The following is a 144,179-nucleotide window of genomic DNA, read 5'->3' on the forward strand; positions in this document are numbered from 1 at the left end:
TGAGTGTGCCGACTTTGTCAACTATCTTTTTTGTACATAATTCCTATAATTTGTATGACAAGACTAAAATGCATCGCCGATTTCATTTTGCTAAGCTGTTATCCTCTGTAGATGCAACTTTAGCTCGTAGTAATGCTGCATGTAATACATTAGCTAACATTCTATTGAAAGCTCATGTCCTCAATGTAAGTACAAAGAAAAAGCTTTGGGATGTGTCAGGAGGCATGAAAAGCTCTCCACCTAGTGATAGACATAGACATAGTTGTAATAGACATAGTGTTGTGACATGCATATAATGTTTATGTAATACGATATATGACAATAAATATCAAAGTGTGACAGCTCTACACACTTGCATCTTATTACAATCAGTCATTTCTCACCGTTTATGAGTTAGACACAAAAACGGGCAAAAAAAAACAAAATTCAGTAATTTGACCTTGGTATATGACCTTTTGACCTTGAAAATGACCTCAGGTGGTGTTGAAAATGACACTATTGAACTCGCCGTCCTCAAAAACCCCTATATGGATCCCGAGATCGTGTCTCTAGCCCTTCTAGAAGTCATTTTAGCCCCAGACTCAACTTAATCCTTCAGACTCAAGTTACAAACCCCGAGCATGGGAGGTTCCAGTCCTTCTCTATAGGAGTCTATGGCTTGAACACAGAAATGATAGTTTTCTTGAAGTCTTCTTGCTGTCATTTATGAATCAAAAATGTATGTTTCAGACAAAAGTATATGTGAAATGTTGCTTCTGGGATGCCCATTCAAATGAATGGGAAAATGGGAAAAACTGTCTGACCTCAGTCCCAAAAGCTCAAAATGGGAGACTCACTTCCACCCCACCTATCCCCTTCCCTCCCATACAATCAAATGAAAAATTGAGATTCACTGATTAAAGCACTTTTTTCCCCCAACATAATCACAGTCCTTTCATATTTTCATTATACTCAAAAAGTGAACCAACAAATATTTGTCCATGTTCTACTTTGGGGAATAATTTTATTTTCTTATAACATTCATTTCCATCGAGTGTATTCACAAAGAATAACTTTGAACTTGGTTCATTGTTTAAGTATCTTTGTTGAGCAGAGATGAAATGATAAACTTCTCTTAATGCTCTTGTCTGACCACCTCCTGAGCCACATATCATTTTGTCGATTCCTTATATTTTCCATAGTCTTTCAAATTCAACATTATGATTTTATGAAAGTATGATATTTATTTTATGAAAGTTCTTCTCAAAATCATTTGCAGCAAGCTGTTTTATTTTTGTGTCAAAATAAGTCGGCCTGGAGCCAGCCAAGCTCCCTCACCCGAAGCAAAAATGCAACGAATTGCCTTTGAGAGACCCACCTCAAAAAAAAAACATTGTTTCCTCTTTTTCCATGATGTCATCAACTTGTACTATGTATAACCAAACATAAATTTTGGCTTGTTTCATTCAGAGAATGGAATATTCAGGAGTACTTCGACCTTTGCAGATCAAACTTTTTCACACGAGGAGAGGAGAGGTCCTTACACGGATTTGTTATTTGTTGTTTTATACAGAATTAAATCACTATACGACTAATAATTTTTGTTGTTTTTTTTTTCTGACAGGTTGTCCCCAATAACAACATCGTTGTTAACTGATGTAGAAAATGAAGCCAACGAATATCATGAAGAATGGCAGAATATGAATGAAATCTTTATAGATCTTCAATCATTTTGAAGAGAATTAAATGGCATCATGTCTCGGTGGTTATGAGACATTGGTTATGAGACAACCCCTGACATTGGATAAGTCAAAATAAAGGTGAGAAATGATCCCCCTGTCTCTCTCTGTCTCTGTGTCTATCTCTGTCTGTCTCTGTCTGTTTTGGTGTTAATTTTTGGCTGTTTTTAACCATAGAGTGTTGACTCATTTTCAATTTTTTTTTTTTTTTTTTGCAGTTTAAACGGCTGTCAGGATCAACTTGACACAAAACTCAATCTTCTGGAGGTAAATGTATTTATTATTCTATTAATATCATTATTTAATCATCATTATATACACTAATGATTTTTCTCTCATTGTTTTAAATAGAATATGGTGATCGCGTTTCAAAATCACAAACCGTCAGACTGCTGCTGTGAAAGAGGATTTTGTTCAATATTTTCAGTCTTGTTAATTCTATATGCTTTGCTTACAATTATTTAATTCTTAATTTCAAAAAAAGAATAAAGGGGGTGTAAAGGGGAGGGGGTGGAGGGGTTAGTGGTTGGCATTATCGGGGGTGAGGGTTAGGGTTAGGTTTGGGGGGGTAGGTGCGCTCACCCAATGACCTACCACTCCCTATCATCCCACCCCCCCCTCCCGTGTGTGTGGGGAAGGGTGGGGGTGTGCGATGAGGGGGTGTGATGGGTCAAAGGTGGGGACACACAAGGGGAGGGGTAGGATGAATGTGTGGGGCTTTTGTGGGTGGGGCTGGTGTGGGTGTGGCTTGTGTGGGTGGAAACAAAGAAGGGGTGGAGCAAGTTTTTTAATTAAATAAACATGTAGTGTGTGGGGAACTAATAAACTAATCACTAATCAAATGGATATGATGGATGTGGGTGTGGCTTGCATGGGTGTGGTTTGGGTGGGCAGAGTCAAAAATCTGCAGTCAAAAAGGGGTGGAGTCAATTATTTATTTTTATTATTATTATTATTATTATTATTATTATTATTATTATTATTATCTTTGTCTTTTGTAATTCCTGTGAATGAAATGAACCTAAAATCTCTTCCCCCTCTAAATCACATAACTTGCAAGTCCAAGGAACTGTACCTATTACCTGAACAATTTAAATAAGTTAATTTGTCCATCACTTAGCATAACTTTTTCAAAATGAGATTTCCACCTGTAAATTCTTACTGTATCACCAACTTCGAACTTAGGCTTTATGACATTAATCTGTTTTTTGTATTCTAATTTGGTAAATCTTTCTGATGGCTTGGTCTTTGTTGAGGTATGAATCATGTCATTGTACTTATCTACAATATCCTGAATTAAAGATAACCATTGTTGAGAACTGAGTTGAGTGAACTTTCTAGATAGTCTCTCTTTTAAAGTGCGATTGAAACGCTCAATGACAACTGCTTTTCCTTGAGTAAAGGTGCTGTATAATGTAATACTGTTATTTTTGAGAAAATTCATAAATGTTTTGTTGTAGAACTCTGTACCCTCATCAGTCCACCATTTTTTAGGTTTTTCTCTTGCTTTTATTGAATATCTGTTCAAAGGCATTACCTGTAACATAAGAGCATTACCTGATTTGTTTTTCAAAGGAACAAACCACGCATATCAACTCCTCAAATCAATCACGGTTAAAGTTAACTTGTACCCCTTATCATTATTGAGTTCAATAAAGTCAGCAGACCAGATATAATCAACTTCCTTAGAATAAATCTTCCTTCTATGAAACTTTGTGATTATTGGTTTATGTAATTCATCAGCTTATTGCTTTTCAGTCTTAATGACATCATGAGACCCTATACGTTTTTTGAATTTCCAAACCCAAGTTTCAATTTAGTACTGATGATTTTCTTCATGATGAACCTATCAACATTTTCGTTCAAGGTTGGATTTTGTATCAAACATAAATTATCCGATATTTCTCGATCCACTTCGTGTTTTTCTTCCAATGTCGTGCTATTTCCATAATCAATATCGTGCCTCATGCACACTTCATCAACCCTATTGATAAGTTTGCTCCACGGTTTAGGATTGTCAGCCTCATTTAATCTTTTATTGAAGTTTGTTCCTGGACCACAAAAAGAATATCCTGGGAGAAGTAATTCCCCTGGTATTCCAAATGTTGTAAATTTACTTCCTGATAAAAAATTTTGCATATCTCCCTCTCGTTTGTGTTTGGTGATGAATTTACTCTCTTTCGAGCCACACACCGAATATGTTCCTTTTTGTATAGCTTTTATTTTTACTTTTAACATATGAGATATTTTTACTCTTGGTTTTCTTTTCACATTTTAGACAATAACTCATTTATTTATGAGAAAAATTCCAACAAGTGCGAAAACCTTTTTAGTTTCCAACATGCATATTTGAGTCTTAATTTTAAAAACATAAAGAATCCTTAGAAATGACTTCACTCTCTCCTCCATTTATTTAAGAAAAAAATGCAAAACTTTAAACAAAGTCAATTACACCAACATCATCCATAATATATTCTTTTCTTTATTTTTCTTCTTTCTCTCCACTTTCTCATCAGTATATTATTGCTGAACTTGATGTTAATACTCTTGATGTATATATTTCAAATAGACTAGTCAATTATTTGTTTTCCTCCTGAGTGCGTTGAGATCGATTTATTTTCTGTAATACCTTCGATCTTTTTATCATCTCACTGGTTTCAATATTTTTATATTTATTCATTCTCTCTCTTTCCTCCCTAAGGTGGTTCACAATATAATGATATAAGTAAAAGTTTTCCAAATTTTGTCAGATCGCATTTTGCCTTGTTCCTATTGACATTTTGAACATATGTACCAAACATTGAGCCAATGTACCAAACTCTGTACCAAACTCATGCCAATACATTATGTAGATGAAACAGACAAAGTTGGTAACTTTCCTCACTGATCGCTTTTGCTTCAATGTCAGTTTCGTGTGGGCCTCAAATAAAGTTATTTTGACGCAGTAAATGGCCTTAGCCATCCACCGTGCCTGATGGTAAGCTCCTGGCACTCGAAAATGGAACTCAGTGTCAACTGCAAGGCCTTGTGCATCCTGGTTGCCCTCAGGTTCAGACTTCTCAAATCCCCCCAAGTAGAGCAGACACAAGTTCAACAGCTCAGCGTAGTCCTCCCTTGGATGTTTGGCAGTAATTTCTCTCTTCAAAAAGGGCACAACAATAGCATGCCGACCTTGAAAGTATTTATCCATCGAATCCAAATTCAAGATGGTGTAGTCTGTCTTGTTAATCTGATCCCACTCAGCTTGAAACTTTTTGAAGATGGGTATGTCCGGGCCACTTGATGGACCACAGGCTGCTTCGAAAGATTGCTTGAGCACGAGTTCATAGACGTGATGCCTGCAGGCCAACCATAGGAGATCCTTGCCCAGTTGATTCTGTAGTCGCATGCATGCTCCTGAAAGCATGCCACTGTTTGAGGCAGTAGTGTCAAATGACATTCCAATTATCTTGTCCTCCAAAGCTAGGCGTCGAACTTGTTTCACGACCATGTCAGCCACCTCCTTCCCAGACCCATCAGCTGCCACTGGAACTCCCAAAAGTTCTTCAAAATCCACCCCACTGGCAATGACTGCAATCCTGTCTTCATGGTTATGCTGGCAGGTGGCTTGAGGCAATAGTTTGCCATCCCAATGAAGCACTAGAAGAGGTGGATCACGAAAAGCTTCAGACTCCCACTGAGATGCCACCTTTGCTCTGTTCTTGCTGTGAACTCTATGGACAGTTGCCGAACTTACTGAGTAATTGCTAACATCATGTCCCAAGCTCTTTGCTGTCACTAAGAAGGATGCAGCAGCCTGACGATTTAATAGATCCTCTCTGTCCCATGTTGTTGTCAATGAAGCAACAAGTACTTCAGATGAGCCTCGCTTCTTTAATCCTACATGTGAGATATGGCTGGGCTTGGCAGCCCTTGCCCTGTAAGCGAACTCTTCGTCTGAACCATCTTCAGAGGCTGTTGATGAATCTTGTCCAACTTCTTCCCTCAATCAAGATAGCGTGTGAGTACCTCGGATAGACTTCTGTTTTGCCATTGTTTCTGCACTGTGTTCAGCTCTTGCGTTTATCCCAGCTTCTCTTGCCCTCTTTCTCTTATCCTTCCCTTGCTGAACCTTGTCTACACATCCAAAAGAGCATGACATCCGGTCTTCTCTTTGATGCCTTAGAAATTCTTTGTCTTCTTCAGGGATCTTCAGGTCGAATATGTTTGCTGCAGCAATATCGAAGAGGTCCTGAAGATCCCCAAGCCAAGTTTCACGACGTAAAAGAGCTCCATCCGTCTCTCTGTTTTTCTCTTTTATTAGTTTCTTGTACTCCACATACAGCTTCTTGATCTTTTTTCGAAGATTGGCATGCGTCATTGTCGGTAAACTGGCTCTCTCCCATATCTTCTTTACTTCATCCATTGTTGCTGTTGTGGCCTTTGATAATGCCTTCCCTCTTCAATATGAGAGAAGAGGTGGAGTCGCACTTGCTCCTTTGAGGGAAGGTGAGCTCCTAAAATGGAAGGTGGAGGGGGCTTCTCGAGCAAGTTACATTTCTTTCTTGATGCCATTATTCCTGAAAATAGAAAAAAACGTCAACATTGTGAAAAAGTGTGCCACCCCTAAATGTGCAGCAATTAACTCCATTTTTGGTACAGATGCTTAGAATGCCAATTGGAACAAGACAAAAAGCGATCTGGCAAAATTTTGTGAAAAACCCTATTCCTCCCTCTGTCTTTCCTACTTCTCTCTTTTCTCCCTCTCCTCCTTCTCTTTCTTCTCCCTCTCCTCCTTCTCTCTCTACTCCCTCTCCTCTTCCTCTCTCTTTTCCCTCTCATTCTCTCTTCCCCTATCATTCTCTCTCTCTTCTCTCTCTCTCTCTCTCTCTTCTCCCTCTCCTCATTCTCCCTCTGCTCCTTCTCTATTGTCTCAGTTTATTCAACTCCTTCCTCATCCCTTACTATCTTTGAACAACTTTCACCCCTTAGAATATCATATATATATATATATATATATATATATATATATATATATATATATATATATATATATATATATATATATATATATATATATATATATATATATATTCATCTGGATTTCTTGATATTCCTGCATCCAAAATATATATATTTTTTTACAACAGGAAACCAATAACATTTCTTCTGATTTTCTAAAAGTGCCTTTTGTTTTCTTAACTTTAAAATTATTTCATTGTTTAACATTTTAGTTAAATCCAAAGCTGTTCGTTTATTAACATCAGTATAAAGCCAATCTTTTATTGAAAAATACCCCATCCTTATGTTGAAGAACATATTTATTAAAACACCAAATTACCTCTTCTTGAAGGTATGCTTGGAAACAGAAATGATAATTTTCTTTAAGCCTTCTTGCTGGTCATTTATGTATCAGAAATATATGATAGATTTATATAATGACAAGAAATGCCTCCCCGTCTTCCCATAGTTAAATCAGTTTGTATTCCCTTACTTACTATATATAATCCTGTTCTTTGTGTTTTCATTGTATAAACTGTGGCAAAGCTGTTATTGATTTTCACCTTGTTAAATTCTTTTTTTTATTGTTTGCTAATCGTGCTTCCACAAAAATCATTATTGTCTCCAAGTGGATAATATTCTTCCTTCGGAGACTGATTTAATTGTTTCAGGTCTTCGAAGTTAATTTTAAATTACCAATTATACCCCATATCATTCATATTATATCCCCATTGTTCTATTGACATACAGACTACACGCCCTTCTTTATAAAATTTTATTTTAATTGGAACTGTGAATTCTGTATGTCTCAGATATAAAATCAACACCTCTGTATCTTATGAATACACAGCCGTTTTATTTAAGGATATATATTGTGATAAATCACTTAATCTCACCAAGTCATTCGCTTCAGTCAAACGGAAAATTTATTAAAATATAAGCATTTTTTATAGGAATATTTTCTGCTGTACTATATTTCTGTCATTCAGCCTGTGCCTTTGTTTAATAATTTGATAAATCAATATCCAGTTCTTGGGATACACCAAAGGGAGAATCATCTTTTCCAATGTCATTTATATAAGAATAAAAATAACATCATAAAAAATTTTTTTTGTTGAGTTGAAATAACACGTATAGACATAATTGACCACAACACTTGGAATTTAATTGTTGGACTTGAAATGTTTGATAAACACAATTCTGCAAGAATTGTATGACTTCAACAGGTGGTGGAAGACCATAACTATCAAAACAAGTGTTGCCAGGCACAACAAATCCAGACCATCAACTTGCCAAAGACAGAATTGCTCATGAGCTTGCAGAGATCTTTTTTGAAGTTGTTGTTGGCTTCCTTGTGAAGCTCTGTATTAATTATACTGTCGAGCTCCATCCAGTGGCTCTGGTTGAATCACAGAGCTTGTTGGACCTTCTTAAACCTCATAGCCAGGGAGAGATAGAGCTGAAGGTTGTGGTAGTGCAGCACATACTTGGTCTTTATTATTAGGCACCAGCTTTATTACTTTGACCAACTTCTCCCTAAGTTCTTGCTGGTATTCTGACATCCATTCCTTCTGAAATGTCATGTGCTCTGGCCCTAGTGTATAGGCATTGTGCTTGTCATGCAAGTCCTCAGGATATTTTAGGTCCACTTCTCAGATGTAGCCCATGGGGCTGTCTGGCGGGTGATCTGCAATGCTCCCAGCAAGCTGCCCGCAGTCCTCTACTCACTCAAAGCCGGCTGTTGGCAGTGGCTGGCTCATGACCCAGCTGCAATAGGTTATTGGCATCGAGGTAGACGATATGGCTATTAGGTTTGCTTGAGTGATCCCCATCGACATGCGGGTTGTTTACCTTTGTGTTTCATTTTGAGACCATGGAGATGCCACCGCACAGACACGTCTCTATGAAGAGGTGCTGGTCGTAGTCTATGAGAAGTTTGAGCTCCACTCTGGTTTTCCTGAGGAGCGTGTCCCAGCTCAGGCCAGGACTTGTGCAGTAGTGGGCAGGGTCAAGACCATATTGCCACTGGCAGGTCTTTCTGAATGTCTCAAAGGCATCAGCCAGAAGGAGCATGTCAGTATGGAGGTAGAGGTCATAGTAGTCTCACATGTCTTTACACCCAAAAGTGGTCCAAAACTTTTGAGTGTCGGTATAATCCTCTTTGCTGTAGTTCTTTTCACTGAGATGGCTGTGGAAGGCCTCCTGGGGAGGTAGTGGATCTGTGAATCTCTCCCAGGAGTCTATATGCTCATAGGGCTATAGACCCTTCCGCAGCAGTAGTTTCCGCTTTTGCTTGTCAGGCTCATATGTGGCTGTGATGTGAAACTCCTCAGGTTGGTTGGCTGATGTGAGCTTGTCCAGGGAAGCCAGGAGGAACTGGGCACTCTTAGTTAAATATGTCTGATATTTCTATGAATATGACAGGGCACATATGTCTGATAGTGAAAACAATTAAAACTTGCCGGCCTTCTCGATAAGAGGCAGGTTAATCAGAGGAATGTCATCACCTTGCTTGCTAAGCAAGATGTATATGTCTGCAATTCACGCAGTATTACCACGGCTCCCTCTCTGCAACCCATGCTGAATCCTCCACGGCGACTGTGCATCCCATCTGGGGAGGGGACACTTGTTTTGGATCTTCATGATTTCAGCATCTACCACCTGTAAGGCACGAAGAAGGTTCCTTTTCTTATTCTTGAATTCCCTAATCCCTTGGTTTACTTCATAGACAACCTCTTTATTGAGCCTTTGACACATCGTTGGCTTCGACAAAGTATCTATGTATCACCTCTATAAAAGTTAGGGGATGGGTGTCAGAGCCAGAACACCTTTTGGTACAACAAGTTACATATGGCGCATGTTCAACTGCACCAGATACAACATTTTGCTTTGCTTTTTGCAAAGCTACAAGAGCTGTAAGCTGCATTGCCAGCAATCGACATTTTTTTTGCTGCGTACTTTGTTGATTGATAAAGTTAGTCCCTGGAGCCCTTAGCAGCTCCTCTCGTTGACGTTGAGGCATCCACATTCAGGCATGCTCCCTCTCCTGGTTCTCGAGATCAAGGATAATGCAAGGCCTGATACGGCGATACGTGTCTCAATAGTTTTCATCTCCCTGATCCTGTATACTCCTAGGGGCAGGTCTCGCCACTTGGTTGGCTGTAGCGCTTCGCTGAAGGCACCTCTCTGGCAGTTGAAGTCTTCACTTTTTGGCCATTGAAGGACTTCTCTTGCTGCTGTGCTATGCTCTTCCATTACTGCTGCAATATGCTCTTCCATGGTAGCCATGAAATATGGGTATACTAAAGAGTATGCCAATATCTAAATATAAATTTTGGTGGTTCAAGTCAGACCTCTATGACCTCAAGACACCTATATTCATCTCAAAAGGTATGGGTCTGGGAGCATTCCCAGAGCTCTGGAGCCCTCCGAGCACAAAGTATTCCATGCAGGTTGACTCATATTTCCTACACTACTGTTGTAGTATTGTTGTAGTAAACTCATATTTCCTACACTACTGTTGTTGTATTAAGGAATGTCTTGAGTTATTTTATGCTCCTGGCTCTTCAATAAAAGAAGAGAGCAAAACTAGTTTCTCAACTTATTCATTTAATCAAAAAAATTGATTGGGTAAACATTTTTTTTCAGGAAATATTTTGCGTAAAGCTTTTACTGAATATTTTTCTCTCTCCAAGTTGCCAGAGGCCGATGCTGCTTCAAAAATGGTGACCACATGATTTTTGTTTGAGGTTACATTGTGGGTGGAGTCTGGAAAGCTGTCCAACCAATGCAGCGAAGGCAATCTGTCGGCACAAACGAACTCTAATCGTCCAAATATAGTCCAAAATGGAACTGGCGTTTATACAGTATATACTGTATTAGATGACTTATTGTATATAAGCCCCCCCCCCTCCAAAAATAAAACGATGTTGGGTTTCTCGTAACATGCTGCTGAATGAATGGGGTAGGTAAGTAGGTAGGGAATTCTATTTTCTTTGGCGATTTTTTTTTTAACGTGTTTAAATGGTAGATTCAGTATTTCAGATTCAACATCTTCCCAACCAGTATGTGTATGGTGATAGTTGAAAAGATATAGAATCATGAACTTTAACATGTCCATCGCGAGATACCAAATTTGGGGTAAATCAGGATTGTGTACACAAGTCAGAGGATTAAATGACACAAATTTAGCATCTCTGTAAGGTTTCCTTTAAACAGTGAAGCTGGTGTCAGCAGTAATAAAGACAGCATATTGTTATGACCTGGCCTGGGAGGGGGGATGGGAGGGGGGAACAAAATAACAAAGGCATATTTGCCAAAGATATAAAGAAAATAAATGGGTAAAGGTAAAAGAGGGGAAATAATTCAGGCCCCTTTGAGTTGACAACCCAGATGCTTCACCCCAGCCACATGCCACAAGGATGATGCCTCACCACGACAGTCAGGTCAGGTCAGGTATAGGAGCATGTGCCAGAACAGTACGTCGCTGCATCCACTTTCCGCCGGTACTCCAGGGGCCTCCGTCTGGCCTTCCCCCAGGCAGATGCCAGGCCCATCCCCATCTCCTTGAGATGCCGGTCAACCTGCTGCAACCACGAGGCACGTGGTCGGCCCATCGGCTTCCTCGACTCATGAGACTGCCTCGCTGAGAGAATCTGGTGAGTGAGATCAGCGTCAGGAAAAAGAGCCACATGTCCATACAGCCGCAACTGACGCTCACAGACCATGCAGGTAACAAATCTCATCCGAGTCTCTCTCAGCAACCGCTCCTTGGACACAAAATCTGACCAGCGATAGCCAAGGATTCTCCAAATAGACCTGGTACCAAAGGAATTAATTATCCGTCTCAGATCCTTGGTCAGAGTCCAAGTCTCGCATCCATAGAGCAAGACTGGAAGCACCAAGGACCTGAAGACTCGGACTTTCATCCTCCCGCACAGGTACCGGCTGCGCCACACCCCATGATCCAGTGAATCCATGATTCCCCCAGGCCCGACCCAGACGTCTATTGACCTCTGACTCACAGCCATCAGAGACATGAATATCACTGCCAAGGTAAGTGAATCTCTCCACGACCTCAACATCCTCACCACAAACAGACACAGACAGGACAGCAGCATCGAAGATGTCATTGAAAGCCTGGATCTTAGTTTTGACCCAAGAAACCCGTAATCCCAGGGTTCCGACTCCTCATTCCGCACCTCGAGGGCGCCCAAAAGGATGTTTAAATCTCCGCAAAGATGACTGCATCATCTGCGAAATTAAGGTCTGAGATCTTGACATTCCCAAATGATGCACCGCAGCTTGATCTTTCCGACATCCTCCCTAAAATCCAGTCCATGCAAGTGCTGAAAAGTGTTCGGGCCAGCACACACCCCTGACGAACTCCAGTAACAACTGGAAATAAGTCAGAGATGGTACCACCACACTTCACAGCACTCTCAGTACCAGAGTAGAGTTCAGACATCAGATCGATCAGTTTTGGTGGCACCCCACGAAGACCAAGAATCCTCCAGAGGGCATCCCGGTTCACTGAATCGAACGCTTTACAGAGATCAACATAGGCTGTAAGCAGCCCCTGCTGAAACTCTCATTTCCATTCAGTGACGACCCAAAGACCAAGGATACGGTCAATCGTTGACCTCTTTGGTATAAACCTGACTGCTTTGGATGCTGGTGCTCAAGGAGATGGTGGTGAACCCGATCAAGAATTATCTGTGTGAAGAACATTCCCAGCACTGAGAGCAGCATCACCCCTCGGTAGTTGTTGCAGTCTTGGCGATTACCCTTCCCTTTCCAGAGAGGGACATCAAGGCCCCTCTTCCAGACAGTTGGGATCATTCCTGTGTTCCAGGCAGAGCAAAGAACTGCCTGCAATGGCACGAGTGCAGCATTTCCACCAGCCTTGACAAATTCAGCATGCATGCCACAGATCCCTGGAGCTTTACTCCATGTCAACTGGTTCACCGCAGCCTGTGTTTCCACAAACGAAGATGAACCAAAGTTGATTGGAGGGTCAGCACCAGGGATTGTAACACCCCTGATATCAAACTTGAGAGCTGGTGTTCAGCCTGGTACAACCGCTCAAAGTAACCAGCCCAGAAGGCCTTCACTTCTGACTCCTCTGTCAATAACCTACCACCCTGTCTTCTAACTGCAGTACACCGAGAGAAGGGCTTGGATGAATGCAATGCGCAAATTCCCCTGAAAGCAGGACGAGAATCACTTGACCACAGGTGATGCTCTACCCCCTCACAGATTCCTCGCATATGGGCCTCCTTGTCCACCCTTAGCACATGTACAGTTTTATGCCTCAGCTCCCTGAACAGCTCAGCTCTGCCATTCAGCCTGGCCCTGAGACTCTGGTCAATGGTATTGTGAGGGAAAATTTATATTAATGTATTTTAAATTGTAACAAATGGAGTTTCAGAAATGTAACTTTTATGCTGCAAATTGAATTGGCTGTCATTTCTGGCCAAAAGACTTTTGCCCTAAATGATAAGAAATGTGTTGTTCTGGAGCAGAGTGACCGAGCTGATAAATGAACCTTTGCTTAGAAAATGTACAAAGTGGCTTTTTGTCTATAGGACACATCTACAGTCTGGGTGAATATCCCCCAACCTCTCTCTCATGGAAGTATAAAATGTTTTGAAAGACACATTTTCTGAGTACGAGCACGTGAGGAAGTATAGTTTCTCAGTGGCTCATACTCCTTGGAACTGACCAAGTACCAAGTTAGAATAAAACTCTCTGATGTAATGTAGAAGTGAATTGAATCGGGTTGGTCTAACTGTTAACTAAAATAAGAATAAATGAAATAGAACCAAATAATATTGCAATCAAATGGGGATTCTTAAGTTCATTGTACAAGGGTGAGAAGTGTATGGTGTATAATTAGGAAATAAATTGTTTCACAAGGAAGGACTTGTGTGGACATCAGTTTTATCAGTGTCGATAGGGTTTTTGTAGGGTTTTATAATCAAATCGGACAAACGTTAAACTCTGTCTGAAGTCAAATAGGATTCCACAATCGACCAGTTAGAATCCTTCAGGAGGACAACGATCACAACAAGGTGGGTTTAAAAAATCCACATCAGTTGGCGCCGAGACTCGGATTCGAACCGACGTTGGTGCGGTGCTCGTGACCGGAGGTGCTTAATCTGCCGGAGGCAGTGCCTGGAGGAACGACAAGTGCTTGAGCGAAGGTAAGGGAGAGCGCTCTCAGCAGGTAACGCATTTCGAACAAAGAAAAGTTCATTGTCAGATAATTTTATGGAGAGAAAGAAGAGGATCCGGCGGAGGGAGTCCGTTTTAAAGTAAACGATAAGTACTGTAGTTGTTTTAGAAAAGTGCTGGAGAAGAAGAGGAGTCAGATGACAAGAAGAGGCTCGTTAAGGAGCCAGACGCGTAATTAAATGGGCATGATGAAGCGACATGCCACATGTTTGCATTGATACGGACCGGCTGTGAGAGAGATGGCCGAGGACACGGCTGAGACGCCGAGATAGGGTTAAAATAGATAAATATTATAAGTTACCTGTTTGTAAGAGTTATAATAGTTACTTTTTGTTCATTGAACTCACTGGAAGTTTGTTGGCAGTGAGGTTGTTATATTATATTGTGTGGAGGTTTTACGGATTTGTAAATGCAATGATTTGCACGAAACGTTTTGTGGAGTGCAGGAGATGATTAACCAGCTGGGAGCATGGTTGGTGATTTGCATTGAGATGCGATGTGTTACTGAGAGTAAAAAATGAAACTTGTGCGATTCCAATATTCACTGCAATGAAACGTTTTCTGTTGGGATTTTGACGATATTTTAACTCGTGCTGAGTTGAGCTGTGGGTTTGTTTGAAATGGCATGTTATACATTCTTTGCGTTGCATTTCCACGCGAAGGTCACAAACTACACTGTGTGAGACCCCCTCCACTCGATCTGTGGGGGGTGGCATATCTTTACACTGAGTCTTTGTTCGAGCCTTTGCTTTAGGTGTGAAATTCGATTCATATGCAGATTCAAGAGGATGAGATAGAAATGCGATTGGTATTTGTCACGTGATCACACGCGAGTCTATTAGATGCAATGCTGTCTAGTGTATGTGTTGAAGCCATGACAGAGTAATGCTAAACTGTGGGTTTTGCCTGTCAGAGTTTTTTTTCCTTTTTCTTCCCACTGGATGTGGAGAGAACTTCCTGTTCCTCGTTCCTTGGTGTTTGTGGCGCACCCTCTCGACTGAATCTGTTTAAAGTGAAGTCCATTTAGGGAAAAGTGTTGAAGTTTTATTTTACAACCATAGGGATTTAGAATAAATTGTGAAATAACAATTGTGAATGTGGATATACTGTATGTGATTTAAATGTAGAAACGTGATTTGGAATGATTTTAATGATTTGATGATGTTTAGCACGTGGGGCAATTCACAGATAATAGATGATTCCCTCGGATGGACATTGAAATATTGTTTTATTCGTCTGCGAATGTTGAGGTTACCTGAACCTGTGCTGGGAAGGCAATGGCAAACAACCCAGTGTAACCCTTTGATCGATTCAGTCAAGGTAAATTCATGATTTAATTGGATAGATGCTGAAGATTAAATTTTTCATTTCTGGATTTTAAAAGGAAATATTTTGTTTTGACCAAAAAGTTGTTTAAGAGAGTTTGGATGTTTATTAGTCTGAAGTTTAAGATGCTTTTCCAAGACTGGGATAAAGATTGTAGAGGGTGAAGCTGCATGTGTAGACAGAGTGTTTGAGCTGGAATTTAAACGATATTCGCCTGATAACAGATTTGACAAGTGATTTGACAATTTTTGAACAATTGTTTAAAATGATTTATTTGTTTTGATAAAAGAAAATGGATTCGTAATTGAGAAGGTCGGAGGAAGTGATAGATGGTTTGTGAATGTGAGTTGGAAAAATGGCAGCATGTTTGCTGTTTTGGTGAGAGAGAAGTGGACAAATGGAGAAATGTCAGAGATTTAAAATGTCGATGGAAATAGCAAATGAGATGGATGTTTTGAGTATACGTACAACTGGGATTTCTGTATATTTTAGCATGTTGTTTTGGGAAATAACAAGGAAAGGGATTAAAATATTGATATGACATATAATGCAAGTTAAATGCTTCCATAAGAATCTTTGTTAGTCTTGTAGAACTACATGTGCCCATGACGTTTATTGAGTGGTGTTTAATTGATGCTTTGTTTGTTTCGGAGTGTTGAAAGCAGTCTTTGAAGCAATGTACGATTTCATCTAAATGAAGCTTCCACACAAAGATTGGACGATGGGAGAACCCAGATTTGGGTGATTGAGCATTCAACACATGATTGTCCCTCCCCTTCCTGAGGAGATAAGATGGAGCAATGTGGGAAAAGAAAGAAAAAACCCACTGAGGAGAAGGTTGAGCAAAGTCTTAACGTCGGCGTTGTGTGGTGCCTGCTTGGAGGAATGTTCTCAGCCACACTCTCGATTGCCGCTCTGCAAATACATCATGAACTTGCTGTGGTTACTTCAATGTACGACAGGCCTGGAGTTCCACACTGCTCTCCTTCAACCCAGTGTCTGGCCCAAACTTGTACTTGCCCACATCTACCTTCTCCTCAGCTCAAGGAGTGCTTCGATTGTGTTTCCCGTTGGGTGCCACTCTATCCACACCCTGACCTGTTTATCTTCTGACTTCGGGTAGCATGTTTCCAATGTGTAACACATGCTGATGAACAGGCCATAAATTAAATGGAAACACACTCATTTTCTGACATGAGCACTCACTGCCATTGTTGATTGAACTTGAATAATGGAAATCTTTTTTCTCCTTCAGGAATGGGACATGGTAATCATGTGTAAGAAAAATTATTCAAATTTTCCTTAAAAAAAAAAACGGGGGAGTGTGGGGGAAAAATTTATATTAATGTATTTTAAATTGTAACAAATGGAGTTTCAGAAATGTAACTTTTATGCTGCAAATTGAATTGGCTGTCATTTCTGGCCAAAAGACTTTTGCCCTAAATGATAAGAAATGTGTTGTTCTGGAGCAGAGTGACCGAGCTGATAAATGAACCTTTGCTTAGAAAATGTACAAAGTGGCTTTTTGTCTAAAGGACACGTCTACAGTCTGGGTGAATATCCCCCAACCTCTCTCTCATGGAAGTATAAAATGTTTTGAAAGACACATTTTCTGAGTACGAGCACGTGAGGAAGTATAGTTTCTCAGTGGCTCGTACTCCTTGGAACTGACCAAGTACCAAGTTAGAATAAAACTCTCTGATGTAATGTAGAAGTGAATTGAATCAGGTTGGTCTAACTGTTAACTAAAATAAGAATAAATGAAATAGAACCAAATAATATTACAATCAAATGGGGATTCTTAAGTTAATTGTACAAGGGTGAGAAGTGTATGGTGTATAATTAGGAAATAAATTGTTTCACAAGGAAGGACTTGTGTGGACATCAGTTTTATCAGTGTCGATAGGGTTTTTGTAGGGTTTTATAATCAAATCGGACAAACGTTAAACTCTGTCTGAAGTCAAATAGGATTCCACAATCGACCAGTTAGAATCCTTCAGGAGGACAACGATCACAACACGGTGGGTTTAAAAAATCCACATCAGTAACCAATGTCCCTTGAGAGACAAAATTATTCTTTGCCCTACGGTGAGTTCCAAGACATCCACTGGCAACATCAAGGACGGTAGTCTTGAATGCACTCCACAACTCCAGGACCTCCCAAAGCACCCAGACACCCCAAATGTCCACTCAGCCTGTTCGCAAACTCCTCATCTACCCTCTCATCCTTGAGCTTGCCAACATCCAGCCTCGGCTGGGATGGTACCATTCTCCTGGATTTAAGGTGCAACTTCAGAGTTGCTACAACAAGCCGGTGGTCAGTATTGAGGAACTGGGCACTCCAGTAGACCCTGCAGATCTGGATCATCCTCCAGCGACCATTAACGACGACATGGTCAATCTCCTTTGCCACACTGCCAACGTTGGAACACCAAGTCCAACGATGAACTTGTGTGCGCTGAAACCATGAACCGGCCACCCTAATTCCATGAATTCTTGCAAAATCAAGGAACTTAATGCTATTCTGGTACATAGTTCCTGACCCGTGGGGACCAACACACGTCTCATAACCATCCTATCTGTTCCAGTCGATGCATTGAACTCCCCCAAGACTAGAAGTCCATCTTTTCTGGGGCACTGATCAACCACAGTCTCAAGAGTGGCTTAGAATGCATCCTTCACAATGAGATCACTCGCTTCAGTCTGAGCATAAACAGAGACCAGGGAAATGACACCTAAGGAGTGACGAATCCTTTGTCTCATAATAGGCTCGTTGACTGGTGTTACCTCAATTATCATTGGAGTCAGCTTATTGGACACAGCTACAGCAACTCCTTGGAAATGGTAGCCAGCAGAGCGACCAGTCAAATAGTAGGTGCAACCACCCACCATGATCTCGCCGCAATCCGGTCTCTGAACCTCAGAGAGTGTTGCAATACCGATGTCCAAACTCGAGCTCAGATGATAAGAGAGACAGGTGTTCATCCTCTATTAGGAATAGGACATTCCAGGCACCCACCCAAGACACCGCCTCAGGTTAACCCAAAGTGACCACCGTCTGGTGGACGACACCTCAGCACCACTCCGGCACACTCTCCCGCAATCAGACCCGGGAACATTACCCCGTGGATTCCCTCCTGTCATCAAAAAATGGGGGTCCCGGAGGCTTTACCCCAATCCCCTACATCCTGTGAGCTGCCCTGCAAAGGGAAGCTGCACATGAGGTACTCCCATGGAGTGGGTTTTCAGATGTCTTTGCATTTTTGTGTTTTGCAGAATGAAGGGTTTTACGGTGGCTGGAGGGCAAATCACGCCACCAACCTCCTAATAAGAAGTAACCCAACTGCTGGAGGACGTCTGCAGGCACATTTGGGCACTAGATATGGATGGTGGTTGGCTCACAACGAACTCATCCACCCTTTGACAGGTTTTATTTGTAATCCAGTTGGTTGACTTATCATTCACCCTCCTCACAAAGAAGCTTGGTTGGGGAGATGGTTTCATCACCGGCAACCCGACCATGAAACTCCTTAGTGCAGTTTGCATGGTACCTGCAGCAAGTCACAGAGCTGATCTGACCTGACCTGACCTGAACAACAGTGGGCATTGTTGTTAAGTGGGTGCGCCTATAACATTGATTACCATTCATTTCGACAAAACGCAAATGCCGACATGTTAAGGAGATTTCCAGTTGACAATCCAATGCATCAAACCCGGAAGAAAACTTTGCTTTAAAAACAATGATAGACTCACTATTAGTTGAATGCAAAACAAATTGCAGAGTGTACGGGGAAAGATCCAGTTCCAGCAAAAGTGTACGAATATACCTTATTGGTCTGGCTGAGTTTTTGCACAGATAAAATGTTCCAACTATATTCAAGCATCGAGACGAGCTGTCGGTAGATGATGGATGTTTATTGTGGGGACATAGGATCGTAGTTCCTACGCCGTTACAAACGCGTATAGTCGGTGAACTCAACAAAAGTCACCCTCGAGCATGTTGAATGAAAGCCTTGGCGAAGTCGTTTGTTTGGTGGCTCGCGCTCGATGGGGACATAGAAGAAAGGGTCCTTATTTGCAAGTAATGGGTTGACCACACAGTTGGTCTCAGAAAATGGACCACAATTTATTGTGGATGAATTTGTTACATTTTTGAAATCCAATGGTATTGAACATACCTTATGCCTTCCTTGCTCTCCCTCTTCAAATGTATTGGCCAAAAAGAAGGTACAGACATTCAAGAGAATGTTTTAAAAAATCAGATAATTCATTGGCATTACAACAGAGGGAAGGAAAAGTACGACTGAATTATAGGAACACACCACACACCACACACAACTGGGATAACACCCGCAGAACTATCCTAAAACACACTCCAAAAGCTCGACTTTCGTTCATGAATCCGTTTCCACAACGAAAAGCCGAAAAGAAGCAGATCACTTCAAAATTTCAACATGACGGATTCCACCTGAGCGTTCGTCAATATAACATGTCTCAGCCAGTATGTGTTCGAAATTTACGGGGAGGAAAAGAGAAGTGGATACCTGGGACAATCATATCAATTAAAGGTCCGAATACGTACCTCATCAGGATATCAGAAAATAACCGCCGATACGTACACACAGATCATTTGATCACAGATGACTCGAAAAAGCAAACACCAAAGCCGCTAGAGAGAGATTACTTACCTGAGGTGGAACAAAGACAAGTAAAGACATCCCCTTGATTAGTCTTCCAGTTAGTTTAGAACCTCCAGAGGAGTTTGTAAATCTAATACCAGAACCAGGAGATATTCAAAAAAAATCTGTTGTAAATGAGAAACTAGCAGTTTCACCCTCACCAGAAGGCAGGAAGGAGGTAACCATAGCACCAACACCTGTCAGAAGGTCCAATAGAGTGTCTAAACCTCCATCCAAGTTAGATCTGCAGTTCTTCAACTCGAATTGCACAACAGTGGGTTAGGAAGTTTCTGTGAGTAAGGAAAATGCTGATGGTTTTCGAACATTTTGTGTTTATTCCATTTCCAATGTTAGGAAACATTGCTGAGGTTATCTTCAGTTGATTGCTTGTAAAGGAACAAAGTTACATAATGAAATGTCCCTTTTGTATGCAAATTGTAACAACTGTTGTGAAAACAACAACTGAAGAGATGAATGGATTTGATGTTTTATTCAAGGGTTTACGGTTCATGGTCGAATACAAATGCTCCATCAGAATTGTAATTTTGTATATAGGAGGGAGGATTGCAGTGTTGTTTAGAATGACATCATGACGTGGTGACGAGGCTGTGCATGCGCATAATAAGCAGGTGCTGATATGGCTTCGTTCCACGGTGTCCTTCACTCGGGTCTCCTCCTCTACCGAAATACAGACGTGAAGGCGTTTGTTCAGTATATAACAATCAGCATATATCTATCTATCTATCTCTCTCTCTCTCTCTCTCTCTCTCTCTCTCTCTCTCTCTCTCTCTCTCTCTCTCTCTCTCTCTCTCTCTCTCTCTCTCTCTCTCTCTCTCTCTCTCTCTCTCTCTCTCTCTCTCTCTCTCTCTCTCTCTCTCTCTCTCTCTCTCTCTCTCTCTCTCTCTCTCTCTCTCTCTCTCCCCCTCTCTCTCTTTCTCTCTCTCTCTCTCTCTTTCTCTCTCTTTCTCTCTCTTTCTCTCTCTTTCTCTCTCTTTCTCTCTCTTTCTCTCTCTTTCTCTCTCTTTCTCTCTCTTTCTCTCTCCCATTCTCTCTCATTCTGGATGTGTTCTCAAACTTCACCAACGAACGAATCAGAGCAATTCCTGCAACTCTTTGAAGCCGCACGTTCCATCAGATCGGCTCAGACAATACTCAGGAGGAGCAACCGCTTCAGCTCCCCCTCCCTCTTTACTTCATGATCCACATGAACCTCGAGGCTCTCCTCCACACCTGTCGCTTCAACACAGACGGTGTCTCCAACAGCAGACCTCAGAGGGATCACTCAAATCCCACAAAAGCTCTTACAGGCCAAGTTTTTCGCCACAAGCAGGAACACGCATTTTCGCCACAAGCAGGACTCTCTTCTTCTCCCTCCTCTCTCTCTCTCTCTCTCTCTCTCTCTCTCTCTCTCTCTCTCTCTCTCTCTCTCTCTCTCTCTCTCTCTCTCTCTCTCTCTCTCTCTCTCTCTCTCTCTCTCTCTCTCTCTCTCTCTCCCCTCACTCTTCTCTTTCCTCTCACCTCTCCACTTCCCCCGAGCCCCCCTCCTCCTCTCCTCTCATTCACACCCTCCTCCACTGTATTCTTGTCAACGAAGCAACAGGTGGTATTTGCTGGTATAAAATGAAATGTGTATACTGTTTGTCGGGTATAAACAGGCCCCTCTCCCAGCATAGTACAGCACCGTCTATTAAAGGCACTCACAAAACTGAAGGGGCTGTCACACCTTGACGTTTTAGCCAGCGTATGCCGACGTATGAAAAATTTGGCGAATACGCTGGCACACGTCGAATACATTATGGGTAAGTTTTGTATACATTAAGAGCACGCTGAAGCACGCTGAAGCACGCTGGCATACGTCATAGTACGCCGAGCTCGTCGACAAATTTTAAGTGTGGTCAAAATTTTTCGACGTATGCCACCGTATGACTAACACGTTCCGCATATGCTGGCCATAGGTTGTAGGCACGTTATGCGATCATTGACACACGTCGACACACGTTACTTGTTCATCACTCATAAGTCAAAATACGTTGAGGTAATGTTTAGCGTATCCGAAACTTATTTATAAAGGCCCTGTCACACCTTGTCGTTTTAACCAGCGTATGCCACACCTTGTCGTTTTAACCAGCGTATGCCGACGTATAAAAATTTGGCGAATACGCTGGCACACGTCGAATACGTTATGGGTAAGTTATGTATACGTTAAAAGCATGCTGAAGCACGCTGGCATATGTTGTAGTACACCGAGCTCGTCGACAAATTTTATGCATGCTCAAAATTTTCCGACATGCTCGGCGTATGACTCACATGTTCCGCATGCACTGGCCATAAGTTGTAGGCACGTTATGCGATCGTTGACACACGTCGACACACGTTACATGTAAATTACTCATAAGTCGAAACACGTCGAGGTAATGTTTAGCTTACCCGAAACTTATTTCTAACCTATGAGTAATGTGCTTTGAAGCTATGTGTAACGTATCTCCAACGCATATTGATGTATGTAGACGTATTTGATGTCTTTCGGACGACCACAGAACATACTGAATGTCTTTCTAGCTTAGATCTGCCGTATAATGGCGTATTGGCAGCGTTTAGGGGAATTGGTATATAAAAATGTGCTTCACAGGAGGAACCCATCAGTGTTCCAGACTCCATGGTTTTTTTTTGTTTGTTTGTTTTTTTTCTTCGGCATGACAGTGATGTTGACACTTCGATGTCTAGTGCGGTTATGATTTGAATCGTCGAGTTGCAGCCTTTTAATAGGCTACGCCACCTGATCGTCGGCGATACTCTGCTATGCATAAGTTAGACTGTCATTGGGCATAAGTTGTGAACGCCGACAACATGCTCAGCATTCGTTGGAATAAGTTATCTAGAAGTTATCGAAACGTTCTGTGTACGTTACTAATACGTTATGCATCTGTCCAAGTCGTTAATATACGCCCAAAACTGAAAAATAAACATCGATAGTTCAGCGTACGCCAGCGTTTTAGATCAATTTTGATACGTTGCCATATACTGGCTAAATCGTTAAGGTGTGACAGGGGCTTGAGTTCATGACAAGATGTTGCAATTTTTCTTACGTTGCTCCAAAACTGGCTGAACATAATTTTCAACAAATTTAGTTTTGTATTTTAAAATATTCATCTACACTTCGTTTTCGATTTTAGACCAATGTTCACAACATGCATATTCTTCATCATAACATACCTTTTAGTATTGTTTTTTTGGGGGGACGCCATTTTTCGCCAGACGCAAGTATGTAAAATGCAGACCTCATGGGTCTGACATCTTGCATGTCTTGATCACATCGGCACCTTGAGTTAAAAAAAGGAACAACAAATGTCTGCACGGCAGCCATGACTTCCGTCAAAGTCGGGAATGTCTATCCAGCATCCATTTTCTAACTTTGAACAAGACACCATCGATGTGTCCCAGGTGGGTTTGTGAAATGTTTGTAAAATGTCGATAAAACTTTCTAACCCTTTAACTGAAATAAAGAGCCACTGATTTTCTCTTTTGAGACCACAGCGGTCAACAATGGCACAGAGTAATGCCTTGTACAGCAGACATAAAATGGCTGCCTAGAAGTCAACCCTCGCAAAAAAAAAAAAAAAATTGGGGGTCAGCTGGAATTATTGGGGTATACCCAGGGGGCAAACCCCCCAATTTTTTGCAAAAACAGACACGGTCTGCTATAAAAGTTTGTTGTATATGGTTGGATTCTTTGGACCCCCGGCAAAAACTTCTGGGTAAACAACCTTTCCAACAGGCTACTGTAACTTTGCAATTCAAGATGGCGTCAAAGATGCCGCCATATTTTTAAATCACCATAACGTCGTCAATTGTTATCTATTTTCATGTGTAATACTTCGTTTCTCTGATTTTCTAGGTCAGGGAATCTATTTATGATGGTTTCAGAGTTATATGATGGGTTTTATACCATTTATTACATGTTAATGTATTATTTTAAAACGACCATGACACAGAAAATCAACAATAACAATACACAGTAGTTTACTGTTATTGTAAGAACAATAATGGGACAGAATGGTACTAGTTACAACGAACACAGATTACATGAGAAATGAACTACTGCATGTGCTTCACAGTTTGGAATGCAAGCGAAATAGCTGAGGCACTTTTTCATAAATTTCATGTCAGTGATACACGCCACAATGTTGCATCATATGAACAGGTCAACCACTCAATATAATGCTGCAATACAAGTGTCCATGTGAACAGCTGGTGGTATAGATTTCATTGTCACTGTCTGAGTTGCTGCTGTCACTGCTGTCAAATGCTGCAGTGTATTTCACTCGGCTGCACTTGGTGGCTGATCCCTGGCAACCACATCCAATGTAACAGGCCACGTTCTTCCTGGCACAGGAACAGTTCTTGTTGCAGTCTTTGGTGCAGCCACATGCAATGGCCTTTTGTAATTGTCTGTGGCCAGGCTGGTTGAGTTGACAGGACTGGAACGAGTTTGCCATCCTCCAGAGCCCAACCATAATCCACAAATGGGGGAAGCTGAGACTTGGCAACATGTGCAGTCCTATCTATAATAGTTGCAAGAGCTGCACACTGTAGATGTAGAAGGAAAGTATGTTCTGTTGGTGTGAGTAGTTTCAGCATAGTTGACCTGTTGTTCAGCAATACCAAAGACTTACTGCGTGTCTGGTTGAACACATGGTAGGCCGTGGCTATTGCCAATCATGTGGGTATACCAGCAATATGCTGCAACAGTTGCTGTGATGCGATGAGGGCCTTCTCTATTGTTGGCTGGTTGACCAGTACTCTCCCAGATTCCAGCAGTTTTGTTTGTGTCTCACTGAGCAGCATAGCTGTGAAATTGAAGAGGGAATCAGGAATAAGTCTGGCAGCTGCTGCAATAGAAATCTCTGTTGACTGTTCATTTTGGCATTGTGTTTTGTGTTGCTTGCAATCTGCTCGGAGTATCTTTGCTGCATGCCGAAGTGTACGATGCTTTTCATACTCATGTTGTGCTGCTTCTCGGTGCCTCAGTTTCTCCAGTGCAACATCAAGGGGTAGGGTTGATGTGCAAATGAATCCCGATCCACAGCTTTCATCGAGAATGGAAATTCGCTTGCCATTTTTCTGTTGCAGCTTCAATTTGAGGGTGATAGATCGGTACGAGCCTGCTGTTTTTACTCCTTGCTCTCGTAAAATGGCCCTGTCTTGGTCCCGCAGTGACTTCACCAAATGCCCACACATGTCATGGAAAAGAGGGATCTTTAGCTGTTCTAGGAGTCGCTTGAATGCAACATCATACAGGTTTTGTTTTGTTGATTTCCCAGTGGGGACACGATGTGCTTTGAATGCAGCCATGCATGGCTTGTGGTATGATATATCATTGGCCACCATGTCATGTCCTTTACCTACCAGTCTGAAGAGAATCCCCTCTCTTTTTAGTTGCTTTGCCTTATCTATGATGTTCTGCTGACTGTTTTCTGTAGATACTCTGCATGTTGTCTCTTTGCCACGCATCCACCATTTGTTGCAGATGAGGCATGCATTCTTCGCATCAAATGTTGGTGTATTAGTCCTGGTTAACCTGGAATGCTGGGAAGAGGTGCTGCACCCAGGCTGGTTCAAGTCTTCAGCATCACTTCTTCCTTGGTTCTTCTTTTCAGCAAGTTTGTAATCGTTTGTGTACCAGTTTCTACACTTACTGTGCCATTTCGGTATCTTCTCTGTCAGCCATGTACCAGTAACCGAGTCTCTCAAATGTCTCTTCTTGTCAAGCCTTCATGGCCAAAACTAGTTTGTCTGTTGTTGTGATATTATATAGTCCCTTTGTACCAAGTCCTTGACATATGATGCACTTTCTGTTGTCAATGTCAGTGTCCTGGCGTCTCCTCTTGGGTTCCTTTTTCAGTGACAAGCTTCCCTCCATCACCCGTTTCTCTGCGTGTGTCATCATCATACCGCTCATGCAATCACCTGCAACAAAACCACCACCATGTTATGCATACTAGCAACTAGAGTACATGCAAACTATTGATATGCTACACTTACATGCAAACTTCTGATCTGCGAGACTACATGCACACGACACAATGCCCAAACCACTGCAGATCACACAATTTCGGACATTTCTGCCCACGTGATTTTTATGACTGTGGCTCCAGCGACACTGGTCTTTTTCGAGTACGGTCTGTGCCTTCAGCTATGATTTCAGCGATGAAAGGATGTTGACAATAGAAAGACGGGACACCAGACAATTAAGATGCACGTGCGGTTAAGACGACTACGAATGACTATACGTATCACGATGGAGAGATGATGAGGTTAACAATGACGATTGACGATTTAGGAGAGTGGTACGATTTGGATGACGATAGACGTTAACGAATGAAATGAGCGATTGACGGGGACCATTTACGTGACGATAATAGAAAGTTTGACGTGATGGTTTCAGTAAAAACAGAGGAACAATGACCAGGAATATCAGTAAATAAGAAAACGATCAAATAGCTGGTACATGAATACTTACAACTTCGAGGCTTCGTAACAATTTAGAAACAGATAAGCGGGAATAAATAGACATAAACCATACAACGCGCACCACAGCCCACAGGGCTGTTTCCTTTTGACGTTAATGTGCTCATGCTGAACATGACGTTACTCGAGTTGCTGGACTGTTCGGTGACGTCACTCCTCCTGTGACGTGACCAGCTGCGGTGACGATCTGCAGTAACAAGGAATGCAGATGATCCTCACTGGAAAAAACTGCAAACTAAGTAATTTATTCTTGGACACATAGGATCAACCGACTTGTGGATCATTTATCTTATCAACCAACTTGTGGATCTTATCTGGTTGACAAATTATTCATCTTCAAAAAAGAAAATTTTTGCAATAAATATGAGTTTCAACAGTTTTTTTTCACATTTTATCTCAAAACTGAATACGGCGTAGGATTCCCCATATATGAAAACCTACAAAAGCACATTTCATTCAAGTTTCTACCTTGTTTAGTCAAAAAGATTTGTACATAAATACATTTCAGTCCGTCGGAGGTGGCCATCTTGGATTTCTCAATTTTGAGGCATTATGGGCCATTTTTGAGCTGGGCATACAGCAGATTTGAGTTCGGCACCCTTCAATACCCCTAAAAAGCTTGTGTGCCATAAATTAACACCATTTGCATTCGGGGTTAAGATTTTTTTTAAATTGGCCCCTTCTATAACAATTGACGACGTTATGTTGATTTAAAAATATGGCGGCCATCTTGGACGCCATCTTGAATTGCAGTTGCAGTAGCCTGTTGGATAGGTTGTCCACCCAGAAGTCGTTGCTGGGGGTCAAAGGAATCCAACCATATACAACAACCTTTTATAGCAGACCATGTCTGGTTGACCACTCTTGCCCGCTGGGTAGTCGGTCTGGTTACTGGAAGCTCAACATTTTTTTTTAGGCCTCACTACACACAAAAGTAAGTGATAAATTTATTGATGAATTCCACATGTTTATAATACACCTACAAACAAATGTTTGCAGCTTTGTTGTGATATTAAGGAAGTGAAATTGTAAAAAAGAAATTGAAGACTCAAAATACAGTGAAAAATATAAGATTATTTTTGTCTCCCCTTTTTAAAAATCACAATATAGCACCCAGGTGCAAAAGTACATCCAAGAAATCCATAGAAAATAGCAAGAATAGCAAATATCTCAGTAATAACAGAAAACTTTCCATGTGTGCTGTAATAGGCAGGGACAAAAGCCAAGGAGACCATGAAGAAGAAGAGCATGCTGAATATGATGAACTTAAGTTCTTTGGAATCTGGGGCCTGATTCTTGCCTTTCAGAGCCATTACTAAGCAAGAGATCGCCAGGACACCAAGGTAGCACAAAGCACAGGCAACCCACAATGGCGATGCCCCAGCACACTCTAAAACTATAGTTCCCACATTGTATTCCAGGTTTTTGTGTCTTTGTGGTTTTGCCAACACTGCCCAAGCCACACAAAACACCATCTGTGGTAATGAACAGAGAACCATGAAGGCTTTTTGCTGATAGTGTTGTGCTGCCAAATTCCAAGTCTTCAGCACTGAAATGAAAAAAAGATAAAATGGGCCTTGCTGGTAAAGAAAAAAAAATCCAAAAAGTATTGAAGACAACAAAGAGGAGTTGTGAATAACAAATGTATCTGCTTTAAAAACTGAATAGGTTGTTCCATAGTTACATATCCCACTGATAATCAACCTGGAAAGTGCCAGCGAATTGGAGAATAGCAAATGTAACACAATTATTTAACAAAGCATACAGAGAGTTATCAGGGAACGACATTTTGAAGTTATTTCTGACATATCAGTTATAGATATGTTTGTGCAAGATACCGGGCGTAGTGGCTTGCGCCTGTAATCTGGATACTAGGAGGCTTAGGTTGGAGGATCGCTTGAAGATGGGAGCTCTGCGCTGGGCCGCGCTATGAGAGGGTGTTGGGCAGCCCGGAATCATGGCGAAACCCAATCCTTATCCCTGTGTCGTAAGAGGCGACCAGGGTTGCATCAGGAAGGGCATCCGGCATAAAACCTGTGCCAAATCAGTATGCAGATCATAACGGATGATCCGCTGTGGCGACCCCTAACGGGAGCAGCCAAAAGATGAACAACAACAATAACAACAACAACAACAACAACAACAACAACATATGTTTGTGCAAGAGTAGGTGAGAGACTACTTGGAGACCTTTCCCAATTGTTGAGTATGTTCAGTAATTGTTTTTGCAAAGTAATGTTGAAAATATGAAGAAGCCATATTTAAACCCAAACTCTTGGATATTCTGTAATTAATGCTGTTTAGGTCCAGAGTTTATCAAATTAAATCCAGCACTTCATTGTACCTTTTCTCGACATGTCAACGTGAAATGAAGAGCTTCAAGATAGATATGGACACGTGAACAATGACAGAGGCAGGTTGAAGAGAACACATGGAAAAATGTATTCACCAGTGAACTATATAGCATGTGAATGGGTTTTGAGAGATGGCAAATGGTGTATGGTGTCTTTGCTTGGAGAAAAGCTCAGAAGTGAGTATGGTTGACACCGTGACGTAGAGATGAACATTAGTCTTGAAGAACTGAATGGAAGAACATATAAAAGACAAAAGAGATGGGGAAATGATTCGGGGTCGAGGCTTCAGTACAATTACTCCCAGGTGTTTTGTGCTTATGGACAAGAAGGTTAGAAACGATGGTTGTCAGAAAAACAAGGCAGAACTCAGTGAAGTAACGTTTACAGGAGCCTATATACTTACACTGTCCCAACTTTTTACTGTGCCGACGAATATTTTAAAGATTAATAAGTTAAATACCAAGTACATTTGAAGTTAAAATAACAGAATTTGCAAAATTCACCTAAGCGCTTGTTTATTGTCCAGAATTAAGGAGATATTTCCAGCATATTTGGTGAGACAACAATCAGGATTGAGTCATGAATAATAATCTCTGGTATATGAAAGCATTGTCTGTTGCTATTTTACAGATGATTAGCAAACACCAGCGGCAGGTGAGATCATGACCTCGGAGCTGGGCTGAGGCCCTGGGAGCTTTGTACATACACCGACAATAGATGAGGTCTCTTTTCCAGAGCACACCCCAGGTATACAGCCCCGAGACCTCACAAAATTCCAGTTCAAAGTAGATTTTCATCAGAAATTCAGGTCCGAACCCCACAATCAATGCCTCAGCTGCAGACGCAGCACAAAAAGACACTTCCACTCTGCTAGTGAAGCCAAGCGCCACCCAGCAGCCACTAACACAGCACCCATCAGCATGCAGACGAAATAGGAAGAGCACATAATTTATACATCAGGTCAGCTTTGGGAGCATGCAACAGAGCAGCATATCGCTGCACCCACTTTCATCTGGTACTCCAGGGGCCTCCGTCTGGCCATCCCCCATGCAGAAGCCTGGCCTATCCCCATCGACTTGAGATGCTGATCAACCGGCTGCAACCACAAGGCACGTGGTCGGCCCATGCCCTCCTCCACTCATGAGGCTCCCTCACTGAGAGAATCTGGTGAGCAGGACCAGCGTCAGGAAAACAAGCCACATGTCCATACAGTCTGAGCTGATGCTCAAAGACTATGCAGGTAACAAATCTCATTTGAGTCTCTCTCAGCAACTGCTCCTTGGACTCAAAGTCTGACCAGCGAGAGCCAAGGATTCTCCAGAGACCTGATACCAAAGGAATCAATTTGCCATCTTAGATGCTTGGTCAGAGCCCAAGTCTCACATCTGTAGAGCAATACTGGAAGCACCAAAGACCTGCAGACTCAGAAGTTCATCCTCCCACACAGGTACCGTCAGTGCCACACCCCATGAACCAGTGAATTCATGACTCCCCAGACCAGAACCAGATGTCTATTGACCTCTGGCTCACAGCCAGCAGAGAAATGAATATCACTGGCATGGTAAGTGAATCTCTCCCTGACCTCAACATCCTTGCCACAAACAGGTACCGACATGATAGCAGCATCCAAGATGTCAATGAATGCCTGGATCTTAGATTTGCTCCAGGAAATCCGTAATCCCAGTGGCTCCAACTCCTCATTCAGCAGCTCAAGGCCCCCAAAATGATATCCAGAGTTTCCCCAAAGATGACAGCATCATCTGCGAAATCAAGGTCAGAGATCTTGACTTTCCCAAACGATTCACCACAACTTAATATCTCCGACATCCTCCTAAGAATCCAGTCCATACAAGCGCTGAAAAGTGTGGGGGCCTGTACACACCACTGACGAACTCCAGTAACAAGTGGAAATAAGTCACAGATGGTATCACCACATCTCATAGCACTCTCAGTACCAGAGCATATTTCAGACATCTGATTGATCAATTTTGATGGCACCCCATGAAGACCAAGAATCCTCCACCTACAGTTGTGGGCCGATTGCATCCAGACTTGCTACATAGAATCAGCTTGACCACAATTAGTGTATAGGGGTGTTTTTGTCTTTGCCGGTGGTCTTAGGAGGAAAGGGGGGGGGACACAATTTCTCTTTGTAAATGGGTATCGTGTAGCACTGTCTCCCGGTTGGATTATAAGTCTCTACCATTTACATTACAGTATTCCTGTACCCACGATTTACAGTGCAGTGAGGTGTTTTGAATTCTAAGTGGTAGGTATGTATTTGCTTCATGCATATAACTTCATGGGTTATATATTTTTTTGCAGATACAGAGCTGTCAGTTGCCTATACACCACCCAAATAAAGGTATGTGTCAGAAGAACATGATGCATGCGTGGAACAAGATTGCCCGTCGGGTGTGTACTCTGCTAGTCGGGATCAATTGACCAAATCTGAGATGGATTATGGTAAAGGCAATACAAAAATCAAAGATGAACCATGAATATCTGTTTAATTGATTACAGTAATGCCTTTCATTGTGTTGACCATGAATTGATGCGGATTATGTTGAGATAAATGGGGAGGTCGGAGGACGTGCATGTCCGATGAGAAGCAAGTACACAAAACAAGAAGCTACAGAGAGAATGGTTGGAATTGGAAAAAGTCTTCTCTCCTTACTTCTTACTACTATAAGCAAGGACTTCTTCTTACTACTAGAAGTACTTCTTACTACTTCTCTCCTTACTACTAGAGGCGCTTCTCTCTCCTTACTTCTGGAGAGTGAAGCACCTCTGTCTAACACCTTTTCAATGTTAAGTACATCTATATTGTAAGTACATCACGAGGAAATGTGGAGTCAGGATTGGAGGAAGATATGTCAACAACCTAAGGTATGCTCACGATACTAATCTGTTGGAAGAAAGTAAAGAAGACCACTTTTTTCTTCCTCTCCTCTTTTTATTTCTCTCTCTCTCTCTCTCTCTCTCTCTCTCTCTCTCTCTCTCTCTCTCTCTCTCTCTCTCTCTCTCTCTCTCTCTCTCTCTCTCTCATCCTCTCATTCTCTCTCCCTCTCTCCCTCTCTCCCTCTCTCTCTGGACCATCTGGCAAACCCTTCTCTCTACATTCTTGACAATCTTATTGAGGAAGTTCAGGCATTCAAATTCCTGGGTCTCACCATCAGCCATAATCTTTCTTGAGTTCAAAGTTGGCCTCCAAACCAGTCACCAACAGGGCATCCGGTGTCATATAATGCCCTTCCTTGGCACACCTGAATTATCCAGTACAAGACCTTAATCCATAGCTTGATGGAGTACTGCTCTCCACACTAGGCTGATGCCCCTGATGCACACCTTGCTCAGCTTGACACCATGGAAACAAAGGCCTTCAAGATCACTCTTTCCATGTCCCCCCTCCAGGTTCCTGCAGGTTGCATGCGGTCCAACATCATATCCTTTCTGCTGAAACTCCAAAAATACAAAATCGCTGCTCACAGCTGTTCGTTTTTTCCTCTTTTTTCGCACCTGTGGAACTTACACATTCCCTTAAATCTTGCTCTCTTCAGATCATCCCCCATCCAAAACCATCATCTTTTCTACCCCCTTCAAGCCCCAACTCTAAGCCCACCTACTTCCAAATTTCCTGGTTTAACTCTTGAGAGTTTGCTTGTGTATCCATCTTGTGCACACATTACATCTTCCCCTCCACCTTTTTCCTCCACACTTTCCTTATTTTCCATGTAACTCTATTTTATCCTTCAACACTGCTGTTGGTGTTTCCCTCCTCTTCATACTGTTCCTTGTCTTGTGTTCCATGTTGATCTGTTGACTATCCTCACTCTTCCATGATCCTTGAACTTGTACACAAAGAAAAATGTGACCACGACCAGGTAACCAGAAACAGAATGCCAACCAGGTTAATGGAAAAGGATAGTTACACTGTTTGCTGATGCTTCCTTGATCTACACATCAGGAACATAAAATAAATACATTGAAGTACTCCAATAAGACCTGACAAAGGTGAAGACCTGAGTGGTGAGACAGATGGTTAATGTCATTCAACCCAACCAAACGTGTAGTCATGAATATTTCCAAGATGATCCAACCACCTGGTAGGAATTACACGTTTTGTGACCATCCCCTGCAGGAATTATCCCCATACTACAAACTAAAATTGGGTGCACAAGTTACGAGAGTAAGGTCCAAAGCCAGTAAGGTACCTGGCTTTCTGAAATAAAGCCTTTGGTCTCAAGTACGCTGGCCTTGCATTGGACCCATGCCACAAGAGATAATTAAATTCCTGACACTTGAGGCTATCAAGAGGAAAGCTGATCGATTGTATCCATCCATCCATTGGGACCATACTCTGTCCAGAGTATTGGTGCTGCCAAAGCAGTCTCCTCGGCTATTGGGAACAATTTTGGACAGGTCACCACTCCGATGCAGTCTACTCAAATGACTCAATCAGCCCAGAAAGCTGGTGCTCATTTTGCCAACCTCAGAAAGATGACAGGCAAAGTCAACAACACCTTATATTGATTCAACGGCGAAGCAGAATTTAAATTCGTAATCCTCGGATCCAAAGCCTGCCACCCTAACCATTAAGCCAACACCAGGCATATTGACTGTATGAACGACTCCAAACTGAACAATAGCATTACTGAAATGCTGAAAACCCTAAGTGGGAAATGCTTGAAAGGAATAAGGACTCACTTGCCCATTTCATCACCAAAAGGTCAGTGAACTGGAGTCATAAGATCCACCTATTGCTGCGGAATCTTCATCGGAACACGACGTTGCAACACATGCCACAACCGGGCCTCTGCATCAAAAGGATGTCTGCATTTGGTGTTTCCGATCTGCTGAGACTAGACACCCAAAGAGATCAAAAGGGCTTCTCTATTTGTTGATTCAGGTTTGTTTACAATCAGATTAACTGAAAACACTTTGAGGTTTGACAAATGAAGCTACATGCTTTCTGGTGTATCGTTTTTATCTTCCGAAGAAATAGGCATGGGATCAGTTTAAGGTGACTATGCTGAACGACGCTACATACATTGAGGACGACGTAATGAAAACATGCATTCTGGAATTCATCACTGATTGTGATGATTTATGTGCCGTGGATATCCACTATGACAAAGCATGTTGGGACAAATATGATTCTTGGAGCTACAAAGAAGATGATCCTTCCCGGGACATCTACATCCATAATGTTCGCAGGCAAGAAGTTGATGAAATGCATTTTCATCACATTGAATGCTGCATTTTCAACAATTGTGAACAGCAAACGCTGTCTTGTCTGATTATGATAGAATGATGGCCAATTTCAACTTACAGAAATGTGATCACAGGTCCAAATTCAATAAAGTGCTTAAGAGCCATTTCAAGGATCGTCATGGATTCCACACACATTTCCACCATAATGTGCTTGAGAAAAGTATAGGGGGAACCTACATTGAAGCTGCCATTAACCAGTGGGGCATACCAGATGACCAGCTGTATCTACTTCTCACCAATATATTGTGGGAGACAGCTGCAGATATACTGGTGACTGACTGGCCTCCCCATCCAAACCAGATGAACGAGTTCACTGAAACACCAATGGATCTAACAAAGTTCCTGAAATGGATGACTGACCCAAACAGCAAGATGTTGGAGGAAGCTCTACCAACCCTCAGATCTGCTTGCTGAGTGACCTACTTCTCTCAGACATAAGGAGAAAACAGACACCACTACAGGTACAGCAATATCACCACGAGATATTAAAGTGATTAATGCAATGTTTTGTTTGGAGTTATCACATTGTACCACTACACCCAGTTGTTTCTTCACACACTCAGCTTCAACATTCTTTATTATGGCTTTCTACAACTTTGATATTTGCAAAATCCAACATTTTTCAAGTATATTGATCAGTCGATTTTGTGATTTTGTCTGTCTGTTTGTCTGTTTATCACAAACAGGTCACAATTTTAAACTGATCTTCACGAAACTTCACCACATGGTTGAGTGTCATATACAAGAAGCCTATTGTTTTTGAGGTCAAAAAAGGCCAAAGGTCAACAACTTAGGTGAGATTGTGAAAATCCTCAATTTTCATCCGATTAATCCGATTCATGAGAAATTTGAAGAGCAGTTGCATATTTGCTCATTTATTTCAACCACGAATTATTTTTGAGGTCAAATTTGTTTCATGGATTTTACCAGTACTGTGCTCTGCATGATGTCTTCTTGTTATTTTATTTTCACAAGGTTCTAATAACAGTTACTATAAATGGAATGACAAGATGTAAAGAGAGGATAACACACTGAAGAAACTTGGCATTACAATCTTCTACAAAGATACCCTTGACTTATGTGCTGCATGGACCACACATGAAACTCAAGATGTATGTTATCATTTTCGTGCAAACATTTTCACATTTTCAGTGGGTGAAATTGGTAAAAATCTGAACTACACGATATTCTCCTGGCAGTCATTTTGTGTTTGCTGGCCATTTGAGAATTCAAAAAATGAAGACTGTTTGTATTTCTGAATGTTTTTGGGTGTTGTGTTTAAAGTAAGGCAGATGAATCAAAAACCATTAAAAAACTCGAGATTAGTTATTCAGGCTGACTTTGTTGGTGAAGCTGGTTGAAATCTGAAATAGACAACATACTCATCGTGGCCATTTTTTTCCTGGCCCTTTAAGATGTCAATTCATAAACATTTTAGTTGGTTCTGAATACCGTTGGGAGTTGTAACTATGTCAGATGGATTTAGCATTCTCACAAAAAACCAAGAATAGACATCATGGGCTTGAAACCGATCTAAATCTAAAATCTGAATGTTGTCATGGCGGCCTTTTCGAAAACGCCCTCTATCGGCCATTCCCCATCGTTTCACAAGGTGCTTAGAATTGGTTCACGAGTCAGTAAGTGACCACTATATTCGTTACGGGTGTGTGTGTGTGTCTGTCCGTCTGTCCCGAGCATAGCTCCGTGGGTTTTGATCCGATCTTGATAAAAATTAGGGTGCGAGGTTTGTATCATGATCTAGTTGTGTTTTCCGGAGAATGGGCGTGCTGCGCCCATTATGAGCGGAGCCACGCCAAAAAAGCATGTGTTTTTAGGGGGTAGCCAGTTTCAAGTAACATCTTCTCCGAGGGGGTTTGTCGAATCTGGCAGGGGTTTTTGTATTTGGTTAGCCCAATGGCACCTGCATAGCCCCACGGAGCTCGATTTTTCATTTTCATCCCAATCTCAAGGTGACAAGGTCACGAACTTAGAAAATTTCAAAAAAATCAATAAATTGGGAAACGAGCTTCTAGGGTTTTCAACTGTTTCGAATGAAAGTTGGTATGCAAGTAGTACTCTTCGAGTCCTACAACTTTCATCATTTACGTTTTTCCCGATTCCTGCCAGTTTGCCCGTGGCATCCCCTCGAAGGTCAAAAAATAAAAAAGGTGAAACGTGTATATTGCTCGTGAACCATCGCCATCTCCAGACTTGTCTCCTTTTAGAGATAATATCGCAAGGTACCTAAATCCATCTTCCAACTTACTTCGCTGCAAAATAGTTATGGAGTCCCAGGAAGGTAACCCCACTAAATCAACCGAGGCAAAATGAGATGAGCATGAATATGACCTTTGGGGAGGGAGTAATCTCTCCACATTGGCTTGCCGACAAGTGGAACCAATCCGCTGTGTGTAATTCTCTCAAATTGAGTGCAATTTTGGATAAGCATTGCCTTGGTGCCTTGTACATGTCAGCACTTAAAAATGATTTTTTTAAACAGTATAGTAATTGCTAAAAAAGAAAGACTATTCAATTATATTCCATCAAGTGGCAAATTGTTTTCTACACAATTGCATCATTTTACACAGTTGAAAAAAAAAATGTGTACAAATTGCCAGCGAAACTTTTATGATCAGTTTCAAATGACTTTTGTATAAGTCTGCCTTGCATTCAAACAAGGAAAAGTACCTTGAAAGTGCATGATGATGTTGCATGTCAGAGAGAGCACAGAAATGATGGAAAATGTGATAAAATAAAGTGACAAGGATTCTCTCCATTGGCAAGAGAAGTTTGTCGGTTCACCCACAAACAACACGCTGCTTGCACAACTACCTGCTAATGCAGTGAGCAGCAGGAAATGAGAAACAGAGTTTGTTGTTTTAATCACAATTAAATTGCGGTACTTGACCATCGTGAGCCAAACTACAACCGTCATGGTGAAACCCAGAGCAGCAAAAGCCAGCAGAGTGAGAGCCAAAGGATCAGAGAAAGCCAAATACTCCATTGGCATGGGAAAACAGGTGCTGCGCTGTTTATTGGACCACAGGTCTTCTGGGCAAACCTGGCAATCCTGAGAATCTGAATGCAAATCAATGTCAGGAAAAATGTTGTTGTAAGCAGATTCCTTCTCACTGTGGTCAAATCACAAGGATGAGCTAAGTGTCTAGCGTTTGTAATTATGACCATAATTTAGCCTGTTCCCTGTGCAATGGGAGAGGGGGTTTTGCAATCGGTTCTCTGTCCAGGTCATGATATTTTTACCATTTGAGCTTTTGTCATCAAATTTTCAACAAACCATTGTTATGAGACTATGGAGAATAATAATTCATGATTGTGGCAAAAGGTCAGAGGGTCAAATGGCACATAGAATTGTCAATTTTCATCCAATCGACTTGAAATTTGAACAGGATTTGCAGTCACTGAAGCCTATAGTTTTGCAGTCAAATGGTCAAAGGTCACATAAAATCATCAATTTTCATCCGATTTATTTGAAATTTTAACTGAATTTGCATATTGGGTGACTGAATTGCTTCACCCAACAAGAGCGTACCATTCAAGCTTTTGTCATGAAATTTTCAATAAACATTTATGATGAGAATATGGAGAACAATGATTCATAAAATCACATTTTTGTTTTAGTTGTTTTCGTCAAGTATAGTTCGAGTACAAAGTAAATGTGGATGGGCTTTGCATTTTGGGATGCTTTCTAGCTCACTTTTTTGCTAAGTTCATATCCATACCATACCATGTACTGTATTCCAATAGAATAAAGAATGGAACCATCAAGTTTAGAAAAATAAACAAATGATACTCACACAAAATATAATTTGAGAATTTCCTGTTTGCATGTTGCTTTATTTGTATTTGTGTGCTTGTTTGTTTCACATTCTTGAACTAATGGATGAAATGAGTTGAATGCTGGTAGTTGTACTCCTCACCGTGGGTGTGGAGGGAGCACAGGGAGGTTTTAAGTGATAAAAATTAATATTGGGGGGGGGGTTGTGGTGTTAGGGTGGGGAAGGACCCCAGTTCTCTCGACGTAAATGTGTATCATATAACATCACTCTTTATGTGGTATTACTAGTCATCCCATCCGAATTTCTGGGGGGATTAACCTGTCCATAAAGACAGGTTCTTCCCTCGTTTATAAAGCAACTAGAAAATAATTACAAATCCCATTATTTCTGCAAAGTTTTTGTTTCTTAAAGTTAACTCGTCAGTGAATGCAAATTGTGTGATTACACCAGCATCAACAGATTATAATTCCTTCATGTCAATATGCATATTCAATCAAACAACAAACGCAGCTTAGATAGTCTCTGCAGATAAAAATGGGCAAATAAACACAACAGACAGGGATAGAGGAATACACACAGATAATTATATGGGCTCCTTTCAGTTATGAATTCTCTCACCAAGATTGAGCTGCCTTTCAGTGACATATTATCCATGAGCACTGTGATGCCTGGGGTTATGTAATAAAGGGCGTATGTTCCTGTCCAAGGCATATGGAGCACACACCCACTATGTTTCTTTTAACCATAGCAGGTAGAAACGCTTCACTTGGTCCCTGATTTAACTGAGGTTGGTGCCATGTTATGTCGGACATATAACTGCACCTTTCCTCGGTGGAACTTTGCTCTTACGAAATTCACCCAGCTATTGCCTCAGCTCTTATCCGCACACCAGTTTCCTCCAAACGAAACTACCTCCATGTCTGCTTCTGCAACTAGCTACTGCACGGCCTTTTTATAAACCATCCCACTCATCCCAGAAGAAAATTTCTGGTCACATGAGTGTGGTTCTTCTGTGCTCGATAAACAAAGCCTGACAGACAATTTTGCTACTTTTACGCCACGTTTTAAAGAAATGTCATCAATAAATCTCATCAAGATCAAGAAATCTCACAGAAAGAGTCACACATATTATTATTTTTTTTTGATCACCCCAGCTTGGGTAGGATTGCCTCAAATTGCCTTTAACAAAGCATCCACGAAAAACAAACCACATTACTCACAACAATATTTTGCTTGTGAAGTGAAAATGAAATATCACTCCCAAAAAAATTAATTTTATAACCCTCAAATTAGCAAACAAACCTGTAGTGTTGGAGTAGTGCCCCTCAGTGCAAGGAAAACATTCAAAGCAGCAAAAAGGCTCCCCTTTGAGAGAAACTTTGCGAGATCCCGGCTGGCATGGCTCACTGCACACGGAATGAGGGACCTGGAGAATAGGATACAAGAATGCGATTATTAATTTCCAATTGGTCACTGCCTTCGATGCCAAATATATATATAAGTAGGGTAAGAATACTGATTCTGGCTCACTTTTCCCCATGTAAATGAATGGGGGATTTTCAGCGATTCATATTTTTTTTCCCTAAAAATAAACCCCCTTTTTATCCCAAGGTATATTTATTTGTCTCCCCTTTTAACTTGGAGGTTGAACCTCATTGAATTGAACACCTGGGGGTTGAACAGCTCACTCATTGAACCTATAAAGATTTGATCATTCTCAAATTCCTTCAATAGTTTAATTTTCTTTGCACAATAATCCCCATCTAAAATATTGACAAACAAAACATTTGAATCTTTATATTTTTTAAGATACCCCATTTGTGCCATTACGAAATGATAAACTTCTCTTAATGCTCTCATCTGACCACCTCCTGAGCCACAGGTTATTTTTTGTTAAGCCCCGCCCACTTTTCTTTAAGCCCCGCCCACTTTTGCTAAGCTCCGCCCACTTTTCATAAGGTATTTTTTCTAAGCCACGCCCACTTTTCCTAAGCTCCGCCTACTTTTGCTAAACCCCGCCCACTTTTGCTAAGCTCCGCCCACTTTTCATGAGGTATTTTTTCTAAGCCACGCCCACTTTTCCTAAGCCCCGCCCACTTTTGCTAAGCTCCGCCCACTTTTCATAAGGTATTTTTTCTAAGCCACGCCCACTTTTCCTAAGCTCCGCCTACTTTTGCTAAGCCCCGCCCACTCTTACATCATTTCCAGTTCATCTCTGACTCACAAAGAAATCACTAGAAAATTACAGGATGTTATGGTTTTGAAAAATTTCCCAATGAAGGCTTGCCTAGGCTTGCCCAGGGAATTTCCAAAGGAAACCACACCCAACAGTCTTTCTCTATAAAAGCTTCAAACCCAGGCTCCATTTTAAACATTTGTTTTTGCTGGCAATGGTGTTCTGTGTGCTTGTCTCGAACTGTCTGTCTTCTATGGAACTAAACCTTCAAGTTGATGAACTGGATTCAAACCTCTTATCTATTGAGGTAAGATTTTTTATTTTCCTATTTTCAAACTTTGATTGAAGCATACTCATTTAATAATTAAATAACTTAATTAATACATTATTATTTTCTCTCACAGGAAATTGTGTCTGAAATACGAAATGAAAATACTGCTTTTGCTACAACTTGGGGGAAATTGTTGGCTTGGTTGAAGACCTTGAGTGGGATGACTTTGGTGTTCCTTGGAACTCTCTGTCTTGTATGGAACTAAACCTTCAAGTTGATGAACTGGATTCAAACCTCTTATCTATTGAGGTAAGATTTTTTATTTTCCTATTTTCAAACTTTGATTGAAGCATACTCATTTAATAATTAAATAACTTAATTAATACATTATTATTTTCTCTCACAGGAAATTGTGTCTGAAATACGAAATGAAAATACTGCTTTTGCTACAACTTTGGGCGAAATTGTTGGCTTGGTTGAAGACCTTATGAGCGACCAAGACCCACAGAACGAGTTCGTCCTTGATGACCCAACCAAAGAGTTATACCTTGGAGACCAGCAAAATCCTGAAAAAGAGTTTTACAGCAATAGTACTCATTGTGAGTTATCAAGACAATACCCACTGAACAAGTTATACCTTGATGAGCCAGAATACAAGTTTTACCTTGGAGACTCACAAATTTTGAAAAAATCAAGAAATGAGTTCTGCCTTGATGGTTTAAATAACTACCTTGGAGACTCAGGAAAAGGGTTCTGCCAAGATGGTTCTAAATATGGGGCCTACCTTGGAGACTCACAAATTTTGAAAAAATCAAGAAATGAGTTCTGCCTTGATGGTTTAAATAACTACCTTGGAGACTCAGGAAAAGGGTTCTGCCAAGATGGTTCTAAATATGGGGCCTACCTTGGAGACTCACAAATTTTGAAAAAATCAGTAAATGAGTTCTGCCTTGATGGTTTAAATAACTACCTTGGAGACTCAGGAAAAGGGTTCTGCCAAGATGGTTCTAAATATGGGTCCTACCTTGGAGACTCACAAATTTTGAAAAAATCAGTAAATGAGTTATCCTTAAGAGACTTTGTAAGTTGGTTTTACTTTGAATACTTGAAATGTGGGTTCTGGATTGATAACTCACAATGTGATACATATCTTGGAAACTCAACGGGAATGTGGTTATACCTTGAAGACTTGGAAAGTTGGGTTTATGTTGGACACTTGAAACTTTTTTGGGGGCTTTTATTTATTTATTTATTTATTTATTATTATTATTATTTTATTTATTTATATTTTGGAGACTTTTGGAGTTGCTATCACTCTTTGGGATCTAAACCTATCGATGTAGTTCTTTGTCGGATGGTGCTTGATGGGAGCAAGATCAAGAAAGTTCTGGGAAGAAAGTGCAGGCTTACTCCCCCTTTCTACGTCATCAAACCTGAAAGCCTTAAAAGACAGAATTGGAAGAAGAAAAAAAAAACGTAAAAATATATATATATAGGTGGAAATCTCATTTTGAAAAAGACTGTGTTGGGTGAGGATTGAGTTGGGGTTGAGATTTTGAATGTGAGGGTTGGGGTTGAGATTTTGAATGTGAGGGTTGGGACACACACACACACACACACACACACACACACACACAAACAAAAGTTAAACCTTGACTATTCAGTTGAGGATTCTGTGTTTGGGGTTCACAGATCTAAGAACGTCCCCCTTGACACACATTATATACTGTAATACACCTCGGACTTGTCCCTCTAGTGTCCACAAAGGTGTATTATCTGCTTAGTTTTGTCTTTTGTAATTCCTGTGAATAAAATGAACCTAAAATCTCTTCCCCTTCCAAATCATATATTTTATAAGTCCAAGGAACTGTATCTATTACATCAACAATTTTAAAAAGTTCTTTCGTCCATCGTTCAGTAAAACCCTTTTCAAAATGAGATTTCCACCTATATATTCTTACGATATCACCAACTTTGAACTTAGGTTTTCTGACATTAATCTCTTTTTCATATTTTAATTTTGTAAATGTTTCTGATGGCTTCATATTCGTTGACGTGTGAATCGTGTCATTATACTTATCCACAATATCCTGAATAAAAGATAACCATTGTTGTGAACCGAGTTGTGTGAATTTTTTATATAGTCTCTCTTTTAAGGTACGATTAAAACGTTCAACAACAACTGCCTTCCCTTCATTAAAGGTACTGTATAATGTAATACTGTTATTTTTTAGAAAATTCATAAATGTCTTGTTATAAAACTCTCTACCCTCATCAGTCCACAATTTCTTAGGTTTTCTCTTACTTTTATTAAATATCTGTTGAAAAGCTAACATAAGAGTATTACCTGTTTTGTTTTTTAAAGGGACAACCCACGCATATCTACTCCTCAAATCAATAACGGTTAAAGCATACTTGTACCCCTTATCATTATTGAGTTCAATCAAATCAGCAGACCAGATATAATCAACTTCCTTGGAATAAACTTTCCTTCTCTGAAACTTTGTGAATATTGGTTTATGTAATTAATCAGCTAATTGCTCTTCAGTCTTAATGGCATCATTAGAGCCTATAAGATTTTTGAATTTCCAAGTCCAAGTTTCAATTTAGCACTAATCATCTTCTTCACGATGAACCTATCAACTTTTTCTCTCAAGGTTGGATTTTGTATCAGAGACAAATTATACAACATTTCTCTATCGGCTTCATGCTTTTCTTCCAACGTTGTGGTATTCCCATAATCAATATCGTGTCTCATGCACACTTCATCAACTCTATTGATTGGTTTACTCCAGGATTTAGGATTGTTTGCCTCATCTAATCTTTTATCCAAGTTTGTGCCTGGACCACAGAAAGAATACCCTGGAAGATGTAATTCCCCTGGTATTCCAGTAGTTGTAAATTTACTTCCTGATAAAAACTTTTGTATATCTCCTCCGAGTTTGTGTTTGGAGATAAATTGATTTTTTTTTGAACCACACACCGAACATATACCTTTTTGTATAACCCTGTTATTTTTACTTTTAATATATGAAATATTTTTAGTATTAGTTTTCTTTTTACATTTGAGACAATAACTCATTTATTTATGAGAAAAATTTCTGCAGAGTGCAAAAACCTTTTTAGTTTCCAACATGCACATTTGAATCTTAATTTTTAAAACATAAAGAATCCTTAGAAATGCCTTCACTCTCTCCTCCATTTATTTAAGAAAAAACTTGAATTAAAATGAATAGCTTGACGATGCTAATAGTTTTGTTGAAAGTATTGCAAATAGACTTGTTAATTCTTTGTATTCCTCCTCGGTGGGTTGAGTTATTTTCTGTAATACCTCTATTCGTTTTTGAATCTCACTGGTTTCCATACTATAATATTTATTTATTCTCTCTCTTTCCTCCCTCTCTCTCTTCTCTTTTTCCTCCTTCTCTTTCTTCTCCCTCTCCTCCCTCTCTCTCTTCTCTTTTCCTCCTTCTCTCTCTTCTCTCTTTCCTCCCTCTCTCTATTCTCTCTTTCCTCCTTCTCTCTCTCCTCCTTCTCCTTTTCCTCCTCTTCCCTCTCTTCTTCAACTCCTTCCTCATCCCTTACTATACTTGAATCGTTTACACCCCATAGAATATTATACATATATTCATCAGGATTTCTTGTTATTCCTGTATCCAAAATAATTTTTTTACAACAGGAAACCAATAAAATTTCTTTTGAATTTCTAAAAGAGCCTTACCTTTTCTTAACCTTATAATTTTTTCATTATTTAACATTCTAATTAAATCTAAAGTTGTCGGTTTATCAACATCAGCATAATGCCAATCTTTTATTGAAAATACCTCATTCTTATGTTGTAGAACATATTTATTAAAATACCGAATACCCTTTTCTTGAAGGTATGCTTGGACACAGAAATGATAATTTTCTTGAAGCCTTCTTGCTGTCATTTATGTATTAGAAATATATGTTAGAATAATATTATGGCACGAAACACCTCCCCATCTTCCCATAGTTAAATCATTTTGTATTTCCTTACTTATTATATATAATCCTGTTTTTTCTGTTTTCATGAGATAAACAAGGGCAAAACCATTATTATATTTACCCTTATTAAATTCTTTTATTTGTTGTTTACTAATCGTGGCTCCACAAAACTCATTCTTGATACCAAGTGGATAATATTCTTCCTTACGAGACTGATTTAATTGTTCCAGGTCTTCGAGGTTAATTTTAAATGACCAATTATACCCTAAATCATTCATATCATACCCCCATTGTTCTATTCTCATACAAACGATACGCCCTTCTTTATAAAAATTTATTTTAATTCGAACTGTGAATTCTGTATGACCTGGAGATAATATCAACACTTCTGTATCTTTAGAATACACAGCCGTTTTATTTAAGTATATATATATTGTGATAAATCGCTTAATCTCACCAAGTCATTCGCGTCAGTCGGGCTTGGATAATTTTTTAATTTATAAGCATTTTTCATGTTAATATTTTTGTTTATATTATATTTATGTCGTTCAGCCTGTGCCTTTGTGTAATAATTTGATAAATCAATATCCAGTTCTTGAGATACACCAAAGATAGAACCATCTTTACCAACATAAGTCATTTATATTAGATTAAAAATAATATCATAAATTTTTTTATTTTTGTTGAGTTGAAATAACACATATAGACATAATTGACCACAACACTTGGAATTTAATTCTTGGACTTGAAATGTTTGATAAACACCATTCTGTAAGAATTTTATGACTTCAACAGGTGGTGGAAGACCAAAACTATCAAAATAATATTTGTCTTGACTATTAAAAATACAAACCCAATGAGAACCGTTCCCATCATTATCTTCTAAGTTCATAATAATATTCTTTGTATGTTTCAACACATTTGTTAATTCATCTCTCATACAAATAACCACATTATGAATTTTTAATTTCTTACAATATTTGGCAAGTTGTAAATTTGATGTTGTATTCTTTCCAAATTCTTTCAACCACTCATCAATGCTCATTTATTTATTAGAAAGATATAATCCATTACCTCTTTTCGTTAATTTTACACCTGCTTGTGCTATAGAAGAAAGCATATCTCCAACTAACAATCTCGCTTTATCAGGCAGACCTTCAAGTTTTTCAGCAAAATCTACAATTACACCACTTCCACTAATTTGTTTCTCCAACTCTTTGTTATGTCTTTCCAATTCTTTTTGAGCCTGGAGTTGAGCCTTCCTTTCGTTGGCAGTTTTGACCGCTGTTGAAATACCACCCGTCAATGCTCCAACCGCACTTAAACCAGCAAATAAAGGAATTAGAAATGGGAGAAATCCTCCACTCGTCTCTCTTATTGAATATTTTTTCAACATTGGTTTTGTCATTTTAATTTTAAGTGAGCCAGTGTCATTCAAGATTTTAACCTGTTCTCTTGTGAGCAAAACATCAATTCTTACTGCTCCTTTTCTCTGAATTGTATTAACGTTAATCGTACAAGGCTTTTGATTTTGAACACAAGATGATAGTTTATGAAGATTGATTTGATTAACATATACCCCAGTTGGTACTTTGCCACTCATTTATTTAACAAAAAAATTATGTGAGACTAATCATCACACCATTATCTGTATTAATCTGCAATTCTGTTTCTTCCAAAAGCAAACAATATGTATCAACTTCTTCACTCTCTCCTCTTTCAATGTATAGGGAAGTATCCACTCGATTAGACTTTATAGTTTCTTTTTGAGTGCTCAGGTCAAACGTATAAAATGTATACAAAATTTTAAATGCTGCCATATCCAGAGTAGGTTCTTTAGTTCCATTGCTTTCACGCACCTGTGGGTAAGACTTGTATGCTTCAGCAAAATCATTTTGTTTCCCAATTAATTTCCAATCTATCTCGTGGATAAAATGTTCCATCTAGAGAAACGCGAAGTTGTTTCACCTTAGCATTATCACTCAATGCATTATTCTTATCAGTCGCAGTATCACCATCTGGCTTTTTAAAAATCATCCACAGATATCGTGGCTTTCCTTCCAGAACACCCAAATTCCACGTGTAAGTAGTTTGATTGAGTTTAACGTGTTGACATCTTCTTTTGAGGTATGATACACTGAGTGGTTTTTTGAGTTAAGTCTTCGATTCAACATCTCTTCTGTTTTAAGATTAGGAGTATATTCACTGATATACCAACTCATCTCCTCAATTACAAATTTATTCTGATCACCAAAAGCATTACCAACACCAAAAAGCAATCTATTTTCATTATCATTCCTTTGTAGTTGAAATCTAATTTTAAGACCATACAGAACTTTATCATAATCACAAAATCCAAATATACCTTTAAGAGGAACTGCCACAGTAAAACTATTTTCTGCTTTTGTATCATCATTATACATTCCTTTCCTTTGAATATATCCAGGGTCTGTGTTTGTTCCCGTTGACATATCAGGAATAAAACCTTCGACAGACCCCTTTCCCATTCTATCACTGAATGTATAGAGTGTAAATTTCATCATTTCAGATACAGCAGAGACATAATCAACCGCTTCAACTTCTTGTGTTCCAATATACAATCGCACACTATCAAACATTTTCCAGAAGAAATCATTTACAAGTGTAGCGTTTGTGTTATTCCCAGCCTTAGTGAATTTAAATTTACACAACAAGAAACTTTCGGAGAGATTCAAATAGGTTTGTTGATTATTTATTTCAAAACTTTTTGTACCATTTGTATTCCAGTCTGTTCCAGTTATTGCATTTACCTTGAAGTAATCTTCTTTTTTAGTGGAGTTTGAGATAATAATAGTATCATCCAAATCATAGATACTATCAATTGCTTCCATACTTGTATTTATTTAGAAAAAAAGATGTTAAAACTTTTGAAACCCTGATCCAAGTATTTGAATTATTTTCTGTCGTTCTTGGGGGGACAACTGAGTTTTACCTTTCTTAATTTCTTTTATTGCTTGTAATTTATGAGATTCTTTCTGAGCATCTTTTATACTCTTTACAGCACCTGCTACATTTCCCACAGCAGAAGCAGTTGAACCAATTAGGTCTTTATGTTTAAGAATAGTTGAACCAATACCCATGAGAGTATCAATTATCCCATCTCCTCTAAATTGATGTCCAACACCCCTTTGTCTCTTAGGTTTATAGTATCCTCTACCAAGATACATACCTTCACCCTTGTAGTACGGGGAAAGGAACATCCCATCCCCTGTAATTATTTTATATTTTCCCAACTCGTGCTTCCTCACAATAACCATCGTATTTATTTATTGAAAAACTTCACGTAGGTGAATTCTGATGGATATAACTTCTCCATTAAAAGAGATCACACGATTATCTTGGTCGGTTATCCTAAAATTTACTCTGTGTATGGTTTTTCCTGACACAGGTAGATAAACCAAATTTTTAGGCTCCATATTGAATTTATAACCAATTGGGGTTGAGTATGCGCTGAATGAAAATATTGTATTTGTTTTTAATCCATCATTATAAGCACCATCAATCAAATCACAGTGAATTAACACCGAATTTATTCCTGAGGATATTTGAATGACATTATCACTGCAAAACGTCCCATTAGTTTCAATCTTTTTTGAGGAGAAACCTAATAACTCGCTAAATGAATTATCAATTGTGAAATCAACCTTGTAGTTATTTTTAACTTTAATCGTTGATTTTGAAGTATGTTTTTGAATGTTTATAATAATATTTTTTGGTTCATCACCCTGTTCTTTCATAAGACGAGCAATTTCGGAAGATATTTGAGAAATCTCGTATGCTCCGGGTGAGACTGTTATCGTTTTGTATCCACTTCCCGGATTATAACTAAACTTGTCATTTTTCTCGGTTATATTAAATAAGGTATTATAAGTCTCCATGGACAATAAAGATGCCTCATATTCTTTTGTTGTGTCAAGTTGTAGTGGGTATGGGAATGAAGATGTGTGGTCGCTTGTTGTGAAATTAAAACTCAGGATTGTGCTTCTCATCTTATTTAATATGAGATAAAATGTCTTTATATTGAGATTTATTAATTATTTTCATGTTCATCAACTGGTCTAAAATGGCTGATGCTTCATTAAAACAATTGTTATTTCCAGCCTTCTTACTGCCGAACAACAATAACAGTCTATTAACTAATTGCGATGGGTCATTTGGAAGAAAACTAATACCTGAACCAAGGATACTTAAAGCCTGAATAATGTGTTTCTCCTTCTCATTCTTCCTACTTTTACCAGAAAGAATAACCTTATAATTTAGAGTGTTCAGCAAATCAATATATACTCTATCATCATTATTTTCCATATCCAATGGTTTATCAATATACTTTGATTCATCCCTCACAGTTGAACCTTGCCTTCCATCTTTTGTGAGAAGAAACATTAATCTCGAAGTTAGTTTAACAGGGGGTTGAGCAGAACTTAAGAACCTTAATTCATCATTAAATATCAATACCTTTTCTTGAACAAGATGAAATATTGCTGGTTGTTCTGTTGGAATGAGTCCTGCTTTGGTTTTTGAATCTGCTGAATATTCATTGTTTTGAACAGCATTCACAATATAATCACGGGGTTGATTAATCTCTTCCAGTTGTTGAAATAAACCTTCATCATGTTCTAATTCTCCAATATGCTCTAATTCTTCCTCCGTCATTTGACTGAAATCTTTTAACATTTGAAGCTTTCTAGGAGTATATTCTACTGTGGGAACTGTGGAAACATCTTTCATTTTTTCTTGGGAAGTTTTTAAAAGTGGTTTAAAAAATTTCTCTTGTTTTTTTTCAAATGCTTCTTCGCCCGTTAGTTTCTGTCTGCATTTCTTCTTTATGTCTTCCTGTTGTTTTACAACTTTTGAAACCAACTCTTGATGTTCCTTAAATCTTCTTGCTCTTTCTTTTGTATCCATTTATTTATTGTAAAATATCATTTAATGAATTGTAAAGATCAACAGGGAAATTTTCCTTTTCTTCATCATTCAAGTAGATGTGTTCAAATAAATCCTTTTCTTTAAATATTTCATCAAATTCTTTATTAACATTAATGCGAGTTGTAATTTCTTCTTCACTAATCCTTGCATCTCTGCTTTTCATACGTTTGTGTTGAGTTTCTTCATCAACATCAAAACCGAATGATAAAATCTTCACTCCGCTCAGATATTTAATAATTTGTCTCGTTCCTTCTGGATTAGTTTCTAATATCCCAACACCACCAGATTTTAGTTTCTTTAACTCACTCTTACAATGTGAATATTTTGTTGTACCAAGAGAAACCTCCTCAAATATTTGTCCTTCATTCCTCAATCGCATATGTTCCTCCACTGAAATATAGTGATAATCTTCACCTTTTACTTCTCCAGGTCTTATTGCTCTAGTTGTTGTTGATACAATGCGTATCACGGGGTGTTTTTTAAGTAAATTTACAATATTCTCATTTGTACTACACAAGAACCTTGATTTATGAAAGTTTTTTCCAGAAGCAGATTTACCCACAAGATTTATAATAATAGTTGTCATTTATATATGTAATTGTTTATAAAACAAAAAATATATCCCTTAATATCTCATCTTGTTTCACAACAATATATTTATATTTTTCAGTCGTGTGCTTCATATAATCCTCAAATTTCTTTTTACTACATAATGTAGAACAATTATCTCTCCAAAAATTATTGATATCTATTGAATTTAACTTGAATAAAATAAAAGTATTAGCATTGTTTCTGATGGAACGACGAGGAAGTTGAAAGTACGATTGACTAAGATAAATACAATTACAAGAAGAATGTCTCCCTCTTGTGTAGTAGCTGTCCATTACCGTTTGGTTTCTCTCATTAACACAATCATCAAAGATAACGAGGTTCTTTTTGATTTATCCAAATCTTGGGGAGACGGTATATCATCCGTATTATCACTAAGAATACAAGTTATAAGATTTGATTTCTTTTTACATCTCTGTGTATCACAAAATAGTTGAATTATATCTTCAATGTTATAATCATTTAGGTTTTTTTGACGTTTAAATAATCCTATTATATCTTCTTTTCAAAGACCTACATTAAAACCTTGTGAGAGTAGTTGATACTCTGGTTGAAAACTCGACTTTGTGAAAATTATTAAATTATCATAATCTAAAAAGTTGGGAGTGAGGAGCATTTTTAAAAGTAAGCAGGTTTTTCCACATCCACTTGAACCAACTATGAGACATCTTAATGAATTTGGGAGATTTTTATGGTTGTTAAATTTTATCTTATTTTCCCAAATAGGTAAAAAATCATTCATTTATATATTTGAAAAACAGGTTATTTAATTTATTATTGGCTTTTTTAGAAACTCTATATTTTATCCTAAGTTCAGGTTTAATTTCAAGATAATCCATTATTTTATTTATACAATATCTTGTGTTGATATTTCCCTGAAAATTACATCCATGAATAATATACAACAACAATCCTTTGAACATTTCTCTTATACGTTCAGTTTCTTCCCTTGTAAGGAAAGGTGTGTTATCATCCTCATACTTTACATTCATTTCTCTAATCAATCTTGTAAAGTAATTCATTTTTGGTGTAAATCTAAAAGAATTATTTTCCTTTTTATATTTTTTATTATCATTAATTAGAAGATAATCACAGAATATACATTGTTTATAGGCTTTTGACTCTGTGTTTAATCCCTGTCTTTCACACGCAGGACAATTCTCAAATTTGTCATATGGAGAATCAGGAAAGTCTAGCATATTTATAAAGTAAAACTTTACTTAAACTGAAATTCATCTATACTTTCAGTTGTATATTACCATCGATATCGATATACTTTTTTCATTATCAGATTCAACGACAACATTTTTTATATTAAAGGTAATTTTAAAATTATCGTTAACTACTATTGAACGAAATGTCATTTCACCTGATATATTAACATCCTTTATTTCATCAAGATTTACATCATTAGGGTTGTTGAAAAAAATACAAATTTCTCCTTGCATATTACAGATGGTCTTATCTTTTCTTTCTAAAGCTTCATCCATAAGGTTTTTGTTCTTTGATACTTTTTCTTGTTTCATTGCTTTTTCTAGTTTTGAATATATTACTAGAAGGAGAGGAGAAACTTTTGTTAGAGATACTTTAATTGATGTTCTACCAGGTATACTAAAAGCCCTTCCACTGAAGGAAATTGAAGAACTCATATTATTTACCATAATAGTTTTTATCCAATAGTTGTTATATTTATCTTTGTTCAATTTTACATCCTTGACATATTTCTCAGTATCTTTAACAGATGAAGAGATTGATTGAAACTTGTCTTTTGTGTCTTGAAACATAGTATTTATTAAGTGAAAAAGTTGGAGGATAAAATGTTTTTAAGCACAGATTCACCTATAAATTAAACGAAATTTTCATCAAGAAAATTTTAGTTTAAGCAAAGTTTTATTCTATAAATATGGTGAATACAACGTACTGCGATGTTTGTAATCACGAATATAAACATTATAGAAAACACCTCCGAACCAACAAACACACATTTAATCTATTTCATCAAATATCTCCTCTTGAGTTGGAAAGAAAACATTGTGATATCTGTTCAAAGGATGTTTTGAAGAGTAGTTATAATCAACATCTTCAATCACAAAAACACAAGAAAAATGAGTTTAAAGTAAAGGGAGACTATTATATTAAAAACACTGATGAGGCATTTAAAGGGCATATAAAAATAAGGATTTTTCAATTTGGAGAACCCAGTCCATCATCAATAGCTGAATCAATTGAAATAGTGAAACCCGATGTTGAAAAATTTATTAAAAAGACATTAAAAGAAATAAAAACTTTAAAGTTTTATATGGGAGTGAAAATGAATATGAAAAGACAAGATGAAGAACAAACTCCTTATATGAGAACAGATCTTCATTTTATAACATCATTTCAAGATTTTTTGAATAGTGGGGTTTATGAAGAACTATCAAGACAAGAGGAGGATGTTGATAATACAGTGGTAGGAAGTGGATTCAATATTAAAAAAATCATCTTTTAGATATACACATTCTAAAAATCAAACCCTCTTAAAGCTTCTTCTTATATTGAATTACCAAAAGAAATAAAACTAAAGAAGGCAGTTGTTAATATTAAGAACAATGATAATAAATGTTTTCTCTGGTCTGTTCTTGCTCACTTACATCCACCAAAATGTAATTCAGAAAGAGTAAAACAATATATGAAATATGAGAATACCTTGGACATTAAAGATTTTAAATTCCCAATGCCATTAACAGATATTCCTAAATTTGAGAAAAAGAATAATCTTTCTATTAATGTATATGGATTAACGGATACAAACAAAGTTCAAATATTAAAAATTTCAAACAACTATAAAAATGAAGAAACACACATTGACCTTTTATATTTTAGTGTTGGAAAGAATTCACATTACACATACATCAATAATTTATCAAGATTAATCTCTTCTCAGGTATTCAGAACAGCAAACAAAATATATCCTTGTAAGTGATGTCTTAATTCATTTCATACAAAAGAACGATTAGAACAACATTCAAAATATTGTAGTAATCATAAATCAGCTGTAATTACAATGCCTAAACCTGGTGAAAAGATTTATTTTGAAGATTATAATAAATCTATCATGCACCCATTTGTGATATACGCTGATTTTGAATGTATCCTTAAAAAGATAAATACTGCTTCTCCTAATCCAAAAGAACCATATACAAATAAATATCAAAAACATATTCCTTGTGGTTTCTGTTATTATATCAAATCATCTGTTGGAGAAAAGTATAACAAACTTGAACATTATCGTGGAAAAAATGCTTCACAAGAGTTTGTAAAACGATTAGAAAAGGATTGTATAAGACTCACTAAATTAATGAAAGAAACAAATGAACCGATGAAATTAACCAAAGAAGAAAAATTAGAATTTAGAATGAACAATATCTGTCATATTTGTGAGGGGGAAATTAAGGAGTCTAAAGTTAGAGACCATTGTCATCTTACTGGTAAATATAGAGGTCCCGCTCATTCCTGTTGTAATCTTAATTATAAATTACCTTCTTTTATTCCAGTCTTTCTTCACAACAGCGCCAACTATGATACACATCTATTTATAAATGAACTTTCAAAAACACCAGGGAATATTTCTGCTATAACAAACACAAGTCAAAAGTATATTTCATTTTCAAAAATGATATTCACAAAACCTTTAACTCGTATTAGGTTTTTAGATTCTTACAAGTTTATGGGAACACCACTAGCCTACCTCGCATCAAATCTAAGCTCCACGGACTCTTTTCCAAATCTTAATTCATTCTTTCCAAAAGAGGAAATTCTCACTAAAGAGGAAATTCAGATTAAAGAGAGAATTCAAAGTAAAGAGGAAACTCTAATTAATGAAGAAATTCTAATTATAAAGAAAATTTGAACTAAAGAGGAAATTCAGATTAAAGATGAAATTCTGATTAAAGAAGGAATTCTTACGAGAGAGGAAATTCAAACAAGGAATGAAATTCAAAGTAAAGAGAAAATTCTTACAAGTAAGGGAATTTATCCTTATGATTATATGGATTCATTTATGAGATTTAAAGAAACACAACTTCCTTCAAAAGAAAGTTTCTATAATAACCTTTATGAAGAAGAGATAAGTGATAAGGAATATAAACACGCACAAGAAATATGGAAAATATTTAAGATAAAGAACCTTGGAGAATATCATGATTTATATCTAAAAACAGATGTTTTATTGTTAGCTGATGTGTTTGAGGCTTTTAGAACACTCTGTCATAATAAAAATTGTTATGGATTAGACCCTGCCCACTATTTCACAGCTCCTGGTTTAGCTTGGAGTGCAATGTTGAAAATGACAAAACAAGATATAGATTTAATCAGTGATGTTGATATGCTTTTGATGATTGAGAAGTCCAAGAGAGGTGGAATATCACAAGTATGTTCAAAAAGATATGCGAAAGCAAATAATAAATATCTCCCAAATTATGATAGTGAAAAAGATAGTAATTATTTGATGTATTTTGATGCTAATAATTTGTATGGATGGGCAATGTCTCAATCTCTGCCTTATGGTAAATTAGAGTGGGTGGAAGAAAAGGATTATGAAAAGGCTTTGATGAATATTGTTATTTCTTCTCAAGAGGAATTGAATGACGAAGAAGAAGGTTATTATTTTGAAGTTGATTTGAGGTACCCGAGTGATCTTCATAATAAGCATAAAGATCTTCCTTTTGCATGTGAGAAAGAAACTCCAAAGAAAGAATGGTTAAGTGATTATCATAAAAGTTTTAATATTAAAGGTAAATCAACAGAAAAGTTATTAACAACATTCTATGATAAAGAGGGATATGTTTTGCATCAGAGAAGCTTAAAACAGTTTTTGAGAGAAGGATTGAGAGTAGCTAAAATTCATAGAGTTTTAAAATTTAAACAAAGTCCTTGGGTGAAAAAGTATATTCAATTCAATACAGATATGAGAGCAAATACAAAAGTAAAATTTGAAGGGGACTTTTATAAATTAATGAATAATGCTGTATTTGGAAAGACTATGGAAAATGTTAGAAACAGACAAAACATTAGATTCGCAACATCTTGGAAAGAAGCTTCGAGATTGATAAATAAACCAAGTTTTGAGAGAGAAGAGGTTTTTTCAGAGAACTTTTCTGCAATTCATATGAAAAAGGAAAGTATTGTAATGGATAAACCAATTTATATTGGAACAGCAGTTCTTGATTTATCAAAGATATTGATGTATGATTATTTGTATAATGACTTAAAGAAAGAGTATGGTGAAAATGTTTCATTGTTGTATATGGATACTGATAGTTTTATCCTAGATATAAAAACTGATGATGTTTATGAAGATATGAAGAAAAATATTGGAGTATATGATACAAGTAATTTCAGCAAGAAGAGTGAGTTATTTTCCAAAAAGAATGAAAAGGTTATTGGTAAGTTTAAGGATGAGTTGGGTGGAAAAGTAATGAGTGAGTTTATTGGATTGAGAGCAAAGGCATATGCTTATAAGTATGGTGAACAGATTGATAAGAGGTTAAAGGGAATAAAGAAATATGTAATAAAGAAATCAATAACTTTTAGAAATTATTATAATTGTTGGATGAATAAGAAAGAAGAATATAGGAAAATGAATACAATAAGAAGTTATAAACATAACATATATAGTGAAGAAGTAAATAAAAAGGCATTAGGAGCCTTTGATGATAAGAGATTTATTTTAGATAATGGAATAGATTGTGTTCCATATGGATATTGTATGATAGAGTGTATAAAATAGATTATGTTTTAACGATGGGAAGATGGGTTAGGGTTTTTAAGGGCTACCTGGTTTTTCACAATATATAAATGGTTAAACCAAGTATTAATCAAACTAAAGAGTGGAGAAAATCTCAGTCTTGGTATATAAATGGAAAACATAATGAATGTGAAAAATATCAAATAAGTCTTATTGAAAAAATAACTAAAACAAAGGTAAATAAAACAAATAAGCGAATTAATTTAAAAACTAGTAAGTTAGAGGATGTAAAGAAAAAAATGAATATCCTTGAATGGACTGAAAACTTTGATGGTTATCAATTGAACAATGAAAAAACAATTTACTATAATCTCAAAATGATATGTGGCTCAGGAGGTGGTCAGATGAGAGCATTAAGAGAAGTTTATCATTTCGTAATGGCACAAAAGGGGTATCTTAAAAAATATAAAGATTTAAATGTTTTGTTTGTCAATATTTTAGATGGGGATTATTGTGCAAAGAAAATTAAACTATTGAAGGAATTTGAGAATGAACAAATCTTTATAGGTTCAATGAGTGAGCTGTTCAACCCCCAGGTGTTCAATTCAATGAGGTTCAACCTCCAAGTTAAAAGGGGAGACAAATAAATATACCTTGGGATAAAAAGGGGGTTTATTTTTAGGGAAAAAAATATGAATCGCTGAAAATCCCCCATTCATTTACATGGGGAAAAGTGAGCCAGAATCAGTATTCTTACCCTACATATATATATATATATATATATATATATATATATATATATATATATATATATATATATATATATATATATATATATATATATATATATATATTGCGTACCCTAGGCGCCAACACCAAAAAGCTCCATATATCAAACAGTTTCAAAAGGGCACCTCACCAGCATTGGAGCATTTAATTTGCATCACATGTGGCAATAAATGTGATTTGATAATCCCAGGTGACTGGCTCGATGATATAAGACGCCATTTGCATTTTTGCCACCTCCAGCTTTGACTTTGTATGACAAAGAGTTGTCGCTTTAAATCACGAGTACACCGGCTCACTACAGGAGTAGTAAGGGGATTCATGTACTTAGCCCGTCTCCCACGCAGCAAAAGATGGGGTTTTGCAATCACTTCTGTGTGTGTCTGTCTGTCTGTCTGTCTGTCTGTCTGTCCGGGCCGTAACTTAATTACCATTTGAGCTTTTGTCATTCAAATTTTCAACAAAGCTTTATTATGAGAATATGGAGAAGACAAATTAATAATTTGGTCAAAAGGTGAAAAAGTCAAAGGTCAGGATCACATAAATCGTCACTTTTAATTATTATTGTTATTCTTCCACCCTTTTTACCACCATCACCGAAAGTGAAGGAGGTTATGTTTTCACTCCTTTCTGTCTGTTTGTTTGTCTGCTTGTTTGTGTAAAAGATATCTCAAAAAGTTGTGCATGAATCTGGAAAAATTTTGTGGACAGGTTCAGTGTGTGACAAGCAAGAACTAATTGGATTTTGGTGAAGAACTGACTGGTTTTTGGTGAAGCTCCGGATCCGGATCCGACTACTAGAATTTTTAAAGTAATGCTTCACCATTGAGAGATCAGTCCAAAAACGATAGAGATCACGATATTTTAAAATGTGGTGAACGGATTTGGACGAAATTTGGTGGACACATTGGGTGTGTGAGAAGGAAGAAGTGATTCAGCTTTGGTGAACATCCGGATCTGGATCCGGATCTGATTAGTTTTTCGTGATTCTTCACCGTTAAGAGACAGGGCTAAGAATGATAAATATCACCAAATCTCAAAAACTTGTCGACGGATCTGCATGAAATTTTGTGGATATGTTCGGTGTGCGACAAGGAAGAACTGCTTCGACTTTGGTGAAGACCGGATTCAGATCCGACTACTAGAATTTTAAAAGTCATTCTTCACCATTGAGATAGCTAGTCGGAGGCAGAATACACACATTCCTCTGTAGTCGTAAAAACATTGTAAATCCTTAACTGTCTGCTGACCATCTGGGCCAGCAACAAGAAATCAAATACTTAGTCCATGGGCCAGATGCCAGATTTTGAGGAATTGGTACCACCCAGATGGACAAAGGCTCATAGTGTTTTTTCTGATAGATCTATGTCTGTAGTGATGGATTTAAGGATGATACCCTTTTTATCTGGTAGTTTTTTCATAGTAATCATCCCTTGAACTTGATGATGCATGTTCGGATTCGGAGCCAATAGTTTGGGGTAGGGGAAATTAAAATGATCACTACTCCTGGAAAAATAATTCTATCAGAGCAAGTGACCACTAAAAATGTGTGTCCTGGGATCCTCTGCAGAGTCAAAATAAAGATTTTCCGATGTAGGTCAAATGTAGGTCAGCAGAGGTCAAAAAGTCACCAATTTTGGGGCTTGCCCAAAATCTGGAATACAGTCATAAATGGCCCTACAGAGGGTATGAACAGACCTTAATTGACACTTTTACACGTAGAATTGTTTTACTGGATGTCCTGCTATAATTTTAACCCACCAATGTTCAAGGATATTGCATAATGTCCATCCTGTACAAAACGAAACACGACGTATGTAAAAAAAGTGCTTAAAATGGCTGTTCTAAGGCAAGAAAATGGAAAATGCCCATAGCGTTGCAGCCAATAAACCTAAAGTAGTGAATAACCCCTTAACATATTTGTATCGGAGGACTCTACAAGGCATATCTCGACTTTTGACCTTCAAGGTCAAATTTTCAAGGTCAAAGATCAAATGAGTGCAATATTTTAAAGAGTTTCGTAATGCAAATATCTATCAAGTAGAATCAAGTACAAAATGAAAAACCATGTATGTCACCCTAATATTTCACTTTTAATCATCAAATTAATCGGAAAATGTGAAGAAAATCCAAGAGAAAACCATCAATAATACCTTAACGGTTAACGGGTAAATGTTCAGAATTTAATCAGATATTATATGTAGGTCTATAATGTTTCCAAAAAGAACTTTGTGCCTTGATGTTAGCCTGGTGTCAGAATAAAATTAATGATCCCTGTTTCAAACTACAGCCAATAGGTGGCAGCCATCAAATTACTTTCACTTTCTTCCAAGCTCATTTTCAGAGAAAGCTGATTTGAGTGCAGAAATGTAAACTAATGACACAGGTAAGCTAAAACATGACTCTGGAGGTAATATAGATACTCAATATCATCATAGAATGCATGATTATGCTCTATATGAAGTGTTATGATGCTCTACACCCAGCTCTCCACCACACACACCCTTGTTTCACATTGGAGCCAGTCAGGCAGGGAGCATGCATTATGTTGTGGAGTTGTGGCTCATGATTCAATCCTGGTGGAAATAATGAGTTTCAATATCGTTAGATTGACTTGGAAAATGTCAAGTAATAATGAAGCTTCCATTGATTTAGTTGTGTCTTTTTTTTTTTTTTTTTTTTTTTTTTTTTTTTTTTTGTATACCTTGGTCGAGGCTCGTATGAGAGCTAACACACAACTCACAGCAAGGAGGCATGAGACAAGAGGGGCGGGAGTGGAAGGGACAAAACATTGGGGAACAGACACAGGTGAACTGTGGAAGGGAGAGGGATGGGGATGGGACGGGGAACATGGCGAGGGGAAGATGGACATTAAAGGGACTTTCAGGAAGGAAAGCAGGAGAATTGAAGGAAGTGGGCTTGGGTGGATTATCGGGGTAGAAAAGATCGAGGATTTGGATGGGGGAAGATAAGAGGTGGTGGTGAACAGCTGTTTTGAAAGCCTGAAGGGAAGAATGGGAAAGAATAGAGTGAGGAAGTTTATTCCAAAGGCGGGAAAAAAGAGGAATGAAAGAGTGAAGATGAGCAGTGATTCGTGATTTTGGTAGTTTTACCAGAAGGGGGTTGTTGGCGGACCTTGAGCGCCCTGTGGAAATGTGGTTGGGACAAATCGCAGAGAGAGCAGGGGGGCAAGGCTGGAGAGGAGTCGGTAGAAGACAGAAAGACCACCGACCAACCTGCGGTGATTGAGTGAGAGGCCCAAAGACTCAGCTTCATTGCGGGAGATGCCAATGATCTTAAAAGCCCTGGTTTCGACAGCGTGAAGTCGAGAAAGGTGGGAGGCAGGAGCACCAGCCCAGAGGGGAGAGCAGTACTCCATCAGGCTACGGACAAAAGCTTTGTAAGTGGTCAGGAGCTCAAGAGGGCCGAGGAAGGACTTTGCACGACGGAGGATTCCCAGTCGGCGACTGGCTTTTGAGGCAAGGTTGGAAATGTGACTTTCCCAGGAAAGGTCATGGCAGATAGTGAGACCCAGAAGCTTGAAAGAAAAGACTTCTTCCAGAGGATTGTTGAGAAAGTGGATGGGGGGTTTTGTAAACGGTCCTTTCGAAGAGACATAGTGAGAGTGTGAGATTTGTCTGGATTGAAAGACATGTTCCACGTGTTGGACCAGTTTGTGATTTTATCCAGATCTGCAGTGAGCGAAGAAGCTGCTGCTTGCCGGGCTGAGGGATGACAGATGGTACGGCAGAGGGTTGAGTCATCGGCAAAGAGAAATAGAGGATTTTCCAGAGAGTCCGAGAGATCATTGATGAAAACCAGAAAAAGAACAGGGCCCAGAACGCTACCTTGAGGAACTCCAGCCTGCACAGGAAGAGGGGATGAAAGAACTCCATTTAGGGCCACACGTTGACTGCGACAGGAGAGGAAGTCTGCGAGCCATGAGTGGAGATGGCCTTGAATACCATGGGCAGAGAGTTTGGTGAGTAGGGCAGGGTGCCAGACTGTGTCAAAAGCACGTGATATGTCCAGGGATACGGCTCGGATTTCCTGTCTGGCATTGAGGACCTCCATCCATTGATGGGAGAGCAGTAGCAGCATATCTAGGGTAGAGTGACCTGGTCTGAAACCAAATTGATGATTGGAAATCAAGCCATTGGAGAAGAGGAAGGATTTCATGTCTGAAGCGATGATGGATTCCATAACCTTGCTGATGATTGGATGATCGTCTTTTTCAGGTATGATGGTTGACTAACAATAGCAACAGGAACTGCGACTCCTCCAGTGCCAAAGCGGTTTAAGCCGGCTCCATACGAATGTATGCTGGACTGTCATGAAACTGAAAGTGATCCAAGCGCCAAGCTGATATCTCGTGTTGATTACAACTCATGGGGAACGTTACTCATAGCTGCTGAGATAAGGAAGCAGAGTGGCATCTTGTACTTGATGAAGAATCTAGGTGAGCGGGAGGTGCCAAATGTGTGGTACCATCAAAAGTGCCATTCTCATTTTACGCTGAAAAAGCTGCTTGATAGGATTGTTGCACAAAATGAGTCACAGAAGTCGCAAACTCACCAGCAAAAGGTCAAGAGGTGAATTTTCGAGACTCTATGAACTGAAGTGTATATTTTGTGAAAAGGACCAATTTGTTCAAAATTCGAAGACAAGAACACCTTTGATTCAGTGTCGGGAACTTCGGCCAGACAATACGATCAGGGGTGCAGCGGTATGGAAGATGTATGAGAGAGTTCTTGCACTTGTAAGTCAAGATCTAGTGGCCGCTGAGGGCCACTATCATCGCAAATGTTACAGAAACTACACACGACCAGGACAAGGACAAGTTGATGCCGAGGAAGATCATGACATTGAAGAAATGAACTATGAAGGTGCCGTTGACATTGCAAAACGTGACTTGTTCTCGTTTGTTAGACAAATGTTTACCCAACCTTGTGTGATTCTTATGGTGCAGTTGACATGTAAATCAACTGAAAGTCTAGCGACCCTTGGGTTTACTATTGAGTTGTCAACGAAAAAACATATTTGTCGCATGCCAGAGATGGAGTTTAATGATACATTGCACTTTGTTAATGAAGACAATGGTGCTCTTCTTGTTTTCCCCACCTCGCTTACAGTTGATAGTCTTGTCAAGGATTACCAGGCTGTAAGAAAGGAGCGAGAAATGGTCAAATCATATTCTGATGATAGCCTTGTTCTTCAGGCTGCTCTTGCATTGTGCCAAGCTATCAAATCCCAGGAGATTAGCAAAGCCTGGCCTCCTGATACAAGTATCTCCAGAACTCCAGAGGTATTGGTTCAATTTTACCGTACATTGTTGACCAGTGAAGGGAACTTTTCATCTCCTTCAGAACGGGTGCAAAGATTGACCACCTCATTCAGCCAAGATCTAGTGTATGCAGTCACAAATGGGCTTGAGAAGCCACCAAAGCATGTACTCCTACCATATGCCATCAAATCTTTAACTGGTAATGTTGAGTTGATACACACATTGAATCAATTTGGTCATGGTATATCTTATTCAAAACTTGAAGAAGTTGATACCACCCAATGCATGCAAAAATTCTCCGTGGTTGAAAATGAGGTGTGCATCCCGTTGGATAGCCGTCCTGGAATCTTTACCACATTGGCATGAGACAATATTGACCACTTGGAGGAGATGCTTAGTGGTGGGGGTACATCCCATAGGGTCAATGGCATTGCCATCCAGCAAGTTGGATGGATCCCCTTGATGGCTATGAGCCAGTTGTTCTACCGTTGGTCGCTAAGACAAAGCAGAGGAGTGTCTCTGCCGACACATGCACAGTACCCATCTATAATGCTGGGAAACGCATTGAGCCTCATAAAATAGACACCATTGATCCAGAAACTACAACAGCTTCACACAACTCTCTCTTAAATATTATTGCTTGCTAGTGCAAATGGGAGTGCAAGCCTGGATACTGTGGGTGCATCAATAATGGATTCAAGTGCACCTACATGTGCAAGCTACAAACATGTGGAAACATGCATCAGTGGGAGGAAAATGACACGAACACCATCATGGAATATGATTCTGATACAGATGATGATGAATGACACATTATAGCATTTACAATGGAGAAACTATGGACAGCAGGTGGTGGGGGTGTGGGGGGGCGATGAATGAATGTAAATTGATACAATCGTAACACTAGTAGGTTTCCATGCCATGGTGTACATGAGGCAAGTTTCACGTCCACCCACGCACTAAAATTATGCTTTGTTCGAGAAGACACTAATAAGTACTTTACGTCATGGTTCAGACACTCCCATTTTCAATGGGGGGGGGGTTAAGGTAAATTGATAAATACTAGTATATTCCAATGCCATGGTGTTAAAGATTTCAGGTCCACAAACAAAAATTATGCTTTGTTAATAACCACGAAAAAGTACTTTAAAGGTGTTGAACTGTAGCCAGTATTCCGATTATATTCTGAACATTTATGCCTTAACCATTAAGGCATTATTGATGGTTTTCTCTTGGCTTTTCTAAACATTATCCTATTAACTTGATGATTAAAAGTGAAGTATTAGTGTGACATACATGGTTTTTCACTTTGTACTTGATTCTACTTGATAGATATTTGCATTACGAAACTTTGCAATCATTTGACCTTTGACCTTGAAAATTTGACCTTGAAGGTCAAAATTCGCGATGCACCTTGCAGAGTTCTCTGATACAAATATTTAAGGGGTCATTCACGACTCTAGGTTGATTGGCTGCAACGCTATGGACATTTTCCATTTTTTTTTGCCTTAGAACAGCCATTTTTTAAGCCCTTTTTTACATAAGTTGTCTTTCGTTTAGTACTGGATGGACATTATGCAATATCCTTGAACATTGGTGGGTTAAAATCATAGCAGGACATCTAATAAAACAATTCAAGGTGTAAAAGTGGCAATTAAGTTCTGTTCATACCCTCTGTGAGGCTGTTTATGACTGTATTCCAGATTTTGGGCAAGCCCAAAAATTGGTGACCTTTTCACCTCTGCTGACCTACATTTGACCTACATCGGAAAATATTTATTATCACTCTGTAGAGGATCCCAGGACACACATCTTGATTGGTCACTTGCTCTGATAAGGTGACCTTTCCAGGAGTAGTGATCATTTTAATTTCTCCGACCCCAAACTATTGGCTCCGAATCCGAACATGCATCATCAAGTTCAAGGGATGATCACTATGAAAAAACTGCCACAGAAAAAGGTTATCATCCTTAAATCCATCACTACAGACATAGATCTATTAGCAAAAAACACTATGAGCCTTTGATCATCTGGGTGGTACCAAATTTTGGTCTGGCCCATGGACAAACTCTTCCTTCGGGGAAATAAGCAAGCTTTGATAACAGACCATTTTTCATCCTGTTTTTGTAATTTTGAACCTTACAAAGTTCCATCTGTTGTTTCTCCAAGAGGCCCCTCTTTGTTGACTGAATTTATTTGATGTATCAATCAGGACCTGGAGGGATCATAAATATTTGTATTATGCCATGTATAGTTAAGTTCTTGCCTGAGACACTGCTTCAGGCTAGGCTTCCTCGTCGCATGAATTTGAGTGATATGTACAACTCAATAAACAGCTAAAATTGAACTAAATGTTTTTCTGGCTTGATTTGGCCAAAACTGCCACAACAGAGGGGGTGAATGGTTTTTGTAGGCCACTGTAACTGCTTAATTCGTCAGTGAAGCCCCACTAAATGTTTTCTGGTATTAGGTTGGAGATATTGAGTTTATTTAGGGCTTCTTTTTTTTTTACTTGTGGTGGACTGAATGTGAATATTAATCTGAGACACAATAAGCCTCTTGTCAGTCCAGCTTTTTTTTGTTTAACAGCACATCAAAGGACATTATATTCTGATGTATCCAAATATTAGGGTTCAGGTTTTATCTTCCATAATATCACTAAGAATACAAGTAATCTTTTTTGAGTTTTTTTTTTACATTTTTAGAGAATGATAAAATAGCTGTGTTATATCTTAAATATTCTCGTCATACCATTTGTTTTGAAGTTTAAATAAACTGATAATAGCTTTTCAAACACCCACATTATACCTTGTGAGAGAAGTTTATATTCAGGTTGAAAGTTTGTGAATTTGTCACTTTGTGAAAATTATTTAATTATCATAATCTACAAAGTTAGGAGCAAGGAGCATCTTTAAAATCAAGTAAGTTTCCCTCATCTGCTTGAACCAACTATTAGGCATCAAAGTGAATTTGGTATATTTCTATGGTTGTTAAATTTTTATCATATTTTCTGAGATCCATAAGGAAAACTCGATCATTTATTTATTTTAAAAGAAACAAATAAATCATCCATTTAAAAAAATATATATTCAAAAGCATGATTCCATTTCCTGAGTTCAGTTTTAATTTATAAACAATAAATTATTACCTTGGCCCACCAAAGGTGTATGTAGGTAATGTTTTCAACCTTGTCTGTTTGTTTGTTACTTGCGAAAATCGAAGTAATTTTATGTCATGTGTGCAACAGAGTTTTGAGCATAGATTCATCCAATCAGCCACATGCACAGTCACTGTAATTAATTAGACAATCATTTGGGATTTAACTCCAGGTCATGTTTATACACGAAGAAGAACTGAACACCTTCAGTGAAAAAATATAAATACCTTGCGTTTTTCTTCATTCCACTGGATGGAACTTGTGTTTATGAATAGTTCTTGACCTGGAAGAGCTGTAGAATCAAATGACCCCACAGTTTGAAGATGCATTTTGCCATCATTACCTGTTTTCCAATTCACAAGGTTATAAAATGCAAGTGGATCACCATTCTCATCAAAGTGTAAATTTTGTTTCTCGAATTTTAGGAAAAATGTCACATTACGGATATAGAACAAGATCTGCAATAAAAAGACGAGATATGTAAAGAAAAACGTTTTTGAGGTATTTTAACATTTATCTTGGAACCACATTGACCAGTTTTAAGTTAATTAGATGAAATGGTGGTGATATTGCCTCATTTGGACACTTTGGTTAAAATAACATCTGACCTTGCTCTACCTACACTCTCCTACCTCTACCCCAACCAGGTCACATGCATCACTCAGTAAATCCTCATCTTCTCACCATCCCAAAATAAGGCTACTTTCCCACCTGCATTAATTAGTACCCTGATTCTTCCGATTGTGAATAGTCTCCCTGTATCAGTTGTCTTTTCTTCCTCACTTGTCTTTCAAATGCACTTCGTTTTATTACCCAAAGCACTCACCAATACACAGCTAGACATACTGATTCTTTCCCATTCTGTTCCTTTTTTGTTTTACTCCACCTTTACTGTTGTAAACTGTTTTTTACTGTTGTTCCTCCATGCATCTGTCTACCCCATCCTCTGTTTGTTCACAAACCTGCTCACCTTTGTCCTTTAGCTCCTCTATAAGCCACCCCTCCAGATACTTTCTCAACAATCCTCTTGAAGAAATCCTTTCATTCAAACTTTTGTGCCTCAATATCTGCAATGATCTTTCATGGGAAAGCCAAATCTCCAAGCTGGCCTCCAAAGCCAGTCACCAACTGGGCATCCTCCATCGTGCAAAGTCCTTCCTTGGCAAACCTGAGCTCCTGACCATGTAAAAACTTTCATCCACAACCTGATGGAGTACTGCTCTCCCCTCTGGGCTGGTGCTCTCACCTCTCACCTTTCTCGGCTTCACGCTGTGGAAACCAAGTCAATTATGATTATTGGTATCTCCCACGATGAGGCTGAGAGTTTGGGACTCTAACTCTCTCACTGCAGGCAGGTCGGTGGTGTTTCTGTCTTCTATCATATCCTCTCCAGCGTTGCCCCCCCCACCCCTCCATTCTGTCTGCTATCTGGCCCACCCATATTTCCTAAGGGCGCTCAAGGTCCACTAGCAACCCGTCTTTTGTTAAAACTAACAAAATCAACAAACAAGGCTCACCTTCATTCTTTCATTCCGCTTTTTTCTGTTTTTGGAAGAAACTCCCACACTCGCTTCAATCCCACCCTTCCCTCCAGGTCCTAAAACAGCTGTGCACCTCCATCTCTTATCTTACCCCATCCAAAACCATCACCATTTCCACCCTGTTAATTCACAAAAAACCCACCTACTTCAAAATCCCTGCTTTCCTTCCTGAAAGTCCCTGTGGTGTCCATCTTCTTTACCTCATGTACACTGCCCCCATCCCTCTCCCGAAAATTTCCTGATGTCTCTATTCCCCACTGTTTTGTGCTTTGCTCTCCTGCCCCTCTTGTCTCCGACTCCCCTTGATGTATATTATTTGTTTTAGCTCTGAAACAAGCCTTGACATTGTATTAAACATCAATAAATAAAACACCCAAAAGATTCCAAGGACCCAAAATATCCAGATGATCCAAAAGACCCAGAGGACTCAAAAGACCCAGAGGACCCAAAAGTCACCAAGGACACAAAGGACCCTGAAGACCCAAAAGACCCTGAGGACCCAAAACTAACCACAGACCCAAAAGACCCCAAGGACCTTTCGAAGAAATTTCGAAGTCATCCTGTACATTTGAACATTTATTCAATATACAAACAAATAAATAGAAACACATATATATGCACATCTGGAGGGATCTGAACACAGACTTGCTCCAGATCTCTGAAAAACATGATATAATTAAGTCCTTTATATAGAATCCAGAGACAGTATTTTTTATTACCAAACACTGGTGCCACAGTTTGTCAGGTCTTCACATTCCCCAGGTGGAGCTTATCTTCAGCCTTCGTGCAGCTGCCAGCTTGATTTGGTTGAATAGTTGTAATATATATTTCAAACCCAGATGTGTAGGCACTGAATGATAGAATAACGTCAAACTTCAACCCTTTTGGTCATTTTGATAGATTTCTATAGTATGTGGGTTAAAAGTCAGTCTGTTTATCAAGACTTGGAAATGTACTATATTGAAGCAATTAGAGCTTAGTGAATACATCGAGACATATAATTAGACCCAAATTCCAGTTGTACTGAAATCATATTCCCTGTCCAATTTGTTTGTGCCTTTTATAAAAAACATCCCTCAGAAAGCAAGATAGCTTTGAAATGATAGGCAACTGAATTAAACTTATTTAAAAGGTCGGCCTGCTTATTATACCTTTACTATTCAGGTCAACATCTTTCAATACAAAGGAAAGATATGATTAAGTTAATTATAAATTAAAATGGATATATGTTCAAGGAGAAAGAATCATATCATACTTGAGTGCATTTTCCTTTTCAGATTTAATACATTTATTTCAATATCAAGTTATAATTATCAACATTTTATTATTGTTTTTATCACCTTCAAACCCATAATGCTAATTGCAACGACAGACCCCAAAAAAACTCGAAGGTCCCAAAAGACCCAATATACTTTCCTGGGAAAGCCACATTTCTAACCTGGCCTCCAAAGCCAGTCGATGACTGGGAATCCTCCTTCGTGCAAAGTCCTTCCTTGGCCCACCTGAACTCCTGAACACATACAAAGCTTTCATCCACAGCTTGATGGAGTACTGCTCTCCCCTCTACACTGGTGCTCCTGCCTCCCACCATTCTCGGCTGTATGCTGTGGAAACCAAGGCATTTCGGATCATTTGCATCTCCCGCGATGAGGCTGAGTGTTTGGAACTCTCACTCTCTCACCGCAGACAAGTCGATGGTCTTTCTGTCTTCTCCCATCTCCTCTCGGTCTCACCCCCCCCCCCACCATGCTCTGTCTGTGATTTATCCCCACCATATTTCCACACGGCGCTCAAGGTCCACCAAAATCACTTCTGGTAAAACTACCAAAATCATAAATCACTGCTCACCTTCACTCTTTCATTCTTTTATTTTCCCGCCTTTGGAATAAACTCCCTCACACTGTTCAATCCCATTTTTCCCTTCAGGCCTTCAAAACAGCTGTTTACAACCACCTCTTATCGTCACCACCACTCTTACCACCACCCCCATCCAAATCCTCGATATTTTCGACCCCCGTTAATCCCCCCAAGCCCACCTCCTTCAAATTCCCTGCTTTCCTTCCTGAAAGTCCCTGTAATGTCCATCTTGTATACCCAGTGTTCCCCACCACATCAATTTCCCTTCCACAGATCTCCTCATGTCTCTGTTCCCAACTGTTTTGTCTCATGTCCCCCTCGCTGTGTGTTGTGTGTTCACTCTCATATGAGCCTCGACAAGGTATACAAAAAAATACCCCAAAAACCCAAAAGACACAAAATACCCGAGGATCAATGAGACCCAAAAGATCCTGAGGACCCAAAAGCATCCACAAACCAAAAAGACCTCAAAGACCCAAAATACCCTGAGGACCAGAAAGTATCCAAAGACACTGAGAACCCAAAAGATACAAAATTTCCGAGGACACAAAAGACCCAAAACATCCAGAAGACCACAAAAACCCAAAATACCCTGAAGACCCAAAAGTCCACAAGGACCCAAAATACCTGGAAGACCTAAATCACCAAGAGAACCCAAATGATGAAGAGGACCCAAAAGACTCACATTATCCCAAGAACCCAGTAGACACTTTAAGACTCCACTCCAAATGGATGAGTTGTGTGTGGGCACGTGTGTGGGGCATGTTTTTTGTGGAGTTCTACGAGAGTGTACTGATGTGGAATGTGAAACAACAAAATGATCGTCATGACCTCCTGAGTTGAATCGGCTAATTAACTAAAAAAATCCATTAGAATCCCGATATTTACTATAATTCACCGTCTGTCTATCTGTCTGTTCCCAGATACTGCAAAAATGGCTGAAACCACTTTTTGGGTGTGTAATCCTGGGACCCCTTGGAGTAAAATAGACATAAATATAAGAATATGACCCCCTTGACGGCTCCCGTAGGGAGCGGATGCTTCTAGTGTATTGAATGCACGCCACGTTAAGGCATATAAAACAGCTTAATATATCCTTCTACCACGGCATGGTGTTCTAATTACAACTAAATAACAAAAACAATGATAACATTGTGACAAAGCATATATTAATAAATACTCTTAATAATTTCAACAAGAATAAGAATCGCAGTATTCTTAATATTGTTGTAAATAATAATAATGTACATTTTATCCCCACACTGGCCCCAAACACATCTGCACTAGGTGAAAGGCAAGCGAATACGCAAGCAGTACAGCATGTAGGTATGCAACAAGACTGTGAAGACCAATGAAAGGTTGGTCCATCGGATGAACGTGCCCATGAATTGACACCAAAAGATTAATTGAAACCACTTGATAAAGTATTGGGTCAAAACCACATTATCCCACGTTGTAAATATGAAATCAGACAAAAGATCAATTGGTTATGCTTTGTAACCAGAATGTGACATACCTTGGATAGTAACATCATCAATTTGACACCGAAGTTCGGATGAGAACTACAAAATTAAACATACATCTCCATCTGTTTCGATTGACCACAAATGCTACGTAACGTTCGTCCACGCAATTTGCATTCAGCTGATATTTATGATCTTGAGACTGGGCCAGAAGAAACCTAGTGTTTGTCATGGCCAGCAAGCCTTTGTCGTAGCTGTGCTAATAGATTGGAAAACAAAAAACTTCCAAAAGAATTACGTGCAACATCAAATACTGATACTTTTAAACGGCATCTTTTCATTGCTTACAACTAGTTATTCTCAATATCGCCATTACACATATGCAACTTATCATGTATGTGGAATTTCTGTGCTTTGTAAATAAATTATTTTCTCTTTCTCTTCAGGTACAGTTGTACCCACAACGGTTCCAAACGACGACAAGGACTCTGAAGATGAGGGTGATGTTCTGCACGTGGTTTTCAAGAATGATGACGACTATCACATGGATAGTGATATTGACATAGAAGATTGAGATCTGGTTTGTTTGGATAATTAATTGAACTAGCGATAGCCGTGCACATCCACGGGATAGCAGTACAACATAACTGGTAGCAGACGACAGACCGTACACGGGGAATGACAAAAATATGCATTGTGCAAAATTCAAGTGGTACTATGGAACGCCAAGACTTCCCAAACATTGTCGGCATGTCTGCTAAGTGCTACAGCAATTTCATAGGGATCGTGTGACGGCGAGCCGAGTTTTTAGTGTGCAAGCTTGGTATTATAATAGACATAACAATATACAAAATTATTTTTCTACGTTGAGTTTATTTCGTTAGCTTTTATGTTGGCGGACTTTTGTCATCGGCTTTGCAGTGCATGGCTGTCCTGTTTTGCTGTACACTGGTCAGTCGTATGCAGTCCTGGCTTTGGCAGCACACTTATCTATCCCTGGTTTAGTGAGGGCATTGATCTGTCCTTGGTTTGGCTCACATGTCTGTTCTCAGTTCAGTGGTGTCCCGCAATCTGTCCTCAGTTGAGTAGCGCACTGGTCTATCCTTAAATTAGCAGCATATTTTTCTTTTAGAAAAAGGTGATTTCATATCCGTTAAAATTTTCAAACAACTGAAATATATAATCTTGAAGAACACTCTGACTCTAACTCTCTGCATCTTTTACTTCTGCGGGTATTTAAGTGCCACAAGTGGGATTTCTGACCCCTTCGAGCCTCAGGGGACTTCTAATCTGAAAGTGTGTGATCAGAAAGTTTTTTATGCTGCATCTTTGTTTCATGGCAGTTGATTGGAACTTTTGTGACAAAAAATTTTCCCGGGCACAAATTTCTGATTGAGGTTCTTCTTGAAGCCTTCCTGGGGCCTTCTTATATGCAAATTGCGACTGTTTTCATTTCTTACGCGTATGTTTTGTATTCAGTACCTAATCTAGATGTTACAAAACAATAATCGACCTCAGGCACAAATATTTCCCCAAAAAATGGTTTGAGGGTATTTTTAATGGTCTGCCCCCTCCAAACACCAGAAATATGGAACTCAAGAAATGGATTTTGTTGGATGTCAAGGTTATTTAACACAATTAAGAACATCAAACCTTTCAAGCGCAACTTTATGATTAACCTCTGACCAAAGACACATAAATGTCAGATTACAGAGGGGAAAATGGTATTAAAAAAATGGTTGTTTTAGAAGCAGATGTAGGGATGGGTAGATATCTAACTAGTTCATAAGCAACACATATCAAATATCAAAATTAATTTCTATATACTTATGCTCGATATTCAATTTAAGGAAATAACTACACCATATTAATCATCTTTAACTCACACGGAGTTAATTCCACAATAATATGCTTGTGAAGTAATCTCACCTGCCATCTCCTCATGTTGTGTATATCTGGGCAAGAGCCATTTTCAAAAGGCCCATTTCCCGTAACACAAACAGTGACATCATGCAAAGCTTGAGCAGCTGCATATACAGCGACAAAAGCATTATAGGAAAAACTAAGTTTGACAACATCTGTAAATTCTGTCATGGTGTCTTCCAGTTTTTCTTTTCCCGTACAAGGCTTTGTTTCCTTTCCCTTTTTATCAAATGTACACTTGAAAGTCATTTCCCAAAGTTCAGTGATAAATATGCTTTGTGATTGAGAACTCTCATTGGGCGTATCTATTTTGAGAATGCAATCTCTGTTCAGAGAGTCATTTTTTGAGGACAATGTAATTTCAGATATTTCTTTTCCTTGCTCTTTGTGGATTTTGTTACAGGGTTTCATTTTGTCAATAATTGCAATTTGTTCATTTTTAGCCATTTCCCACTTCTGAAAAACACATTTTTGTACACCACAATTGGTCGATTATTTTGATTCTATATTTTTTTACATATTTTATTTTTAATTGGTTTATTATAAGGGTAATTTTTTTCAGGTTGCAGCGATTTTTATGAATTAATTTCACAGAAATTAAGTAAAGTTAAATACTCACATGATGCTCTTTTAATTCAAAAGATGTGTTTTGATGTCTAATTGCTTTCATCATTTTCTCTTTTTGAGATGTGTCATCCGAAAAACTTGTCTTGGCCTTTGGTCTTCTTTTTATTAAGAACTCATATAGTCCAACTACATTGCCTCTTCTGGGCTCAAAGCCAATTGTGCCTGAAAATAGGCTTTTATAAGGTGTGATTTTGTTTGGTGGAAGTTCAATTATTCCTATCCATGTAATACCACTTACATTGTAATGCAAAAGAGCCTCTGCAATGGGTATAACATCTTTAGAATGCCACATGGCAAACACGACTTTGACTTTTGATCTTGCCAATACGTTTCCTGCAATGCAAATTTCTCATAGTTTCCAAATTGAAAAACTACAAGAAAATACCATCCCAAAGTTTAACATCTGATTAGCACAGTCTTTCGGTTGCATATGTTACATTTCTGTCATATCTATAATGTCTTTTAGATTAGTTTATTATTTCCAGTATCTTTGAAAATGTGTTCATGAAGTGAAGAATCCTATTCAACATATGGTCACATTTTGAAATTTTCTTCATAATCTCACCAAGTGCATGTGGATTTATCAGCTTCCTGAGATGCTTTCCAAAAGTTGTTCACTGTACCAGATCTGTCTTCTCTAATAGTAGCCGATGACTTCCTGTGATTTTAATCTTATTGAAAATCTGTCCAAATATCTTGTTAGTAGGGTGAATATACTGGTTCTGGCTCACTTTTCCCTATGTAAATGAATGGAGGATTTTCAGCAATTCCCTTTTTTTTTTCCTTAAAAATAAACCCCCTTTTTATCCCAAGGTATATTTATTTGTCTCCCCTTTTAACCTAGGGGCTCTCTATTCAAATAACCCATACAACAAGATAAAGATTTGTTAAAGGTGATTCTAAAGAAATATTTCAAACGTCTAAGCCTCGGGACACTCTTTATCAAATAACCGATGCATATTGTTTAGCTCACTCATTGAACCTATAAATATTTGTTCATTCTCAAATTCCTTCAATAGTTTAATTTTCTTTGCACAATAATCCCCATCTAAAATATTGACAAACAAAACATTTGAATCTTTATATTTTTTAAGATACCCCTTTTGTGCTATTCCAAAATGATAAACTTCTCTTAATGATCTCATCTGACCACCTCCTGAGCCACAGGTTATTTTTGTTAAGCCCCGCCCACTTTTCATAAGCCCCGCCCACTCTCAAATGGAATTTTTTAAAGCCCTGCCCACTTTTCTTTAAGCCCCGCCCACTTTTCACGAGTATTCCATAAGCCACGCCCACTTTCCTCTAAGCCCCGCCCACTTTTCTGTGGATTTTTATAAGCCCCGCCCACTTTTCTTTAAGCCCCGCCCACTTTTGCTAAGCCCCGCCCACTTTTCATGATGTTTTTCTAAGCCACGCCCAGTTTTTCTAAGCCCCGCCCACCTACTCTTACATCATTTCCAGTTCATCTCTGACTCACAAAGAAAATTCCAGCATGTTATGGTTTTGAAAAATTGCTCAAAGAATAGAAGGCCTGCGTGAGCTTGCCCAGGGAATTTCCACAGGAAACCACACCCAACAGTCTTTCCCTATAAAAGCCTCATGCCCAGGCTCCATTTTAAACATTTTTTTGCTGGCAATGGTGTGCTGTGTGCTTGCCTGGAACTCTCAGACTTGTATGGAACTAAACCTTCAAGTTGATGAACTGGATTCAAACCTCTTATCTGTTGAGGTAAGATTTTTATTTTCCTATTTTTAGTTCCTTTTAAACATCGACTCATTTAATAATTAAATAACTTAATTAATACATTATTATTTTCTCTCACAGGAAATTGTATCTGAAATACAAAATGAAAATACTGCTTTTGCTACAACTTGGGGGAAAATTGTTGGCTTGGTTGAAGACCTTATGAGCGACCAAGACCTACAGAACGAGCAAGACCTTGAGTGGGATGACTTTGGGGTTCCTTGGAACTCTCTGACTTGTATGGAACTAAACCTTCAAGTTGATGAACTGGATTCAAACCTCTTATCTGTTGAGGTAAGATTTTTATTTTCCTATTTTTAGTTTCTTTTAAACATCGACTCGTTTAATAATTAAATAACTTAATTAATACATTATTATTTTCAATCACAGGAAATTGTATCTGAAATACAAAATGAAAATACTGCTTTTGCTACAACTTTGAGGGAAATTGTTGGCTTGGTTGAAGACCTTATGAGCGACCAAGACCTACAGAACGAGTTCGTCCTTGATGACCCAACCAAAGAGTTATACCTTGTAGACCAGCAAAATCCTGAAAAAGAGTTTTACAGCAATAGTACTCATTGTGAGTTATCAAGACAATACCCACTGAACAAGTTATACCTTGATGAGCCAGAATACAAGTTTTACCTTGGAGACTCACAAATTTTGAAAAAATCAGTAAATGAGTTCTGCCTTGATGGTTTAAATAACTACCTTGGAGACTCAGGAAAAGGGTTCTGCCAAGATGGTTCTAAATATGGGTCCAACCTTGGAGACTCACAAATTTTGAAAAAATCAGTAAATGAGTTCTGCCTTGATGGTTTAAATAACTACCTTGGAGACTCAGGAAAAGGGTTCTGCCAAGATGGTTCTAAATATGGGGACTACCTTGGAGACTCACAAATTTTGAAAAAATCAGGAAATGAGTTATCCTTAAGAGACTTTGTAAGTTGGTTTTACTTTGAATACTTGAAATGTGGGTTCTGGCTTGATAACTCTCAATGTGATAGATATCTTGGAAACTCAACAGGAATGTGGTTATACCTTAGAGACTTGGAAAGTTGGGTTTATTTTGAAGACTTGAAATGCTACCACTCTTTGGGATCTAAACCTATCAAGAAAATTCTTACTCCCCCTTTCTACGTCATCAAACCTGAAAGCCTTAAAAGACAGAATTGGAAGAAGAGAAAAAAACATAAAAAATATACATTGTTCGTTCTGGGAAGAAAGTGCAGGCTAACTCCCCCTTTCTACGTCATCACACCTGAAAGCCTTAAAAGACAGAATTGGAAGAAGAGAAGAAAAAAAAACGTAAAAAAAAAAAATATATATATATATATATATATATATAGATATATATATATATATATATATATATATATATATATATATATATATATATATGGAAATCTCATTTTGAAAAAGACATTGTGTTGGGCGAGGATTGAGTTGGGGTTGAGATTTTGAATGTGAGGGTTGGGGTTGAGATTTTGAATGTGAGGGTTGGGAGACACACACACACACACACACACACACACACACACACACACACACACACACACACACACACACACACACACACACCAACAAACAAAAGTTAAGCCTTGACTATTCAGTTGAGGATTCTGTGTTTGGGGTTCACAGATCTAAGAACGTCCCCCTTGACACACATTATATACTGTAATACACCTCGGACTTGTCCCTCTCGTGTCCACAAAGGTGTATAGTAGGAGGGAGTGAAGGGACAACCCATTGCTAACATGGATATTATCTGCTTAGTTTTGTCTTTTGTAATTCCTGTGAATAAAATGAACCTAAAATTTCTTCCCCTTCCAAATCATATATTTTATAAGTCCAAGGAACCGTATCTATTACATCAACAATTTTAAAAAGTTCTTTCGTCCATCGTTCAGTAAAACCCTTTTCAAAATGAGATTTCCACCTATATATTCTTACGATATCACCAACTTTGAACTTAGGTTTTCTGACATTAATCTCTTTTTCATATTTTAATTTTGTAAATGTTTCTGATGGTTTCATATTTGTTGACGTGTGAATCGTGTCATTATACTTATCCACAATATCCTGAATAAAAGATGACCATTGTTGTGAACCGAGTTGTGTGAATTTTTTATATAGTCTCTCTTTTAAGGTACAATTAAAACGTTCAACAACAACTGCCTTCCCTTCATTAAAGGTACTGTATAATGTAATACTGTTATTTTTTAGAAAATTCAGAAATGTCTTGTTATAAAACTCTCTACCCTCATCAGTCCACAATTTTTTAGGTTTTCTCTTACTTTTATTAAATATCTGTTGAAAAGCTAACATAAGAGTATTACCTGTTTTGTTTTTTAAAGGGACAACCCACGCATATCTACTCCTCAAATCAATAACGGTTAAAGCATACTTGTACCCCTTATCATTATTGAGTTCAATCAAATCAGCAGACCAGATATAATCAACTTCCTTGGAATAAACTTTCCTTCTCTGAAACTTTGTGAATATTGGTTTATGTAATTCATCAGCTAATTGCTCTTCAGTCTTAATGGCATCATTAGAGCCTATAAGTTTTTGAAATTTCCAAGTCCAAGTTTCAATTTAGCACTAATCATCTTCTTCACAATGAACCTATCAACTTTTTCTCTCAAGGTTGGATTTTGTATCAGAGACAAATTATACAACATTTCTCTATCGGCTTCATGCTTTTCTTCCAACGTTGTGGTATTCCCATAATCAATATCGTGTCTCATGCACACTTCATCAACTCTATTGATTGGTTCACTCCAGGATTTAGGATTGTCTGCCTCATCTAATCTTTTATCCAAGTTTGTGCCTGGACCACAGAAAGAATACCCTGGAAGATGTAATTTCCCTGGTATTCCAGTAGTTGTAAATTTACTTCCTGATAAAAACTTTTGCATATCTCCTCCGAGTTTGTGTTTGGAGATAAATTGATTTTTTTTTGAACCACACACCGAACATATACCTTTTTGTATAACCCTGTTATTATTACTTTTAATATATGAAATATTTTTAGTATTAGTTTTCTTTTTACATTTGAGACAATAACTCATTTATTTATGAGAAAAATTCCTGCAGAGTGCAAAAACCTTTTTAGTTTCCAACATGCACATTTGAATCTTAATTTTTAAAACATAAAGAATCCTTAGAAATGCCTTCACTCTCTCCTCAATTTATTTAAGAAAAAAAAAAATGAAAAACTTGAATTAAAATACATATCTTCTCGATGTCAATACTCTTGTCGAAAGTATTGCAAATAGACTTGTCAATTCTTTGTTTTCCTCCTCGGTGGGTTGAGTTATTTTCTGTAATACCACCAATCTTTTTTGAATCTCACTGGTTTCCATATTTTCATATTTATTTAGTCTCGCTCTTTCCTCCCTCTCCTCCCTCTCCTCCCTCTCTCTCTCTTCTCTCTCTTCTCTCTTTCCTCCCTCTCTCTCTCTTCTCCCTTTCCTCCCTCTCTCTCTTCTCCCTCTTCTCCCTTTCCTCCTTTTCCTCCTTCTCTTTCTTCTCCCTCTCCTCCTTCTCCTTTTCCTCCTCTTCTCTCTCTTCTTCAACTCCTTCCTCATCCCTGACTATCCTTGAATCGCTTACACCCCATAGAATATTATACATATATTCATCAGGATTTCTTGTTATTCCTGTATCCAAAATATTTTTTTTTACAACAGGAAACCAATAAAATTTCTTTTGAATTTCTAAAAGAGCCTTACCTTTTCTTAACTTTATAATTTTTTCATTATTTAACATTCTAATTAAATCTAAAGTTGTCGGTTTATCAACATCAGCATAATGCCAATCATTTATTGAAAATACCTCATTCTTATGTTGTAGAACATATTTATTAAAATAGCGAACACCCTTTTCTTGAAGGTATGCTTGGACACAGAAATGATAATTTTCTTGAAGCCTTCTTGCTGTCATTTATGTATTAGAAATATATGTTAGAATAATATTATGGCACGAAACACCTCCCCATCTTCCCATAGTTAAATCATTTTGTATTTCCTTAATTATTATATATAATCCTGTTTTTTCTGTTTTCATGAGATAAACAAGGGCAAAACCATTATTATATTTACTCTTATTAAATTATTTTATTTGGTGTTTACTAATCGTGGACCCATAAAACTCATTCTCGATACCAAGTGGATAATATTCTTCCTTACAAGACTGATTTAATTGTTCCAGGTCTTCGAGGTTAATTTTAAATGACCAATTATACCCTAAATCATTCATATCATACCCCCATTGTTCTATTCTCATACAAATGATATGCCCTTCTTTATAAAAATTTATTTTAATTCGAACTGTGAATTCTGTATGACCTGGAGATAATATCAACACTTCTGTATCTTTGGAATACACAGCCGTTTTATTTAAGGATATATATTGTGATAAATCGCTTAATCTCACCAAGTCATTCGCGTCAGTTGGGCTTGGATAATTTTTTAATTTAAAAGCATTTTTCATGTTAATATTTTTGGTTATATTATATTTATGTCATTCAGCCTGTGCCTTTGTGTAATAATTTGATAAATCAATATCCAGTTCTTGAGATGCACCAAAGACAGAACCATCTTTACCAACATAAGTCATTTATATAAGATTAAAAATAATATCATAAAATTTTTTATTTTTGTTGAGTTGAAATAACACATATAGACATAATTGACCACAACACTTGGAATTTAATTCTTGGACTTGAAATGTTTGATAAACACCATTCTGTAAGAATTTTATGACTTCAACAGGTGGTGGAAGACCAAAACTATCAAAATAATATTTGTCTTGACTATTAAAAATACAAACCCAATGAGAACCGTTCCCATTATTATCTTCTAAGTTCATAATAATATTCTTTGTATGTTTCGGCACATTTGTTAATTCATCTCTCATACAAATAACCACATTATGAATTTTTAATTTCTTACAACATTTGGCAAGTTGTAAATTTGATGTTGTATTCTTTCCAAATTCTTTCAACCACTCATCAATGCTCATTTATTTATTAGAAAGATATAATCCATTACCTCTTTTCGTTAATTTTACACCTGCTTGTGCTATAGAAGAAAGCATATCTCCAACTAACAATCTCGCTTTATCAGGCAGACCTTCAAGTTTTTCAGCAAAATCTACAATTACACCACTTCCACTAATTTGTTTCTCCACCTCTTTGTTATGTCTTTCCAATTCTTTTTGAGCCTGGAGTTGAGCCTTCCTTTTGTTGGCAGTTTTCACCGCTGTTGAAATACCACCAGTCAATGCTCCAACCGCACTTAAACCAGCAAATAAAGGAATTAGAAATGGGAGAAAAAACCTCCACTCGTCTCTCTTCTTGAATATTTTTTCAACATTGGTTTTGTCATTTTAATTTTAAGTGAGCCAGTGTCATTCAAGATTTTAACCTGTTCTCTTGTGAGCAAAACATCAATTCTTACTGCTCCTTTTCTCTGAATTGTATTAACGTTAATCGTACAAGGCTTTTGATTTTGAACACAAGATGATAGTTTATGAAGATTGATTTGATTAACATATACCCCATTTGGTACTTTACCACTCATTTATTTAACAAAAAATTATGTGAGACTAATCATCACACCATTATCTGTATTAATCTGCAATTCTGTTTCTTCCAAAAGCAAACAATATGTATCAACTTCTTCACTCTCTCCTCTTTCAATGTATAGGGAAGTATCCACTCGATTAGACTTTATAGTTTCCTTTTGAGCGCTCAGGTCAAACGCATGGATTGTATACAAACTTTTAAATGCTGTCATATCCAAAATAGGTTCTTTATTTCCATTACTTTCACACACCTTTTGGTAAGACTTGTATGCTTCAGCAAAATCATTTTTTTCCCAATTAATTTCCAATCTATCTCGTGGATAAAATGTTCCATCTAGAGAAACGTGAAGTTGTTTCACCTTAGCATTATCACTCAATGCATTATTCTTATCAGTCGCAGTATCACCATCTGGCTTTTTAAAAATGATCCACAGATATCGTGGCTTTCCTTCCAGAACACGCAAATTCCACGTATAAGTGGTTTGGTTGAGTTTAACGTGTTGACATCTTCTTTGGAGGTATGATACACTGAGTGGTTTCTTTGAGTTAAGTCTTCTATTCAACATCTCTTCTGTTTTAAGATTAGGAGTATATTCACTGATATACCAACTCATTTCCTCAATTACAAATTTATTCTGTTCACCAAAAGCACTACCAACACCAAAAAGCAATCTATTTTCATTATCATTCCTTTGTAGTTGAAATCTAATTTTAAGACCATACAGAACTTTATCATGATCACAAACTCCAAATATACCTTTAAGAGGAACTGCCACAGTAAAACTATTTTCTGCTTTTGTATCATCATTATACATTCCTTTCATTTGAGTATATCCAGGGTCTGTGTTTGTTCCCGTTGACATATCAGGAATAAAACCTTCGACAGACCCCTTTCCCTTTCTATCACTGAATGTATAGAGTGTAAATTTCATCATTTCAGATACAGCAGAGACATAATCAACCGCTTCATCTTCTTGTGTTCCAATATACAAACGCACACTATCAAACATTTTCCAGAAGAAATCATTTACAAGTGTAGCGTTTGTGTTATTCCCAGCTTTAGTGAATTTAAATTTACACAACAAGAAACTTTCGGAGAGATTCAAATAGGTTTGTTGATTATTTATTTCAAAACTTTTTGTACCATTCGTATTCCAGTCTGTTCCAGTTATTGCATTTACCTTGAAGTAATCTTCTTTTTTAGTGGAGTTTGAGATAATAATAATAGTATCATCCAAATCATAGATACTATCAATTGCATTTATTTAGGAAAAAAGATGTTAAAACTTTTGAAACCCTGATCCAAGTATTTGAATTATTTTCTGTCGTTCTTGGGGGGACAACTGAGTTTTGCTTTTCTTAATTTCTTTTATTGCTTGTAATTTATGAGATTCCTTCTGAGCATCTTTTATACTCTTTACAGCACCTGCTACATTTCCAACAGCAGAAGCAGTTGAACCAATTAGATCTTTATGTTTAAGAATAGTTGAACCAATACCCATGAGAGTATCAATTATCCCATCTCCTCTAAATTGATGTCCAACACCCCTTTGTCTCTTAGGTTTATAGGATCCTCCACCAAGATACATACCTTCACCCTTGTAGTATGGAGAAAGGAACATCCCATCCTCTGTAATTATTTTATATTTTCCCTATTCGTGTTTCCTCACAATAACCATCGTATTTATTTATTGGAAAACTTCACGTAGGTGAATTCTGATGGATATAACTTCTCCATTCAAAGAAATCACACGATTATCTTGGTCGGTTATCCTAAAATTTACTCTGTGTATGGTTTTTCCTGACACAGGTAGATAAACCAAATTTTTAGGTTCCATATTGAATTTATAACCAATTGGGGTTGAGTATGCGCTGAATGAAAATATTGTATTTGTTTTTTTTCCATCATTATAAGCACCATCAATCAAATCACAGTGAATTAACACTGAATTTATTCCTGAGGATATTTGAATGACATTATCACTGTAAAACATCCCATTAGCTTCAATCTTTTTTGAGGAGAAACCCAATAACTCTCTAAATGAATTACACTGAACAACAAAATTTTTTTACTGGAGATGTGTAAAGTGATTTAGACTAATTTGGGTACGCTGATTTCAAAAATCATAACCGTTTTGCTGTATCACGTCAGGATTTTCAGTAACAGAAATATTCCCATTGCCTAGAAGTCAGGATTTCAATGAAATTTACAAAAATTCATTTATTCATTTATTTCAACATGAATGCTTCAAAATTATAGAAATTACAGAAAAACTCCACTAGAATGTAATTAAAAATGCTTTAGGCATTTGGCTTTGCGTTTGTGCTGCTCTGTGTCAGTTTCACGATGCAGGAACCAGCAGAAATCACCCATCATGTTCGGGTTGTGCCGCCCTTGGTAACGCGTCTCCATGAGTGAAATATCTTGGTGGAATCGCTCGCCGTGCTCGTCCGAGACTGCTCCCAAGTTGTCAGGGAAGAAGTTCAGGTGCTGGTGTAGGAAATGGATTTTCAGGGACATCCTGGAGCCAAGTTTCCTGAATGACTCCAGCAGCTGCTGCACTATTTCTTCATAGTTGTCCGCGCGCTCGTTCCCCAAGAAGTTGTCCGTCACAGCTTTGAAGCTCCTCCACGCTGACAGCTCTTTGGGGTTTAGAGTTGTTGGAAAAGTTTCGTCCTTCATAATCTGTCGGATTTGCGGTCCAACAAAGACACCAGCTTTGATCTTGGCCTCCGACAAAGGTGTTGCCAAACTTTTCCTTGAGGTATAAAAACCCATGCCCATTCAGATCCATTGCCCGTACAAAACTTTTCATCAAGCCGAGCTTTATGTGGAGTGGTGGAAGGAAAACCTTGGCTGGGTCGACAAGGGCGACATGCTTCACATTGTGTCGACCAGGTACATGCTCCTTTCGCTCTTCCCAATCTTTCTTCGTCCAGTGATTCATGTCGTCTCTGCTATCCCAGAGACAAAGGAAGCACATGTATTTCGTGTAGCCTGACTGCAGCCCTAACAACAGCGCCACCACTTTCAAGTCTCCGCAGATGTGCCAGTTGAAGTCATTGTACTTGATGGAATCAAGCAGCTGCCGCATAGTCTCATAGGTCTCTGTCATGCCGAACGCGTGAGCCAGTGGGACTGATGGTTTCTCGTTGCCATTGTGGAGCAAAACAGCCTTCAAGCTGTTCTTCCCCGAGTCGATGAAGAGGCGCCAGTCTGCAGGATCGTGATCACACCCAAGTTCTTTCAACAGACCGTTGATGTCACTGCAGAATGTCATCGTGTCTTCCATCTCAAAGAACTCAGCCATGTCTCAGTGACGTGCTCTGAACAAGGATATCTTGGTGTTAGGTTCAAGTAGATTCCACTGCTGCAGCCTTGATCCAAGCAGCTCTGCCTTCGCCTTTGACAGCGAGAGATCTCTTACAAGATCATTTAAGTCTCCCTGGTTCAGAAGGTGTGATTCTTGAGTGTCGGGTTCAAAAGGTTCATCATCACCATCCTCTTCACCACTGCTTACAGCTATGTTCTGATCAGCTGGAGGTGTTGGAACGGGGTTCTCGTCATCATGAGGCACAGGTTTACGAGCAGAGACGCAGTCAGTGTACTTGATGTGACCTTTATTCTTCTTGTTGAAGCCGGCGATGCTTGTGCAGCAGAAATAACAATCATCATGATGATTCTGCGGCTCACGCCATATCATGGGCACAGCAAATGGCATGCTCGCGCGCTTGCCCACCAACCACTGAGTCAAGTTTGTGTGCAGCTTGTGCAGCAGATGTGTGGTGCCCAGCTCTGTTCTTGGTCCCCCACCTTACAGCCGAAGTAGTGAAAGTAGGCGGCCTTCATTTTCACTGCTGTAGATATACTTCGCTGTTGATCTTTTTTGGTATACCGACCACAGACATAACAGAAGTTGTCAGGATGATTGGTACAGGAACGCCTACTCATCTTTATCTGAAAGAAAGAAATATAACACAAGTTAACAACAATTGTATGAAATAGACATGTTAAAGACATATGTAAATTTCATTGAAATCCTGACTTCTAGGCAATGGGAATATTTCTGTTCCTGAAAATCCTGACGTGATACAGCAAAACGGTTATGATTTTTGAAATCAGCGTACCCAAATTAGTCTTAATCACTTTACACATCTCCAGTAAAAAATTTTTTTTGAAATTTGTTGTTCAGTGTGATCAATTGTGAAATCAACCTTGTAGTTATTTTTAGCTTTAATCGTTGATTTTGAAGTATGTTTTTGAATGTTTATAACAATATTTTTTGGTTCATCACCCTGTTCTTTCATAAGACGAGCAATTTCGGAAGATATTTGAGAAATCTCATATGCTCCGGGTGAGACTGTTATCGTTTTGTATCCACTTCCCGGATTATAACTAAACTTGTCATTTTTCTCGGTTATATTAAATAAGGTATTATAAGTTTCCATGGACAATAAAGATGCCTCATATTCTTTTGTTGTGTCAAGTTGTAGTGGGTATGGGAATGAAGATTTGTGGTTGCTTGTTGTGAAATTGAAACTAAGGATTGTGCTTCTCATCTTATTTAATATGAGATAAAATGTCTTTATATTGATATTTATTAATTATTTTCATGTTCATCAACTGGTCTGAAATGGCTGATGCTTCATTAAAACAATTGTTATTTCCAGCCTTCTTACTGCCTAACAACAATAACAGTCTATTAACTAATTGCGATGGGTCATTTGGAAGAAAACTAACACCTGAACCAAGGATACTTAAAGCCTGAATAATGTGTTTCTCCTTCTCATTCTTCCTACTTTTACCAGAAAGAATAACCTTATAATTTAGAGTGTTCAGCAGATCAATATATACTCTATCATCATTATTTTCCATATCCAATGGTTTATCAATATACTTTGATTCATCCCTCACAGTTGAACCTTGTCTTCCATCTTTTGTGAGAAGAAACATTAATCTCGGAGTTAGTTTAACAGGGGGTTGAGCAGAACCTAAGAACCTTAATTCATCATTAAATATCAATACCTTTTCTGGAACAAGATGAAATATTGCTGGTTGTTCTGTTGGAATGAGTCCTGCTTTGGTTTTTTAATCCGCTGAATATTCATTGTTTTGAACAGCATTCACAATAAAATCAGGGGGTCGATTCATCTCTTCCAGTTGTTAAAATAATTCTTCATCATGATATTCTAATTCTCCAATATGCTCTAATTCTTCCTCTGTCATTTGACTGAAATCTTTTAACATTTGGAGCTTTCTGGGAGTATATTTTATTGTGGGAACTGTGGAAACATCTTTCATTTTTTCTTGGGAAGTTTTTAAAAGTGGTTTAAAAAATTTCTCTTGTTTTCTTTCAAATGCTTCTTCGCCCGTTAGTTTCTGTCTGCGTTTCTTCTTTATGTCTTCCTGTTGTTTTACAACTTTTGAAACCAACTCTTGATGTTCCTTAAATCTTCTTGCTCTTTCTTTTGCATCCATTTATTTATTGTAAAATATAATTTAATGAATTGTAAAGATCAACAGGGAAATTTTCCTTTTCTTCATCATTCAAGTGGATGTGTTCAAATAAATCCTTTTCTTTAAATATTTCATCAAATTCTTTATTAACATTAATGCGAGTTGTAATTTCTTCTTCACTAATACTTGCATCTCTGCTTTTCATACGTTTGCGTTGAGTTTCTTCATCAATATTAAAACCGAATGATAAAATCTTCACTCCGCTCAGATATTTAATAATTTGTCTCGTTCCTTCTGGATTAGTTTCTAATATCCCAACACCACCAGATTTTAGTTTCCTTAACTCAGTCTTACAATGTGAATATTTTGTTGTACCAAGAGAAACCTCCTCAAATATTTGTCCTTCATTCCTCTATCACATATGTTCCTCCAATGAAATATAGTGATAATCTTCACCTCTTACTTCTCCAGGTCTTATTGCTCTAGTTGTTGTTGATACAATGCGTATCACGGGGTGTTTTTTAAGTAAATTTACAATATTCTCATTTGTACTACACAAGAACCTTGATTTATGAAAGTTTTTTTCCAGAAGCAGATTTACCCACAAGATTTATAATAATAGTTGTCATTTATATATGTGATTGTTTATAAAACAAAAAATATATCCCTTAATATCTCATCTTGTTTCACAACAATATATTTATATTTTTCAGTCGTGTGCTTCATGTAATCCTCAAATTTCTTTTTACAACATAATGTCGAACAATTATCTCTCCAAAAATTATTGATATCTATTGAATTTAACTTGAATAAAATAAAAGTATTAGCATTGTTTCTGATGGAACAACGAGGAAGTTGAAAGTACGATTGACTAAGATAAATACAATTACAAGAAGAATGTCTCCCTCTTGTGTAGTAGCTGTCCATTACCGTTTGGTTTCTCTCATTAACACAATCATCAAGGATAACGAGGTTCTTTTTTGATTTATTCAAATCTTGGGGAGATGGTATATCATCCGTATTATCACTAAGAATAGAAGTTATAGGATTTGATTTCTTTTTACATCTCTGTGTATCACAAAATAGTTGAATTATATCTTCAATGTTATAATCATTTAGGTTTTTTTGACGTTTAAATAAACCGATTATATCTTCTTTTTGAAGACCAGCATTAAAACCTTGTGAGAGTAGTTGATATTCTGGTTGAAAACTCGACTTTGTGAAAATTATTAAATTATTATAATCTAAAAAGTTGGGAGTGAGGAGCATTTTTAAAAGTAAGCAGCTTTTTCCACATCCACTTGAACCAACTATGAGACATCTTAATGAATTTGGAAGATTTTTATGGTTGTTAAATTTTATCTTATTTTCCCAAATAGGTATAAAATCATTCATTTATATATTTGGAAAACAGGTTATTTAATTTATTATTGGCTTTTTTAGAAACTCTATATTTTATCCTAAGTTCAGGTTTAATTTCAAGATAATCCATTATTTTATTTATACAATATCTTGTGTTGATATTTCCCTGAAAATTACATCCATGAATAATATATAACAACAATCCTTTGAACATTTCTCTTATACGTTCAGTTTCTTCCCTTGTAAGGAAAGGTGTGTTACCATGCTCATACTTTACATTCATTTCTCCAATCAATCTTGTAAAGTAATTCATTTTTGGTGTAAATCTAAAAGAATTATTTTCCTTTTTATATTTTTTATTATCATTAATTAGAAGATAATCACAGAATATACATTGTTTATAGGCTTTTGACTCTGTGTTTAATCCCCGTCTTTCACACGCAGGACAATTCTCAAATTTGTCATATGGAGAATGAGGAAAGTCTAGCATATTTATAAAGTAAAACTTTACTTAAACTGAAATTCATCTAAACTTTCAGTTGTACATTGACTCATATTTAATAATATTACCATCGATATCGATATACTTTTTTTCATTATCAGATTCAACGACAACATTTTTTATATTAAAGGTAATTTTAAAATGATCGTTAATTACTATTGAACGAAATGTCATTTCACCTGATATATTAACATCCTTTATTTCATCAGGATTTACATCTTTAGGGTTGTTGAAAAAAATACAAATTTCTCCTTGCATATTACAGATGGTCTTATCTTTTCTTTCTAAAGCTTCATCCATAAGGTTTTTGTTTTTTGATACTTTTTCTTGTTTCATTGCTTTTTCTAGTTTTGAATATATTACTAGAAGGAGAGGAGAAACTTTTGTTAGAGATACTTTAATTGATGTTCTATCAGGTATACTAAAAGCCCTTCCACTGAAGGAAATTGAAGAACTCATATTATTTACCATAATAGTTTTTATCCAATAGTTGTTATATTTATCTTTGTTCAATTTTACATCCTTGACATATTTCTCAGTATCTTTAACAAATGAAGAGATTGATTGAAACTTGTCTTTTGTGTCTTGAAACATTGTATTTATGAAGTGAAAAAGTTGGAGGATAAAATGGTTTTAAGCACAGATTCACCTGTAAAATAAACGAAATTTTCATCAAGAAAATTTTAGTTTAAGCAAAGATTTATTATGTAAATATGTTGAATACAACATACTGCGATGTTTGTAATCACAAATATAAACATTATAGAAAACACCTCCGAACCACCAAACACACATTTAATCTGTTTCATAAAATATCTCCTCTTGAGTTGGAAAGAAAACATTGTGATATCTGCTCAAAGGATGTTTTGAAGAGTAGTTATAATAGACATCTTCAATCACAAAAACACAAGAAAAATGAGTTTAAGTAAAGGGAGACTATTATATTGAAAACACTGATGGGGCATTTAAAGGGCATATAAAAACAAGGATTTTTCAATTTGGAGAACCCGGTCCATCATCAATAGCTGAATCAATTGAAATAGTGAAACCCGATGTTGAAAAATTTATTAAAAAGACATTAAAAGAAGTGAAAACTTTAAAGTTTTATATGGGAGTGAAAATGAATATGAAAAGACAAGATGAAGAACAAACTCCTTATATGAGAACAGATCTTCATTTTATAACATCATTTCAAGAATTTTTGAATAGTGGGGTTTATGAAGAACTATCAAGACAAGAGGAGGATGTTGATAATACAGTGGTAGGAAGTGGATTCAATATTTAAAAAAATCATCTTTTTAGATATACACATTCTAAAATCAAACACTCTTAAAGCTTCTTCTTATATTGAATTACCAAAAGAAATAAAACTAAAGAAGGCAGTTGTTAATATTAAGAACAATGATAATAAATGTTTTCTCTGGTCTGTTCTTGCTCACTTTCATCCACCAAAATGTAATTCAGAAAGAGTAAAACAATATATGAAATATGAGAATACCTTGGACATTAAAGATTTTAAATTCCCAATGCCACTAACAGATATTCCTAAATTTTAGAAAAAGAATAATCTTTCTATTAATGTATATGGATTAATGGATACAAACAAAGTTCAAATATTAAAAATTTCAAACAACTATAAAAATAAAGAAACACACATTGATCTTTTATATTTTAGTGTTGGAAAGAATTCACATTACACATACATCAATAATTTATCAAGATTAATCTCTTCTCAGGTATTCAGAACAGCAAACAAAATATATCCTTGTAAGCGATGTCTTAATTCATTTCATACAAAAGAACGATTAAAACAACATTCAAAATATTGTAGTAATCATAAATCAGCTGTAATTACAATGCCTAAACCTGGTGAAAAGATTTATTTTGAAGATTATAATAAATCTATCATGCACCCATTTGTGATATATGCTGATTTTGAGTGTATCCTTAAAAAGATTAATACTGCTTCTCCTAATCCAAAAGAATCATATACAAATAAATATCAAAAACATATTCCTTGTGGTTTCTCTTATTATATCAAATCATCTGTTGGAGAAAAGTATAATAAACTTGAACATTATAGTGGAAAAAAAGCTTCACAAGAGTTTGTAAATCGATTAGAAAAGGATTGTATAAGACTCACTAAATTAATGAAAGAAACAAATGAACCGATGAAATTAACCAAAGAAGAAAAATTAGAATTTAGAAAGAACAATATCTGTCATATTTGTGAGGGGGAAATTAAGGAGTCTAAAGTTAGGGATCATTGTCATCTTACTGGTAAATATAGAGGTCCCGCTCATTCCTGTTGTAATCTTAATTATAAATTACCTTCTTTTATTCCAGTCTTTCTTCACAACAGCGCCAACTATGATACACATCTATTTATAAATGAACTTTCAAAAACACCAGGGAATATTTCTGCCATAACAAACACAAGTCAAAAGTTTATTTCATTTACAAAAATGATATTCACAAAACCTATAACTCGTATTCGGTTTCTTGATTCTTACAAGTTTATGGGAACACCACTAGCCTACCTCGCATCAAATCTAAGCTCCACGGGCTCTTTTCCAAATCTTAATTCATTCTTTCCAAAAGAGGAAATTCTATCTAAAGAGGAAATTCAGATTAAAGAGAGAATTCAAAGTAAAGAGGAAATTATAATTAATGAGGAAATTAATGAAGAAATTCTTACTGAAGATGAAATTCTAATTATACAGAAAATTCAAACAATGAATGAAATTCTAACTAAAGAGGAAATTCTGATTAAAGATGAAATTCTGATTAAAGAAGGAATTCTTACGAGAGAGGAAATTCAAACAAGGAATGAAATTCAAAGTAAAGAGAAAATTCTTACAAGGGAATTTATCCTTATGATTATATGGATTCATTTATGATATTTAAAGAAACACAACTTCCATCAAAAGAAAGTTTCTGTAATAACCTTTATGAAGAAGGGATAAGTGATAAGGAATATAAACACGCACAAGAAATATGGAAAATATTTAAGATAAAGAACCTTGGAGAATATCATGATTTATATCTAAAAACAGATGTTTTATTGTTAGCTGATGTGTTTGAAGCTTTTAGATCACTCTGTCATAATAAAAATTGTTATGGATTAGATCCTGCCCACTATTTCACAGCTCCTGGTTTAGCTTGGAGTGCAATATTGAAAATGACAAAACAAGTTATAGATTTAATCAGTGATGTTGATATGCTTTTGATGATTGAGAAGTCCAAGAGAGGTGGAATATCACAAGTATGTTCAAAAAGATATGCTAAAGCAAATAATAAATATCTTCCAAATTATGATAGTGAAAAAGATTGTAATTATTTGATGTATTTTGATGCTAATAATTTGTATGGATGGGCAATGTCTCAATCTCTACCTTATGGTAAATTAGAGTGGGTGGAAGAAAAGGATTATGAAAAGGCTTTGATGAATATTGTTATTTCTTCTCAAGAGGAATTGAATGAGGAAGAAGAAGGTTATTATTTTGAAGTTGATTTGAGGTACCCGAGTGATCTTCATAATAAGCATAAAGATCTTCCTTTTGCATGTGAGAAAGAAACCCCAAAGAAAGAATCGTTAAGTGATTATCATAAAAGTTTTAATATTAAAGGTAAATCAACAGAAAAGTTATTAACAACATTCTATGATAAAGAGGGATATGTTTTGCATCAGAGAAGCTTAAAACAGTTTTTGAGAGAAGGATTGAGAGTAGCTAAAATTCATAGAGTTTTAAAATTTAAACAAAGTCCTTGGGTGAAAAAGTATATTCAATTCAATACAGATATGAGAGCAAATACAAAAGTAAAATTTGAAGGGGACTTTTATAAATTAATGAATAATGCTGTATTTGGAAAGACTATGGAAAATGTTAGAAACAGGCAAAACATTAGATTCACAACATCTTGGAAAGAAGCTTCAAGATTGATAAATAAACCAAGTTTTGAGAGAGAAGAGGTTTTTTCAGAGAACTTTTCTGCAATTCATATGAAAAAGGAAAGTATTGTAATTGATAAACCAATTTATATTGGAACAGCAGTTCTTGATTTATCAAAGATATTCATGTGTGATTATTTGTATAATGACTTAAAGAAAGAGTATGGTGAAAATGTTTCATTGTTGTATATGGACACTGATAGTTTTATCCTAGATATAAAAACTGATGATGTTTATGAAGATATGAAGAAAAATATTGGAGAATATGATGCAAGTAATTTCAGCAAGAAGAGTGAGTTATTTTCCAAAAAGAATGAAAAGGTTATTGGTAAGTTTAAGGATGAGTTGGGTGGAAAAGTAATGAGTGAGTTTATTGGATTGAGAGCAAAGGCATATGCTTATAAGTATGGTGATCAGATTGATAAGAGGTTAAAGGGAATAAAGAAATATGTAATAAAGAAATCAATAACTTTTAGAAATTATTATAATTGTTTGATGAATAAGAAAGAAGAATATAGGAAAATGAATACAATAAGAAGTTATAAACATAACATATATAGTGAAGAAGTAAATAAAAAGGCATTAGGAGCCTTTGATGATAAGAGATTTATTTTAGATAATGGAATAGATTGTGTTCCATATGGATATTGTATGATAGAGTGAATAGAATAGATTGTGTTTTAACGATGGGAAGATGGGTTAGGGTTTTTTAAGGGCTACCGCCACGTTTTTCCGCAATATATAAATGGTTAAACCAAGTATTAATCAAACTAAAGAGTGGAGAAAATCTCAGTCTTGGTATATAAATGGAAAACATAATGAATCTGAAAAATATCAAATAAGTCTTATTGAAAAAATAACTAAAACAAAGGTAAATAAAACAAATAAGCGAATCAATTTAAAAACTAGTCAGTTTGAGGATGTAAAGAAAAAAATGAATATCCTTGAATGGACTGAAAACTTTGATGGTTATCAATTGAACAATGAAAAAACAATTTACTATAATCTCAAAATGATAAGTGGCTCAGGAGGTGGTCAAACAAGAGCATTAAGAGAAGTTTATCATTTCGTAATGGCACAAAAGGGGTATCTTAAAAAATATAAAGATTCAAATGTTTTGTTTGTCAATATTTTAGATGGGCATTATTGTGCAAAGAAAATTAAACTATTGAAGGAATTTGAGAATGAACAAATGTTTATAGGTTCAATGAGTGAGCTAAACAATATGCATCGGTTATTTGATAAAGAGTGTCCCGAGGCTTAGATGTTTCAAATATTTCTTTAGAATCAACTTTAACAAATCTTTATCTTGTTGTATGGGTTATTTTAATAGAGAGTCCCTAGGTTAAAAGGGGAGACAAATAAATATACCTTGGGATAAAAAGGGGGTTTATTTTTAAGGAAAAAAAAAGGGAATCGCTGAAAATCCTCCATTCATTTACATAGGGAAAAGTGAGCCAGAACCAGTATATTCACCCTACTCTTGTTATCCACGAGCAAATACCACCCATCGATTTACTGACGGGAATACTGAATGGAGTGGTGGGGGGGGGAGAAAAATAGGGAAGAAGAGAGACACAGGAATGAGGGAGAGAGAAAGGGGGGCGGAGTGTAGAGGTGGAGATGAAAACAGAGATGATGGAGGGAAGTGAGGAGGGGTGTGGGAGGAAGGAGGGATGTGGAAGTGAGGAGGGGTGTGGGTAGGGAGGACAGACGTGCAGTGTAGCGTTAATTACGATTCATACTGTCTCAACACAATTCATGCAGCCTATGTGGATCTCTGAAAAGCGTTCGATTTGGTGAGTGAGGATGCCCTATGGAGCATTATTTGTCTTCGTGGGGTGACACCAAAACTGAACAATTTGATGTCTGAACTATACTGTGGTACTGAGAGTGCTGCGAAATGTGGTGATACCATCTCTGACTTATTTCCAGTTGTTACTGGAGTTATTCAGGGGTATGTATTGGCCCCCACACTTTTCAGTGCTTGTATGGACTGGATTCTGAGGAGGATGTCAGAGAGATCAAGCTGCATTGCATCGTTTGGGAATGTCAAGGTCTCTAACTTTGATTTTGCAGATGATGCTGTCATCTTCGGGGAAACTCTGGATATCATTTTGGGGGCCCTTGAGGTGCTGAATGAGGAGTCAGAGCCGCAGGGATTACAGCTTTCCTGGGTCATATAAGATCCAGGCTGTTCATGGCATCTTTGGTGTTACTATCTTGTCTGTACCCATTTGTGGTGAGGATGTTGAGGTCACAGAGAGATTCATTTAATTTTGCAGTGATATTCACATCTTTGCTGGCCGTGAACTGGATGCCAATAGATGTCTGGGTCAGGCCAAGAGAGTCATGGATTCACAGGATCATGGAGTGTGGCACTACCGATACCTGTGCAGGAGGATGAAAGTCCGAGTCTTCAGGTCTTTGGTGCTCCCAGTCTTGCTCTGCAGTTGTGAGATTTGGACTCTGATCAGGGATCTGAGATGGAGACTTCATTCCTTTGGTACCAGGTCTTTTTGGAGAATCCATGGAAATTGCTAGTCCGACCTTGTGTCCAACGAGCAGTTGCTGAGAGAGACTCAAATGTGATTTGTTACCTACATAGTCCTTGAGCATCAGCTGCGGTTGTGGTGACATGTGGCTCTTTTTCCTGACGCTGATCCTGCTCACCAGATTCTCACTGCGAGGGAGCCTCGTGAGTGGAGAAGGCCAAGAGGCCGACCACATACCTAGTGGTTGCAGCAGGTTGATCAACATCTCAAGCAGATGGGAATGGGCCAGGAATCTGCCTGGAGGATGGCCAGACGGAGGCCCCTGGAGTACCGGCATAAAATTGATGCAGCGACGCACTGCTCTGGCGCATGCTACCATACCTGAACTGAGCAATCTCATCAAAGTGATTCTATATAGAATGACAGTGAATTGGAAACAAAATAATGTCTGAAATCCATTTTCTTCAGCTCAAACAATAAATTATGGCTCAGAGACAAACAGTGCCCAGACATGTCCAGCGAAAAACTCCCATCTGGAGACAAACTCCCATCTGGAGAAAAACTCCTGTCCAGCGACAACAACACCACTGGGCCGCATCCGGAGCCAAGCTGTCTGGCAATAAACACTACCCAGACATAAACTCATACTATAAACACCATTCGGACATAAACACCACCTGGACATAAACACTGCCTGGAGATAATTGCTGCCTGGACACATCCATGGACAAACGTGACGCAGATATGTTTGGAGACAAACATTGTCCAGAGATAAACACCACCTGGACATGTCCGAAAACAAACACCACAGGAGATAAACACCACTGAGAGATAAACCCTGCCAGGACACAAACACTGCCAAGAGAGAATCACCGTCCAGAAACAAACACCGGCAATACACGTCTGGAGACATGCACTGCCTGGAAACATCCAGAGACAAACACCACATGGACAAGTCTACAGACAAATCTTGTCTGGACATAAATACCATACGGATGCGTTCGGAGACAAAAACTGCCCGGATGTATCCAGGGCCAATCTGTCTGTATATAAACTCCCATGTGAAGAACAGAGACATTCAGAGATGTGTGGAAGGGAGAGGGATGGGGCGGAGAACACGGGGAATACAAGATGGACATTACAGGGTCTTTTAGGAAGGAAGCAGGGAATTTGAAGGAGGTCGGTATGGGGTGGATTAACCGGGGTAGAAAAGATCTAGGATTTGGATGGGCGACAATAAGAGGTTGTAGTGAACAGCTGTTTTGAAGGTCTGGAGGGAACAATGGGATTGATCAGAGTGTGGGATTTTACTCCAAAGTTGGGAAAAAGAAGAATGAAAGAGTGAAGGTGAACAGTGATTCGTGATTCTGGTAGTTTTACTAGAAGGGGGTTGTTGGCGGACCTTGAGCGTCCTGCGGAAATATGTTGGGGACAAATTGCAGACAGAGCAGGAGGGGCTAGACTGAAGAGGAGACGGCAGAAGAGAGAAAGACCACTGACCTGCCTGCGGTGAGAGAGTGAGAGGCCCAAAGACTCAGCCTCATCATGGGAGATACCAACAATCTGAAATGCCTTGGTTTCTACAGCATGAAGCTGAGAAAGGTGAGAGGCAGGAGCACCAGCCCAGATGGGAGAAGAGTACTCCATCAGGCTGCAGACAAAAGCTTTGTATGTTGTGAGGAGCTCGGGGGGGGGGCAGAAAAAGGTCTTTGCACGATGGAGGATTCCCCAGTCGGCGACTGGCATTGGAGGCCAGGTTGGAAACGTGGCAGATCATGGCAGATAGTGAGACCCAGAAGCTTGAAAGAAAGGACTTCTTACAGAGGTTTGTTGAGAAAGTAGATAGGGGGCGGGGGGTGATGTGTGGAAGGGTCCTTTCGAAGAGACATTGTAAGAGTGAGAGATTTGTCAGGATTGAAAGATATGTTACACGTGTTTGACCTGTTTGTGTTTTACCGAGATCTGCAGAGAGTGAATAAGCTGCTGCTTGCCGGTCTGAGGGATGACAGATGGTAAGACAGAGGGTGGAGTCATCAGCAAAGAGATAAGGGGGATTTTCCAGAGAGTCAGAGAGATCATTGATGAAAAGCAGAAAAAGAACAGGGCCCAGAACACGGCCTTGAGGAACTCCAGCCCGGACAGGAATATGGGATGAAAGAACTCCATTTAAGGCCAAACATTGATGGCGACAGGAGAAGAAGTCTACAAGCCATGAGTGGAGATGGCCTTGGGTGCCATACCAATAGAGTTTGGTGAGCAAGGCAGGATGCCAGACCGTGTCAAAAGCACGTGATATGTCTTGGGATATGGCTCTGATTTCATGTCCAGAATTGAGGACATCCATCCATTGTTGGGAGAGCAGAAAAAGCAGATCCAGGGTCGATTGACCTGTCTGAAACCAAATTGATGATCATAAATCAAGCGATTGGAGAAGAGGAAGGATTAATTTGAATGTCTGAAGCGATGATGGATTCCCCAACCTTGATGATAATTGGGAGAAGGCTGATTGGTCTGTCGTTGCAGGGATCTGTTTTTGCACCTTTTTATGCAGGGCGATATTGTTTGATGATATGCAAGCAGATAGCAAAAGACCTTGATGAAATGCGAGGGTGACTGGAACAGAGAGAGGGTGAGCAAGATCAGAGGAGAGGTTTTTTGGGGACACGTGTGCTGATGCCGCCTGGACTGTTTGTAGAATATGAGTCGAGGTTTGACAGCAAGCTCTCCCCTTTGTCAGAAGAAAAGGACACAGAGTCCAAGGACAGTTGGGTGCGACTGGAAAATGTGGGTACAGAAAGCGATGGGGTTCGGACAAAAGATTTTGATGCAAACACCGATGTTTAGGCATTCGGCGTTTTCGTCTGCGGTATCAGCAGTATGGCCATTTTTAAGGTAAGGGAGGGGATGGAGGGGGAGCATACACAAGAAACAGATTTGATTCGCCACCACCAGGATTTGGAAGAGGGAGAGAGGTTTGAGAATTCAGACTGAAGCTGAGAAAGATGTTGTTTTCTGGCTTTCTGAGGATAGACACACACTTGTTCCAAGCTTTCTGGAAGGAAATGAGATACCCTCAGTTGAGTTTTCTTTCTATGAGGCAAAGGCAAGTTGTTTCAGGACAACTCCCTCACCACAAGCTTCAGTGAACCATGGGCGGGAGGAACTGTAGGACAACTGAAGACAAGAGGGGATAGACCTGTGCATGAGAGAGCGTACGTTTGTTTGAAAAATAACTAGGATGAATTGATGTTGGAGAAAGTATCGATAGGAGACCAGTCTAGAAGTTTCATGGCTGCTTGGAGACCCTGCCGGTCGGACTGAGTGAAATGCCAGACTCGACAGCAGTAAGGTGGTTCTCCAATTACTGCCAGAGAGATGTCCACTTTGACAAGGACGTGGTCAGAAGAACCTATTGGAGTGGAGGAAGAACAGCAGATAATTTTAGGGAAATTTGTCAAAATCAGATCCAGAAGAGATGGAGTATCATTGGTTGAGATCCGGGTCAGGAAATTGACCGATTGAGTCAGTCCCAATGAGTCGCATAATTATTTTGCTGAAGTTCCATGACAGGTGCGAGAGTTACCCACACCTAGCCAACTGGCATGATGACAATTAAAGACACCACATATAAGGAAGAGAGAGTTCAGATCAGAAGATATAAGTTGATCCATGTTTTCGGTCAGTAAGGTGTCAATGGAGTCAACACTGTTTGGGGGATGGTACAGTACACATATATACATGGAGGGCAAGCTGAAGCCAGACGTATTCCTCTGCACACACACACACACACACACACACACACACACACACACACACACACACACACACACACACACACACACACACACACACACACACACACACACACACACACACACACACACTCACCACTCGCTCAGGATGACAGAGCATGAACCACTCACTCTAAATGACGTGGTACAGCAAAAGCATCCACAGTAAGTGAATGATTTGTTCAGAATGACGTAGCGTGGTACTGCTATCGAATGTAGGGTGCACAGAAAGTGGCTTTATCACTCCAATTAAATGGTTGATAAGGAATGGCTGGTCAGGCTGTGGCTGCATGCCATATAGGATCCTCTTAACTTCAAAGATGGTCTTCACCGCTCCCGCAGCAGTGAAATAAATGAAATGAGTTCTTTCAAACAATGACTTTATCCACAAAATAGTTAGTTTAATGGAGAACAACCCTGGAGACATCGCAAAGTTTAATCACCCATAAAATATACATTGCAGATAATCTGCTATGTTTCCTGTTCGTCTGTGCATAAGTTTTGTGGTATATCGGTTTGTGGTTGGTACAACCATTGCAACTTTATTTTAAAACATCCGTTTTTCACCAGATTTGCTTTGATTCCTCATACAGCACTCTGCCAAACGTCTGATAATATAGACACATATCTGGCAGATGCTATCAATAAACAGTCCCTCTGGGGAACAGGGCAAGATGTCAAGCAGTGAAAGCATCAAAACATTTTGTTTAATGAAGCTGGTTAATTTTGGCATGTTCCTAAATATTTTGTTCACTCAAAGTAATTCCAAAAACAGTCGAAAAAGTTGTTTATTGCTTTGGAAATTTCACATATTTGTTGTGTACATACACTACTGGTCGAAAGTTTTAGAACACCCCCATTTTTCCAGTTTTTGCTGAAATTTAAGCAGTTCAAGTCCAGTACATAACCTGAAATGGTACAAAACTAGCAGTAAACTGCCAGAGGTTAAAAAAAGTTTAGGTTACCGAAAACTGAAAAATAATGTAAATTTCAGAGTTGTTAAAAAAGGCCTTTTTCAGGGAACAAGTAATGGGTTAGCAACTGCAGCTGTTCTGCAGCAATGGAAGTAAATTAAGCCTTGAAAGTTGATGCAAACAATTCCGGCAGGTGTCCCAACTTTTGTAGATTCGTAACAAACCCTCTGTCTGTAGAAAAGCATGTTGGAACAGACTGTGTTGATACCCCTCTCTGAAGCATTATTTGGACAATATTGCACTTCAGGAAATAGTATATTGCTATCATAATGGCGAGAAAAAGACAATTAACAAAGGAAGACAGACAGACCATTATAACCCTGAAAAGTGTAGGTCTTTAATTCAGAGAAATTGCAAAGAAGCCAAAGTGTCAGTGAGTACAGTTTCCTACACCATCAAAAGGTACTTGGAAACTGGAGGAAACTCTGACAGGAAAAGTTCTGGCAGAACCAAAGCCACAACACGATTAGAAGACAAGTTTCTGAGAGTCAACAGCTGGCGTGTAGGTGGCTCACAAGACAGCAGCTTCAAGCACAGCTTAACACTGGTCGAAGTTCGGAACTCTCAGTTTCAACTGTGAAGAGAAGACTACGAGCTGCAGGTTTGACAGGTTGAGTGGCAGTAAGAAATCAATTGCTGAGATGGCAAAATAAGAAAAAGAGGCTTGCCTGTGCCATGAAGCACCACCAATGGATAACTGAGAACTGGAACAATGTCTTCTGGACCGATGAATAAAAATTTGAAATCTTTGGTTCATCACGCAGAGTTTTTGTACGCCATAGAGTAGGCGAAAGGATGGTTCCTCAGTGTGTGACACCAAGTGTCAAACATGGAGTAGGAAGCGTGATGATTTGGGGCTCTTTTGCTGGATTCAGAGTCAGCGACTTGCACAGAGTGACTGGCACCCTGAACCAAAATGGCTACCACAGCATTAGGCAGCACCATGCAATACCTTCTGGTCTATGCCTAGTTGGTCAGGGGTTCATCCTACAGCAAGATAATGACCCAAAACATACCTCCAGGCTATGTCAGAACTACCTTAGAAGAAAAGAACAAGACAGTAGGCTTCAAATCATGGAATGGCCAGCACAGTCTCCATAATTAAACCCCATCCAGCTGGTTTGGGATGAACTGGACAGAAGGGTGAAAGCAAAGCAACCTTCAAGTGCAACACATTTGTGGGAATTTCTGCAACAGTGTTGGGAACAACTTTCCGAGCAATATTTGATTTCCATTGTAGAAAGAATGCCACGCGTATGCTAGGCTGTGAAATCTGCAAAAGGTGGCTATTTTTATGAGTCAACAATTTAGATTAAATTTTGTTCAACAAAACGATTCCATGATTTATTTTTTATCTGCAATTGTTTATTTGTTCTATGTATTAATTTCAGAGTACACTGAAACATTAAACTGCTTAAATTTCAGGAAAAACTGGAAAAATGGGGATGTTCTAAAACTTTTGACCAGTAGTGTATATGGAGAAGTCGGGACGACAGCCTCGCTTGCTTAAAGTAAATAGGCATATAGGCTTATTTACGAGACTCGTTACTTTTTATCCCCCACCGTGTGGCAGAAGGGAGATATTGTTGTCACCCGGGTCGTCCGTCCGTCCGTCCGTCCGTCCGTCTGGCCGGCTGGCTGGGCATCAACATTTATATCTGTGAGTGCGATAACTCATAAACTGTTCACCATATCGATTTGAAATTTGGGTCACACATGTACCACCTGAAAAGGAAGTACCCTATTGATTTTGGGCGTGGCTGGATCCAAGATGGCCGACTGGGGCGGCCATCTTGAAAAAAGTTTCAATGGCGGGGGATTCCCCATTTCTGATGGGTATATTTTAAATTATCAGACCACTCCAGATTTTGCCATTTATTTAGTCCAGACAATATCTGATCCTCAAAACCAAAGTAATATTTCTATTATATATTGTATTTGGTCCGTCACAGTAGATCAAGGAAAATTTTATTATAAAATACATGAAATCACTCCAAGCTCCTAGTTTGAAAACTATAGCACTTACAAAAGCAATGTACCCAGCGATTTGTAGCAACGATGAACAGGAATTTGAAAATATGAATGAGGAAAGTTTAAAAAAAAACTTTATCATTAAGAAATCGTTGTTGCCTGTTCCAAGTCAAGGCCTGGTTGAGCAGGCCAAAAAACATGGCGGTTTCAGACCCCAGCAAGGTGACCTCGGATACGTCTTTAGACCCCATAGAGAGTGGTGACCAAGGATGCGCCTGATAAAGGATATAATTAAATGAGGCTATTCTTATTTCTGCAACAATTGGGCCAAATTCAATTTCAAATTATAGGAAGATCAAATTTTGATCAAATTTCAAAACTCCTTTCTTTCTTTCAAAATGAAAGAAGATCAAATTTTGATGAACTGTAGCACCATGTCACTGCTGTCAATATGTTGCCTTTTTACGCTATAAAGATTACCTCTCACGGTTATTTGTGAAAAATAAAGCAAAGATTGGCTCCAACATGCAGTCAAACTCAACTGTACCAAACTGTTGAGGAGAACCCAATCAGTGAACAACTAATGGTCGCATAGAATCAGAAGTTTCAGTAAGTGTTGTGGATAATACACTTGCAAATGAACAATCAAATGATTTAATTGCAACAACCAACATTCTTGAATTTAAATGAAGGATTCATCACTATGGGTTTTTTTCCTCTTTTGTTTCTACACAGTAGCAATAGATAATCAATCTATGCTTATCACGCCAAGGCAAGCAACAATGAGCCAGATGAGTCCACCAACAGAGGTAAGGCTCACCGAGTTTTAAAAGATCATTGTGCTCATAGAGTTGTGGCCATACTTCCCGAAAAGCCAAACAAAGGTTTTCTGTCTTTGTTGCTGCAGCAAACTGTGCTGCAGAATATTTCCCATATTCATCATCAATATTCATTGTGCCAATGTAGATCCATTGAAAATATTTCACTAACTCAACAACAGCAGATGTCCGATATATGTCACTTGGATATGTGCGAAGCAAGGAGCGGTACATCTTCTTATCACTCAGACACTTGCAGCTTGCTCCAAAACTTATCTGAATTGTTTATGAAAAGATGCAAGAACTTCCGTCAGCATTTTCAATGAACTGCAACAATATAAAAACTTAAACCATTGAAAATGCAAATAAATATTTCATTATTATCTTGAGATTTATACCTGTGGGAATGAAAACAAGCTGAGGACATTACTTAGGTGTTTAGTAAGTTGTGAAGAGTAAGGTCCAATAATCACATAGGGTGAGCAAAATCCTTTAGATAAATCATCTGTTTCAATATTTTCTTTCATGATCCTCAAGCCATATTCCAGCACTTTCTGAGTTGAAAAACACGAATCATAAATTCCATAACCCAATGTGATATTAGGAAGCATTGTCACATCTTTGTTAATTTCTTCAATTGCAAACACCATTGTTGTGGCCCATTGTAGTTGTTTTGGTTGCAACCTTTTAGATCATGGCAAACAATAAGTTCGTTGTTTTAAAATTTGTGACATATGAAACTTACCTTTGTATTGATATGTATATATATATATATATATATATATATATATATATATATATATATATATATATATATATATATATATATGTATTTTAATTACATTCTGCATTGCATTATGTGAACAACAAAAAGCAAGCTTGATGATTTTAAATTTTTTGATTGATTATTGACCTCAAGGCAACAAGGTGACAACAGGAAATAGGACTTTGAAATGGCATTGCTCATTAACTTCTGCGGCTTCCTTCTTGGCCTTCCATTTCAATATGTTCATCTATTGGCTGCTATTAGAACACCCTTATTCTGGACATTTCCATCTGTCTGTCCGCGAAACTTTGGTCAAGCTGAGGGGCTAAAGCACTCAACCGATTCCAATGAAATTTGGTATGTAGGACCAATATTTCTGGGAATCGTGTGCTTTCTAAAATGTGACACCGAGCCCGAGCAAGGGCATAGCAACGGCCCTTTAAAGTGGTCAAAAAATCGAAAAAAAATATTTAAAAAATCGAAAAATCGAAGCTTAGAGTTCTGTGTGCAATCCATCTTGCTCACTTTCTGTCAAGTTGCCGCCCTAACAAAAAATATTTGTAGAAGGAGATAAGTTTTGGGCAAGTACATGTCGAACATTTCAGAAACGGTTAATTGCGAATATCTCTAAGAGAAAGAGTCTGATTTTGATGAAACTTGGGTGAAATGTGTACAATGTGGCTGGCATGTACACAAAAATGAATGGTTGCTATGCACAGCTCCGTTGCTTAGCAACAGCTAAAATACTTTATCGTACTTTGTACACTTATTGTGGACTGTACAAAAAAATCAATACCTCCGAAACTGGACCTCCCAGGGACCTTTTTTTTTGTGCCCAAGGAGAATGTCTTACAGCATCATATAAAAAATAAAATCTTCAGCGAATAGATAAATGGAATTACCAGGGCTGCCATTTGTTAGAGTCTCTTTGGAAACATGCCTGAAATTTCACAAGGTGGGTTTCTGGGCACAAATATATATATATATACATATATATATATATACATATATATATATATATATATATATATATATATATATATATATATATATATATATATATATATATACATATATATATATACATATATATATATATATATATATATATACATATATATATACATATATATATATATATACATATATATATACATACATATATATATATACATATATATATATATATATATATATATATATACATATATATACATATATATACATATATATACATATATATACATATATATATATACATATATATACATATATATACATATATATACATATATATATATATATATATATATATATATATATATATATATATATATACATATATACATACATATATATATATACATATATATACATATATATACATATATATACATATATATATATATGTATACATATATGTATATATATATATATATATATATACATATATGTATACATATATATATATATAAGATGTGGGGGTAGATGGAGGAATTTAATAGGGAATATAGCATTTTGTTGAATTGCTTGGTTTGTGGACATATAGAAGGTATCTTGATGTAACTAAGTGTGGAACCTGTGAGCTTAAGTGTTACGTGTCACCACACTTGGGGTGGTGCGGTGTTATTTAGTGAGGGAGTAAGAATAACTTCCCCAACATGTAATTGCCCTCTGTGACTTTTCTCCATGTCTTGATAACAAAAACAATGTGGAGTAACAAGCAAACGTGCCGAGCGGGCAGAAGCCCCATGTCCAAGTGTGACGATGGGCGAAGTCGCAACCATGGGCTGATGATTGATGGATGTGATGTCAGAAGCTAGCCGAACAGGCGGAAGCCCCACCTTCTCAGATTTCGTGCGAGCAGGCCATGCCTCAGTGGCAGAGGATGGAAAGGTGTGATTGAAGAGGAAGGGTTGTTTGTGCATTTTTGGAGAGGCGAGAGTTGACGTTGAGTATATATATATATATATATATATATATATATATATATATATATATATATATATATATATATATATATATATATATATATATATATACATATATATAAACATAGTTGAGTTGACATACATATATATACATATATATATATATATATATATATATATATATATATATATATATATATATATATATGTATATCCTATATATTATTTCTGTTAAGGTCTGCACGTAATTTGACATTTCTCCTCCGAAACTGCCAGAAGGATTGTCACCACTTTCGGCATGCGGGTGCTCTGTGCTCTAATGAACAGCATGGGCTATGTGAGATCGCGCCAGATGGATGGGTTTGGGAATTTTTGTCTATTTTCTAATTTTTACATTCATTTGCATGGCGACGTGTGACGTCACCGCTGAGGTGTAATGACATCATGACATCATCGGTCATTCGCTGACGCCATTACGTCTGTCATCGACAGACCGAGACCGCTGAGAGGCATAATGCCACTCCGAGAAAACAGTGTCTGCAATGTAAAACCCTCTTCTGCACATGCTCACTCCCTCAGAAGGTGAATTTGACACTAAAAATGTCACAAGAAACATTGTATATAAAGAAATTCGATAAATCACATTGTGAACACTGGATATATTGATGTTCTAACGAACCCTCACTTTCGAAACTTCGTGCAGACCGTGGGTTTTGCTCATAGATATAGATATATATATATATATATATATATATATATATATATATATATATATATATATATATATATATATATATATATACATATATATATACACACACACACATACATCTACATCATGGAAGACAGAAGTACTCCATATTAAGAGATGATACGAGAAAACAGTGGCCACCCATTCAAATGTGTCACTATGATACACTCATAAACTACTATGGAGTGAAGTCATCAAAATTTAAAAGCCATAACTTTTCTTCTCAAGCGTTTTCTGAACTTCCAAGACTTAAAAAGATGCCAAAATACATCACTAAATCACCAATTTGTAATTCCTCTTGTTGTTGGTCTTCCTCCTAAAACCACAATGTAAAATTGTCGCCTGACCAACCTCAATAACTGCTGAGGCTATGATGTTGATTCTAAAGTGAGGAAGTTAATTTGTCTCTGGGCTTGTGCACGCAACACCAAAATTCAAAAATATATATAACACATTAATAGTTTTATTACAAAAATAAATCAAACATAAATGTGGACTCAAGCAAACCAAGCAGGGATTGTCAGAAGGGAGGAAATGGACATTGGACAGAACCATTCCAAAAGTGATACATATCCAAACCATCACCCAAATCAACCAAAACAAGTATTAGAAAAATTTAATAACATAGATGGATTTAATCCATCCCAAAATAACAAAATATATGAAACGTTAAGCATTTTTTATTTTTTATTTTTATAACGATATTCGCTTTGACATTTCCACACATGATACGGGGCAATGACTGAACTGAAAATAAATAGAATGCTCATTGCCCGTCAAAAGTGTCACCATCGTGAGCTTGATGTCACATAACCGGCGCCATCCTTGTGAGCATGACTTGGCCGACTTGCGTCGCAGATCAAGGTGGTTTTGAATGCGTCCCAGATTGAAAAAGCCAAATAAATTTTAAAATGACATTTTGTGCGGCAATAAACTGCTCCAATCTGTTACAGGAAGGTGTTGTGAAAAGACATTTCACAGGTATTCTGATACATTGATGAACAGGAATGGTGTAGTTTTACTCTGAAATATCACTGCAGTATTGTCGCTTCTCATTTGACATTCATAATATAAACACCGTTGGTAAACCAATTTGTTTGCAGGTCGCAAATTGATTTACAACATTTTTATGTAGGGACGATCAACAAGTGTATTTATGTTAACGGCCACCATTAATCCTACCTTCTCCTCGGTTTGGCAAGGTTCGGCCGAGGGAAATTTGATCCAAGTCTTTCACGAACCAGCTGGTGTCGATGATATCTAGACAGTTCAGAGACGATTGTGCGATGGGATGTCCAGTTTAACGTCCATCCGCAGGACGGCAGACTCATTGATTAATCACGCTGTATGGATGGAAACACTGGATGGACAGCTTATAGCTGGATAGGGACATCTGGACAGCAAATCTGTGACATAAATCTCTGCAACAACGTGTGGAGAGGCAAGCATAGCAAGCCGAACCATGCTTATATATATATATATATATATATATATATATATATATATATATATATATATATATATATATATATATATATATGCATGGAATTGCTTGCTATGTTCGCCTCTTCACACGTCGTTGCAGAGATTTACGTCACAGATTTGCTGTGTTCTCATGATTTACACCACTGCCAAACTCAGACCTCCTTACCTTCTCACATCATCTCAAACACTCATGACCTTCCCCTTTTTAAAAAGCAGATTTTTTACTTTGTCAAAATCTGTTCGAGTATTCTCCCTTTCCTTACTTTTCTATCAATGTAGTTATTTTATTCAGGCTTGGCATCGATGAGGACTATTTAGTCCGTGACTGAAACCTTCAACATTAGAGAAAGAAAAAAAAATGACCAAGCAATCATTTCCAGCATCCGCTCTAAGTCTGGAAGGTCAGCTGTTGGAACTCCAATGGTGTCATTCCAAAGACTTAAATATGGTGCATGTGGCTTCCTTGCTTGAGGCTCAGAATTTTAAAAGGATAGAAGATGGACAAGCTCTAAAATTTGGGAATAACAGTGCAGGCTTTGATGGACCAAATGGCCTCCTCCTGCATTAATGTTCCTCATATTTTAACTTTTCGAAAGATTGGAAACAAGAGTTGTGGAAGAGAAGAGTGTTTGGTTAAATAGACAGGCATAAAGTGTTTTATCAACCAATCAATTGAAAGCTGTTATTAAAATTCTGTAACATGATAACCAATGGTTCAAAACAGAGAGGAAACAAAAGTTGACAGAGAACAGATCCCAAGTTAACCCCAAAATATCAATGGAGTGTGGGATGAATCTCCAGCAATATTTACCCTTGATGTATAATCTATAAGAAGAGATGTAAACCATTAAAGAACAGTTCCAGAGGTACAAATACAGGGTGAGAAAATGTCAACTAATATAATATTATTGTGAATGGAGTCACAAGCAGTTAATAGGTGATGTCATAATGAGATACTAATGTCACAACACAATGAGATGCTTGCTACACGTCAGTTATCTGCTTTGGACAATATGTAATTTGTCATCTAAACGAGGACAGTCCCCCTGTTATAGAACATTTAAAATCTGTAGGGTTATAAAAGAGAATGCTGATGCAGAAGTTATGTTTTAAATAAACAAATAAAATTGTTTAAGAAACAATCAAAATTATTTACTTACGTCGTACAGACCGGAATCGGAGGATGTTTTTCCATAAGTGGAAGGGTTTTGAGTACCGTTATATGCAGAGGAAAGATTCCGCCTAAAATGAAATCTCCATCTGAAAACATTCCTTTTAGGTCGCTTCCGATAAAAGGCTTACAAACTGCACCACAGACAAAAGGGAGATGAACAAAGAGGAAAATTGCTCCCAGCATTGTTTCTCATGTAAAAGGGAGTTTTCAAAACATTTATTTTTATGCTTTACAAGCTCCATCTTTAAACATTAACATCATTGTGCTGATGTTTTTCAATTACAGGAAAATTATCGGAATTGCAAATGATTTTAAAAAGTTTTCCCATTAACTGAATATTTTATGGAAGTTAGATATTAATGTTAGTTAGATAATTTAATAAACGATACATCATTGAGAAAATGGTTTATTCTTTTATGATGTTCAGATAATTATTCCATGAAATTATCATATAATTTACAGTGTATGGTGGCATAGCTGGGTGGCAAATAACATTTGCTTTTTTTCTGAAAATAAAAATATTGCAATGTGTGTGGGAAAGAAGAGGAACCATACCACCCCTCACATTATATTGTCATTGTAAATGTTACATCTGCATACGTTTTTGTGAACGATGCACACATGATTCATGTTTAATACAGGAAGTCGAGGTGATAATGGCACCCATATAGTCCAGGAGCCCAGAATATTTATTCAAGTGAAAAACGCCGGAACGTTTGACCTTATGGGCTGATGGGGACATCCATCGACATCACAAAAATGCCTCACTCAATTAGTGACACCATTACCGATAAACCTATTTTGCTCAATATCTGGAAAAATATGCAGGATAATATAACGAATAAGGTCTCTTCACCTATGTTTTCTAGTCAATAATTACACTGACACCCACATTATTGATAGAAAATGTATAGTTTACCGTATAAATGTTTAGTTTACCCACTCAGTTAGCAACGCCATTGTGGAAAAACCCATGTTCATTAATATCTGAAAAACACTGCATGATAATATCACAAATAAGGTGTCCATACCCATGCTTTTATGGTGAAATATTACAATGCCAACTCTCGTGCTTGAAAATGTTGAGTTCACCCTGAAAGTTGCCAACTGGAGTCGTACCATCTCTGTCTTTTGTTACAATGTGGGAAATAATGCATTGGTCTCTGTCCCTTTTTGTTATTTACAGATTAATGCAAATGAAGCCCCCGTTTGTATAATTTGCAAAGAAAGATGAGAAAAGAAACGTGCCCTGAAGTGTTTCAATTCCAGCAACTGGGAAACAGCCAAAATGCTGCAAGACGGCGAAAGGCTATTCAAAGTGAAAATGTTGAACTTTGCTGCAGAGAATGTGAAGCAATCTAAGACCGTAGCACGAATAGCGAATGTGGCAGAGGGAGTCAGGGATGTCTTTGTGCGAATCTTAGCTGTTGCTGCTGAGACAAGTGATGCACTTGATCTGCATCACATTCTTAGCTACCCAGTTGCTGAAGTACCACTTTCTCTTGCCCATAGCGATGGAACTCCCCTGAAGATGGACAGGGCATCTCTCACAAAGAAACTTGAAAGCAGACAGGAAATGTTTCTCGATGACAACAGTCTTCCCCCAATAACAGCCACAGTGATTGATGGTGGTATTATCTTCCATGAAACCGTGCTGCAGCACAGCAAGTCCACATATGCAACCATGGCAAAGAATCTTTTGGCAAAAGTATGTTTGTATCATGGGGAGCAAATCCATTTAGTGCTCGACAAGTACCAGTCACCATCAATCAAAGATAGCAAGCAAAACCTGCATCTGTCAACTACTCCTCAATCATTCATCATTATTGGACCTGACCAGGCTCAGCGACAGTGGGTGCAGAGTTACTCAAAAGTGGATCATTCAAGGAACAGTTTGCCCCGTTTGTAATGGAGGAATGGAAGAAGCTCCAATATGGTTCAATTATTGGAAGAAAAACACTGTATGTTTCAAATGGTGGTTTGTGTATGGAGATGAAGAACAATGAGGATGATGTGCTGCAAATAGAGGGACTTACTCACTTCCAATGAAGACATGAAGAAGCTGACACACTCATTGCCTTTCATACAAACATTTCCACTGGTAACATTCTCGTAAAGTCCACTGATTCGGACGTCTTCATCATTCTGCTTGGGCTTTCTGGAAGGTCGGAAGTGATAAACATCATCATGCACTATGGATCTGGCAACCACCGAAGGTACATTGATGTCACTAAACTAACTGAGATTCTTGAGAAGAAACAGACTGGATACACTGAAGCACTAATCGGCCTTCATCCCTTGACTGGTTGTGATTTCACATTGTGTTTCTACAGAAAGGGCAAAGTGAAGCCCTTCCAGCGGATGGAGTCAAATGAAGCTCATGTGACAGCATTGCGATCTCTAACAGCTGAGGAGGTAGACATCCAAGCTGTTAGATCCTTTGTCTGCATGCTACATGGCTTCAAAACCTCTGACATTAATGAAGCCAGATAAAAGGCATTTGTGCGAATGCGTGGTGGTGAAGAAAAGGAGCCCCTTGCCAGAATAAAGAAGATAAACTGTGCCTCTCTTCCCCCATGCACCAATACACTTGGTAATCATATGAAAATGGTGCACTATGTGGCAAGAATCTGGAAGAGAGCTGATCAGACAGATCCAACTGCTGGGGCGAGTCTGACAGACTATGGATAGAAGTTGTCTCAAAACTGCATTGAACCAGACTGGTATCCAGGAAGTTCAGTTCCAGAGTCCCTCACAGGCCCACATGAGGATGATGGGGATGGCATGGGAGATAATTCAGTAGATGAGGAAGAGTCAGATAATGCTTGGAGTGAGGACAGTGATGAGAGTGACGAAAGTGATCGAGAAGACTTGTAATGCCAAGAGGATATCAAGTTAATTATATGAACTGCACATTTGCAAGTTTTTCATATATCATTGTTCGGTAATGGCTTCGCTTAATAAGCGGGTGGGCTACACATTTACATGGTAAACTACACATTTTCCAGTAATAACACAGGTGGCAGCGTAATGAATGACCATAAAAATATCAGTATGGACACCTTATTTGTGATATTATCACGCAAAAAATATCGAAAAGCTAAAAGAGAGGTGGCTAAGGCCAAGGAAAAGGCATATGACGAGCTGCATGAGAAGTTGGATACAAAAGAAGGGGAAAAGGATTTATACCGATTGGCAAGACAGAGGGACCGAGCTGGGAAGGATGTGCTGCAGGTTAGGGTGATAAAGGACGCAAATGGGAATGTGCTGACGAGCGAGGAGAGTGTGTTAAGAAGGTGGATGGAGTACTTTGAGGAGCTGATGAATGAAGAAAATGAGAGAGAGAGAAGGTTGGAAGAGGTGGAGATAGTGAATCTGGAAGTGGGGTGGATCAGTAAGGATGAAGTGAGGACTGCTATGAAGAAGATGAAAAGTGGAAAGGCGGTTGGCCCAGATGGTATACCAGTGGAGGCATGGAAGTGCTTAGGAGAGATGGCAGTGGGGTTGTTAACCAGATTGTTTAATAAAGTCTTGGAAAGTGAGAGGATGCCGGAGGAGTGGAGATTAAGTGTGCTGGTTCCGATTTTCAAGAATAAGTGTGATGTGCAGAGCTGTGGAAATTACAGAGGGATAAAGTTGTTAAGCCACACCATTAAGTTGTGGGAAAGAGTAGTGGAAGCTCGGTTGAGAGGAGAGGTGATGATCTGTGAGCAGCAATATGGGTTTATGCCAGGAAAGAGCACCACTGATGCGATGTTTGCTTTGAAAATGTTGATGGAGAAGTATAGGGAAGGCCAGAAAGAGTTACATTGTGTGTTTGTGGATTTAGAGAAAGCTTATGATAGGGTGCCAAGAGAGGAGTTGTGGTATTGTATGAGGAAGTCGGGAGTGTTGGAGAAGTATGTGAGGATCGTGCAGGATATGTATGAGGACAGTGTGACAGCGGTGAGGTGTGCGGTAGGAATGACGGACCGGTTTAAGGTTAAAGTGGGATTGCACCAAGGATCGACTCTGAGCCTTTTCCTGTTTGCAATGGTGATGGACAGGTTGACGGACGAGATCAGACTGGAGTCTCCATGGACCATGATGTTCGCGGATGACATCATGATCTGTAGGGAGAGTAGGGAGCAGGCTGAATCGAGCCTTGAGAGGTGGAGGTACGCACTGGAGAGAAGGGGAATGTTAGTCAGGAGTAAGACGGAGTACATGTGCGTAAATGAGAGGGAGGGTGGTGGTATGGTGCAGTTGCAAGGAGTTGAGGTGGGGAAGGTGGATTGGTTTAAATACTTGGGATCAACTGTCCAAAGTAACGGAGAGTGTGGGAGAGAAGTGAAAAAGAGAGTGCAGGCAGGATGGAGTGGGTGGAGAAGAGTTGCAGGAGTGATTTATGACAGAAGGGTAGCTGCAAGAGTGAAGGGGAAAGTATACAAGACGGTAGTGAGACCAGCTATGTTGTATGGTTTGGAGGTGGTGGCGCTAACAAAAAGACAGGAAGCAGAGCTGGAGGTGGCAGAGTTAAAGATGCTGCGATTCTCGTTGGGAGTGACGAGGATGGATAGGATAAGAAATGAGTGTATTAGAGGGACAGCGCAGGTAGGACGGTTTGGAAACAAAGTGAGAGAGGCGAGATTGAGATGGTTTGGACATGTGCACAGGAGGGAAACGGAGTATATCGGGAGAAGGATGTTGAAGATGGAGCCGCCAGGTAGGAGGAGAAGAGGAAGGCCAAAGAAGAGGTTCATGGATGCGGTGAGGGCGGACATGCGGGTGGTTGGAGTGTCAATGGAAGATGTGGAGGATAGAGCGAAATGGAGACAGTTGGTCCGCTGTGGCGACCCCTAACAGGAGCAAGCCGAAAGAGGAAGAAGATTTGTGATATTATCACGCACAATTTTTCAGATAGTGATGTTTTGGTAATGGCGCTGCTAAATCAATGGGTGAACCATGCATTTACCTGGTAAACTATACATTTTCTAGCAATATTGCATCAGGGTAATTATTGACTATGAAAACATAGGTATGGATACTTTATTCGTGATATTATCATGCATAGTTTGCTAGATATTGAGGAAATTAGGTTTTTCGGTAATGGCGTCACTAATTGAGTGATTTCAGTGGGAAAGCCACGGGTCAGACCCGGCAGCAATTCATTTTTGTGATGGTGGATGATCCCATCAGCCAATGAGGTCAAACGTTCCGGCGCTTTTCACTTGAATAAACGGTCTGGGCTCCTGGACTGATATATCGTCTCGCAGGTTTAGTATTCCTTCCAATCAAAACTCCTTGTATTGTTATACACTCAATGTATCCCAATTGGGTGGACATCCACTCCATGAGGGACAGCCTGGAGTAGTTGTGTTGCACAGGAGATACCAGCCTCCTTCCAAAAAATGGTAAGGGGGAAGCCTGAGGCAGAAGGGTCAGTGTTCTATCAGTCAAGTTACTTTGGACACAGATTTTGGAGTGAGAGACATTCAGTGAATTATCACTTCAACAACAGATAGAAGCAAACTGAGCAAAATGTCTCCTGCCTGGCCAATACTGCCCAGCTTGCCAAATATGGAGATGCTGTCTTCCATCCCCATTGTTTTCTTGAATTATCCTTTGGCCCAGCTCACATGTTGCCTTCAATTTATTTTATTGTCCCACTGTCACAGCCATTCCTTTGTTGTTGAATGGATGTCTGGTCATAGTTAAGGGATTTACTTTATTGGTGGACGGATTTGGTGATGAGCACAAATCCCTGAGATTTTAATGAAGATACTGATCCACATACGATAACTTTTTGAAGTGATTCTTCACCATTGAGGGATATGCCAAAAACTACATACAGCATGACATTTCAAAACATTGTGGACTTGTTATGAAAAACTAGGTGGTGACAATAACAAGCCAATTAGATTTTGTTGAGGTCTAGATGCAGATCTGGACGATCAGTGGGATACACCACGTAAACTGTTCAGTGTGGTGCCATTCCAGTACATTAAAGAACTTGATTTTTTCCTCCGTCACCGAAGGTCGAAGGAGGTTATGTTTTCACCCCTTTCCATCTACCTGTTTGTCACTTTCAAAATCGAAGATTTTTTAAAGTATATTGATCAGTCGATTTTTTTATTTTGTCTGTTTGTTTGTCAATCGCCTACAGGTTACAATTCCAAACCGTTCTTCATGAAACTTCACCGAGTTATAGAGGTGTTCTCAACTGAGAAGCCCATTGATTTTTGAGGTCAATGGTCATCCTGAGATCGAATTTCTAAAATCGTCATTTTTCATTCGATTGACTTGAAATTTTAATAGGATTTACATATTGCATCAGTGATTTTGAAAACCAACTAGTTTTGAGATCAAAAGGTCAAAGGTCATCTTAACGTCAAACTTCTAAAATCAACAATTTTTATCTGAAAAAAATCATCAATTTTTATCTGCTTGAATTGAAAATTAAATGGCTATTTGCATCGTGCATGACTGAATTGGGAAAGCAACTAATTTTGAGGTCAAAATGTCAACTCAAGGTCGAACTTCTAAAATCATCGATTTCAATCTGAAAAATAATCAATTTTCATCCAATTGGTCTGAGCTTTGATTGAGATTAAATTTTAATCTTAAAAAACATGGACAATTTGATGTATCCATGGCAACCTTTGGAGAGGGTGTTGGATTTTGCAAGGATAGTGCTCTGCATGATGTCTTTTTCTTGTTGTTACTTGCAAAATCGAAGATTTTTCAAGTACAGTATATTGTTCAATCGATTTTGTTATTCTGTCTGTCTGTCTGATTTTTTGGTCAATCGCCTGCAGGTCACAATTCTAAACCAATCGTCATGAAATTTTACCAAGCTGTAGAGGTAGTATGAACTGAGAAGTCATATTGATTTTGAGGTCAAATGTCAAAGGTCATCTTAAGGTTAAATTTCTAAAATCATTTTTCATCCGATTGACTTGAACTAGACACGATTTTCAAATCCACTTACTGGATTCAACGACCAATTATTTTGAGGTCAACCGCCGCCAAAAGGTCTACATAGGCCAAAGGTCAACAACAGGTGAGATTTGTAAAATCCTCAATTTTCATCAAATTGACTTTAAATTTGAAGAGGATTTATATTTCAGGTCACTGAATTCATCCAGCCAATTATTTTTGAAGTCAACATAGGCCCAAGGTCAAAATTAAATAATGTTTTCTCTGCAACTGCTTCAATAATCAATCCGTCTATATATTACTAAAACGCTCATTTTGTATATATGTATGTATGTATGTATGTATGTATGTATGTATGTATGTAGCCGAAATACAGCCAAAACGGTAAACGATAGTGCAAAATATTTTAGGACCACCTTACTCACCATTCACCTGCGGTGTGCAGTATCAAGTTTCGTTCAAATCGGGCAACGAAAAAATTGTTAAAAAATCAATTCCCGATTCAGTCAAGTACTCTTCACGAGTATTTGATCAATGCAAACAACCACAGTGGTATAGTTCGCTGGAGCTATCTTTTTTTTTTTGCTTGAAATAATTTTTTCATCAACCGCTGTCACAACTGGAACCCAACGGGTTCACGGGTCGTCTAATATTAAATAATGTTTTCTCTGGAACCGCTTAATCAATTGATGTAAAACTTTGCAATCATGATCTTGTAGTGATAGTAATACATGTTTTAAAGGTCAACTCAACGTCAAGGACATCAGACACATGGTCTGGCAGCCAGAATTTTTTTATTTATTTATCTGTGTTCTTTTTTATTTTTATTTTTGATAAATGTACATTTTTTTATGAATACGGCTCACTTGGCTGGGCCTGGATGAATTTGAGGGTAAAGGAGTAGCAGCTGAAATGTCAATGCTATCCAGGTTCCTCCTGATGACTTTGTCTTTGCTTTTTGCTTTGGGTTCCTTCTGATGACTTCAATGAAGTACTGGACCTATTTGGTCTTCCATTTTATTTGATTTGAATTTATTTTAATCCCATTAAAGATTCAATTGAATGATAATAAAAAGTCATGGGCCAGGGTCATGTGTCCAATCAAAGAGGGATGCCTTGGTACCCGGTTAGAGTCAGGTGTCAAATAAAAGCAAGGCTGCATCAAAACAGGACATCTTGGTACCCGGTCATCACTGCCAACAGTAATGACGAGGCAGTTCTAGTTATGTCTCATAAATTACGAAACAGACCAGTACACAAACACCACACAAAACGACACAAACACCACACAAAACAAGTCCTTGCGAGGGTCTGCCTTCTCTGATTGCTCTTTTTCTTGGTGATCATTGAATTCAACCACCAAATATTTTTGTGGTCAAATTTATTTTACGTATTTAGTAAGTATCATGCTCTGCATGACGTCTTTCTCTCGATTGCCTGTCTATTTGTTTGTTTGTCTATTTGTTTTTGTGCAGGATATTTAAAAAAATGGTGAACGGATCTGGATGAAATTTGGTAGGCTGATTGAGTGTGAGACAAGTACGAACTGATTACATTTTGGTGAACATCCGGATCCGGATGGGGATCCGACCACGCGAAATTTTAAGTGATTCTTTCCCATTGAGAGATAATGGCCATTCCCGAGGATTCCTGCAATATTCCGGACGATTCCTAACTTCCAGTTGCTCTTCTGGCAGAGTTTGGTCGCATGTGGAACCATCATCATGACCATTGTGGTTGGCTTGCGGCCATCTACATCATGTTGATCACAAAGAAAAAGTTGACTGCCACATTGGGTGGCTGTTTTTTTTCCATCTGGCTTGGCAGTGATGGATAGGGAGCTTGATGCTGAGGGAGAGAGTGGCATTGGCACCGTCTTTCGGCTGATTGTGGAGCTGTTTGCCTGTATGGATGGTGCACTCAACTGTTTTGAAGCAGGTATGCATCTTTGGATCTACTGTGTGCTATTTACATGACAGGTCATACCAGATCCGGGTCTCGCGTCTCCCATCCCATGGAGGTAGAACTGTTGTGCGATGGAGAGCAGTGGCTGCACACGATAGCATATGCACTAGTTGAGCATGTTAGTCCAGAAATTGTGATTCCAGGAGAGGAAGAGCCAGAACTCGAACCTGTACCAGAACCACAGATTTTTTCCTGATTCCGGAACCCAATGTTAAAGAGGGACCCAATGAAAAAGATCTGATGGAGAGTTTACACCAGGAAAACAGAGCATTGTGTGCTGAACTGCAGTCATTTAAGAGTGAAGCCCGGAAAGTGATAAAAAAGATGCAAAGAGAAAGAAAAGGGGCAGGAAATTCGAGCAGAGAAGCTGGAGCAAGACCTGTATGAGACCAAAACACATCTCAACTCGCTCCAACTCTCATCGCAGGCAGCTGAGCATACGAGTGTAACAGCTTAAGGTTGGGCGATGGTGTTTGCGTTAACCATAGTGGCTGTTTGTCTGGCGTTTGTCTGTCATGGATGGTGGAATGCAGATGTCAGTGTCCATGCGTGCTTGGGAGTTATCCTCATGTATGTCAGTCAGTTATGGCCTTCTTCTGCCCTTGGCCTGGTGCACCCAGGAGAAACAGTTTTGGCTGGGTCCGCTGGGATGTGGAAATATCTGTCTGCATTTTAGCCATGGCCACGGTTATTCCTGGAGCGAAATACAGGCATCAACTGAGAGGGGATGTGGTAACTTTGAGGTTTACCACATCTTGAAGGAGGATACAAGCTTCTGGGGATGAATGAGAGAACTCGATGTCGTCTTATGGGAGCGAATGAGATAAATTTGGGTCTACCGGATCCTGTAGTGGGGTACAGGTGCAGATCCTGCTGCCTCTCGCAAGAATGTTTGTAGACACTCTTCTTGTGGCTGATTTGATTGTCTGACACAACATCGAGGGTGTGCTTAATGTCTATGATTGTACCCAAACATTAGCCAGGGTAATCTACAAGATTTTGGAGTGATATACAAATTTAGAATAAATAAATGAAAAGTTTGGAACCCTGGGAGATTGAAAGCAACGAATCCTCAGAGGTGGAGTAAAAGGGTGCGAGAAAAACTAGAAGGGGTGGATGACATGCTTAGACCCGATCAACCTGTGATGACTTACACTTTTGGTAAAGTGCTTTGAGGTTTATTGTCCCAATGGTTCAGTTTTGCCATAAATTGCGACATGCTAAATTGGATTAGAGTGAGTGAGAGCGATTCAATGGTCAGTAAATGGATTGGTTTGGGAACAAAAATTGTCTGTGGAGATGATGTCTGTTATGTGTGATGGATTAAATTGTTTCAAGAATGAATTCCATTGCTACCATGTGAGCAGGCCATAGCAGAATTGGAACACAATCACTATTTTTGCATTGCATTGTTGAGATTGAATGACAACAGGGGAGGAAATGAGATGTTGGTCTGTGTGTGTGGGGAAGATATGTGGGAATGGTGGAAAAGATCAAGCTCTGGAGGAGCGGTGACTGCGCTCCCCCACCCCGCCCCCTTCAACCGAGGTAATTTGTCCTGGGCAGCAGGTGGTGTCTGGAAATGGAGACCCATTGGATGGGGAAGTCTGTTTGGCGACCAGCAGTAGAGAGACCCCTGGGGACCCATATGTGGCCGTGAGAGCCTGGATGTGTGGAGAACGTCCTCGACGGGGGGTACAGCAAAGGAGCTGTTTGGCTGTCAGGGACTGAATAGATGAGGGTATTGGGGGGGGGAGAAGTCGTAAGTCGAGCGACTTGGTTTTGGACTGAGGGTACCACAACTGGAAGAGCCCCCATCAACTTTATTGTATGGTATCTCCCCTCCACCCATTTGAAGATCACATGTGTGTAACGACATTTAACCCATGGTCTTGCAGGGCTGGAATCAATGATTGATATTGGGTTTATGTATGAATGGATGAGGAAGGTTCACTAAATCCACGTCACTAACCTGTCCCAGAGGGACAGGGCTCAAGGAAATTTGGATAGGCAAATTCGGACAGCTCGGTAGGTCACATTGGGTAAAGTGGCATCCACCAATGAATGCAGTCTCTAGAAGGGGGGTTGTACGGACATTAAAGTTAAAAAAAAAATTGGTTTAGGTTTTGTTCATGATCGTAGTTTTTTTGTGTGTGTTTTCTGACATTTTCTACCCACCAGAGGAGTTCGAAGTGAGGATCCAAGAGTTTTGCAAACACTTGAGTTGGTGTGTTTAAGGGATGTAAAATGTTAAGTGGAATAGGTAAGTTAATTACGGCTCGCTTCCCACAGCCCCTTCTAATTTATTTCATAAGCTAATTAGGTGTGAGTCAGTAGGTGGTAAAGCTAGAATGGTAATGCCTGCATCAAACCTTGCAGGAGCTACGGCTCTGTGGAGGAGGCTGTGTTACGAATTAGGGAGTAGATGAAATTATTTAAGAGTACGGAGAGGATTGTATAGTGCAGCATGGTCCGTGGACAGGTAGAAGCACCTAAATGTATTTAAGTCAGGGAATCGTTCAGTTTAAGTGTTATGTGTCACCACACGAGGGGTGGTGCTGTGTTAATTAGCTAAGGGAATAAAAATAAGTACCCCTGTACGTGATTACCCTCTGTGATTTTCCCGATGTTTTTAATCTTCCAATTATGGCCATCAGCTAGGGACCGAGTCCCTGAAACAAAAACAACAGGAGAAACCCCGCCTTCCCGGGTTTGGAGGCGAGGAGGCCATGCCCCAATGGGAGGGTTGGTTGCTGAGGATAAGAGAGTAGGATCGGGAAGGCAAAGGACGTGCTTGGTGGAAAGGCGTGGAGTGTGTGACTTGCGGAAAGGGGCGGAATGTATGCTTGGTGATGGGCACGCTTGGAGCAGATTGAGCTGATTGGTGCACGTCTGGAGCTGATCGAGTAGGTGATGACAGTACTTGTGCATTTGGAGTTTGGAAGGCTGAATAGGTGAGGCGCGATCCTGCCTGCGCATCACATTGGATGGTGGAAGCGCTTTCCTCCTGGTCTCGGCGGGAGACAGTGCCATTTTGTTTAGTGGGTACACGTGCCGGATGAAGTGTCCCAGCACAAATCAACTCTGGCCAGGCTGAGTACCAGTGTTTTGGAAGGGTTGTTAAGTGGAATCACATGTGTGTAACGTTTGGGTAAACCACACCTTTTTCCTGATACCAGAACCCAATGTTACAGAGGGGCCCAATTAAAAAGATCTGATGGATAAGTTCAGCACGGAGGGCCCAGATCCCTGGAGCTTTACCCCATTTCAACCGGTTCACCGCAGCCTGTTTCCACAAGCAAAGGTAGAACACAGTTGATTGGAAGGTCAGCAATTGGGATTGTAACACACCTGACGTCCAACTCGACAGCTGGTGGATCAGCCTGGAACAACAGCTCAAACTAGCCAGCCCTGTGGGCATTCACTTTAGACTGTTAATTGCCCACCACCCTCTGCACTAACTGCAGTACACCGAGGGATGGGATTGGAGGAACACAATGCACAAATTCCCCTGTAAGCAGGACGAGAATCACTTGACCACAGGTGATGCTCTACCCCCTCACAGATTCCTCACACATAGGCCTCCTTGTCCAGCCTTAGCACACGCACAGTTTTATTCCTCTGCTCCCTGAACAGCTCAGCTCTGCCATTCAGCCTGGACCTGCGACTCTGGTCTATGGTATCCAGTCTCCCTTCAGAGACAAATAAAAATTCTTCTTCGCCGTATGCTGAATTCCAAGACATTCACCGGCAACATCAAGGACGGTGGCCTTGAAGGCACTCCACAACTCTTCAGGATCTCCCAAAGCACTCAGACCCCCCAAATCTCCACTCTCCCTGTTCACAAACTCCTCATCCTTGAGCTTGACAACATCCAGCGTAGGCTGGGATGGTACCTTTCTCCTGGATTTAAGGTGCAAATTAAGAATTGTGACAACAAGCCGGTAGTCAGTGTTGAGGAACTCAGAATTCTCATGGAGCCTGCAGTTCTGGATCATCCTCCAGAGGCCATCATCGAGGACATGGTCAATCTCCTTTGCCCTATTGCCAGCTTTGCAATACCAAGTCCAGCGATGAGCCTGTGCATGCTGAAAACATGAACCAGCCACCCTAAGTCCATGACTTCTAACAAAGTGAAGGAACTTCGTGCGAGTCAGGCTCACAGTTCCAGACACATGGGGACCAACGCATGTCGCATAACCATCCCTATCAGTTCCAGTCGATGCGTTGAAATCCCCCAAGACGAAAATTGTATGTCACCTAGGAAATAACCAACCACAGACTCGAACATGGCATGGAATGCATCCTTCACTGTGAGATCACTCACCTCAGTCGAAGCATATACAGAGACCAGGGAAATGACACCCAAGGAGTGACGAATTCTTCGTCTTTCAATACGCTTGATGAATGGGGTTACCTCAATTATCATAGGAGTCAGCTTTTTGGACCAATCAACAGCAACTCCTTGGCAGGGTAACCATCAGAGCGACCAGAACAAGAGCAGGTGCAACCACCCACCATGATCTCACCGCAATTCGGTCCCTGAACCTCAGAGAGTGCTGCAATACCGATGTCCAAGTGCTTGAGCTCAGGTGATAAGAGAGACAGGTGATCATTCTCTCTTCTGAAAAGGACATTCCAAGCACCCACCTGAAGGAACCTCCTCAGGTTATAACAAGGAGACAACTGTCTGCTGGATGACACATCAGCACCACTACGACACATTCTCCCACAATCTGACCCGGGAATGTTACCCTGTGGTTTCCCTCCTATCAAAGATTGGGGTTCCCGAAGGCTTTGCCCCAATTCCGTCATCCAGTGAGCTGCCCTGCAAAGAGAAGCAGCACAGGAAGTACTCCCACGGAGTCGGTTTTCAGATATTTTCGTGCTTCGAGAATGTTTTTCGGAATGAAGGGTGTTACGGTGGCCAGAGTGCAATTCCCTCCACCAAACTCCTAATAAGAAGTAACCCAACTGCAGGAGGACGTCTGCAGACACAATTGGGCAAGAGATATTGATGGCCGTTGGCTCACAAGGACCTCCTCCAGCCTTTGACAGGTTTTGTTTTTATTCGGCTGGGTGTCCATATCCAAACACCCTCCTCACCAGGAAACCTGGTGTGGGAGACGGTTTCGTCGCCGACAACCCAACCATGGAACAGGTTCGTGCAGGTTTACAGGATACCTGTGGCACACCACAAATCTGATCTTGCCTGACCTGACAGTGACAGTGATCTGGATTCACCTTGATAGGTGAGAGGTGAGAAATGAGCAAACACAGGCAGAACATTTAATTTTTTATGAAACTCTCTAATTTACAGACATCACATTCATGACAAAGGTGTGCAATCACCCATCCATCCAGCACTCAGCAACCTACGATTACTGCCCATGCCCATTGATGGTAATCTTCTCTCCCCATGCATGTCGGTACCTCTCTAACTCAAATGCAAAGCATCTATGAATAAGTTAGGGTTGGAATCAATTTAACCACCAATCCCCCATATTCAGAATCGAAGCTTTAGCCACAATGCCACATGTAATAAAGAGTGTAATAGCGCCATCCTGCGCACATGTTGAACTGCTCATTGAAAAAAACTGGCAGGACCATGAGCGGACATCTCTTCTGACTGACCAATGAGTGCACTCATGGTGCTTGGTGTGTGTCTTAAAGATACCACACCACTGAATCTCGTTGAGAGATTTTCGATTGAAATTTCAAATCTGATAACATTGTGATCAAGAAGCATAAAATCCTTTATTTACTATAAACATTGTTTTTGCAAATTAAAGGAATCAGAACATGTTTATCAAATCCCACATCCACAAAGTAATTATAATGTGAAAGTAACATCCATTCTGTCTACTTGTATTCACTTTGATTTAAAATTCTATTTTCTAACATCATAATGTTCTTTTCTTCAAATAACATTTATATATATATATATATATATATATATATATATATCATATGTCATGGTTTTTTTTGTATTAAATGGGATTTGAAACACGTGTACAAATTTCGCCGAATAGACATCCCATAAATCCATAAACGATTGCGATAATAGCGAACATCTCCGTGGTGACTGCAAACTTCCCTTGTGTGCTTGAATAGGCAGGAATAAAAGCCAAGGAAACCAGGAAGAAAAAAAGCATGCTGAAGATTATGAACTTTGGTTCACTGGTATGTGGGGCCAGTTTGCGACCTTTGTGGGCCATGACTAATGTGGACATTGTCAGAATTCCAAGGTAACACAATGCACAAGAAACCCAGATGGGTGATGCCCCAGCACACTCTAATACTATGGTTCCCAAACGGGATTCCAGGTTTTTGTGCATTTTCAGTTTGCCCAGAACTGCCCAGGCCACACACAGGCCTGTCTGTGGGAATGCACCGAATGCCATGAGGACCTTTGGGTGAGAACATTGGACTGCCAGATTCCAGGTCTGTCGCACTGAAATTGAAAAGATACAAAAATTGAATACTGCTCTAAAAATACACAAAATGTTAACTGGAGACATTTGAAGGACATTCCCATAAAACAGACTAAAAAAGAAAACCACAAAGCTTTTCATTGTGCTCTCTTCAGGTGAAATTCACACAAAATGATGGAGGTAAGGAATAAGAAAGGTCTTCGAGATGCTAAACAACAAAGTCAATTCTGATTACATGTTCTTCACTGATATGCCATCACCTCACACAATCCAGGTGGGAGGAGTCTGTTCACTGTTCAGCTATCCAATTGGAGGTTGCAGAGTCTGAGGCGGAGCCACTCGGGTTATTGTAGAAAACTCTTCATCAACATCTGTGATCACGAGAGAAGTTCGTGCTCCTCTTCTTCTTTCCACGAGTAAGCAAAGCGGTGGACAGACTTTTTGCAGAACATCTCTTTTTTGCCAACCCTTCTCTCTTCTCTCTTTCCTCCTGCTGTCTCGTCCCCTCTCCTCCTTCTCTCTCATCTCCTTTTCCAACTCTTCTCTCTCTTCTTCTGTCTCAGTTTCTTCAACTCCTTCCTCGTCGCTTACTATCCTTGACTCACTTACACCCCGTAGAATATCATACATATATTCATCAGGATTTCTTGTTATTCCTGTATCCAAAATATTTTTTTTTACAATAGGAAACCAATAAAATTTCTTCTGAATTTCTAAAAGAGCCTTACGTTTTCTTAACAGTATAATTTTTCATTATTTAACATTTTAATTAAATCCAAATTTGTCGGTTTATCAACATCTGTATAAAGCCAATCTTTTTTTGAAAATAGCTCATTCTTATGCTGTACAACATATTTATTAAAATACCGAATACCCTTTTCTTGAAGGTATGCTTGGACATATAAATGATAATAAACTTGAAGCCTTCTTCCTGTCATTCTTGTAAAAGAAATATATGACAGAATAATATAATGACACGAAACACCTCCCCATCTTCCCATAGTTCAATCATTTTGTATTTCCTGACTTATCATATATAATCCTGTTTTTTCTGTTTTCATGATAAAAACGAGAGCAAAACCATTGTTAAATTTACCCTTATTAAACTCTTTTAATTGTTGTTTAGTAATCGTGCTTCCACAAACTCATTCTCAGCACGAAGTGTATAATATTCTTCCTTACGAGACTGATTTAAATGTTCCAGGTCTTCTACGTCAATTTTAAATGACCAATTATACCCTAAATCATTCCTATGAATATCCCCATTGTTCTATTCTCATACAAACGGTACGCCCTTCTTCATAAAAAATTATTTTCATTGGAACTGTGAATTCTGTATGACCTGGAGATAAAATCAACACTTCTGTATCTTTGGAATACACGGCCGTTTTATTTAAGGATATATATTGTGATAAATCCCTTAATCTCACCAAGTCATTCACGTCAGTCGGGCTTGGATCATTTATAAATTTAGAAGCATTTTTCAGATTAATATTTTTTGTTATACGATATTTCTGTAATTCAGCCTGAGCCTTTGTGTAATAATTTGATAAATCAATATCCAGTTGTTGGGAAACACCAAAGATAGAACCATCTTTACCAACATAAGTAATTTATATTAGATTAAAAATAATGTAATTAAAAATATTATTTTTGTTGAGTTGAAATAACACATATAGATATAATTGACCACAACACTTGGAAAGTAATTATTGGACTTGATATGTTTGATAAACACCATTCCGTAAGAATTTTATGACTTCAACAGGTGGTGGAAGACCAAAAATTTCAAAATAATTTTTAACTTGACTATTAAAGATACAAACACAATTGACAAACTTTCCCATTATTATCTTCTAAGTTCATAATAATATTCTTTGTATGTTTAGGCACGTTTGTTCATCTCTCATACAACTAAATACATTATGAAATTTTAATTTCTTACAATACTTGACAAGTTGTAAGTTTGATGTTGTATTCTTTCCAAATTCTTTAAACATCTCATCAATGCTCATTTATTTATTTGAAGGATATAATGCTTTACCCCTTTTAGTTAATTTTACACCTGCTTGTGCGATAGAAGAAAGCATATCTCCAATTAACAATCTCTATTTATCAGGCAGACTTTCAAGTTTTTCAGCAAAATGTAGAATTACACCACTTCCACTAATTTGTTCCTCCAACTCTTTGTTACGTCTTTCCAATTATTTTTGAGCCTTCCTTTCATTGGAAGCTTTCACCGCTGTTGAAATACCATCTGTAAATGCTCCAGCCACACTTAAACGAGCAAATAAAGGAATTAGAAATGGGAGAATTCCTCCACTCGTCTCTCTTATTCAATATTTTTTCAACATTGGTGTTGACATTTTAATTTTAAGTGAATCAGTATCGTTCAAGATTTTCACCTGTTCTCTTGTGAACAAAACATCAATTCTAACTGCTCCTTTTCTCTGAATTGTATTTATGTTAATCATACAAGGCTTTTGATTATGAACACAAGATGATAGTTTATGAAGATTGATTTGATGAACATATACCCAGTTGGAACTTTACCACTCATTTATTTTACAAAAAATTATGTGAGACTAATCATAACACCATTATCTGTATTAATCTGTAATTCTGTTTCTTCCAAATGCAAACAAAAGGTATCAACTTCTTTGCTCTCTCCTGTTTCAATGTATAGGGAAGTATCCATTCGATTAGACTTTACAGTTTCCTTTTGAGCACTCAGATCAAATGCATAGAATGTATACAAACTTTTAAATGCTGTCATATCCAAAATAGTTTCTTTATTTCCATTCCTTCACACACCTTTTGGTAAGACTTGTATGCTTCAGCATAATCATTTTTTTCCCAATTAATTTCCAATCTATCTCGTGGATAAAATGTTCCATCGCGAGAAACACAAAGTTGTTTCACCTGAGCATTATCACTCAATGCATTATTCTTATCAGTAGCAGTAACACCATCTGCTTTTTAAAAAAATGATCCACAAATATCGTGGCTTTCCTTCCAGAACACCCAAATTACATGTGCAAGTGGTTTGGTTCAGTTTAACGTGTTGACATATTCCTTTTAGGCATGATACATAGAGTGGTTTCTTTGAGTTAAGTCTTTCATTCAAAATCTCTTCTGTTTTAAGATTAGGATTATATTCACTCATATACCAACTCATTTTTTCAATAACAAATTTATTCTGATTACCAAAAGCACTACCAACACCAAAAAGTAATCTATTTTCATTATCATTCCTTTGTAATTGAAATGTAATTTTAAGACCATACAGAACTTTATCATGATCACAAAATCCAAATATACCTTTAAGAGGAACTGCCACAGTAAACCTATTAACTGCTTTTGTATCATCATTATACATTCCTTTCCTTTGATAATATCCAGGGTCTGTTTTGTTCCCGTTGACAAATCAGGAATAAAACTTTTGACAGCCCCCTTTCCCATTCTATCACTGAATGAATATAGTGTAAATTTCATCATTTCAGATACAGCAGAGACATAATCAACCGCTCCAACTTCTTGTGTTCCAATGCACAAACATACACGATCAAACATTTTCCAGAAGAAATCATTTAAGAGTCTAGCATTTGTGTTATTCCCAGCCTTAGTGAATGTAAACTTACACAACAATAAACTTTTGGATAGGTTCAAATAAGTTTGTTGATTCTTTATTTCAAAACTTTTTGCACCATTTGCATTCCAGTCTGTTCCAGTTATTGCATTTACCTTGAAGTAATCTTCTTTTTTGGTGGAGTTTGAGATGACAATGGTATCATCCAAATCATAGACACTATCAATTGCTTCCATACTTGTATTTATTTAGGAAAAAATGTTAAAACTTTTGGAACCCTGACCCAAGTATTTGAATTATTTTCTGTCGTTCTTGGGGAGACAACTGAGTTTTGCCTTTCTTAATTTATGAGATTCCTTTTGGGCATCTTTTCTACTCTTTATAGCAATCGATATATTTCCCACAGCAGAAGCAGTTGAACCAATGAGGTCTTCAAGTTTAAGAATAGTTGAACCTATAACCATTAGAGTATCAATTATCCCATCTCCTCTAAATTGATGTCCAACACCCCTATGTCTCTTCGGTTTATAGTATCCTCGACCAAGATAGATACCTTCACCCTTGTAGTATGGGGAAAGGAACATCCCATCACCTATAATTATTTTATATTTTCCCAACTCATGTTTCTCACAATAACCATCGTATTTATTTATTGGAAAACTTCACGTAGGTGAATTCTGATGGATATAACTTCTCCATTAAAAGAAATCATACGATTATCTTGGTCAGTTATCCTAAAATTTACTCTCTATATGGTTTTTCCTCACACATGAAGATAAAACAGATTTTTGGGTTCCATATTGAATTTATAACCCATTGGGTTTGAGTATGCGCTGAAGGAAAATATTGTATTTGTTCTTATTCCATCATTATAAGCACCATCAATCAAATCATAGTGAATTCATACTGAATTTATTCCTGAGGATATTTGAATGACATCACTGAAAAACATCCCATTAGTTTCAATATTGTTTGAGGAGAAACGCAGTAACTCTCTAAATGAATTATCAATTGTGAAATAAACCTTGCAGTTTTTTTCAGTTTAATTGTTGATTTTGAAGTATGTTTTTGAATATCTATATCAATATTTTCTGGTTCATCACCCTGTTCTTTCAAAAGACGAACAATTTCAGAAGATATTTGTGAAATCTCATATGCATTATGGTTAAAGTGTTATCGTTTTTTATCCACTTCGGGATTATTACTAAACTTGTCATTTTTCTCAGTTATATTAAATAAGGTATTATAAGTTTCCATGGACAATAAAGATGCCTCATATTCTTTTGTTGTGTCAAGTTGTAGTGGGTATGGGAATGAAGATGTGTGGTCGCTTGTTGTGAAATTAAAACGAAGGATTGTGCTTCTCATCTTATTTAATATGAGAAAAAATGTATTTATATTGGTATTTATAAGTTATTTTCACGTTCATCAACTGGTCTAAAATGGCTGATGCTTCATTAAAACAACTGTTATTTCCAGCCTTCTTACTACGTAACAACAATAAAGGTCTTTTAACTTATTGGGATGGGTCATTTGGAAGAAAACTAACACATGAAGCAAGGATACTTAAAGCCTGAATAATGTGTTTCTCCTTCTCATTCTTCCTGCTTTTACTAGAAAGACTAACCCTATAATTAAGAGAGTCCAGCAGATCAATATATACTCTATCATCATTATTTTTCATATCCAATGGTTTATCAAAATACTTTGATTCATCCATCACAGTTGAACCTTGTCTTCCATCTTTTGTGAGAAGAAACATTAATCTCGGAGTTAGTTTAAGAGCGGGTTAAGCAGAACTCAAGAACCTTAATTCATCATTAAATATCAATACCTTTTCTTGAACAAGATGAAATATTGCTGGTTGTTCTGTTGGAATGAGTCCTGCTTTGGTTTTTGAATCTGCTGAATATTCATTGTTTTCAAGAGCATTCACAATATAATCAGGGGGTTGATTAATCTCTTCCAGTTGTTGAAATAATCCTGCATCATCATATTCTAATTCTCCTATATGCTCTAATTCTTCCTCCATCATTTGACTGAAATCTTTTAACATTTGAAGTTTTTTAGAAGTATGTTCTATTGTGGGAACTGTGGAAACATTTATAATTTTTTCTTGGGAGGTTTTTAAAAGTGGTTTAAAATTTTCTCTTGTTTTCTTTCAAATGCTTCTTCACCCATTAGTTTCTGTCTGTATTTCTTCTTTATGTCTTCCTGTTGTTTTACAACTTTTGAAACCAACTCTTGATGTTCCTTAAATCTTCTTGCTCATTCTTTCGCATCCATTTATTTTTTTGGAAAATATCATTCAATGAATTGTAAAGATCTACAGTGAAATTTTCCTTTTCTTCATTATCCAAGTAGATGCATTCAAATAAATCCTTTTCTTTAAATATTTCATCAAATTCTTTATTAACATTAATACGAGTTGTAATTTCTTCTTCACTAATACTTGTATCTCTGTTTTTCATACATCTGCGTTGAGTTTCTTCATCAACATCAAAATCGAATAATAAAATCTTAACCCCACTCAAATGTTCAATAATTTGTCTCATTCCTTCTGTATTAGTTTCTAATATCACAAGACCACCAGATTTTAGTTTATTTAACTCACTCTTACAATGTGAATATTTTGTTGTACCAAGAGAAACCTCCTCAAATATTTGACCTTCATTCCTCAATCGAATATGTTCCTCCACTGAAATATAGTGATAATCTTCACCTTTTACTTCTCCAGGTCTTATTGCTCGATTTGTTGTTGATACAATGCATATCACATAGTCTTATTTTTAAGTAAATTTCCAATATTCTCATTGTACTATACAAGAACCTTGATTTTTGAAAGTTTTTTCCAGAAGCAGATTTACCCACAAGATTTATAATCATCATTGTTATTAACCTCCACCATTGAAGATGGATGGTGGTAACTGTTTTCACCCCTGTCTGTTTGTTTGTGAACAGTATAACGGAAAAACTTCTGGACGGATTTCGACGAAACTTGGTAGGGGGGTTAGGTATGGTCCAACGATCATGCCATTATATTTTGGACTTGTTCCAAAAATAAAAAAAACTTTTTTTCAAAAAAATTTCGATTTTATTTGAAAAAATTTAAATTTTTTTTTGCATTTCTACATGTTTTAAATGATTTCAAACCCCCCAAAAAAATTGTTAGAGGAAAAAAAAACACAAATTTTGCAACTTTTTTTTCAGAAAAAATTCGATTTTATTTTTTGGCCATTTCTACATGCGTGTTGATCTAGTTTAGTTTATTCAATCGTGGTTCAGTGGAGTCTGATCCGTTTTGACCTACAATGAATAGGATATCAGGTTCACTTAAGTGACTCAGCAGTATTGGCAGCGGAGGTTTTGCACTCTACCGAATGCTCCCCCTTTAGTTTATATATGTAATTGTTTATAAAACAAAAAATATATCCCTTAATATCTCATCTTGTTTCACAACAATATATATATATATATATATATATATATATATATATATATATATATATATATATATATATTTTCCAGTAGTGTGCTTCATGTAATCCCCAAATTCCTTTTTACTACATAATGTAGAACAATTATCTCTCCAAAAATTGTTTATATCTCTTGAATTCAACTTGAATGAAATAAAAGTATTCGCATTGTTTCTGATGGAACAACGAGGAAGTTGAAAGTATGATTGACTACGATAAATACAATTAAAAGAAGAATGTCTCCCTCTTGTGGAGTAGCTGTCCATTACCGTTTGGTTTCTCCAATTAACAAAATCATCAAAGATAACGAGGTTCTTTTTTATTTATCCAAATCTTGGGGAGATGAAATATCATCCGAATTATCACTAAGAATACAAGTTATCGGTTTTGATTTCTTTTTATATCTCTGTGTATCAAAAAATAATTGTATTCTATCTTCAATGTCATAATCATTTTGATTGTTCTGAAGTTTAAATAAACCGATTATATCTTCTTTTTGAAGACCAGCATTAAAACCTTGTGAGAGTAGTTGATACTCAGGTTGAAAACTCGACTTTGTGAAAATTCTTAAATTATCATGATCTAAAAAGTTGGGAGTCAGGAGCATCTTCAAAAGTAAGCAGGTTTTTCCACATCCGCATCAACCAACTATGAGACATCTTAATGAATTTGGAAGATTTTTATGATTGTTAAATTTTATCTTATTCTCCCAAATGGGTAAAAAAAATCATTCATTTATATGTTTGGAAAACAGGTTATTTAATTTATTATTGGCTTTTTTAGAAACTCTATATTTTATCCTAAATTCTGGTTTCATTTCAAGATAATCCATTATTTTATTTATCCAATATCTTGTGTTGATATTTCCCTGAAAATGACAATCGTGACTAATATATAACAACAATCCTTTGTTAGATTTACATCTTTCGGGTTGTTTTAAAAAATACAAATTTCTCCTTGCATATGAGAGATCGTCTTATCTTTTCTTTTGAAGCTTGACCCTTAAGGTTTATATTTTTTGATACATTTTCTTGTTTCATTGCTTTTTCTCGTTTTGAATATATAACCAGAAGGAGAGGAGAAACTTTTTTCGGAGATACTTTAATTGATGTACTTCCAGATATACCAAAAGCCCTTCCACTGAAGGAAATTGAAGAAATCATATTATTTCCCATAATTGTTTTTATCCAATAGTTGTTATATTTACCTATGTTCAATTTTACATCCTTTGGGTATGTCTCAGTATCTTTACAAATGAAGTGATTGATGAAACTTGTCTTTTGTGTCTTGATACATTGTATTTATTCAATGAAAAAAGTTGAAGGATAAAATTGTTTTCAGCACTGATTCATCTACAAATTAAACTAAATTTTCATCAAGAATATTTTATTTTTAGCAAAGTTTTATTATATAAATATGGTGAATACAACATACTGTGATGTTTGTAATCATGAATACAAATTTTATTTAAAAAAAAAACACCTTCAAACCAACATACACACATTCAATCTCTTCAGGCAAATATCTCCACTTGACCAAGAAACAAAACATTGGGATAGATGTGATCATGATATTCTTTTAAAAAATTATAATAAACACCTTCAATCAGGCAAACACAAGAACAATGAAAAAAGGGAAGCTAAATTCTCCATTGAAAACACTGATGGGGCATTTAAAGGGCACATAAAAATAAAATTGTTTCGTTTTCAAGACGCTGGACGATCTTCAATCATGGAAGCTGTTGATGTGGTTAAACAAAGTATTGAAACTATAATTAAAAATACATTTTGTGAAATGAAAACTTTAAAGTTTTATATGGTGAGTAAAATTGAAAATGGTAAGACAAGACTATGAAACTACTCCCTATATGAGAACAAACCCTCACATTATCTCATCATTTCAAGATTTTGTAAGATGTGATGTTTATGATGAACTCCAGAGACAAGAACAAGATGTTGATAACACTGTAGTTGGTAGTGGATTTACTATTACAAAAATAAACTTTTTAGATATACACATCTTAAAATCAGATCCTCTTCAAGCTTCTTCTTTTATTGATTTACCAAAAGAGATAAAACTTAAGAAAGTGGTTGTTGATATTCAAAACAAAGATAATAAATGTTTTCTATGGGCTCTTCTTGCTCACTTACATCCTCCACAATGGAATCCTGAAAGGTTGAACATTATAAGAAATACGAGAATACATTAAATGTTAAAGATTTTAAGTTTCCAATGTCATTGAGAGATATTCCAAAATTTGAGAAAATGAATAATCTATCTGTTAATGGATATGGATTAACGGATACAAACAAAGTTCAGATATTAAAAATTTCAAACAACTATAAAAATGATGAAACGCACATTGACCTTCTCCACTTCACTTAAAAGGAAACTTCACATTATGCTTTCATCAAAAATTTCTCAAGATTAACCAAATCACACCTATATAAGAGAAAATGTAAAAGGTATCCTTGTAAGAGATGTCTCAACTCCTTTCACACAAAATAACGATTAATCAACATTCGAAATATTGTAGTAATCATAAATCAACTGTAATCAATTTACCAAAAGCAGGTTCAATCATATCATTCAAAGATTTTAACAAATCTATAAAACTTCCGTTTGTGATATATGCTGATTTTGAAAGTATCCTTGAAAAGATAAATACTGTTTCTACAAATCCAAATAAATCATACACAAATAAATATCAAAAACATACTCCTTGTGGTTTCTGTTATTATATCAAATCAGCTGTTGGTGATGAATACAAAAAGTTAGAACTTTATAGAGAAGAAGATGCCTCAGAGGAGTTTGAAAGACGATTGGAAAAAGACTGTATAAGACTGAGAAAAATAATGGTGAAAACCTATAAACCAATGTCATGAACAAAGGAAGAGGAAAGGGAATTTATAAAGAACAGTATCTGTCATATTTGTGAGTAGAAAATTGAGGGAGACGTCAAGGTTAGGGATCACTGCCATCTTTTTTTTTTCTTTTTTTGTATACCTTGTCGAGGATCATATGAGAGCAAACACACAACTCACAGCAAGGGGGCATGAGACAAGAGGGGTGGGAGTGGAAGGGACAAAACAGTGGGGAACAGACACATCAAGTGAACTGTGGAAGGGAGAGGGATAGGGATGGGACGGGGAACATGGCGAAGAGAAGATGGACATTACAGGGACTTTCAGGAAGGAAAACAGGGGAATTGAAGGAAGTGGGCTTGGGTGCATTATCGGAGGTAGAAAAGATCGAGGATTTGGATGGAGGAAGATAAGAGGTGGTGGTGAACAGCTGTTGTGAAAGCCTGGAGGGAAGAATGGGAAAGAATAGAGTGAGGAAGTTTATTCCAAAGAGGGGAAAAAAGAGGAATGAAAGAGGGAAGATGAGCAGTGATTCGTGATTTTGGTAGTTTTACCAGAAGGGGGTTGTTGGCGGACCTTGAGCGCCCTGTGGAAATGTGGTGGGGACAAATCTCAGAGAGAGCAGGGGGGAAAGGCTGGAGAGGAGTCAGTAGAAGACAGAAAGACCACCGACCAACCTGCGGTGATTGAGTGAGAGGCCCAAAGACAGCTTCATTGCAGGAGATGCCGATGATCTTAAATGCCCTGGTTTCGACAGTGTGAAGCCGAGAAAGGTGGGAGGCAGGAGCGCCAGCCCAGAGGGGAGAGCAGTACTCCATCAGGCTACGGAAAAAAGCTTTGTAATTGGTCAGGAGCTCAAGAGGGCTGAGAAAGGACTTTGCACGACGGAGGATTCCCAGTCAGCGACTGGCTTTTGAGGCGAGGTTGGAAATTTGACTTTCCCAGGAAAGGTCATGGCAGATAGTGAGACCCAGAAGCTTGAAAGAAAAGACTTCTTCCAGAGGATTGTTGAGAAAGTGGATGGGGGGGGGGTTCTTTGCGGTCCTTTCGAAGAGACATAGTGAGAGTGTGAGATTTGTCTGGATTGAAAGACATGTTCCTCGTGTTGGACCAGTTTGTGATTTTATCCAGATCTGTAGTGAGCGAAGAAGCTGGTGCTTGTCGGTCTGAGGGATGACAGATGGTACGGCAGAGGGTGGAGTCGTCGGCAAAGAGAAATAGAGGATTTTCCAGAGAGTCGGAGAGATCATTGATGAAAACCAGAAAAAGAACAGGGCCCAGAACGCTACCTTGAGGAACTCCAGCCTGCACAGGAAGAGGGGATGAAAGAACTCCATTTAGGGCCACACGTTGACTGCGACAGGAGAGGAAGTCTGCGAGCCATGAGTGGAGATGGCCTTGAATACCATGGGAAGAGAGTTTGGTGAGTAGTGCAGGGTGCCAGACTGTGTCAAAAGCACGTGATATGTCCAGGCATACGTCTCGGATTTCCTGTCTGGCATTGAGGACTTCCATCCATTGATGGGAGAGCAGAAGCAGCATATCCAGGGTAGAGTGACCTGGTCTGAAACCAAGTTGATGATTGGAAATCAAGCCATTGGAGAAGAGGAAGGATTTCATGTCTGAAGTGATGATGGATTCCATAACCTTGATGATGATTGAGAGAAGGCTGATTGGTCTGTAGTTACAGGGATCTGTTTTTGCACCTTTTTTATGCAGGGCAGTGATGTTAGCAGATTTCCAAGCAGATGGCAGACGACCTTGGGCAAATGAGAGGGTGAATATAACAGAGAGAGGGTGAGCAAGAGCAGAAGAGCAGGCTTTGAGGACACGTGGGCTGATGCCGTCTGGATCGGTTGCAGAATCTGACTCGAGGTTTGAAAGCAAGCTCTCCACCTTGTCAGGAGAAAAGGATACAGAGTCCAGGGACAGTTGGGTGCGACTGGGTAAAGTGGGTAGAGAAAGTGATGGGTTTAAGACACAAGATTTAGCTGCAAACACCATGTTTAGACATTCAGCTTTATCACGTGTGGTATCAGCAGTGCGGCCTGGTGTGTTGGCGCAGTGGTTAGGGCAGCGGCTTGGGATCCAAAAGGTCCTGAGTTCAAACCCCGTTGGGCCACTGAATTAATACACCAGGGGGTTGACTCAGCCTGTCATCCTTCCGAGGTCGGCGAAATGAGTACCAATATACTGGGCCGGTGTATACCCCGGATAAAATAGGTGTAGCATATCCCTGTGTCGTAAGAGGCGACCAGGGTTGTGTCAGGAAGGGCATCCAGCGTAAAACATGTGCCAAATCGCTATGCGGATCTTACGGATGATCCGCTGTGGTGACCCCTAACGGGATCAGCTGAAAGAAGAAGAAGAAGAAGATCAGCAGTGCGGCCATTTGAGGTAAGGGAGGGGATGGAGGGGGAACATACACCAGAAACAGATTTGATTAAACGCCACCAGGATTTTGAGGAGGGAGAGAGGTTTGAGAGTTCAGACTTGAGATGAGAAAGATGTTGTGTTCTGGCTCTCCTGAGGGTAGATACACACTTGTCCCGAGCTTTGTGGAAGGAACTGAGATTGCCCTCAGTTGTGTTTGCTTTCCATGAGGCAAAGGCAAGTTGTTTCAGGACAACTGCCTCGCCACAAGCTTCAGTAAACCAAGGGCGGGAGGAAGGATAGGACAACTGAACACGAGAGGGGATAAATCTGTGCATGAGGGAGAGCAAGTTTCTTTGAAAGAATTCCCAGGATGAGTTGGTGTTTGAGAAAGTAGTGATAGGAGACCAGTCTGTAAGTTTGATGGCTGCTCAGAGACCCTGCCAGTCGGCTTGAGTGAAATGCCAGACTCGACGCTGGTGAGCTGGTTCTCTGATAACAGCCAGAGAGATGTCCATTTTGACAAGGACGTGGTCAGAAGAACCGATTGGAGCGAAGGAAGAGCAGCAGATATTGTCAGGGAAATTTATCAAAATCAGATCCAGAAGAGATGGAGTACCATTGGTTGAGATCCGGGTCGGGAACTTGACCGATTGAGTCAGTCCTAATGAGTCGCAGAAAGCTTTTGCTGAGGTGCCATGGCAGGTGAGAAAGGTACCCACACCTAGCCAACTGGCGTGATGACAATTGAAGTCACCACATAATAGGAAGAGAGAGTTTGGATGAGAAGATAGAAGATGGTCCATGTTTTCGGATAGTGAGGTGTAGATGGAGTCATCACTGTTCGGTGGACGGTACAGTACACATATAAACATGAGGTGGGACTGGAGGGGAAGCCGAAGCCAGAGGTATTCCTGGGGGTGTGGGGGAGTGAGAGCAGTGCATGGAGAGTGAGGAATAGAGTCTTTGATGAAGAGAGCAACACCTCCACCAGGACGAGGCTCAGGTCTGTCATACCTTAAGTGGGAGTAACCGGGGAGAGATACTTGGGAGTCAGACACGTCTTGGGAGAGGAAGGTCTCTGCTAGGCAGATAATGTCTGGTTTGTCAGTGGCAACCTGTATGGAAAGATCTGAAAGGTTTGAGCGAAGGCCCCAGATATTTGAGGTCCACACTTTTAATGAAGAGGTAGGGGAGGAGGCTTTGGGTGCAGGAGGTGGAGGGGGAGGGTAGGACAAGGGACGAGGGGGGGGAGGTAAGGAGGGTTGTTGAAAGAGTGTGGGGTATTGCAGAATAGCGAGGCGAGGGGGCCAAATGAGGAGGAGAAAAGGCTCTGTGGTGCTGGGGGAGAGGGGGGGGACAACAGACAGCGAAGAAGACAGTTGAGGATTTGAGGAGGTGGAGTGAAGAGATGGAGGTGAGAGGAGAGTGGAGTGAGGCAGCATGGAGGAAGAGAAGGGGGGGCAACTTTGAGAAGGATGAGTGAGGGGGATGAAAGGTGGGAGAAAGGTGAGGGGAAAATTTTTGAGAGAGGTGAGAGGGAGGCTTGGAGGGAGAAGAGTGGGATGGTTGCTTTGAGAGTGAGAGTGAGGGGTGAGGGGGGTGAGTTGGCACTGAAGTTGGAAAAAAAGAATGGTTGATGGAAAGCAAACATCCATGGCAAACTGTGGTTTTTAAAAGATTTAGGTCAAAGATGCAATTTAACACAATTCTTGATGGATGCAATGAAGGCGACTTCAGAGCATGGAGAGAAGAAGCGCTGTAATAGTTCGATTTTTTAGGCAAAGAAAGAAGGAGAGGTCGAAATGAGAGCAGTCTGTTAAAATAGCAGAAGAGTAGTGCATTATGAAACGGTAAAGAGTACCTCATGTGTGAGAGAGGCAGATGAAGCATTATAAGATCGTTTTTGTTATTAATATTAATGTTTGAGGGAATTCAACAGATTAGGTCATGGAAGTGTAGAAAAAAATCGATGAAGAAGACGAGGAGGAAGTTAAGAGGAAGAAGAAGAAGAAGCAGAATCGGGAGAAGGTGAGCGTGTTGTTGTTGTTGGGTATTTTTTTTTTTTTTTTGAGATAAAAAAGAGATTAGTTCGGAGAATGGGGGATGCTTGGAAAGTGGGAGGATGAAAATTGAAGGTAATGGGGAGGATATAAATTGAAGGTAATGGGGAGAAAAAACAAACAAACAAAAAAAACGATCGAACACCGAGTGGAACCGGTAGGCCTCAAGCCTAGGCCAAGGCCTAGGCCTCAAACACCACGTAAGAACGTCGACAATAATACTCACAAAATACACGATTTTTGAAACAAAACCGAACTAGGAACACACAGTAACATATCGGTGAGAAAATTAAACAGTAAAAACGGGACAAATAACGACCGGAAACTTAACTTTGAGAATGTCAGCAGGGAGCCCCGAAGGAGACCTCTCGTCGCTCCAAATCCGGAACCGGAAGTTCTAATATACTTACTGGTAAATATAGAGGTCCAGCTCATTCCCGTTGTCATCTTAATGACAAGCCTCCAAATTTTATTCCTGTCTTTCTTCACAACAACGCTCACTATGACACACATCTATTTATAAATGAACTTTCAAAGACATCTGGAGATATTTCTGCCATTCCTAACACAGACCAAAAATACATCCCCTTCACAAAAATAATATATACATCCCCGTTAACACATATCATATTTCTTGACACATAAAAGTTTATGTCAAGTCCATTATCTAACTTAGTATCAAATATTTAAAACTTCCCGAGTCTTAAATCGTATTTCTGAAATCAAGAAGAGATTGATCTCTTATCACAAAAGGGAATATATCCATATGAATATATGGATTCATTAGAGAAGTTTAAAGAAACACAACTTCCTTCAAGGGAAAGTTTATATTGAAAGTTAAATAAAACTCATATTTCCGAGAGAAATTATACACAAGCTAAAAAGGTTTGGGAGAAGTTTAACATAAAGAATCTTGGGAAAATCATGATTTGTATCTTAAAACTGATGTATTGTTATTGGTTGATGTGTGTCAAACTTTTAGAACAGTCTGTTATAATAAAAATTCTTGTGGATTAGTCCCCGTTCACTATTACACAGCCCCGGGCTTGTCATGGAGTTCCATGTTAAAAATGACAAAACAAAATTTGGAATTAATCAGTGAAATAGATATGCTTTTAATGATAGAGAAGGCTCGAAAAGGAGGAATATCTCAATTATGTTTCAAGAGATATGCTAAAGCAAATAATAAATATCTTCCAGATTATAATAAGAATGATAACAACTCTTACCTGATGTATTATGATGCTAACAATTTGTATGGGTGGGCTGTCTCAATCTTTACCTAATGGAAAACTTAAATGGGTTAAAGAAAAATGTTATGAAAAAGTTTTACTTGACATTGTAATCTCCTCTCAAAAAGAATTGGATGAAGCTGAAGTTGGATATTATTTTGAGGTTGATTTAAAATATCCAGAATAACTTCATAACAAACATAAAGGCCTAACTTATGCCCCTGATAAAGAATGTCCAAGAAAAGAATGGTTTAGTGATTACAAACAGTCATTTAATACAAGCCGGTAGGCCGACATGGGTAGTCAACTATGCAATATAACCTGAATCGATGGGCCCGTTCGATGTGGAATGACCTGAGGATTAAGCACAAGAAAATTCATGATTCTAGCTTCAAGGGTTAATGCTACAGATTGTTTTCTCATTAAAATACCTCCACATTGAAAGGTTTTTTGGCCGTTGCTTGGCAAGAGAGTGGTCCATTGCAACGGTTCTTTCTCACACGTAACTAGGACATCCCATGAACCTACCATACCAGTTTCATTTATATCTGACTCATAGTCTCTGAGATATAATGAACTTCGTTTTTTATTGTTTTCGACCAGGGTTCATTCAAAGTCTATCTTCTCCGAGAGTTTTCATAGGATCCAGCTGGAAAATTTTGACGATATGGCTGAATGTACTGCCCACAGTCGCGCTTGGACCGATTTTTGATTTTCGAAAAAATTTTTTTTTTCTGATTTTTCAAACATTTCAAAGTCCCGTTGCTAGGCAACGGTGGTGTCCATAGCAACGGTTCTCATTTGCACACAACTAGGTCATGGTATGAACCTGCCAACCAAGTTTCATCGAAATCGCCATTGTATTAACTGAAATCGCCATTTTAAATACAGATAATAAGGGAAGAACAAATCTCAAAAAAAAAAAAAATTCGACTACATCGACTACCCAATAAAAGGTAAATATCCAGAAAAACTACCTACAACATTAAATGATAAAGAAAGTTATGTTTTACATCAAAGGAACTTGAGACAACATTTATCTGCTGAGTTGAGAGTGAGGAAAATTCATCGAATTTTGAAATTTAAGCAAAGTCATTGGTTAAATAAATATATTGATTTTAATACAAAAAGGAGAACAGAAGCAAAAACATATTTTGAGAAGGACTTTTATAAATTAATGAATAATGCTGTATTTGGAAAGACTATGGAAAATGTTAGGAATCGACAAAACATAAGACTTTCTACATCTTGGAAACAGGCTTCAAAGTTAATTAATAGACCAAGTTTTGAACGAGCGGAGGTGTTTTCAGAGAACTTTTGTGCTATTCATTTGAAAAAAAAAGAGAGTATTGAAATGGATTAACCGATTTATATAGGAACATCAATTCTTGACTTGTAAAAGTCATTAATGTAGGTCTATTACAACAATAATTTAAAATTAAAGTGTAAGGATAATGGCGCATTGTTATATATGGATACAGATATTTTATATTAGAAATTAAGACAAGTGATGTATATGAGGATACGATTGATAATATTGATATGTATGATACAAGTATTGATAAGTCTGATAATATGTTGTTTTCATTAAAGAATAAAAAAGGTTATTGGTAAGTTTAAGCATGAGTTGGTTGGAAAGGTCATGAGTGAATTTGTGGGTTTGAGATCAAAGTCTTATGCTTTTATGTATATTGATAATAATATCATTGAAAGATGTGATAAGAAGCTAAAGGGAATAAAGAAAAATATAATCAAGGAAACAATAAACTTTAAACATTATTTCAACTGTTTAACCTTAAAGAAGGAAGAGTACAGAAAAATTAATACAATAAGAAGTTATAAACATCAATTATATACAGAAGAGATAAATAAGAAAGCATTAGGAGTTTATGATGATAAAAGATATATTATAGAGAATGGAATTAAGATTATCCCTTATCGTTATAAGTATAAGTGTTAAGGGGCGTCTTTTTACTGATTTATAAATGATAGAACCAAGCAATAGCCAAACCAAAGAGTGGAGATGTAATCAGAAATAACCGGCTTACTGAAGAAATAACCGGGTTAAAAGTAAATAAAAAAAATAAGCGGATAAATTGAATTACAAATAAGTTGGAGGATGTCAAGAAAAAAATTAATATCCTTGAATGGACTGTAAACTTTGATGGTTATCAATTGAACAATGGGAAAACAATTTAGTACAATCTCAAAATGATATTGTGGATCAGGACGTGGACAAACAAGAACATTAAGAGAAGTTTATTATTTTATTTCTGCTCAACGAAGACATAAAAACCAAGAACTAAGTTCTAAAATAATAATATTTGTGAATATACTCGATGGTGATTAATGTAATCACAAAATTAATTTATTACCTCGAATAGAACATGGACAAATATTTATTGGATCACTCTTTGAGTGGAATGAAAATATGAAAGAAAATCAGTAAGTCTCAGTTTAACATGTGCTCAATGGGGTCGAGATCAATCTCTTCTTTTGACCCCATGGACCACGAGTAAGAGAGTCAGAGGGGGGAGAGAAAATCATTCTCCTCTTTTGACCTGATGGGCCTTGAGTGAAAAAGGTTTCCCCATTCATTTGTATGGGAGGGGAGGAATCAGTCTCCTGTTTTACGCTTTTTCGTGGTTAATTCAGAGAGTTTTCCCCATTTTCCCATTCATTAGCAGGGATGCCTCAGAAGCCCCATGAATCCTCTACTGGCATGAACATCGAAAATAATGCGAGGCAACCAGCTATCATACTTAGGTGCAAAAAAAGAGAAGGCATTGCTAATTGAGCTGTTAGTGCCAGTGATTTTGGATGAATGATACAGAAATCAAGAAAATGACCAAATACCAAGACGCCAGGCATGATGTGAAAAGATTCTTGAAGCTGAAGAATGTCAAAGTTGTACCAGTGATGATGAAGAAACCTCATGGAAATGATGCAGAACAACCTCAAAGAGATATTAAAAATCATCCCTGGTAATATTACTACAAAATAACTTCAGATGGGAGCTGTCCTGCGCTCATTGACGATCCTGAAGAGAGCCCTCGGCACAAAACTTTGAGAACAGAAAACTTCACAGCTTGATCTATGAATCGTAACCCCTTGCCGAAATAATGGTGGATACTTTGAGCCCGCCCTGGGAGGACTCCATTCCACATTCTGAAGCCTACATTTGTAGATACCAATCCACGACACACACGCACGCACACACACACACACACACACACACACACACACACACACACACACACACACACACACATACACACACACAGACACACACACACACACAAACTGAGAACTCGTAGTCTCTGTTTCACCTCCTGAAACCCACCCACAGGTGGAGATAGTTGTCTACAGTAACTTGCATGTATACACACACACACACACACACACACACAAACACACACACACACACACACACACACACACACACACACACACACACCACGGAGGTGGATACTTTGAGACTTGGTAGGTCAATGCTTCACCTCTTGAAACCCCCCTCCCCCCACTTGTGGACATAGTTGGCTGCAGTAACTTGCATGTACACACACACACACACACACACACACACACACACGGAGGTGGATACTTTGAGACGTGTTAGGTCAATACTTCACCTCTTGAAACCCCACTCCCCCCACATGTGGAGGAGATAGACAACAGCAACTTGCAGATACACACACAAACACACACTCGTAAACGGAGGTGGATACTTCGAGACATGTGAGGGATCCATTGCACCTTCTGAAACCCGCATTTGGAGAAAACAGCCAACAACCAACAGACACACTGAGACCTGGTAGCTCAATGTTTCACCTCCTGAAACCCACCCACATGTGGAGATCGCAGGCAACAGAAACTTGCATGTACACACACACACACACACACACACACACACACACACACACACACACACACACACACACACACACACACACACCCACGCACGCAAACACACTCATACAGAGGTGGATACTTTGGGATTTGGTAGCACTCCATTCCACTTTCTGAAACCAGTATATGGAGATAACAACCAATTAACAATAACCAATAACATACCGATGCCAAATTCCATTGTGGTAATATAGTTTACACACACACACACACACACACACACACACACACACACACACACACACACACACACACACACACACACACACACACACACACACACACACATACACACACACACACGTGCAAGTAAATAAAAAGCGACAAACACAAAGATTTACCTTGAAAGAGCGTTCTTTGAAAGAACATTTAATGTGGGTAATTCGTGAAATTCAATTCGAAAATGTATCAAGCCACAGAACAGAAAATGTCGATCTATACTCTTTCCGGCAAAAACATATATGGCGAACACTTGGTCAGATGGGCCTTATTGTTTTTACCACCGTCACTGAAGGTGAAGCAGGTTATGTTTTCACCCCTTTCTCTCTGTTTTTCTGTCTGTTTGTATGTGCACACGATATGTCTCTATGTCTGTGTCAAAAAGTTGTGGACGGATCCGGAAGAAACTTGGTGCACAGGTTGTGTGTGTTACCTCAACGAATTCCTTCGATTTTTGTGAAGAACCGGATGTGGATCCAACTAGTAGAATTTTTAAAGTGATTCTTCACCATTCAAAGATTGGGCTCAAAAACTATATATATATATATATATATATATATATATATATATATATATATATATATATATATATATATATATATATATATATATATATATCACGTTATCTCAAGAATTTATTGGGCCAGATATGTTCTCATGGATCAGGCATTACAGGGTGGAGGCATGCGCTCTATCGAGTGCCCTTCTAGTTTTATTTTTTATAGGTATCGATGTCTCAGTGAGAGGTAGATTACAAAAAGAGATCACACAAAAAGGTTCAGCGAAGCGATGTCCTGTAAAAATAAAATTGCACATTTTCAGTGGATGAGACACCTCCCCAGGCACCCACTGCACGGCACCGCGAGACCCTACAAAGGCAGAAACATATGACGTGATATTGAAATTGATGTCAGATTGAAAGCACGGATACTTTTTCCCAAAACGTACAACCAAGCAGCTTGGAGAGCACTCGTCAAGTGGCTTAACCACTCAAGCAAGCACTCCAATGAAACGTTTGTGAAGAAACGGCACCCTTGGCATGCAATTGGCAATCAACGAACCGTGATATTCAACATGCACCTCCCAGAGACTCCCAAAAATGTCAAATATGTCCGAATTGGACAAACGAGCACTTTTCTAGTAATCGGAACTGCTTGTAAGTTCGATTCTGGAGCATAAATTTTATAATTATCCTGAGTTTAAGAGATACTCATGGTGATCCCATGTGCGGAAATAAAATGACGCAAAGAATGCTGACGTCTCTGGACGTTTATAAGCATTGCAATGTACACAGCGATTCGTAGCAATGGTGAAGAGGAATTTGATAATATGAGTAAGGAAAGTGAAAACAACAACTATATTGTTAAAAAGTCGTTGTGGCCTGTTCTAAGTCAAGGCGAGGTTGAGTCGGACAAGAAACGTGGCGGCTTCAGACGCCAGCGAAGTCACTGAGGAAACTCCCAAAGACCTCAGACAGTGAGGTGGCCGAGGATTTTCCTGATGAAGGATGTAATTAAATAATGCCATTAATTATCTTCAAAATTGGTTTTTTAATTAACCCAAACATCGAATTTTCACTTCTGCACTTCCTTCGTGTTTTCTTCGTATGCATACAAAGTTTCATGCTGCTTAGTTTTATAGTTTTGGAGTTATAGAGGAGACACACACACTGACACACACACACACACACACACACACACACACACACACACACACACACACACACACACACACACACACACACACACACACACACACACAGCCACACACGCACATGTTGCCTTTTATTGTCTGAGGGAAAGACCCCTGCCTACCATGACACTAACTCTCCTCTTCTTCATTCTGAAATTGGAGCCCTTGCACGAGTCACCAGTCCATTCTGCTGAAAAACTGTTCCACACTATTTATCGATATCCTTAATTATCTTCAGCAAAACGATAATATTCCCTCATAATCACCTCTTTTGGAATGCACAGAGTCCTGTCGCCTTCAGCCGCTCCGCATTGCTTTGTTGAGCTAGCCCCAGAATCAATCTTGCCACTTGATGCTAAACCCTCGCAATGGTAACTAATCCCATCCATATCCTTCCACTAATGTGGTGAACAAAACTGCACTCATTA

The 144,179-nt window shown here is 38.3% G+C and overlaps 1 protein-coding gene and 1 long non-coding RNA gene across 2 annotated transcripts; one reads left to right on the forward strand and one right to left on the reverse strand.

Annotated features, from left to right (window-relative positions):
- Window positions 1–27,479: 27,479 nt before the first annotated feature.
- LOC147035881 (extracellular calcium-sensing receptor-like) lies at window positions 27,480–101,164 on the reverse strand. The gene is made up of 6 exons (XM_085869834.1): window positions 100,913–101,164; window positions 71,628–71,725; window positions 65,065–65,295; window positions 39,195–39,318; window positions 36,784–37,173; window positions 27,480–28,016 (listed from the first exon to the last, which is right to left on the reverse strand). The coding sequence occupies exons 1-6, from the start codon at window positions 101,142–101,144 to the stop codon at window positions 27,541–27,543; spliced, it is 1,551 nt and encodes a 516-aa protein (XP_085725960.1). The 5' UTR covers window positions 101,145–101,164; the 3' UTR covers window positions 27,480–27,540.
- Window positions 39,653–42,452, forward strand: LOC147035882 (uncharacterized). The gene is made up of 2 exons (XR_015049685.1): window positions 39,653–40,648; window positions 40,746–42,452. It is a non-coding gene; the product is annotated as an uncharacterized LOC147035882 (long non-coding RNA).
- Window positions 101,165–144,179: the final 43,015 nt, after the last annotated feature.

The sequence above is a fragment of the Eptatretus burgeri genome, chromosome 1 (genome assembly GCF_056783735.1).
Source record: "Eptatretus burgeri isolate ZD-2024b chromosome 1, Ebu_testis_v1, whole genome shotgun sequence".
NCBI classification, from domain to species: Eukaryota; Metazoa; Chordata; class Myxini; order Myxiniformes; family Myxinidae; genus Eptatretus; species Eptatretus burgeri.

Excerpts from the sequence above, each read along its gene's own strand:
- LOC147035881 (XM_085869834.1), bottom strand. The coding sequence starts at position 101,144 with ATGTACCGCTCCTTGCTTCGCACATATCCAAGTGACATATATCGGACA. Across the intron at positions 65,296-71,627 it reads ACAACATGAGGAGATGGCAG|ATCTTGTTCTATATCCGTAA; the intron begins GTGAGATTACTT and ends TTTTTATTGCAG. Across the intron at positions 37,174-39,194 it reads GCACTACTCCAACACTACAG|ATTCTCAGGATTGCCAGGTT; the intron begins GTTTGTTTGCTA and ends ATTTGCATTCAG.